This window comes from Hibiscus syriacus, unplaced genomic scaffold (genome assembly GCF_006381635.1).
Source record: "Hibiscus syriacus cultivar Baekdansim isolate YM2019G1 unplaced genomic scaffold, ASM638163v2 tig00002919_pilon, whole genome shotgun sequence".
NCBI lineage: Eukaryota > Viridiplantae > Streptophyta > Magnoliopsida > Malvales > Malvaceae > Hibiscus > Hibiscus syriacus.
Window position 1 is genome coordinate 103,687 of NW_024061957.1, and position 124,066 is coordinate 227,752.

Below are 124,066 nucleotides of genomic sequence, written 5' to 3' on the forward strand. Positions count from 1 at the left end.
AAGATGATTCAAGCGCATACGCTATGGATTGCTACACTACAGAAGTTTATCGACAGACTTATGCCGAGATTGTCTACCCTATTCCACATCCTTCTGAGTGGGACATACCAGATGACTTACAAACAGTTTTGCCACCAGCCATGGACAGAAGGCTACCTGGCCGACCAAAAAGTCACGATCGTATACCGTCTAAGGGTGAAGAGAAGAAGAGATCGACATGTAGTCGGTGCAAGGAAAGTGGTCATACAAGGTTGACATGTGGATCACCAGTGCCATCAAAATCATCTTTTCCTCTACCAAAATATGGATCCTCATCAAAATCACAATTGGCTTCACCTTTTGGGACTGTTAACTTAGGTGATTTTTAAATGCAAACGTTGTATTATGTGGATTTTATGTGTGAACTTTTAACATTTTCAGTTGAATTAATGACTCAGGCCAACCATTTTGACTTAACCAACTCTGTTATTCAGTTGTTATCACTATTAGGCATGCATTTGACTATCGCAACACGGAAATTACAATCGCAACGAGAGAATCGCAATGCGAAATGAAATCCCAACATGAAATCGCAATGCGGAAATGAAAATCGCAATGCGAAATGAAAATCGCAATGCGAAATGAAAATCGCAATGCGAAATGAAAATCGCAACGGGAGAATCGCAATGCGAAATTAAAATCGCATTGCGATTCTCCCGTTGCGATTTTCATTTCCGCATTGCGATTTTCATTTCGCATTGCGATTCTCTCGTTGCGATTTCATTTCGCATTGCGATTTTCATTTCGCATTGCGATAGTCAATTTTGCCTTCAACATAATGCAGATTGAAATCAACAAAATCAACCATTACATTTCAATCAATTAAACAAGCACAAATAAGAATTATATTCGCATCAATTACACAAATCAACTTTTACAAATCATCTTTTACAAATCAATTAAACAATCAAAAATAAGCAATAATTCTTATTTCCGATCATCTACTATTGAATCAACTTTTACAAATCAATTAAACAATCAAAAACAATCAATTAAACTATTGAATCAACTTTTGCAGCCATACATCATTTTCACGCAGTTCACTTCTGAGATTAACCTGCAGAAACCAAACATTTGCTCAAACAACACTTTCTACACATCTAAAACCTACAAACAACAAATTATTGAATTCTAGGTACTTAACCAAACATTTTCAAACCAAAAGTATATAAACTTACCAATTGTTTATGGACATTTTTATAATGCGGATGCAGGTAGGTAGCGTCTCGTATATATCGATTTAGCCATATAATGCCGAAACCACAAGCCTACTGCAGCTCTATCTCTATCGGTGGGAGGTAGATACTTGATGCTTCCCGTCGTCAAACGCTCCAACGCCAAGCATACGAGAGGACCACAATCTCCTCTGGCTCCGCTCGTTTGTTGTGGCGCGGTCTCGTCTCTAATAACTGTAATATTGAGCTTCTTTGGCTTCTTGTTTCCAGAACGAGTCCAATAATTGATCGCATCCAAGAATTTAGCCAATGAGAGCTTCATCCCTTAATAACATCTCTTAAATCAGCCAATGATATGTAATTTATCATGCTGTCATACACTATTGTCTTAAGGGATGGGAGCTGAAGCTCGACGAGAATCCAATGTTTACGTTCCAAAACAGGGATAAACACCTGCAATCATAAGTAATAATTCATTCATTTGCGCACTTATTTCATAAAACCTTTAAACTCAATCTAAAATAAATACTAACCTTATCGACCTCCCACCATGCAGGATAAGTTTAGCTTGTCCATTGCCCAAATCAAATGATTCATCTCGTGCATTCTTCAAGTGAACGGCGTGAAAAGACGTCGGCATAATTGTATATCGTATTTTTTATTTTTCTTAAGTTTTCTTATTATTAGAAGACGTGTCATCCGCATCGATATGCTGTTTTACAAAAAAAGACATATATAGTGACTTACATAAATTTAAAAAAAAAAATTAATCAAATTGAAATATAAGAAAAATAAAGACTTACCCCCCCATCGAAATAGCCATTGTCTTCGACCCCTAATAATACGCCCCACCAAGACCGATCAAGCAACAAATAGATATTATCGGTGAGCTTGCATATGTCAGTGAAACACCCCTGGCTCTGCTCATGTAGATAAAAATCAACAGCGGTCTTAGCCCAAAGGGTGTTATCCAGAATTGTGTCCGGTAGTTGATCCCTCTCCTCTTCAGATACCGTATGGTACTGGCCGTAACTCATACGAGAGCCAACTTGATCCATCATGTCCGGCACGTCAGAGGGTTTCTCAAGAAGCCTACATATGATGCCATGTGAATCGGGCTCTTGAATGGTGGGAGGGACCTCTTCAATGATGACAGGGCCTCTTGAACGGTGGGAGGGGACTCTCGAGGAATGATAGGGGGGCCTCTTCAACGATAGGAGTGGACTCTTGAGGGATGACAGGCGAGTCGGGCTTCTTCTTGCGGTGTCTTCGCACTATTGGGGTGTACAGAGACTTAATAGCACTGCACGCTGTCTGATGCGTGAACTCCGTCGTGCAAGCATAACCCGACGTAAAGCATCCACTCTATCGGGCCGCTAAATAATTAAATACAAAAATCAGTAAATAAACAGACATGATATTTAAACAGTGAAAACAAAGACAATATGTTTCAAACTTGCATTGTATTCACCCAAGTCATTATTCTATCATAGTTCACAAAATGCATCAGATAACAAAGAAAAATATGTTTCAAACTAATACCCTGAAGTTAGTATTTGTCTTTGTTTTGTCTATTGGTTGAAGTAATGCAATCCATTCAAGTTTCAATTTGCAGAAGAAGAAATAGTTTACTTTCGCAACACGAAACTTAAAATCGCAACGCGAAACCAAAATCGCAACGCGAAATGAAAATCGCAACGACAGAATCGCAATGCGAAATGAAAATCGCAACGAAAGAATCGCAACGCGAAATGAAAATCGCAATGCGATTTTGGTTTCGCGTTGCGATCTTGTCGTTGCGATTTTGGTTTCGCGTTGCGATTCTGTCGTTGCGATTTTCATTTCGCGTTGCGATTTTGGTTTCGCGTTGCGATTTTAAGTTTCGTGTTGCGAAAGTAAACTATTTCTTCTTCTGCAAATTGAAACTTGAATGGATTGCATTACTTCAACCAAAAGACAAAACAAAGACAAATACTATTTCACAGTGTTAAAGAATACACAGTTTAGCAGAATTGGCAGCAACCGAACAAATTTACTTTCAACCAAAAGACAAAACAAAGACAAATACTATTTCACAGTGTTAAAGAATACACAGTTTAGCAGAATTGGCAGCAACCGAACAAATTTACTTTCAACCAAAAGACAAACAAAGACAAATACTATTTCACAGTGTTAAAGAATACACAGTTTAGCAGAATTGGCAGCAACCGAATAAATTTACTAAGCAATCTAAGTGAAATGGCTAATCTAAGTGAAATTACGAGTAAATTTATCATTAAGTTAAATATGGAAAATCTTAAACTCACCTCGTTGCGTAGAGTATGAACCTCATTCTGCAACGATACTATCATCTCACGTAGAGCGGCAACCTCACCACGTAAAGTTGACACCTCCACACGCCATACACCATCGTTATCGCGTAGAGTACCGATCTCCTCACGCAAGGCATTGACCTCATCACGTAACTCCCTTGACTCATCCCGTTGAGGTGGAGGTGGAGAACAGGGAGATAGGAGTCGTGGCATCTTTGCCGGTCGCCTATCATGAGGTGATGGTGGAGAAGAGGCTCGATGATGTGACGGGATAGGTGATGGCTCTCGTTCTAGAGGTGTATAGTCGGGTCGATCGGGTGATGGCTCTAGGTGAGGTGATGGCTCTCGAATTGGAGGAAGTGGATGCTGCTCATCATCCGTGCCATCAAAAAAACTCTGACTAGCTTGCCACCAATCAGTGGCAAGCTCTTCCTCCGTGGGTGTCAGTCTTTGTAACGGAATGTTGGCCTCCTAAAATATAAAACTCAAACAAAGTTAAACGTCTACTATTAATAACTTGTTTATATTATATGAAAGTATTTGTTTTAACTTACATTATTTATTGTCGCATATGGTATTAAGTCTTCCCAATCCAACAGAGTTTTCCTCTTCCAGGAAATAGCCCTGGGAATATCATTTGACGTTTTTATTGCATATGTACGCATGCTGGGGAAAGCCTCGAATATCCAAATCTACAAACAATATAATAACAAAATTAGTAATTGTTAAATATTAATTATAATTTTAGAAACATTATATAGAAATTCTTACCTTAAAGGCCCAAACAAAGCCTGACAAAGTGTATTTGGACCCATCGCCCCGCAAACTTTTGCGGTCATCAAAGGCAGACGACAACTTAGTCCAGGTAGCTTTCCATATATACGAACCCACGGAAACAGATTCCATGCATTCAGGTCCTCTACCAATATTATTAGCTCCCGATGAATAGGTTGTCTGGCCTCTCTGCCTAAAAAGCCGGCATACACAAGTAGTAGAAGGCATACTCGGACAACATCGACGTCATCCATCCGAGTGAAACCAGCTTTCTTATTAAACAATTTCTTCAGGTCGTCGACATGTAGGTTCGGCTTCTCCATTGACTCATCCGGAAAAACCCGGGATAACCATGATGGGCGGGCGATATGACGAGTGTACCGGCCTACATCATCGTGTCCGAATCGTAGACCAGTGATTAAGCAGAACTCCTTCCGCCCAAAACAAGTATACGCTGGTGGAAAATGAAACCATATCTCTTCCTCACCACGTTGTATACTGTCGGGTAGATTTGATGTCATGGTCTGAAGCCACAAATGGGTCAAATTAGCATCTCCACCCGGATGCTGTACTCTCAGCCATGGCCCGAAACAGGTTTCCTCAAACAATTGTCTTTGAGCAGGTGAAAGCTTCGAAGCAATTGTAGTGGCCAGGCTGACTTTATTTCTCAAGGTCAATTGAGCCGAAAAAAATTTCTACAAAAACAATAAACATACCAAGTTAGATATACCAAAAACTACACTGTGAAGATATACCAAAAACAATAAACATAAAAAGTAGTAGTTTATTCTTGAAACTAAAATTTGCAACACTGTTTTGTCTTTTGGTTGAAATGAAAATCGCAACGAGAGAATCGCAACGCGAAATGAAAATCGCAACTAGAGAATCGCAACGCGAAATGAAAATCGCAACGAGAGAATCGCAACGCGAAATGAAAATCGCAATGCGATTTTGGTTTCGCGTTGCGATTCTCTCGTTGCGATTTTCATTTCGCGTTGCGATTCTCTCGTTGCGATTTTCATTTCTCTCGTTGCGACAGTCATTCTCTCGTTGCGATTTTCATTTATCTCGTTGCGACTCTTCTGCAAATTGAAACTTGAATGGATTGCATTACTTCAACCAAAAGACAGAACAAAGACAAAGACAAATACTAACTTGAAAATCGCAACGAGAGAATAGCAACGCGAAATGAAAATCGCAACGACAGAATCGTAACGCGAAATGAAATCTAAGTGAAATGGTTAATCTATTATTGAAATGACCAGTAAACTTATCATCAGTTTCAATATGAAAAACCTACAATAATGCAAACATTTCAAAATAAAAATAATTAAAAAACTAACCCTCGGAGGTTGATTTTCCATTTCTGAATATTGTGAGGGATTTCTGACCGTGAATGGTTGTGAGGGATTTCGCCGGAGATGGGGACGGAAATCTTCGGAGATGGGGACGGAAATCTTCGGAGATGGGGACGGATTTCTTCGCCGTAGAGAGTGAGAGATGGAGATGGGACTGAGTTGTGATTTTAGGTTTTAGGTTATGAGTTGCGATTACGGGATTTTGTCTTAATATTGGTTTTTGTAATTTGAAAATAAAATACGCGTAGCGATTATAATGGCGCTTTAAATATCGCGTTGCGATTTACGGATACGCGTTGCGATTTTATGTATTATCGTTGCGATTTACGGATACGCGTTGCGATATACGGATACGCGTTGCGATATACGGATACACGTTGCGATTTACGGATACGCGTTGCGATTTATGTGTTCGCGTTGCGATTTTCATATTCGCGTTGCGATTTTGGAAAATCGCAATGCGAATTTGTACTATCGCATTGCGATTTTCAAGAATCGCGTTGCGATTTTGGAAATTGATTTGCGATTCTGGGGATCGCGTTGCGATTTTTATTTCGCGTTACGATTTTGTTGGTCATTTTGGTAAATCCAAAAAGAGTTGGTTAAAATCGTATATTATAACTTTTTTTTGGTCACTGAGGCGATTTTCTCTTTTTGTTATGATAAACATGAACAGGAAAGAGGTTGCTTAACGGATTCATTACTCCCAGTGATGGGCAGAATGGGAAATACGTGCGCCCAAAGGACACGTTTAATGGGCCCCGCCGTTACATAAAAGCCTTTTCTTCTTGGCATATATTCACACTCATTTCCGGTTGGTTTCTTCATTATTGTTTCATGGATTTCCACCCTTATCTATTTACCCATCTACCCCTTTAACAATATATATATTACACCTCAACCGATTATGATCCATGGCTCTAGTAAAAATTCAAACCTTCCATTACACGCCCACCACCATCAATACCGGTTAGCCGAAAACAAAAGTTCTCACAGATGAGGCCTGCGAGCAACTCCACGACAGCGGCTGCCGGAGCCGTATTCCGCCACTGGAACTCTCCCATTCCGTACCTGTTATGTGGAATAGCAGCGATGCTAGGACTAATTGCCATTGCATTAGTTATTCTAGCTTGTTCCAGCCAGGACTCATCCCATGGTGATGAAACTGAAGACCAAAAGCCAGCAATGCAACTTAAAATGGAGCCCAAAATTGTTGTGATCATGGCGGGTGATGAAAACCCTACGTACATCGCCAATCCCATTCGCCGTATCCAACGACATGATTGAGAGCTCTCGGTAGATGAGCACAAAGCAATATTCCGATGAACGGAAAGCGAACAAAGGCTTCGCTTATTAGGCGCATGATGGATTCTCTCGAGAATTTGCAGAGTCAATTTCAAGTTCCATTGCTCCTTTTTTTTTTTTTTTACCAATTTTGAGTTCTTGAGAATTTATTTTGACAGCTCTAAATGAAGTGGCAAAAAGAAAAGGAAAAAATCAATTTATTTCTTTAAATATTACAATATTGTTATTAAGGAATAACATATAAAAATAAAACCCTTTTTATTTTCATAATCAAAATTAATCAAAAAAATCAAACTAAACCCTTTTTATTTTATAAATAAAATTGATTTTTTTCTCTAAATTCAAGGATATATTTAATAAAATAAAATTTCTCTTAAGTTTTATCATTTTTAATAAATCAATTTACTACCGAAAATTTTAAAGTTATATCACAAACTTAATTTGAAAACCAAAGGTATATGATAAAATCAATTAAAATTAAAACTTAGATGCAAACTTTGATTATATAAAAGTGAAATAGTAAATTTATCAATACCTCTGTATAGACTTAAGGTGCCTGCAGTAAAAAAGTAAAAAAAGTAATTGATTATTTTACTTGTTGTTAAGAGTTTAATTGATTATTTTATTTGATGTAAGGGTCTTAATTGATTACAAAGTATAAGGAGATTGAAAATATAAGAAAATATTTAAGAAAAATATAAAGTATAAAATTAGAAAGATATTTAAAAAATAATTTAAATGTGTACCAAAGCAAGCATTTATAAATTTGTTCTTCACGATAAAATTAGGATTTACAATCTTATGTAAAATCGATTTAGGATCAAGAGAGGGGACTCATTTTTGTATAAATGATACTTTAAGGTTAGAATAAGTAATTAATCATATTTTTTTAACTTTTGAGTTATTCTGTTGGATCGGTCTCTTAGGGCATATTATTTACTATATTTCTTAACATGGAAGAATGCCTAAGAATTTGATTCACCATTCCTATATTTACTTTGTGACTCATTAGCTAACCCATATCTCCATAGAAAAATGTCCATGGTTCAAAGATGGTAATGACCAAAATTCTATAATATAATCTGTTAATATAAGGTCAAAAATAGTGGAGATCGATTATTATTGAAAATTTTATTAAAAAAGTACTTTTAAGTTGAAATTAAAAATATTATCTTTGTCGTAACATTTTCGATTGTAATAAAAATATCATAAATTTGTATAATTTATTTGGTTATAAAACCTAAACCCCCTTTAATATAATTAAAGATGAGCAAAACTCGACTTGAAAAATCGATTTTTTTGACTCGAGTCGAAAAAACTTGACTCGAATTGACTTTGAGTTATAATTCCATAAACTCGACTGGACTCGAAAAAATTTCAAATTCAAATCGAGTTATAAAATACAACTCAAATAGCTCGAAATTTTTAGTAATTAGTGGATTGATTTTCAAGTATGAGTCGCGTCCCTCGACTCCGTATGATATATGTACATCACATGTGGAAAAAAAATTATGAAGAAACATATACGTATTGTATATTATTATAAAAAAACCATTTAGATTAGGATCAAATAATATCATAATATTATAAATACTTACAATTAAATTTAAACAGAAACTCGAAAACTCGACTCGAAAAAATTTCATGTCAAGTTCGAGTTAGAAAATAGGACTCGTCAACTCAACTCGAGCGAACGCTCACCCCAAACTATAACTTTTCCTATTGCAACCGAAAATGTCACAAACTTATATAACTTTTTTAGATTGTACATGATAATGTTTTTCGTTAAGTGGGAGATCACCAGAAAACAACTTTGCTTAGCTATTTTCATGGTTTTCGTTGGTTGGAATTGACCGTCTTTGTTTTTCTCTTTAATTAACATTGCTTTGTGTTGTGGCTATCTCATCGCCTGCTTTGGGTCCTCAAATTCTTGCAACTGAAGTCAAAATTTGCTGCACTTTGGAAGCTCACAATGGAAGTATTGTGATTGGATATAAGATGGTGAGTCAAATCTGATAAATTACATACATAACTATGCTTTGATATTTATGTAATTTGAAGATCATTATATAATATTGAGATTTTTCTCATTAATCCTTTTCCATTGACATGTACTTTGAATATAAAGATATTATGGTTTGTGTCACAAGCATCTACGAACCATGATAAAACCCTATTTAAGCTGATGTTGCTTAAACAATAATCAACTATACCAAACTACACAGAATCCGGAACAAGCTTTTCGGAAGTGTTCATCTCAATATAGCTTGACAGACAAGCTTGAGAACAATAACAATAGGGCGTACATTTGAATAGCCAATCAACACGGCAAATTTCGAACTCGAGTCCCAAATCTATTAATGCAAAAGACTTTACTAATCAAAAGAATCGTTTCCTTGTTTACATAAGCTATCTGGTTCAGTACAATACATGCTTGACATATTCCTAGACACAACATCAAAATTTAAGAATCAATGATTGTAATTCTACAATAAATGGGAGAAAAATAAAACCGATGATAAAAACCATCGAGCTTTGTTCTGGAAGGTAATCTAGTGAACAATGATCCAAAATCTTGGTGGAATATAGCAAGCCACTCTGAACAAGCACTCTAACTTACCTAGACTCCGAAATTGCACATCTGCACAAACTCCATATCGTTATCCACGTATTTAGTCCAAAGGTTCTTGTATTGATTCATAGCTATGTCTAGCCAAGGTTTCATGTTTCCATTATAATGAATGACTGCAGCATTATTGATCTCATCCATGCTAATGCTTGGATTATATCCAAGCCCGAGCACATGCCAAGATTTGTCTAATGATTTGGTCAACGAGTAGAATGTGATCAGTCCAGCCGGAAGAGTATCCAATAGCCATAGAGTTTGATCCTCATTCTGTCAAAAGATCACTGAAAGTTAGTCACATATCCATTTTCAAACTTTACAGTTCAAACCCTAATTCTTACCATTTGTATAACTGAGATGTTTACTCGAGAAATTTGAAGTTAGAAAACTGGTTTTAAGTTTTTATTTGATCATCATTTCTATGGTTTCCAATTTTCATCCAAAAACCAACCTTTCATTTTCAGATTGATCATCTTTTCATCCAAAAAGAACTAAGAGCACAAACTTCCATTTTCAGATTCTAGTTAAATTATGTAAACGATAATTATCATTTCCCCCATCAAAGTCAAAGAAATGATCTTTAGGAAATCAAACATCATGCTGAGTTGCTAACAAATTTATTAGGCTTATATCAAACATTACTAATTTAACTTAAAAAGTAAAAACCACACTTACCAAGTTTTGCCACTCGTGATACATTTCCGTGCATTTCTCTCGCCTCCAAGCATCAAGATCAAAAATATTCATCCCAAAAGCCCAAGCACAACCCTTAGGATTAAACCTCTCCTTAATTAGAGGATGTGAAAAGTTCAAATACTGAGAGAAACGATGAAACGAGCCAAAGCAGGTCTCGACAGCCCCATTTACCTTTCCAGCCAGATCTATCTTCCACAACCCTGTCAAGTCCTTCTGAACCACAACATCGTCATCTAATAGTAAAATCTTATGCAATTTTGGGTACATTTCAGGCAAATAAAATCTGAGGTGATTCAACATTGAAGTAGACACGGGGTTCTTTAACTTCAGGTTACTCCCATCTTTTGTTGCATTCTCCATTGTTTTCTCGGGGCTAAACCTCTGCATTTTAGCAGACTCAATCCGCCTTAACACTGGCACGTAGGACGAATCCAAGATGCTATAATCTTCCACTGCCTTCACCTCCAAATGAGCACCCCCTTCCACGGGTCTCATTCTAAACCAAACTTTCATTGCAGCCACATTCATTCTATCGGTCACCACATGGAACACATGTTTCCAGGGCTCCTCCGCATTATTCACCACAGACCTCACGACCACAGATACCGCAATCACATTATCTGAAAACACAGCATAATGATACAAACTAGTATCCTCAAACTCGGCCTTAGGCAACTCTTCCTTATACTTTTCTGGATGAGCAACTCTCTCCTCCACAAGCCTCATTGCCAAGCAATGCAAACTCTTAGGAATTGATTTAGCAGCAATCGAGCTTGCCAAAGCTCCATTCTTTTTGGCCTTTCCCAGCAATTCGCTAACGGAGAAAATGGTATCTTTCAACTTCTGAATTTTCAACTGATTATCATAATTCTCTTTAGATTCAGCTACCAACGACCTAGCAAATTTCACTCTATCTTTCACTTCTTTCTCAAACTGCCCCAAAACATCCTCATCTACATTCCCATTTGTCTCAAACAAAGAAGATTTATAACTCGGTTTCGAATTAAGGTCTGAGAAGTTCTTAGCTAAATCATCAAACATTTTCAACTGCCTTGAAATTTCAAGCTTTAGCCGCATTGCATAAGCTGCATATGCTTTCACTAACGTGATGTGATCATTGGCTTGCTTGTATATCAAATCTAACCTTGTTCTGAGAGGATCTGAATTCAATGCCAGAAATGTTCGATGCACGTAAACATTTGCGCCACTTGGAAGACTCTGCTCAGAAACGCAAACAGAAAAAACGGTTAAATTATCTGAAAAACGGATTTAAAACCCCATAAAGATTGAATTTTTGAAGTAAAGACAAAACCCATAATAAGAAGGCCAAAGGGTATTCAAGAAAAACCAAACCCCAAGCTAGAAAGCTGAAAAGAGCATCTGAAAAGGCCAGAAATATACGAGATTTTGGAGAAATGGAGAAGGTGAAATTACAGAGTGGTGATGCGTTGTGGGAGGACGAGAAGAGAAGAGAACGGAGACGGTGACAATGAAGAGAAGCGAAAAAATGGCTGAGATGAAGATCCTGTAAGAAAAGAAACTGCGGATACCAGCTCCAACTCCGCCTGATCCGCCGCTTCGACTTCCCCTGACGGCGATCGCCATTGAAATCAGCTAATGTCCGCTGCTCTCTCCCCAGAACTGATCAGTGAAAGTGGAATGTGATTAAACTTGAAAGTGAGAGGTTACGAAAAATAGAAACAGAGAGATCTGAGATCTGATAATGAAAATGTTTAAGATCTGATTTCCGTATCGGTTTTATTAAAAAATTTCAACTCCAAATGGGAGGAAAGCTAAGTTTTGATTCAATTTCTTATTATTTTCAATATATTTATCAACGAACTTTTATATATATATACACACACACACGTTCGAGTAAATACGAGACAATATCATCACTATATCCACACAGAATCAAATGACAAACTTCAAAGTTTTAAATTCGATATCCGAAATAAAAACATCCTAATAATTTAATTAGTAAATTCAATTTAATTAGTAAATTCAATTTAATTATATTTATCAACTCAAAATTTAAAATATTAATCCAATCAATTTAAAACTATAAACATCAACAAATGAAACTTATCGCATGTAATTCACATTTAAATTAAATTGAATCTCAGATAATTCAAACTAAATAACTCAAACCCACCGTGAAGAGATGATCTCAAACTTTTCAAGCTCAAATCGATTCAAGTTAAAATCAATTTAACTCATCCCATTCAAATTAACTCTTATTATTTTTTTAGTTTAAACAATAAACAAATAAAATAAAATTCCAAAATCTTATTAGTTTTCTAATTGATCAAAATATTATTTAGTTTATAATTGCTAAGTTTTAATTTATTTTATGTTAAAAAATAAAATTAATTATAGTTAAACGTTAATAATAATATAATCGATGTAACTAATGTTTGATCAACGTAATTTTATTTAAATGTACAAAGGTTTACTTTTAGAAATTTTCTATAACGCTCATTGGATGAGCACCATTAAATTAATTTATAAAATGTTAAATTATAAAATATTAGACGTATTATTATAAATTAGTTAAAAATATAAATGTAATTTAATTTAAATATAAGATTTATAAAACATTAGTTTTTATGGTAAACTATACCATTGACCACTAATATGTATCCCCTTTACTTTAACCACCGATTTTTTAATTTTATCAATTGGGTCACCTAACTATTTAAATCTTATCAATCAAGCCACATGTTGTTAAATATTAATGGAGAAGATAACGTGGTAATTAATAAAAAAATTATAATTATACATTTAGTCCTCATTACTTACAGACTCTATTAATTTGATCCTAACTTTTAATTAGTTCAATAAATTTAATCCTCAATCGGATGATGACAAGAGGCATGAAGATCAATGAAGTGTTAAATGGTACCATGTGTTATCAATTGAATGAATATAAAATAATTTGAATCAATAACTACTATTGGTGGGGTTTGAACCCAGAATGTGATGAGAGAAAGCAAATGCCCCAACCACTAAGATGCACCATTCAAATGATAAACTTATTATGACATAATATATATAGTTAATGGTAATAAAAAAGGGAAAATGACCTAATAAGAACTCCAACATAAAATAATTGAATAATACGATAATATGATTTATATACACAACTATTATAACTGATTAATATGCGAATGTATTTTATTTATATTTTAAATCATTTTAATGAAAAAAATAAAAATAATTTAAATATAAAAAAGAGCTTCGTTGACTTAGAATTTTTCCTGATAGTTGAGGGCTTATCTTAGTAAGCATTTTAACTTATGCACTGACTTGTTTATATCCCAGTTATAGCAAGAATTTTATATTTTATTATTTATTCATTATATATTTGAAGAAAATTTTATGGGAAATTTGACTTTATTGAATTAGTCTATTTTAATATAGAGTTGTTAAATAAGATTAGAATATGATCGACGTTATAATACTTTAAATATAAAATATGACACATTTCAGTTCAATAAAATTAGAATAACGAAGACAATTTATTAATCTAAAATATGTAAATGATACATTTCAACTATAACATATTAAATTTACTTTTATTTTAGTTTTTTCATTAAATGTAACTTAAAATATAAATAAAACATATTCATTTATTAATCAATTATAATATTTGTTATATATATATATATATATATATATAAGTATATTATACTTAACAAATTTAGTGGTCCAACTTAATGGTTAGGGTGCTCAGTTTTTCAGCTTGCATCTTAGGTTTAAATCTCACCGGCAGCGGTTATTGATTTAATTTATTTTTTATCCAATCAAATGGTGTCACGTGTCACAAATTGAATTAAATTAAAGTTATGACCAAATTAATAGAATGTGTAAGTAATGAGGACTAAACGTGTAATTATACAAACATCATCTCATCTCTTAATATTTAACGACACGTCTCTTGATTGACAATATTTAAATAGTTAGGTGACCCGATTGACAAAATTAAAAAATTAATGGTTAAAGTAAAAGGGATAAATAATTAGGTAGTCAATGGTGTAATTTATCCTAAAAACTAATATTTTATAAATATTATATTTTAATTAATTTATATTTATATTTTTAATTAATTTATAATTATACGTTTAATATTTTATAATTTAATATTTATAGATTAATTTAATGGTGATAATTATTAACTGTGTTCATGTACGAGCGTGATAAAATCATTCTTACTTTTGTTATATTTATCATCTTCCTATTATTTTTCTTGTCGTTTAGTGGAGTTTACTTTAATGAAAGCCAAAGTTTCTTGGTCTGGTAAATAATTCCCCAACTCAAAGAACAACGCAAAGCAAATGAAAAAAAATGTGGAGAAATAAACTTTGGGTATATATATATATATATATATATATATATATATATATATATAAATTGCAGCAAATGGGACTTGTATGAAGTCTAGGAGGAAGTGGAGAACAAACAAGATAACAGTTTCGAGAATATTCAAGCTCAAATGCTCAATACATGTTATTCTCGTTTCCTTACATCTTGAAGAACCAGAAATTCTGTTTGAACCGGTTTAGAACAAACCGTGTTCCAAGGCAACATCTTCCAGGTTCGTGTACGGCTGACTCAGTCGCATATCGGAAACCATCTGACGAAGTTCAGAGGCTTCCTCTTTGAGCTGAGAATTCTCTTGAAGGGCCTTTTCATGGGTCTCCGACACATGGTTCAGCTTATCCAGGAGCTGGTGGTTCTCATTCCTCAGCCAAACCACATGCGCCCAAAGCTCGTCAAGGTGCCTTTGTTTACGCATACGCGACCTACGTGCGGACTCTCGGTTCGATATCATCCTCCTCTGCTTCCTCTCGATGATAAGGCTTAATTGCTGCTCGTCGGCTTCGTCGGAAGTCGAGTTGCTGCTGATACACGACGAGTGGGGGCTGATTTCATGAAGTTGAGGAGGCACATAGAGATTATAGATCGAGTTCGAGAATGGGTTCGCAGGTATCTCGCTCTGGTTCATGGCGAAATTCGACAAATATGGGGATGGATTGGAAGGAACTAGGCATTGGATACCTGAAACCTCAGTAGATTGCATGGTGAAAGGGACTAAAACCTTGGAAGATAACAATGAGGAGACTAGGTTTTTATAGAGTAAGAAAAGCTCAAGTTAGTATCAACACGGATCCTGACTCGAAGATAACTTTATGTATCGATGAGTGTATGTAGTAAGGTAAATACATATAAATTTGTGCAAGTGATACATAGGTTATGGACATGCATGATTGCACGCGCACATACATGAAAACAGGGGATGCACCTTGTGTTGTGGATAATCATTTGGCGATCCAATTATGCTTACATCAGAAAGAGAGAGGGAGCTTATGTTGTGGGGAGTATAATTATTTTATTGGAGGAAAAGCTTTAACCCAAGAAATAAAAAAAAAGGAGCATCCCGGAAATATTAATCTATCAAAGTGGGGGATGTTCCAACCAATGTACACTTCTGACGTAACAAATACATTTTCCTATCTCCACTTTATATTACCTAAATTTCAAAATTAATATTTGTTGATAAAAAGTATAAATTTCGATTCATTCATTTTGATTTTAAAGAAGAAAATCATCAAATATTGATTGAACGAGGAAAAAAGAAAATTATCATAATAAAAGAAAAAAAGAAAATTATCATAATAAAAGAAAAAAAGAAAATTATCAAATATTAATTGATTGAGGAAGAAAAAGAATTATCTTAAGAAAGAAGAAAGAGAAAGTGTATCGATCAATATCCGATGAAGATTAATGAAGTGTTAAAAGGTCCGATATAACAAGAATTGATTCCAATAATAATCTTCGAAGTATAATAATACATATTTCTTATGAATACATCATAGACTTATTTACATTCGAATTCTAATGTTTATTACAAATTTTGTAGAAGATGTATTTGACAAGAGGCATGGAGATAGGGTATTGACAACCATAATCTGGTGGTTCTACTTTTTGAACTTTAAGATGAGATATGGAAAACAGTGGTTAAAGTAGGTGAGCGGATTTAATCCTGTGGTCCAACATGTTAAATGGTTGTCCTTTGTTCCCATATGTAATGGGGTAAGGGGAAGCTTCCGTAGGAGACCTCCAAATTATGAAATGACCTCCATGAGACTCGATCCCACGACCTCAAGGTTAAGAATTTGTGGTCCAACATGCTGTGTTCACTTATTTAAAGATGCAAATAATTTGTGGTTTTCTGCTTGGCGACAAGGCCATTTCGCAATAGAAATGCAAACTTTTCCTTCTTTCATTGTTTAATTATATATGCAGATGCCGGCTTTAACGAAATTCCCAACGCCAAGTTGAGTGTTTCTGTGAGGCAAAGCAAATCTTACTTCTAGTTTATTCACGAAACAAATTATATTTTTAATAAACAAATAATTTCATGGTTATATTTTATAATCAATTTTTTAAATAATTTTAGAATGATTACAAGATAATATTTATTCAAAATATTTTTTAACTATTAACAACATATACACACCTAACTACCCAAAACCTAAAATCTCTAAAAAAAAACAACTCTCGTTTTAATCACTTTTAAATTTTGATAAAATCGGGTGTCACCTAAAGTGGGCTATTTAGTCGATAGTATCGTTAGAGGGATAAACTCTTCTTTCTTTGCTTCAATTTCTCGTATTAATATTTATATATTTTTTTCATCGTATTAATTATTTTAGTACACAAATCTTTTTCATATTTGTGTCATGTTTCTATTTATTTTGTCTGTGTTTACATTTTTATAATTTTCATAACCATTCCATAAGAAAAGCATGCCAAAGGGACATTTCACTAGAAAGACGTTTTTGGGCTATGCACGGAAGGGTACTTGATTTAACTGGTCCAACAACAAAGTCACCGAATAAAGCCATACAAAAACATTATTATACTCGCGTGCAAAAAAAAATATTATAAATTTTATTTTATTTTTTTCAGATATAAAATTCATTTAAGTCAAATATATAAAACAATTATTTAGGCATTAAACTTTTAAAATTTATAAAATGAGTATTAAAGTTTAGATGATATTATAAAATAAATATCGTGACATTAGTTGTCAATTATCATTAAAGAAATCACGCGATAAAAAATTTCTCATTTGTGATAAAAAATTTGTTTTAATATTTGTAAGAAATAATTTAAAAAACAAAAAGAAATAGTATGAAAAAAATTCAATCAATGATCTCACGTAGTTGGGGATTGCTTATAATCAAATTGCACATTATCTTTGAGATATTTACCAAACTTTAAAATTAAAAAGTTTAATATCTAAAAGATTCATTTATATAATTTATCTAATTCCTTTTTCAAAGGCTTAATAAAATGTTTAAATAATAGGTGAGTAGTAGGAATTTGCGTAAGAGTGAGAAGCACGTAATTATTAAATTTCACATGCGCTTACGTACTTAGGTTAAGGTCTTTATCCCACTTACGATTAGTAAATTGTGGTGTTTTTGTTAAAATATTGGCCGATCTTACTTTTTTATTTGTTGGGGCCAAGCAAAATTAATTGGTCATCGACAATGTTTTTTTTGATGTGTTTTTGTCGTGGTTCTTTTTTCTCATCACCTTGGATTTTAACTCATACAACAACAATAAAAAAAATCTTATTCTCATATGTAATAGAGTAAGAGAATGTAAGGTAGTAGGTTGTTCCCAACGTCAGGTTGAGAACAACTTTCGTAGAATACCTCCGACAATCAGAAAATTAAAAATAAAGATAAAATGCAATTCATGTATAAATAATGCATCCATTATTCATAAATCTGATGATATTATTTAATTAAAATAACGCTACATGTAATTTTGATCATTGTTGTGTATTATCATCTCGTCTAACGAGTTGTTTGATTTAATTAAAGGAGCTATTTTAATTTTTAACTTTATTCATAAATTTATTTATTGCTTTTAATAATAGTGTACATTCGGTAACAAAAAATTATTAATCGCCATCAAATCGCAATGTCCCACAACTCAATATTTGTTGACCAAAACCTCATTTCATGCTGGGAATGAATCAAGATAGTCCAAGGAACTGCGACAATAGAGAGGAGAAAGAAGAGGTGAAGTTTGAGCGGTATCTCTTTATCCATGTAAAGGTAAATTGTCTCATTCATTTCTTCTTTCGTGATAATATGGGAGACTTTCAAATAGGGTCATCAAAAATTTGTTCTTTATGCTTTTTTAATAGCATAATATATAAAATTAGTGTACAATGTTTGTATAAACGATCATTATTATTATTTTTTAAAACATTTTAATTTCTAATGTTTTAATTTTTAATCAAAATAATTAATATTTAATGTAAATTATTAGTTGACTAATGATCAAGACATATTGTTAAAGTGACACATACACGTATACTTAATTGATAAAGTGGTACATATCAAATCATCACTTTGAGTGACGTAGTTTATGCCACATCATCATTTTGGGTGACATGACACATATCATACCACGTCATCAATTAAGTACATGTGATAATATCACATCAACAACATATGTTTATCGTAAGTCAACTAACAATTTTCATTTAACATGAGTTATTTAATTACAAATTAAAAAGTTGAGGGTTAAAATATTTCCCAAAAGAAAATAGAGGGCTAAAATCCTCTTATAAATGATATTTTAATCGAAAGTCAAGATGGGCATTGCCATGCTTGCAAAGGTTGTAGAGGAAATGTGTGATTGCCACTTGCTAGTGATGTTAGTCCAACTTGTATTTTTGTTATTAAAAACTATGTAATTAATCAACAAGTATAAGCAAATGGAGAAAATGTAAGTGGAATAAGCAAGTATAGCTTATTTGACTATGATTATTCAAATAATCGTTGAGAGCAAATGTAAAAAACAATAGATATTTTCTCACTAACGTCACCAATAATTGAATTCATTTGGATAATTAAACATCACAACCCTCTTAGCTATGGGTTCAACTTTTTTTTTTCATTATTAATTTAATCTATTATAGCATTATATATTCCTCATTGTCGTTTATATACGTGTCAAGCTATGATATGAACTTTTGCTATACGCATTGTTATTCATTATTTGATTTTTATATCATCGTTATTTTTATTTTGTGTGCAAAAACTTATAGATTTATGTTATAATTATATCTGATCCAAAACAGAAAATGAAACCAAATCATCAAATTCAAATTTGAATCGTACCATAATTGAGCAATAAAAATAACCGTAAAGGATTTAGATTTAAATGTGTATCTATGAAATAAATAATAAAAAAAATTAAAAATTACATTTACAAAAATTAATAAAGATTAAATTTAAAATACATATGCTATACTATAATTAAAATATATTAGAAAGGGATAAGATCCAATTATATTGTATAAAACCCATTTCGTTGTACAAAGATTTAAGACCGTTGAATTAGTGAAAATAAATGACTAAGATTAACGATAGAAAATGAGAAGATATTCACACAAAAAAAAACAAATATTTAATCTCAATAATCTAATGTTACTCATCTAACAATACTAAATTTATGTAATTTTTTTGACTTTACACAACATAAATCGATCTAAATAAGAATGTTAAATAGTTTAGAAAACAAAAATAATTAAATAAAATATAAGTTAAAATGGGTGTGGAATTTTCACTAGGGTGCGATCCAAATGCACCTCCGGTGGGCGGCAATCTTTGGTGGAATGTATTTTTCTTCAAATTAAACCTAATCTTATATGAGATTTTTGAAGTTAAAAAATACTTTTTGACACTATAACTAAATGAAGACTAAAAAAAATTTAAGAAATTTTTTTCAATCAAGATTTTTAATCACCTTAATGAATAGTATTTTTTGGATATATAGTTATTAAAATACTCTTATTTATTCTTCATATTTTACGATTAATTATACTACTTAACATATATATATATATATATATATATATATATAATATTTTAATTTCTCTTAATACTTCTTTTACAACAATATCAAACCAACAATGAAGAGTACACCAAAATTATATGTGCGACGCGGGTCGATTCAGATTAATCAAGGCAAAACCTTAAAACTGAGAAGGAAAAAAAATAGGTTAGTTACTATTGAGTTTTGAAAAACACTTTTGTAAAGTATTTTGAAAAACTATTATTTTTTATTAATTTAAAATTCTTAAATATTGTAAGTGTTGTTTTTGTCGATGAACACACACTTATCAATGTCAACTAATATAATAAACGAAATTATAGAAAAACAAAAAATAAAATGAATAATAATATTTGTTATTTTTTAAAATATCAGGTTCAAGCGCGCGCACACACATATATATATATATATATATATATATATATATATATATGAAGATTTATGACAGTCTTTGAATATATAATAAATGAAACTATAGAAAAATAAAAAATAAAATGAACAAAAATATTTGTTATCTTTTAAAGTATCGGATTCAAACACTGTATATGTAAAGATATGAAAATTCAGGAAAGTCTTTGAATATATATATAAATTACATGTGTGAGACTACACTTGATCATTGAGATTGGATATCCCACTAAAAGGACAGAAGGTTTCACTTAAATTATTTTAGTTGTTTGGATTATGTCTTTGAAATTTTTATGAACAAATAATTTTTTTATCTTGATTTGGCAAATTACTTGACGAATCTTCAATTAATTTATTTGAAAATAAATAAATAGTTTATTTAACATAGTACATATCATATATAATCTAACTATGAACTAAGACCCCTAATGTGATTTGAATAACTCATACTAGTTACATTGATTAATTAAACTTAAGCAATTCTAATTTCATGACTAGTTTGTGTTTGATTTTCATTTTCTTGCTCAGCTTCGCCCGACATTTCTTCCAATGACTTCCCTTTCGATTCCGGCACCAAGAACGTGAAGAACGTCCCCAACAAGCTGACGACGCCGAGGATTATAAGTGATTTTTGTACTCCGATCCCTTGGGCAGCATACAAGAACCCGAACGCACCCACCATTGCCCCTGCTTTGCCCGATGCAGCTGATATCCCGTGGCATGTTGATCTCAACCGTGCCGGGAAAATCTCAGCGGGGACAACGAATGTGGTTGCGTTGGGGCCGAAATTTGAGAAGAAAAACGTGAGGGAGTACATTACAACGAATCCAATTCTGTTGTGCGGTAAAGTCCAGTGGTGGTACGGGATTGCCAAGGCAAACATGAACAATGTCATGAATGTGAACCCCATCAATTGGATCCTGAATCTCCCCATCTTGTCGATCAATGCCACGGTAAACCAATATCCGGGTACGGTGCTGCATAGTGCGATAAGTGTTTGAGCTCTTGCAATGCGGTAAACTTCTTCGATGGCGTTCATCGTTTTCGCCTTCGGGATCCAACCGATGGCGGTGAAGATGTCCTTTTGGAACAGGTTTTGGCTGTAGAAGGCAATGTCCAACAAGAACCAAGTGCTTGTTGTGCCTAGCAAGTGAAGTCCGTGTTTACGAAGGAATTCTGAGCTGAACAAACCAAATTCACTCTCTTTTCTCTCCTTCGGTTTCTCTTGTTGTTGTTCCTCTTCTAAATCGACCTCGAGAACTTTTGACATATCCGCGGCTGCCTGTTTTGCGTCCTTGGCGACTAAAGCGGTGTACCTAGCGGTTTCGGGCATCTTCATGCGCCAGTAATAAGTAAGCAGAGCTGGGAGTGCACCAAACATCAAAATGATCCTCCAAACGTAATCAGCTTCCGGCACGGTTGATCGATTCGGATTCTTTTCAAAAGGTGGTGAAGGGTACTTTGCCTTGAAAGCTCCCGAAACTACAATGGCAACCATCCCACCGGCCAAAATCCCAAACCCCTGCATTGCAAAAACAGCAGCAATGAAAGCCCCACGAGTCTTTTTATTAGCATATTCCGACATGATGGTGGCCGAAAGAGGGTAATCGCCACCGATGCCGAAACCAAGCCAGAACCGAAAGAAGCAAAGGGTAGCCATAACACTAGTAGGGGAACGGCCAAAGGAAAGTCCAGAGGCAAGGGAGCATATAACCATCAGCATAAGTGTGAGGCCATAAACACGTTTCCGTCCCAACTTGTCACCGAGCCATCCGAAAAAGAGTTGGCCCGTAAGGGTACCGGCGAATGCTACACCGTTGACGGCAGCGGATACATTAGGAGGAAGGCTGCCGGGCGAAGAAGAGCCTTCCTTGTAGTAATATATACGGCCGAGCAATTTGGTGACCAAGGAAATGCAAAACAAGTCGTATGCATCGGTGAAGAATCCCATGCCGGCAATGATGATTGCCGTGAAATGGTACCATTGCGTTTTGGCTACATCAAGCGCGCCATCACTAGAAAAAAGAAGAAGATGACGATAGAGGAGGAGGAGGAGAAGGTGGCTCCGTATTTAAGTGCCGTGGAAGCTCTCGTTTGGTTTTTCAATTTGAAGTGGTAGAGATTTTTAAAAAGTGATGAAAGAGAGAAGAAAAAAAATCATTATCAGAATCTTGTTCGTTTTGCAAGTTGGCATATTCTATAGTTACACCATGATTTTCTATAATTAGTTAACTTTTGGGGACACTATTTCTTTTCAAAAAATACGATTTTTTACGTTTGAATTTAGATTTGATACGAGCCTTGGGTTGGTTTCATAAAGGATTTGATTAGGAATATTCTTTTGTATATATATTCACTGAGTGTGAAGAAGATAACTATTAATGCTTAACCTAAATGAATGCCGAGTTGATAAAAAATGATATATATTTGTTAAATTATTATTTTGAACATATTTATAATATACTAAATTTTGTTACATTTATATGTCAATTTTGTTTTTGTTACATTTACAACATAAATAAAAAAATATTTTATTTAATATATATTTATCAAGATTTAATCTCAACAAATTACCAAGGGTGAATTAACAAAAAAACTTGTATGTATATTTATAGAATATGTGTTTAATCCTTGTATACTGATTTTTAGTTGTTTATGCCATAGTATATAGAATTATGAAAGAGTTAATTTCATCACATGTCCTTAAAGTACGACTCTCATTTTAAATGTTTCAATTTCATCCCTAAACTATGACTATCATTCAAAATTAGTCCTTGAACTTTTGAATATTTCAAATTTATCCTTAAACTATACCTTCATTCCAAATTGGCCCCCAAACCTTTTGAACATTTCAAACTCATCCCAAACTATATGTATATACTAATCAAATCCTTGTAAATGAAATCGTTAGACCAAGTGATACCATTGCATGTTTGAAAAATAACTATGTTAAAATATGGTTGACACTAATTACGTATTTGGATGAATTTGAGAATGAAATTAGAATATTCAAAAGTTTAGGGACTAATTTAGAAAGAGGGTCATCGTTTAGGGATGAAATTAAAATGTTTAAAAGTTTAAGAACTGATTTAGAATGAGAGTCATAGTTTGAGGATAAAATTAAAATATTCAAAAGTTTAGAACCAATTTAAAATGAAGGTATAGTTTGGGGACATATGGTGCAATTAACTCATTATGAAAATACCAAATCACCTTTATAATAATAACATTTCTCATGAAAATATTTGTTGTCAAACCAAATTTTATTTATCTTTAAATACAGATAATAAAAGATCAACCTAAGCTCAATATGACTCGGTTATTGAAAGAATCATCAACCTACCAATAAGTAGGCTGGTTTGGATTCGTTCGTTGTCAGCAAATTTACATATGGGACAATCTAAACCCCTCATTAATTATAAATTAATGAAAAATATCTGCATGATTAATTAATTAAAAAATAGGTATTAACTCCATAATCTAAAGCATCTCGTTTGCTGATTAAATTAAGAGTAGTAATTACCACAGATTCATTGATTTTTTACATGGGATGACAAGCTGCCAATGGCATGGGGTGACAAGGAAATTCACTTCATTGCTCGTTTTCCATCCCAATATGTTTATAAATTATTTAATAAATTGATTCAAATTCAAAGCCAATAATACGAAATATAAAAACATAAATATTTGTACACGAATTCATTTTATAAAATTATTAAGGAAAATAAAATGATTTTATCGATTATGATTAGTTTGTCTTATCTTATTTAGATAGAGAGTTGCGATTGAAGGAAGAACCATTGCTCATTGTGAGAAAGGAGAAAGTTCAACCGTGGTAATGAATTGTTCATCTCCTTTATTCAATCCTATATAGGAGTATTTATGGTGACTTCTAATATATGTATCAATCTTAGGATTGTTATGACTATTTATAGGTCAGTAGACCATATAATTTTGATAATCAAATCTTGAACTTCACTCTAAAAGATCACACAAATCTATTAAGGATTTTGTTTACATATTTTATTTACACGTTGTAGTTGGCTCGAGAGTTTCTGTGTAAAGAAATGAGACTTTTTGGAGACCTAATGAACGGATAAATAAACCTAAAATTCTAAATTCCTACCTTTTTTGGAGAAGATTTGCAAATTTCCATCCTGAAAGGTTTGGATTTTATTACAGGTTAGGACTATAAAAATTGGATGCTTTATCCCTTTTTTTTTGGTTTTGATTTTAAGGAATTAATGTTTTAGCATTTTCTCATGCGGACAGAATTGCAGTGTGCTGAAGAGTTTGAGTCTCCAAGGTGGTTTAAATTTTCTTAAAAAAAGTCGAATCTTTGAGAGTTTTAGGTAGATTCAAAAGATGACAATTGGGGATATAACACCAAAGAAGGAGAGAAAGTCAAGGAGAAGCAAGCATGTTGTTGACGAGAAAGCTCCCTTGTTGCCTAAACATCAAGATGAACATGCGGGTTATGATGAATTCAATGGAGCTTCATTCACTGGGGCGGTGTTCAATTTATCAACAACAATTGTTGGTGCTGGGATCATGGCCTTGCCTGCAACAATGAAAGTTCTGGGTTTGATTCTTGGGATTGACATGATCGTCTTCATGGCATTCTTAACTGATACCTCTATTGAATTCTTGCTTAGATTCAGTAGAGCTGGGAAAAAAACTTCTTATGGAGGTCTCATGGGAGATGCGATTGGAAAGTATGGAAGAATCTTTTTGCAAATATGTGTTCTGGTCAACAACATTGGTGTACTCATTGTATACATGATTATTATTGGTAAAAGCTTGATTTCCTTCAGTTGAATTGCATATTTGGTTGCTCTGTGATGTCATTAGGCTTCCTTTCTTGTTGATTTGTTTATTTACTTGGTTTCCCTTTTCTGATCTTATGGTAATGTGCGAATTTGCTTATGAACTTGTGATGGTTTGTTGTTTTTATGAAGGTGATGTGCTTTCTAGAACATCATCAAGTGGGGTGTGAAGATACTAATTTTTTTACCCACATTACTATTATTATTATTATTATTATTATTATTATTATTATTATTATTATTATTATTATTATTATTATTATTATATTAAATATATATTATATATATAAATAATTAATTACAGGCCAATTACAAATGGACCGGCCCAGTTACAAACAAACCAGAACCGGTCCAGAACAAACCAGAAACCCTAAACATTTGGGGGTTTCAGTTAGGGTTTCCTAACCCTAATCTAGCCGACCGCCTCATCACAGCCGTTGGATCTAAGAGATCCAACGGTCCAGATTGCCCCAGATGGAAACCCTAAGGTCTGATACCCTAGGGACACGCGGCCGCCGCTGCTATCTCGTCGCCTCCGCCGCTGCCACGTCCCAACCGAAGCCTCCAGAAGCTCCAACGCCAGCCGTCCACGCCATGGCTACGGGGTGAGTCACCACTGGTAGTCCGGTGACTCACCGAGACTCCCTCTTCGGACCAGTCCGATGGCCACACCGGTAGCAAAGAAACTAGATACTAAAAACTACCAACGATCTCAACAATCAGTAGCAAAGAAACAGAAGAGAAAGAAAAAGGAAGAGAAAGACTTACCGAGGAAGCCAAACGCCGGATCTCATCAAAACCTTCGAAAAACCGAAGGTATTCTTTTTAGATTTGCTCCGATTGGGAGCCGTTTAACGGAAAAGAGCATCGGAACTGTCATTAGGACGGTCCGATCTATGTTTAGATGTAAAAAAAAAAATTTCCGGCCACCGAAGACGGTGGCCGGCGGCGGTGGTTGACGGCGGACGAACGCCGACTGACGGCTGCCGGCAGACTGGCTTCTCTCTGTTCTAGAGAGAAGCGAGAGAAATTTTTTTCTCTCAAAGAAGAGAGAGAGAGAGAAGTAGAAATGAAGACTGGCCCTTCGGGCCAGCCGGTTTGGACCTTTTATAGTCCTTCCCGAACGACGTCGTTTCGGGAAGGACTATGCGCGTAATTAGACAATAGTTAAACCCCGTCCGCCGTCCTCCTAATTTGTAAACATTACATTTTAGTCACTAAATCGATTTTATAATATTTTTAATTCAGTCTTCGAATTTCAATTTTATTCATTTTAGTCCTTTTTATTAAAATAATATATTTAGGATAAATAACAGAATTAATCCCTTAATTTTAATAAATAATATTTTAATCCCTAGTTTATATTTTTAATTTATTTTATTATAATATCCGAATTTTAGATGATTTTATTTTAGTCACTAAATTATTAAATAAGAAAATAACATATTTAATCCCTATAATTTTGATTAATTATGAATTAGATTTTTAATTTTATTTTTACTGTAATTTAGTCAGTTATTTTATATGTTTTCATTTATTTTATTGTTTTTAAATATATTGTTTTAGTAGTATTTTTATTTTTATTTTATTATATTGTTAAATATTTTTATATATTCATAAATATATATATATATATATATATAATAAATAGTAATTTTTAAATATTTATTTTTAATATCGAAGAAAAGGACAGTCTTAATACAACTGGATGTCCCATTCTGATATTTTAAAATTAAAAAGTAAACAATATTATTTAAATTAATATTTATCAATATCAAAGAAAATAGCTGTCTTAAGGCACCTAGAAGTTCTTTTCTGATATTTTTAAATAAATAAATATTTTTTATATAATTTTGAAATAATAGAATTATAAATTAAATATATTTTTGAATTTTTAAAATTTTAATAATAGAGACAATTTATAATTAAAAAGTACCAATTTTGGGCGTTGTAGGGGTGCTAATCCTTCCCTAAACGTAACCGACCACGAATCCCTTTTTATTATTAAAAAGAACGAATTTTTGGTTATAAACGCATATCAGTTCATTTTTTTTAATTGGTGTTTTCTTAAAACTCTTTAAAAAAATAATTTTTAGGTATTCGACCTACCTGACCCAAAAGGCCGATGGCGACTCTCAAATTATTTTCAAAACCATTTCTTCACATCAATTTCCCCGCCAAAGTATAATATTTCGTGCCCGGACGAAAACCGGTTACGACAGCTTGGCGACTCCGCTGGGGACTGGTCAAACTTTTAAAAATCAATTATAAATTGTCTCTATTAATTAAAAATTAAAAATTCATATATTTAATTTTTAATTCTTTCTTTTCAAATTTTATTTATTTATTATTTTTATAAAATTTATATGTTTTATTTTATTTGCAAGTATTTTATTTCATTATTTATTTTTCTGTCAAAGGTTTGAACATTTCTCCTCACACACAACACTTGCATTGCATAACATAAAGCTCTATAATTGAGTTGTCCCTTTTAAGTGGGAGTGAAAGCGACGTCTTCGTGAGAATTTATTCTCCGTGTCAGACCTAGCAAGTAACTTTCGGGGTTCATATGTTTTATGTCTTCGTGAGAATTTATTCTCCGTGTCAGGCATAGAGAAATGTATCCCCTCGAATTGAACTCGATCCACTTTAGTCTGTAATGGACTAGGGTTGAGGGTTAGCAACCCAAGGGGGCACTAACAAGGACAATTCGGGTACCTTTATTCTTAGATCTGAAACCCTGCATATAAAAACCCTAGAAACTCTTCCGATCTGAAGTCATGCCGAAATTTTGTCCAAAATAGGTGTACACACAGGAGAAATGAATTCTGACTTTCTTGTTAATTTATTAATTAAATTACATGTTTATTTAAATTTTTTAAATTTAGAAAAGCATGTTTAAATAAAGAATATTTATGTAAATGTTATTATTAAATTTCTTTATTATGTAAACTAATTTATTTTCTTTTTGTGTGTTCTTTGTTTTTCTGTTTGCATTGCATCATACAGGATAAAAGACATTGATCCTTGTGTTAATTGTCTCATTGGAAAGCCTTCATCTATGGATAAAAAGTGTTCAAATCAAGTAATTCTAAACTCAGAAGTAAGACAGTGGGCTGAGGACTTACAAAGACAAGAAGGAGACAGTCTGCAGGATGATTATGTATCTGACTTGGCCAGTTATGCTCCAGTTTCACTAAAAAGAAATGATATGCAAGATTTGCGAAGCATTTGGGAAAGTTGGGATTCAAACAAAAAATTGCTGTTTTATCAGACTTACGGAGACATCCCATATTTGCTCTATGTAGAAGTTGATGATGAATTACTCAGAGCCCTAATTCAATTCTGGAATCCAGGGTACAATTGCTTCACTCTCAATAAAGAGGATTTGGTCCCTACTATTGAAGAATACACAACTTTGCTACATATAGATGGGGTTTTGGAGAATCGAATCTATTCAAAATCAATTAAAACTCAACCCTTTCGAGTTAAATTAGCAAAGATTGCTGGGGTACGAGAAGAATGGGTGGCATCCCGTACAAAACAAAAAGGCGAAAGCGAAGACATTGCTTGGACCAACATTAGAGAACTTATTCAGAGCCATCCAGATATTAAAGTACGATTCGATTTATTTGCTCTGGGTATATATAGTATGGTCATCTTCCCAAAAGTATTGGGATATGTTGAAGCTGCAGTGGTAGATTTGTTTGAACAGCTACCGAAAAAGATTAATCATGCTTCTGCAATTCTAGCAGAGACCTTCAGATCGTTAAATGCTTGTAGAAGGTTAGGAGGTGGACGATTCTCAGGGTGTACCCAGTTGTTATATGTTTGGATCCGTAGTCATTTCTGGAGGATAGAAAAGGTTTCATACCGACGCTTTAATACGAATTACTCACCATTAAAAGAATTTCTGGAGCAGGAATGACCGAAAGAAATTAAGAAAGATATGTGGATTAATGCCTTTCGAAATCTACAAAGCAATGACGTGACTTGGCGAGCCCCGTGGCAAATCCAAAGGGAATTCTTTTACAGATGTGGAAATTACAACTGGATAATGTTGCTCGGATTATGGGGAGGAATTGGATATGCACCACTTCTGGTCATAAGACAGTATGAAGGTCGTCAATTTGTACCTGTCACTGCTGGGTTACAGTCATCTGAATTCGCATTCCACAGCAAAAATTATAAAAGAAGTATCATGGAAGCCGTTACAGCTTGGAAAACAACTTTTTGTATCCGAGCTAAAGCAGCAAAAGAAATGCTAACTCTTGATTATGAAGAATGGAGATCTGTCAGGAAAAAACGAAAATATTCCTTTACCAGATCAAAATGAGGATATCTCTATGGAAGATCGCATTAAGGTGGTTCCGTCAGAGATTGAAATCTTGAGAGCTGAGTTTGAAGCAGAAAGAGAAGGCTGGTCAAAAGAATTAGAGCAAATGAGACAAGATAAAGCTATGTTGGGGGTTGACATTGAATTTCATTCATCACAATGTGCAATGTTGAGAAAAGATAAAGAAAAAAGTGAGGATGAGTATAGAGCCTTACAGAAAAATTACCAGGAGTTATATAAATCCCGGAAAGCATCAAGACCAAGCCAATCAACGGTACAGATGACTAGAGAGTTGAACATAGAGAAAAGTCGAGTTGAAGATCTGAAAGGAAAGAATAGTCGTCTACTCAAAAGCCTTGAGAAGGGAAAGCAAAAAATGAAAGATTTTGAGGTCGACAGAAGAGAGCGAATTATAAAACACAAGGCTGAGCATCGCGAGATCATGAATGAAATGCAAAGAGAAAGAGATCGAGTCAAAGATGTAGAAGAAATGAAGAATGACATCTTTAATAAATTTGAAGGTGAGAAAAATATCATGTTCAAAGGATTTGAATCTGAAATGAACCAGTTGATTGCCGAACTTGAAGTCAGAGGCCAAAAGATGGAAGAATCCAATATTGAAAAAGAAAAATGGGAGCTAGAAAGAAAAAATTTCAACACCAGACTTGAGGTAGAGCAGGAAGTGGCTAGAAATTGGATGCAAAGAGGCAGAAACAAGGATGTTCAAATCCAGAAGCTTAATCAAAGAGCGCAAGAAGCACGAACAAAACTTGAAGAAGATCTGGATTAGTCTAGAAATAAAAAACTCAGAGTGTAATGCTTACATTTTGCAACTTGAGGAATCATTGTTCCAAGAAAAGGTTTGTCTAGGACCTAATGACCTCAAAGAAAGTAATGAGGAAAATGCTTCACTGCGAAGACGCATTAGAGATCTTGAAAAAATTCTGCACAATTGTCAAGTCAGAATCACTGAGTTAGAGCAAACTCTTGAAGGAACGAATGAACAATGGCAACAGTCAACTGAGTTCTATGTTGAAAGAAGTGAAGAAAGAAGTAATATGGTGTTCGAGGCCATGGTTCAAATGAGTGAAGTTGCTAGATATGTTAGGGAACTAGCTGTTGAAGCCAAAATAATTGAGCATCACGTTGATCCAGTTTCTAAGTGCGGAAAGAAGGTGTCATGGTTAATGAAAGAAATTATAGAGCTTAATAGGAAAGCTACGCCTTATCTGTAGTTATGAACTATTATAAAGAAACTTTTGTATGCCAATGAAAGTTGTTCTATGACAGTTAACTTTTTGGGATCAATGTTTTTTACATACATGCATTTTGCATACATTCATCATTCATTTCATAATTTTCTTTATGAATAATTTTATTATTTTATTTTATTAAGATAAAATTCATTAATTAAAATTTGGAAAAAATAATATTAAAAGATTTTTCAATCGCAGTTATTCTGGCCAAAAGAGAAATACAACATCACTACGGTACTAGACAAGCTACTAAGAGAATTATGGAGGATAAAATACAGCGTATTGAGGAACAACATCATAAAGAACAAGAAGAAATGAGAATGAAGCTGGAAAAAATTGAAGCCAGTATTGCAAATTCACAAGACAGTATGATGAAGAAAATAGAGGACTTGTTTAAAAGGCAGGCTATCAGTGGAAAAATGCATGAAAATCTTGTATCTTTCGACCAAGAACCCATATATCCTCTAGTGTTTCCACCAGAACCAATTTATCATTCTGGTACTACACCTATACAAATCAATGCTCGTACATCTGCATTTCAAGAAGCCAAACCACATGAAAACCAACAAGTGGATCCTGCATCTTCAAGCAAAAATCCGCTTATATCCGATGTGAAAATAGGGGATCTTAATACTGAGCATTTGATCCCAGATTTGAATGAGTTGAATGAGAAACAAAAAGTAAATGAAGAACTGACCAGACAGATCAAGAACTTAGAAGAACGAATGAAATCTGTGGAAATAACTGAATCATTCTATGGGTTTGATGCTAGTGAGTTAAGTTTGGTTCCAGACCTAATCCTCCCCATCAAGTTCAAAGCTCTCGAATTTGATAAATATGACGGTACTACATGCCCTTCATCCCACATTACTATGTTTTGTCGAAGAATGGCAGGGTATGTGAAAGATGAGAAATTGTTAATTCACTGCTTTCAGGATAGTTTGACAGGACCGGCTTTAAAATGGTATACTCAATTGACCAAAGCCAACATTAGATCTTGGAAAGATTTGGCTAAAGCATTTTTAGAGCAGTATCGCCACGTAACAGACATGGTCCCTGATAGATGGACTCTCCAAAATTTGGAGAAAAAGAATAATGAAACATTCAGACAGTATGCCCAGAGATGGCGTGACACTGCGGCCCAAGTTCAACCACCTTTGTTAGAAAAAGAGGCCACAGTAATATTTGTTCATACCTTGAAGGCTCCTTATTTAAATCATCTAATGGAAAATACAACCAGAAATTTTGCAGATTTGGTCATTTCTGGAGAACTAATTGAAAATGTCTTGAAAAGCGGCAAGATTGAATCAAATGATGGGTCTAGTTCCAAAAGACCTACGTACCGGAAAAAGGAGAATGAAGTCAACAATGCAAATTCTTACAGCAAAGATTCATCGAAAAGTGTTACAATAACCCAGCCAAGGGTTAAGAAAGAGGAAACAAACACTAATCGAACAGAGTCCAGAGGATCTCGAAAAGAAAATGAAAGGTTGTCTTTTCACCATTACCAGTACCATATGCGGAGATCTATGATTCACTGTTAAAAGCAGATGTCATAAGACCTTATCATTTGGTTCCCATGCAACCACCATTTCCTCCTTGGTATGATACAAAGGCACACTGTGTTTACCATGAAGGAATTACAGGTCATTCTATTGAAAATTGTTTAGCATTCAAAAGGGTGGTTCAAAATTTGATCAACACTGGGAAGTTGGAATTCAATACACCATCTGCATCAAATCATCCATTGCCAAATCATGGAGATAAAAACGTAAATGCAATTCAGGAAGAGAACAGAAAGAAAGCAAAAATTGACATTTCTGAAATTAAATCTCCGTTTATCTGGATATTCCAACAACTCTTTGTAGCCGGTATAATTCCACAACAATTCAGGCCAAAGCAGAATGAAGGCAAGAATTATTGTGAATATCATCAGGAGAAAGGGCATAAAATTCAACTATGTCCTGAGTTTAGGAATTTGGTGCAAAAATTGATGAACAACAGAGAAATAGAATTCTTTGAAGAAGAACCAAGAAAAAAAGAAGATGATGTTTGCTCATCAGAGGATTCTAAACCAAGTCAAAGAATAAATGATCCTGTGATTATTAATGTGAAATCATCTACGGTGATTCCTGCACCAATAAAGCCGAAAGTAGTTATCACCACTCCTCTACCATTTCCATACAAAGATACCCGCAGGGTACCTTGGAATTATACTACCAATGTTTCAATGGTAGGATGATCTGTTTCTCTAGAAAAAACAGAAAAGAAAAAACAAAGTTTGAGTACAACATCGAAGTCTGAAGCAGTGAGCGAAGTCGGTTTCTTTACGAGAAGTGGGAGATGTTACTCTCCCGAAACATCCAATGCTTCAGAACAAGTGAAAGCCAAAGGAAAAGCCATGGCAATACCTCAGAAGGTATTTGAGGGTGAATCCCTTCCAGCATTTAATGAGCCTGTGACAGAAAAACAAGCCCAAGAATTTTTGAAATTTTTGAAACATAGTGAGTATAGTGTGGTTGAACAACTACACAAACAACAAGCGAGAATTTCTATTCTTGATCTATTGATGAATTCAGAAGCGCATAGAAATGCTTTGATGAAAATTCTCATTCAAACATTTATCCCCGAAGATATATCCCTCAATAAACTTGACAGAATTGTGGGACATATAGCCGCTGACAATTACATAACATTCACGGATGATGAAATACCAGAAGGCGGAATAGGGTCAGTAAAAGCTTTGAACATCACGACACATTGTCATGGTCATGTGTTGCCAGGAGTATTGATTGACAATGGATCCGCTCTCAACTTGATGCCTCTAGTCACACTTCAAAGAATGCCTCTGGATCAATCACACATGAAGAGTTATCAGAATGTAGTACGAGCATTTGATGGTACTCAAAAAGAAGTGCTTGGGAAAATGGAAATACCGCTGTTAATTGGCCCAGTAGTGTACAATATTGACTTTGTGGTGATGGACATCCACCCCACATATAATTGTCTATTAGGGAGGCCATGGATTCATTCAGCAGGAGCCGTTCCTTCTTCATTACATCAGAAACTGAAATTTGTTGTTGATGGACAACTAATATGCGTCGGCGCTGAAGAAGAAATCATTGCGTCTGTAACAAGCGATGTTCCATATATCGACACCAATGATGATGCTCTTGAATGCTCTTTTCGAGCTCTTGAATTTGTAAATGCAACCTTTATTGCAGAAGGAAGCAAAATTCCATATCCCAGATTGTCTGATTGCACCAAGATGACGGTACGACAAACTTTAGGCATTGGAGCTAAAGCTGGGAGAGGTTTAGGAAAGAATCTTCAAGGGATTTCAGTTCCTATCAGTATAAAGATGAAAAAAGACCGTTTTGGGCTAGGGTTTAAGCCCAATCTTCAGCAAAAGAACAAAGAGATGAAAAGAAGATGTGAAGACAGAAAGGCAAAATTGAAAGGGGGAGAAATCCTTTGGAAACACATGTCTTTCCCACAATTAAAGACCACATTCAGATCAGGGGGAACAATTAATGTAGAACAGCAGCTTGTTGAAGCCTTTAAAGAAGAAAAGTTGACGAAAGATCAAGACATAGTTGAAAAAACTATGAATGGATTATTTATCAACATGATCATGAATGACAACAAAACTGGCAAATACTTGGATAGGATTCGACCATGTCTTCCTGGAGAAACACTCACCAATTGGACCACTGAAGATCTTCCTATAGTTTTTAATATTAATGCAGAGTAATATTCAGAACTAATCTTTATGTTTAGCTCAAAAATATGAAAACTTTTTGTTATCTTGTAAAAGAAATTATGTTAAATATAAGAAATTTTCTTTGAAATTTTCAGATGGCAATCATTCTTTACATTTTATTACATTTTTACATTTCATAAATTTACTATATTCTTTCGGAAATATGTCCGACTTAAATTTGCAGGCGTCACCGTGTTAATAGCATGTGTATTCCTAAATTTAATCCAGTGATAAATTTAGAGCATCCTATATGTCTGGAAGAAATCAATGGTTGTGAGGATGAACTGGAATGTGATGTTCCTACTGAACTATTAAGATTGGTAGAAAAAGAAGACAAACAAATTCTACCCCACAAAGAAGAGATTGAGACTGTGAATTTGGGAACAGATGAAGAAATGAAAGAGGTGAAAATTGGTACTACTCTGACAATCCAGATAAAACAAGAATTGATAAATCTCCTTCAAGAGTTCAAAGATATATTTGCCTGGTCTTATCAAGATATGCCTGGTTTGAGCACAGATATAGTGATACACAAGCTTCCAATCAATCCAGAATATAAACCGGTCCAACAAAAGCTCAGAAGAATGAGGCCAGAAATGTTGTTGCAAATCAAAGAGGAAGTAATGAAACAGATCAATGCAGGTTTCCTACAGGCATCTAAATACCCAGAATGGGTAGCCAACATTGTTCTCGTACCAAAGAAAAATGGGAAAGTTCGAATGTGTGTGGATTACAGAGATCTCAACAAAGTTAGTCCGAAAGATAGCTTTCCATTACCCCACATAGACACATTGGTAGACAATACTGCAGGACACGCATGGTTTTCATTTATGGATGGATTTTCAGGATATAATTAGATAAAAATGAATCCTGAAGACATGGAAAAAACAACATTTATAACCATGTGGGGTACATTCTGTTATAAAGTGATGCCATTTGGATTGAAAAATGCAGGGGCAACATATCAAAGAGCCATGGTAACTTTGTTTCATGACATGATGCATAAAGAGATTGAAGTATACGTAGATGACATGATTGCCAAATCCCGAACTGAAGAAGAACATATTCAAAATTTGAGGAAGCTTTTCCAAAGATTGAGGAAGTATCAATTAAAGCTTAACCCCGCTAAATGCACTTTTGGGGTAACTTCTGGGAAACTTTTGGGATTTGTGGTCAGCAAAAAAGGAATCGAGATTGATCCAGATAAAGTAAAAGCAATTCAAGATCTTCCACCACCTAATACAAAAAAAGAAGTTCGAGGCTTTTTGGGAAGATTAAATTATATATCTCGGTTCATTTCTCAATTAACTGACAAATGTGATCCAGTGTTCAAATTACTTCGAAAGAACAATCCTGAAGTCTGGAATGAAGAATGTCAAGAAACTTTGGATGTTATTAAGAAATATTTATCCAATGCCCCAATTTTAGTATCACCAATGCCTGATAGACCATTAATTCTCTACTTGACGGTCTTCGAAAATTCAATGGGATGTGTACTAGGACAGCATGATGAATCTGGAAGAAAAGAAAAAGCTATTTATTATCTGAGCAAGAAATTTACTGATTGTGAAATTCGATATCCACCAATACAAAAATTATGTTGTGCTTTGGTGTGGACTACTCGAAGACTCAGACAATATATGTTATACCATACTACTTGGTTGATATCAAAACTTGATCCTTTGAAATTCTTAATGGAATCACCAGCTTTGACAGGCAGAATGGCTAGATGGCAGATGTTATTATCTGAGTTTGATATTGTATATGTCAACCAAAAAGTGATAAAAGGAAGTGTCATAGCTGATTTTCTGGCCAGTCGTGTATTAAATGATTATCAGCCTTTGAACTTTAATTTTCCCGATGAAGATTTGTTGTGCATATCCATGAATGAAGAAGTCAGAACAAATGATGAATTTGAAACTTAGAAGCTTTATTTTGACGGAGCATCTAATGCTTTGGGACGAGGAATTGGGGCAGTGTTAATTTCTCCAGAAAATATTTATTATCCCTTTACAAGTAGACTGGAGTTCTTTTGCACCAATAACATGGCGGAATATGAAGCTTGTGTCATGGGGTTGAAAGCAGCTATAGAAAGAAAAATCAAATTTCTCAAGATATATGGAGATTCATCTTTAGTGGTGTATCAATTACGAGGAGAATGGGAAACAAAAGATCCCAAATTGTTGGAATACCGAAATTTTACCCTCGAATTAGTGAAAGAATTTGAGAGAGTTACCTTCAATTATCTCCCTCGAGAAGAAAATCAAATGGCAGATGCTTTGGCTACATTAGCTGCTATGTTTCAAGCAACTAAGAAAGTTGATATGATGCCAATCAAAATGCAAGTTTATTTAATTCCTGCACATTGTTATAGTGTGGAAGAAGAGGTAGATGGTAAACCATGGTATCATGATATCCTGCGATATATCAAAAATCAAAGTTATCCACCAAATGCATCAGAAATTGATAAAAGAACCTTGAGAAGAATGGCTGCTGGATATTTTCTTGATGGCGAGATTATGTATAGAAGAAGCAATGATCAAATGTTATTGAGATGTTTAAATACCAGCAAAGCTCGAAACGTCATTGAAGAAGTACACAGTGGAATATGTGGAACACATGCAAATGGTCTTTCCATGGCCAGAAAAATAATGAGATATGGATACTATTGGGCTACTATGTACACAGATTGCATTGATTATGCAAGGAAATGTCATAAATGCCAGATATATGCAGACAAGATTCATGTACCCCCATCTCCTTTACATGTAATGACAGCACCCTGGCCATTTTCTATGTGGGGAATAGATGTCATTGGTGCAATTACACCAAAAGCATCGAATGGACATTGCTTCATCCTTGTGGCAATTGATTATTTTACCAAATGGGTTGAAGCTGCTTCATATACCAATATTAAGAGGTCCACAGTCTGCAAATTCATAAAGAAAGAGATAGTTTGCCGATATGGCCTACCAGAAAGGATCATTACAGACAATGCTCTAAACCTGAACAACAAAATGATGACCGAACTTTGTGCACAGTTTAAGATCAAACATGCAAACTCAGTGGCATATCGTCCAAAGATGAATGGGGCAGTTGAAGCAGCAAATAAGAACATCAAGAGAATCATTACAAAGACTACTGAAACTTACAAAGATTGGCACGAGAAGTTACCTTTTGCTCTATATGCATACCGAACTACTGTTCGAACATCTACTGGGGCAACGCCTTTTTCTTTAGTCTATGGGATGGAAGCAGTCTTACCAATTGAAGTTGAGATTCCATCGCTTCGAATATTGAGAGAAACAAAATTGGATGAATCTGAATGGATCCAAGCTAGAGTTGATCAATTGAACCTTATTGAGGAGAAAAGATTGAAAGCTATTTGCCATGGACAGATGTATCAGAAACGGATGATGAAGTCTCATGACAAAAAAGTACATCCAAGAGAATTCCAAGAGGGTGATCTAGTACTAAAAAAGATCTTACCTATACATAAAGATTTCCGTGGGAAATGGATGCCTAATTGGGAAGGGCCATACGTTGTAAAAAAGGCCTTTTCCGGAGGAGCATTGATCTTAGCAAAAATGGATGGAAAAATTCTGAGAAATCCAATAAACTCGGATTCTGTCAAGAAATATTATGCTTGAAAAAAAAAAGATGAATCAAAAAAAAAAAAGAGAAAAAAGAGGGGTCAAGGTGAAAACTCGCAAAGAGCATCTTGTAACCAAAAGAAGGATTTGAGTTGAAAACCTGAAAAGGCGGCTCAAATGCAGGTTGATATTAGGCATCTGGCAATTGAACTCTCTTAAGATTTTGATAGTTTGGAAGAAACTTCACATCTACAAGCATTTCAACAACGTTTGAGATCTTACAGACAAAAGCTTACATCATCTCTAAATTGTGTCAACTTGATTAATTTAGAAATACTTATGCTTATAATTTGTTGAGACATTTGAATTTTTATCATTCTTATGTTTGCCATAACTTTGAATACAATTCTATTTATTTCAAGTTCAATTTATTTGAGATTCAATTTATTTTTGGAAATTCAATTTATTCTTCTATGATTTAACATAATTTTGAAATAAATTAAAGATTTCTGAATATCACTTTATGTTAATACTTTTAAATACGTGGAATACAAAGTAAGCAAATCATCACAATCTTGAACAAGATCGAATCTGCCAAATCTACTCATCAATTGCTCCAACCGATCACCACTCAGTTCTTGCACATCTGTTTTCAAAGATATACTAAGACAGTAGAAGTCAATCTTTGCAGCACTGATTCCAGCAAAAAGAAACAAGACATTGATATTACTGGGAAACATGTCTCTATACCGATCCTTGTATATGATTTTTAAGGAAACCTAGAAGCATTTCCACCTCATCAGGTTCAAGTGGAGCAACTTTATTCCTTCCAACTCATACTAGATTCCATTTTCAGCACTCATTAAGAACATACTTCTGAACACTCGAAGTTGGCTCATTGTCATAAGCTTTAAGAGCCTTACAGATCCTTTCTGTCAATTTGGTACTTCTTGTACATGTTTATAAACGGTTCAACTTTGTTCTTGGATCACATGAAAGCCATCATTTCTTTGTCAATGGAAAAACATCAGCACATGGAGGAAGCAGAATAAGAGAAACTCTGTTCTTAATTGGCAGAATTATGAATATAGTCCTTTTCAGTGTAGTATGATAGAAATGCTTCGAATCTACAAATTCTGGCTCTACATCGAATAAGCATTATGATATCCTAGTCCAAACATTAACTGGAACAAATATAATGTGCTCAATAGCATCTTCTGGAAGTGTTCTTTGAGTTATCTGATCTGGTTGGACATAACCAATCATTGAATTTGGAAGAATAATGTGCTCAATAACATCTTCTGGAAGTGTTCTTTGAGTTATCTGATCTGGTTGGACAGAACCAATCATTGAATTTGGAAGATGAATGTGCTCAATAGCATCTTCTGGAAGTGTTCTTTGAGTTATCTGATCTGGTTAGACCGAACCAATCATTGAATTTGGAACAAATATAATGTGCTCAATAGCATCTTCTGGAAGTGTTCTTTGAGTTATCTGATCTGGTTGGACAGAACCAATCATTGAATTTGGAAGAATAATGTGCTCAATAACATCTTCTGGAAGTGTTCTTTGAGTTATCTGATCTGGTTGGACAGAACCAATCATTGAATTTGGAAGATGAATATGCTCAATAGCATCTTCTGGAAGTGTTGTTTGAGTTATCTGATCTGGTTAGACCGAACCAATCATTGAATTTGGAAGAATAATGTGCTCAATAGCATCTTCTGGAAGTGTTCTTTGAGTTATCTGATCTGGTTGGACAGAACCAATCATTGAATTTGGAAGAATAATGTGCTCAATAACATCTTCTGGAAGTGTTCTTTGAGTTATCTGATCTGGTTGGACAGAACCAATCATTGAATTTGGAAGATGAATGTGCTCAATAGCATCTTCTGGAAGTGTTCTTTGAGTTATCTGATCTGGTTAGGCAGAACCAATCATTGAATTTGGAAGAATAATGTGCTCAATAGCATCTTCTGGAAGTGTTCTTTGAGTTATCTGATCTGGTTTGGCAGAACCAATCATTGAATTTGGAAGATGAATGTGCTCATAGCATCTTCTGGAAGTGTTCTTTGAGTTATCTGATCTGGTTTGGTAAGAACTACAGAACCAATCATTAGAATTAAAAGATGAACTGCATGATCGTCTTCATTAAGAAGTTTCTTTTCAAGATTCTTTTGCTTATTCCTTTCCCAAAAATCATAGCACAAGTTTCGCCTTTGCTTGTAACTGGGATCATCACATAATGGCTTCCCATATGTTACCGGAAGAAAGCTATTTGAAGTTTCAGCCTCTGAGAATCACATTTTTGTCAAGTATAACAGTTTATTCTCTTCATCAGAATCAGAAGTCAAGATTTCTCGGTATTAGAAGAACTATCGATATCTGTGAAATCATCTTGAAAGGTCACTTCATAATCAGATGAATTGTTATCAGAATCAACATGTTGCCTGAATACAAGCTTTTCAAAAGCCTATACTATTGAGTTTTATTCTCAAGAGGTTTTGTGACATTATATCTACATCTATATTTGTCAAAAATGATAGATTCTTTGTTTTGAAGAAGAAAGATCTATTGGGTTTTTACAATTGAAGAAATACTCAATTCACCAATCTGAAATCAAACAACTTAACATTCATGCATCATATTTAGGCATTTGCAAAAATAGATGCATTTTCATTCATTTTTATTCTTGTTGAATTTTTAACAGGAATTTCAAAGATTTTAGCAAAGATTCAAATCTATCATTTGATGGATTGACATTTCAAGAGAAGGTTCATAATGAGAAGAACTCATCTGAAGAAGGAAGAAGAAATTCATAATGAGAAGAATTTGTTCAACCTTCTGCCTAATTCTATCACTTGATGGATCAGCTTTTCCAGAGAAGGTTCATAATGAGAAGAATTCATCTGAAGAAGGAAGAAGAAGTTCATAATGAGAAGAATTTGTTCAACCTTTTTCCTGAATTCATCAAATTGATGGATTATCTTTTCCAGAGAAGGTTCATAATGAGAAGAACTCATCTGAAGAAGGAAGAAGAAATTCATAATGAGAAGAATTTGTTCAACCTTCTGCCTAATTCTATCACTTGATGGATCAGCTTTTCCAGAGAAGGTTCATAATGAGAAGAACTCATCTGAAGAAGGAAGAAGAAGTTCATAATGAGAAGAATTTGTTCAACCTTTTTCCTGAATTCATCAAATTGATGGATTATCTTTTCCAGAGAAGGTTCATAATGAGAAGAACTCATCTGAAGAAGGAAGAAGAAGTTCATAATGAGAAGAATTTGTTCAACCTTTTTTCTGAATTCATCAAATTGATGGATTATCTTTTCCAGAGAAGGTTCATAATGAGAAGAACTCATCTGAAGAAGGAAGAAGAAGTTCATAATGAGAAGAACTTGTTCAATCTTTTGCTTGAATTCATCATTTGATGGATCAACATTGCCAGGTAGAGTTCATAATGAGAAGAACTCGTCATCTGAAGAAGGAAGAAGAAGTTCATAATGAGAAGAACTTGTTCAATCTTTTGCTTGAATTCATCATTTGATGGATCATCATCCCCAGCAGAAAGTTCATAATGAGAAGAACTCATCTGAAGAAAGAGAAAAATTTATTCAATATCTCCATTATAATCAAGTGAAGCCAAATGGATAAAAAATTTTATTATCTTTTCATCTTTGCCCTATTCTTGTTAACACAAGAATGAGCAAAGAGGGGCAGCTGAAGATACTAATTTTTTTACCCACATTACTATTATTATTATTATTATTATTATTATTATTATTATCATTATTATTATTATTATTATTAAATATATATTAAATATATATATATAAATAATTAATTACAGGCCAATTACAAATGGACTGGCCCAGTTACAAACAAACCAGAACCGGTCCAGAACAAACCAGAAACCCTAAACATTTGGGGGTTTCAGTTAGGGTTTCCTAACCCTAATCTAGCCGGCCGTCTCATCACAGCCGTTGGATCTAAGAGATCCAACGGTCCAGATTGCCCCAGATGGAAACCCTAGGGTCTGATACCCTAGGGACACGCGGCCGCCGCTGCTATCTCGCCGCCTCCGCCGCTGCCACATCCCAACCGAAGCCTCCAGAAGCTCCAAAGCCAGCCGTCCACGCCATGGCTACGGGGTGAGTCACCACTGGTAGTCCGGTGACTCACCGAGACTCCCTCTTCGGACCAGTCCGATGGCCACACCGGTGGTGGCTATAAAAGCCACCACCCCAACCTGAAAAAAAAAGGGAGACAGAGACAGAAAAAAGAAAAAAAGACAGAGACTACACAGGAAACCGAGAGAGATACAAAGAAACTAGATACTAAAAACTACCAACGATCTCAACAATCAGTAGCAAAGAAACAGAAGAGAAAGAAAAAGGAAGAGAAAGACTTACCGAGGAAGCCAAACGCCGGATCTCATCAAAACCTTCAAAAAACCGAAGGTATTCTTTTTAGATTTGCTCCGATTGGGAGCCGTTTAACGGAAAAGAGCATCGGAACCGTCATTAGGACGGTCCGATCTATGTTTAGATGTAAAAAAAAAATTTCCGGCCACCGAAGACGGTGGCCGGCGGCAGTGGTTGACGGCGGACGAACGCCGACTGACGGCTGCCGGCAGACTGGCTTCTCTCTGTTCTAGAGAGAAGCGAGAGAAATTTTTTTCTCTCAAAGAAGAGAGAGAGAGGAGAAGTAGAAATGAAGACCGGCCCTTCGGGCCAGCCGGTTTGGACCTTTTATAGTCCTTCCCGAACGACGTCATTTCGGGAAGGACTATGCGTGTAATTAGACAATAGTTAAACCCCGTCCGCCGTCCTCCTAATTTGTAAACATTACATTTTAGTCACTAAATCGATTTTATAATATTTTTAATTCAGTCTTCGAATTTCAATTTTATTCATTTTAGTCCTTTTTATTAAAATAATATATTTAGGATAAATAACAGAATTAATCCCTTAATTTTAATAAATAATATTTTAATCCCTAGTTTATATTTTTAATTTATTTTATTATAATATCCGAATTTTAGATGATTTTATTTTAGTCACTAAATTATTAAATAAGAAAATAACATATTTAATCCCTATAATTTTGATTAATTATGAATTAGATTTTTAATTTTATTTTTACTGTAATTTAGTCAGTTATTTTATATGTTTTCATTTATTTTATTGTTTTTAAATATATTTTTTTAGTAGTATTTTTATTTTTATTTTATTATATTGTTAAATATTTTTATATATTCATAAATATATATATAATAAATAGTAATTTTTAAATATTTATTTTTAATATCGAAGAAAAGGACAGTCTTAATACAACTGGATGTCCCATTCTGATATTTTAAAATTAAAAAGTAAACAATATTATTTAAATTAATATTTATCAATATCAAAGAAAAGAGCTGTCTTAAGGCACCTAGAAGTTCTTTTCTGATATTTTTAAATAAATAAATATTTTTTTTATATAATTTTGAAATAATAGAATTATAAATTAAATATATTTTTGAATTTTTAAAATTTTAATAATAGAGACAATTTATAATTAAAAAGTACCAATTTTGGGCGTTGTAGGGGTGCTAATCCTTCCCTAAACGTAACCGACCACGAATCCCTTTTTATTATTAAAAAGAACGAATTTTTGGTTATAAACGCAGATCAGTTCATTTTTTTAATTGGTGTTTTCTTAAAACTCTTTAAAAAAATAATTTTTAGGTATTCGACCTACCTGACCCAAAAGGCCGATGGCGACTCCCAAATTATTTTCAAAACCATTTATTCACATCAATTTCCCCGCCAAAGTATAATATTTCGTGCCCGGACGAAAACCGGTTACGACAGGGTGCACCATGAAGGTGTCCTCGAAGGGTGGTTCGGCAAACACTGGTGGAACGGACGGACCATTATTCTTCTCGTCACTACACTCGGCATCTTCTCTCCCTTGGTATGTTTTAAGTGGATCGGTTAGTTTTTGGTTTTGCTAGATTTACTGGATTCTAGTGAGTTGTCTTGCTTGTTCTTGGTAGATCATTCGATAATAGATAGATCATATATTGACTCCATTAAAACATGATTGAAATTATTTCAGTATTTTATAGTAGTAGCTCTTTGAAAACTTAATTTCTGATGTACTATGTTTCTGTTATTTCTAGTTCAAGGTTTCTGAATCAGCTTTTGTATAATTTTTGAATCATTTCTCGAAAATATCCAATCTCTTCCAAGTGCAAATGATATAAATGCTGTTAAAGTGCTTAACATGTGTATTACATAGAATTTAGCAGTACTTTTTTGTCTATGTTTACACCGGTATAAATCTAAATCAAGTAGTTTGTATTGTGTGTTTATTGTTTATTTGTATGTGACTAACGAGCGATAATGCCTTCTCATATGCAGATTCCTTAAGATTTACATCCGCCTTATCAGTTGCTCTAGCGGTTGTGTTTCTTGTCATCACTGTCGGAATAGCAATTATCAAGCTGATTAGTGGAACTATAATGATGCCTAGGTTACTTCCCGATGTCATCGATTTGACCTCATTCTGGAAACTCTTCACGGTAGGCCCTGTTTTAGTCACTGCATACATCTGCCACTACAATGGTATGTGAGTTGGTTCATGAAATATTGTACTCTTTATTTGAGCAATGTACCCTTTTATCTTTTACATTGGTTCGGGATAACAAGAATGACTGATTTCCAGTGTGTAAATTTGCAGTTCACAGCATAGATAACGAACTGGAAGACTCTACCCAGATAAGACCGGTTGTACGAACAGCACCGGTCTTATGCTCATCAGTTTACATAATGATAAGTTTTTTCGGGTTCCTTCTATTTGGTGACGGAACATTGGATGATGTGCTTGCCAACTTTGCTTAATGACGCTGTCCGTTTCAGCTACGTTGCTCACCTCATGCTTGTATTTCCCATTGTTTTCTATCCACTGCGACTCAACATGGATGGCCTCCTCTTCCCTTCTGCAAGGCCTCTAGTTCTGTCTAATACGAGGTTTGCATGTATAACTGTCGGACTCATCACAGTTATTTTCTTGGGAGCTAATTTCATACCCAGTATCTGGGATGCTTTCCAGTTTATCGGAGCAACTGCTGCAGTTTGCCTTGGGTTCATCTTTCCTGCAGCGGTTACTCTTAGGTGAGTTTTTGGTCTTCCGATTCAATTAGATATCAGCTACGTTTTAGTTTCCCTGCTTTCACATCTGCGATCAACTTTCTCTTGTCATACGTTAGAGATTGTTTATACATGTGAGATAAAACTTGAAACTGAAACATCATTGGCAGTGGCTCGGAAATGTAGGGTTCAATTGCATACAAAACTTGGTTTGTATTGAAACCTGGGGAGACATGTTTTTAGTGTTCGATATCTCGAAACGTTCGGTGTGTTCAATTATCCAGAATCATGAGATGTTACCATTGCCAGGCTCTCGTGATTCTCATTATCGGTATTATTAATCGTGAGTATCCTCTTAGGTTCGTTTTTGATGTTATGTGGATGTTATTGAAAATTGTTGCTCCTGCCTCATCTGCCCTACTCATTTGCGTAATATTTTCATGTTTAAGTTCGTATCCGTCTTGATCGTTTTCAGTGGACATACAATTTGCCATATCAAGTGTCGAATATCAATTGTTAGTCTAATTCTGTTTCCATTGGCGTTTCAGGGATCACCACTTCATAGCAACAAAGAAAGACAAGATCTTAGCTCTTTTCATGATTATCCTTGCCGTATTCTCGAACGTGATAGCCATATACAGCGACGCCTACGCCCTCTTAAAGAAGAATTCAGGACCCAGGGCATGATCTATGTAAGCAATTCCCTTGGTTTTTACATCTCGACATCCTTGAAGACACCTGGTTTTTATAGAATCATCCTATGTATATTTCGAAACTCCGGGTTTTCGAAGGAGGTTTGATTAAGCTATATGATAAGATTGTAGGGCAGTGTATGAAGTTCATGCATCATACGCCCCATGTACGCTTAATGCTTGATTTTGAACATTGTTAAATCAAGTTGTGAAATAGTAAATATGGAGTATTCAGATCAATAATGGGTTTGCTTACTGTTAGCCTTCTAGGGACTGTTCCTGAAATAGCCCTAGAAAATTAAAAATATCATCTTCCATCTGTTTTTTAACAGTGAATATATGTACTGAAAATTGTGTTAGTACTTGAAAAGATATTTTATAAATGGAATTTTAGTATTATTACATGTTTTATTTAACCTTACAGATGATAAGGTTTAGGATAACAAGAAGATGAAACCCTTTGTTCTAGCGAAATTCATGTGGATATATGTCCCAAAGTTTTATTTGTAGGATAATGGAACTATCAATAGTTCTATTAAAACCGTTTAATAATAACGCTTTTAACTGTATATATATATATATATATATATATATATATATATATATATATATATATATTTATCGAATCTACGAATAGTCGAATATTGATCCATCCGTGTTTAAACAATAGGTAACTCTCCTATTGTGCGACCTTGATTATAAAATTTTACATAAATTTTAATTTATAAATATTTCAATTTAAATTTTATTATACAGGTTTAGAAATAATAATATACAACTATAGAAGACCATCAAAACCGATTCTGTGATTTTTGGTCTTAATGCTTGGACCCGTAACCCATTGTTAGATCTAGGGATGTACATGAGACTCGGACCTGATGGGTTTTGATATAAATGGGTCGAATTTATTTCAAAAAAATTGGGATCTGGTTGGGTTTTTTTAGAAGTTGTGTTTGAATCAGGTCGAATTTGAATTTAGCGTGAAAAATATCCGATCAGACCCAAGAAAAATATATAATTTTACCTTTATATTTAAGGAGAATTTCAATAATACTTATCTATATATTATTTTTTTCAATTAAATTCTTATTTTTATTTAATAAAAATAACATTTATTTAATAAATATATTATTTCGAGTAGGGTTAGAATTTTATCTCAAAAAGTCAAACAAAATTCGGGTCAGGTGAAAATATATATTTTTCAAATAAAGTCAAGTTCAAGTGGAAGAATTATAATTTTCGAGTCGAATTGGATTGATTGAAAATCCGACCCGACCATGCTCATCCCTATTACTTAGATCCGCCTTAACTTTGCTCGCTGTGCCGCCTTACCCTCAAACTTGTGCAAATCCTCTCCTTTTGTCTCTCTCTCCCCCTCCCGCAACCATGACTATCACGATGGGTCCACCGCCTCCCCGGAATCCTAATCCCTCGACCGAACCCGAAACGGAAGCCCAAGACGTATCCGAAACCAATACAGCCAAAACCTCGATGGGTCCTCCGCCGCCACCTCCTCCCATAAACCCTAACCTGCAAAATCCCCAAGACGAAGAAAAACAAGCATACTCAAATGTGGAACCCAATTCAATTGAAAGGCCATTAAATTCAAACCAATCATCTGTCCCTTACACAATCCCTCAGTGGAGTGGACCTCCTTGTCATCATTTCTTCCTCGAGGTGCTTAAAGATGGCTGCATCGTTGACCAATTTGAAGTGTAATTGTTTTCACCCTTTTAATCCTCCATTCTTATTGTTTTTTTTTGGGGGGATGCTGAAATTTTTTGAACTTTGTTTGTGTAGGTATGAGAAGGGAGCTTATATGTTTGGGCGTGTTGATCTCTGTGATTTTGTGCTTGAACATCCCACTATTTCGAGGTTTCATGCTGGTAAATATTTTTATTTGATTATGCAAATATGCAATGTGCAATAAATGAGGAATTTAATAGCTTGAATTTGGTTGGTTAAGTTGGAAATGTCTGTAGAATAAAACATGGACTATAGTGGATTATTTTGTTGGGATTCTATCAATTAGAAAAGAAATTTTACGGCCTTAAAATGGGAAAAGTGAGCGGATTCCCAGTAAAAGGAGCAAAGTTTTTTTTTTGGTTTCCTTTTTGTAAAGTTCAGATCATTATGGTTACGGTTACGCAGAGTTACATATTTCAAATTCATTGTGAAGGCTATCAAACCTTAACCTATTTTAATCTTTTCACTGGCCAGCAAAATGTTAATCTTTGTACATTTCATGCAATATAGCTTGTCTGAGTTGAAGTCTTTTGTCTGCTGTTTGAAGTTTCTACTTTATAATAAAACCATATTAAATTGACTGAAATGAATAGCGTCTCTGGCTTGTGATATTGTTGTGCAATGATTTATCAAACTTCTCTAAAATGACCAACTCTGTACGCTCTAGAAGCTAGAGTTGTCATAGATTCCATGATTAGTGCATTCTCTGGTTTCCAATTTACTCACTTGTACAATATGATGTTTTTATGCTGCGTGTTGTAAATCTTTTTTTTCTCTCTCTGTTTTATCCGTGTAATGCTATTGATAGACTGTTGTTGCATTTCAAATATCTATGGTTTTATGCACAAATTTTAATTTCAAGGACTGCTAAAGTTAATGTTCCTTTTGTTATTCTTAATCATCGTTTCTCTTTACTAGTGCTTCAGTTTAGGAGCAGTGGCGAGGCCCATCTTTATGATCTTGGCAGTACACATGGCACTTCTGTCAATAAGAATCAGGTATTGCTGTCCAACTTTATTATATTTGTTGTACCAAGTTGCATTTTACCATGCTAAAGTATTTCAGTTTTTATGTTGGATTTTCTGCTAAGATGGTAACACGTTTAAAAGGTCAACTTTCTGCTCTGTAGTAGGAACTTTGTGTTTAGAGGCCTATCTTTATGTCTTGTGCTTGCAATATCATGCTGAGTTTTTTCCGCCATCTTAGGTGACTAAAAGGACTTATGTGGACTTACACGTGGGTGATGTCATTCGATTTGGCCAGTAAGTAGACTTTTGCGTGCTTGTCTTTATTTGCTCATAGCTTTATTTCTCCATCTTTCTTCCAATGCCATCCATTTGTTTGATTCTCCTTTTGATTTTCCTTACTCATTTTACTGTTATCCCATGGATGTATGTGATATCAGTTTTAGAGCCAAAATTTGATTGAGGATTGCACACTATTGTGAGACAGGAGCTTTATCTATTTTATAATATTTTATTATTTCAGCTTTATTTTATAGTAATATTTATTAATTATTAGACGTGATAGATGGCTAAGGCTAGGGTTATCAAGTACTTTTAGGTTATTAGATAGACATCTTTAGGGTTTAAATCTATTTTTAGAATTATAACTTTACTTGCAAGAAAACAAACCCGTATAAATAAGTTGTAGGCTTTACACTTTACAGCCAACTTAACTAATTATTATCTCTGAATTAATAGAGAGGAACTAGAGGTTTTCCATAACCCTAAGTTTTCTCGAGTTCCATCTCCTTTCCCATTCATATTTCATTCATAATTCCATTGCTTTAATGCTGCTTTTCTTCCCACCCACCTCATATTCTGATGTGCATATATGTCTCTTGTCCGTTCTAAAGGACTATCTGGCTTACGCAGTTATCCCTTTACTGTAGTCTACATTATGGTGGGAAAATTGATGCAAATATTTGCCATAGAAGACATGTTTTCTTCACTTGTAAATTCGTCAGTTATTTTTTTTGTAGACACAAATATAGAAGGGGTGGGTGTGGGTGGCTAGTAGGGAGTTTGCAGATGATGCATTTAAGTTTATGTAGGTTTTATGTTTAGTAACTTGGGTCTCAGTGTGCCCTAAAATTTTTAAACGTTTTAGTTCTTTATTGATCTCACCTTTTATATTGCATTAGTATTTTCTTGTTTAACTTATTAAAGGAAAAAGAAAAGTGGGAGAGAAAGAAAGATGTCATACCAGGTTCTGATGGATTTTTCTCATTTTTATTTGTAGTTCAACGCGCTTGTATATTTTCCAAGGGCCATCTGAGTTGATGCCACCGGTAAGACTTTTATGCGACCTATTTTGGTTATTTATTCTTTCATTTGATATTAATTTCTATTTAGGGGTTGAAGTGTATAACAGATAGAATTACCTTTTTCACTTAAAGTATTTTGTTTGTTTGTAAATCTTTTCTTTATTGGAATTTCCAGTTTCTTATCTTGCCATCAAATATGATCACATGTTGGTTTTGTTTTATGAAATCTTGTACATACCCTTGAAAGTGGCATTCATGTAGGCAAAAGAAATCCCGTCATGTTCCAGATTTTTTTCATTTTAGTTTATTCATAAATACCCTCATACCTATCTAATTTTTTAGTGGTGGACAATTAAAATATCACGTGACAGCATCCAACAACCAAAATATTTTATCTTTAATGCTCTGAAATCTGAATCCTGTGGAGCAGTGGCTCAGATGGGTTACTAAATTTTCTTAAACCTCTGAGCTTTCTGTTAATTAATGAATTTCTTGCCAACTTTTTGTGTGGAACAATTCTTTTTCTTTTTACATTTCAAAATAAAATAAAATAAAATATGAACCAAGCAATGAAAGTAGTGGTAGGCAAATCAACAATTTAGATTTGAGTTGTAGGCTATAATCAAGTGATCCCTTGAGTGAAATGTGTCGTCAAATAGAGAAATTGAGAGAAAAAATATAATGCTTTTTCATATTAACATTGCTCTTATATGCTAATTACAATAAAAACCTATTCCTAAGATTAAGCCACATTATATGCCTAAAATATAATTACACTATATTACATCTTATAACAAAATGTTGTCTCAAATGAGCCCTTATTTGAAAATGAGATCAGATAAGCCTTTGAAACTTGATTATAGAAATTTCAAATAATGACTCAAATAAGGGCTCAGGTGAGACAACATTTCATTTCGGAGCTTAATTAATTATCACCTAATTTGACTGGGGCCAATTTGTTATATAAACATTCAGTTATTATATTATTTATATTACATGACATCTTTTCACGAATATGTTTTGATGGAATGCTTTATTGGTTTATATGTTCTGGATTACAACTTTTTTTCTTCTTTAACATTCTGTTCTGATCTGTTCTTCTATTGGAAGAACTAGAAAGAAATGCAGCATTGTTTTATTGTTTTGGTCATTGAACTTGTAATTCATATGTTCTTTATGAGATTGTCTTTATTGTGTTCGATTGCTGTAATTTAATTGCTATTTGTGTTGTAGGAAAAAGACTTGAAAGTCATCAGAGAAGCTAAGATCCGAGAAGAGATGTTAGACCGGGAAGCTTCACTTAGACGAGCAAGAGCAGAAGCATCTCTTTCCGATGGTATCTCATGGGGCATGGGAGAGGATGCTATTGAAGAAGCTGAGGTTTGTACTACGTAGAAACTAATATAATGCTTTGTAGTTTTTTTTTGGGTTTATGTTCTATGTGATTAAAACAATGTTTTTATGAAAAAAAAATTGGACTCTTCCTCCCAAAATTTGAATGATTGCAATGGCACAGTTGTTTTTCTTTAGGATCCACTTCATTCCATCAGCTACCAATCAGATGATTGTAATGAATTTGATGACTTCGTTCCCTGCAGGCAATTAAGTGTTGATTTCTTATTCAATTGCTTCAGCATTAGGCTCTCTTATCATTTTCTCTCTTTTTATTTATTTATTTGTGTGTGTGTGTTTGGGGGGGGGGGCAGTGCTTGCCATTTTCACTTGATGGCCACGTATATTGTACATTTTTATTTCATACCTTAATTTCCTATTGTTTCCATTGCAAGACTAAAAGATGTTTTTTGTTAATTTTATTTTCTTATTAATGTCATTTGGATATCCAGGATGATGCTGATGAAGTGACTTGGCAAACCTACAAAGGGCAGCTTACAGAGAAGCAGGAGAAAACCCGGGATAAGATAATAAAAAGGACTGAAAAGGCAAACCCTTTTTCTTTGATGTCCTATGAAATGAATTTAGTAACACATTTCTTTTCGTCATTTGAGCTGTTTGTTTTAGTTGTCTAAACTTTCTTTCTAGATCTTTAGATTCAACTTGCAGATATCACCTTCTGATCTATTTCGCGTTTGTGTTTTTCTATTTGTTTGTCTTAATTATTATTATTTCAACTTGTTCTGGAAATAGATTGCCCATATGAAGAAAGAGATAGATGCAATACGAGCCAAAGACATTGCACAAGGTGGGTTGACACAAGGCCAACAAACTCAGATTGCTAGGAATGAACAAAGGATGACACAGGTATGTTGGAAGTTATGTGGATAGGAGTCTGGTGCATTTCTATTGGATTATATACTTTGATTGTGAAGAGAAGTCAAAGAATATTTCTGACACAAATCAATTTTGGTAGATACTGGAGGAGCTTGAAAGCTTGGAAGAGACTCTAAACGACAGTATCCGTGAAAGCATAGGTGCCCGTGCTGGAAAGATTTCTCGCGGTAAGCGAAAAGGAGGGCCAGAGGATGAGGAGGAGGACCTTGAAAGGTAATTGCCATTTTGAGAAAACAAGAGATTTTATGTTACCTTTGCTGCCAAAGTTGTTGAAACGCATGCAAATTTTTGTTATATACTTGGTTACTTGTCTAAAATATATACGTAATTACCTGTTATTGCATTTATTTTTCTTAGTTTTCTTCTCTTCTTTAAGCATATCAGAAGGACGAGCCTCTGGTTTGTTCTTCAGTTGACTTACGAAGCTAGATAAATGTTTGATGCTCATAATGATTTTTGGTTCTTCAGTGACGATGATGACTTCTATGACCGAACAAAGAAGAAACCCACTGTGCAAAAGGTTGGTGAAACCCAGTCTATTGAAACTGCTGATAGTCTTCTTGATAAGAGAGATGCCATCACAAAAGAAATTGAAGGCAAGAAAGAGTTGCTGTTGAGTGAGAAGAATAAAATGGCATCAGAAACTGGCTTAGAAACTGAAGCTGGAGATGCACTTGATGCTTACATGTCTGGGCTTTCATCCCAGCTAGGTGAGTTATTTTTAAACTAAAATATGTGTGTCTGTGTGTGTATATTCCTACAAGTTTATAAAATATGCAGAATGCTGTTGTTGAAAATAGTTAAAAACACATTGTCTTTCCTTCTACATTTTCTTAGGCTTCTTCTAATGGCAACCTTCTGCTGCTTCCTTTTTCCTTTGAAAGCAAAGTATAAAAAGAAGCCTTAGCATACAAAAGCAAAAATGTTTTCCAACAATTAATGAATAAACTACTGAATCATGGATAATGTAAAAAGGAAGAACTTTTACTTGGCAATCTAAAGAAGCGTAGAGTAAATAGTGAAATGCCTGTAGCCAACTAGGCTGATTCTTTCTTCATCAGAGCTTGATAGGACAGAGCAACTTGGGAAGGAACTTTCTGCCCTTCAGACTGAGTTGGACCGGATCTCCTACCTGTTGAAGATTTCGGATCCAATGGGAGAAGCTGCTAAGAAAAGGGATACAAAGGCACAAGTACCAGCACCCGAAAAGTCTAAACCTCCTGCAGCTGTTGTCCAGAAGCAGACTCCAAAGGAACCCAAAAAAATCAGTACATCTACAGAACCAGAAAATTCTCCCATGCAGAAAGAGGCAGTTGCAGATGTCTGTACCGAATCAACAAAGAAACCAGAAGAGAATCTTGTTAGTGATACATCTGAGGGGGAAAAAGTTATCCATACCATTGCAAAGCCACAGTGGCTTGGTGCTGTTGAGAACAAGGAAATTAAAGAATCAAATCAAGTAATAGAAGTAGATACAAATGAAGTTGATGAATTTGTTGACTACAAAGATAGGAAGAAAGCACTTGGAATTGTGGACAATTCACAGGTTAAAGAGCCAGGAATTGAAACTGCTTCCTCCGGTCTGATTATAAGGAAACAGAAACAGGTTAAGAAACCCGATGTGGATGATAAAGCCTTGGATCAATCTACGGCATCCGCTACAGGTGCTGAAGAAATTGCACAGAATGCTGTGGCACTGTTACTGAGGCACACTAGAGGGTACCATGCAGATGATGAGGAATTGTATGAAACCCCTGATCTGTTGGCCAGAAATCAATCTAAGAACGAGAAGAAGCCGAAACGAGTGCTTGGACCTGAGAAGCCTTCATTTCTTGATAGCAATCCAGATGAAACATGGGTTCCTCCTGAAGGTATTCATTTGGGTTTAACCGTAGCATCTGTAATGTGTACCGATGAATGGATTGCAAACATGATTTCATTCATAGGAATTGCACTGTGATTTTTATTTTAAAAACTCTATGTTCCTTGCAGGGCAATCTGGTGACGGTAGAACTAAGTTGAATGATCGATATGGGTATTAGTGATTCTTGTCCTTATATCGTTTGAATTGGAGGTGCAACGCAATCTTAGTAGTGTGCCATTCATGCTCTGAAGATACTGTACTGCTAACACGGTTGGCATAAATTGGCACCTCCGCACCGGGGGATTAGCATAGCATATTCGTCACGTGAATGGGTTGAGATGTCCATTGGTTGGATGTCTTTACCGGAAAATGTGTAGGAATGAACAGAGATATTGGAGATGGTATTGGTACAAAAGAATGAGCTAGAACATCACATAAAAATTTGATTCTATGCTTTTAATGTAAAGATCAAATATATTATATGTGCTATTGTCCAATAGAAAGATTAATCTGAGTTTGTACTTCAAGTTTTGCCGTGATCAACCATGGCACATCTTCTCCTGCCAACTGCTCAAAAGTTTTTTTTAATTGACAAATAATTCATTTAAGCCGAGGTAGGCAGTATGCTTATCTTTTTTACTATATTAAGACGTGCTGTATTTCTTTTTACATGCATTGGGACATCGGTTTCAGGTCGAAGACGCCCGCACCCAAGCTTCGACCTGTGCGGACAGACCCAACTTAATCAACGATTTCTTCAAGGCATCCTTTTAGGGTTGCATGATCCTATCTTGTAGCATCGGTTGAATTTCTGCTCTCACCGCCTTATGCCGATGACCGATACTTATCAAACTGGTCGGATTCCAATTTTGGTTACTGATTCGACCAAGTTTATTATAAAATTAATAAAACTGTGAAAAGATATAACACAAATATATCCTTCGTTCAGGTTACAGAAACAAATCCGTATAAGCTTGGTTTGGTTTTTTGTCTCAACCGAATAATGCTTAGTTCTATCATGTCTGCCCAACTTTGATGAGCATGCAGGCGCAGCATCGTTCATATACAGTGGCGAAAAAACTTTTTTTAAAATTTACATATAAAATATTAAAAATATAAATTTAACATCACTTTAAAAAGTATGGACACTTTGAAATTTTTGGAAAAAAATCCTTTTATAAATTTTATATATATGTTTTTTTTTTTGAAAAATTCACATCATTCGTTTAAATTCGGATATTATAATTCTAATTTTCTGATTTTGCTATAGTAATATAGATTGAAAAAGGAAAAAATCAAGCATGTCCATCCCAAACATATTGGTGTATCTAATATTAACCTGAGTCCAATAGTATAGCAAGAGGAAGCATAATTGTTTTCGTGAGTTACTTTTTTGAACAGATAAATGATCACAGGTTCGCAGACAATTTAATGGACTGTAATAGAATGATGTTGACATTCCATTTGCAAATACTCAGAACTCAATTGAGTCATACTTGGGTAATGCTGCTCCTTTTAAAACATTGAATCGTACCCCTGAGCTAGTTAACATGCACACACAATTCCTACTCACAAGGAGTCTGTCGCTGAGTCTCTGAAGATGGTGTATCAGTAGAGTGCCCTTCCCACTCAGTAAATGAGCAGTAGGACTTGATTATCAGAGATGAATCAGTAGGCTTGTCAAGTGCCTGAACTGATTGATATTCACAATTGAAGTTTTTCCTTTGATGAATATGTAGGAAAATGATTGGTATTGGATGCAGGGTTTACCTGTTCCAGACAGAGGTGTGCGTGCATGCACACATATATATATATATATAAACATGAGAAGCTGCTTTGTTATTTCTACGGTATTATGTAATCACAGTATCTTCCATTTTCCATATGAAAAGCTTTTGCCTTTTCTTTTTAGGCTCGAATGATGTTTCTTCTGTCATTACCAGGTGTGCGGTCAGGAGTTTTTTGCTGTAGACTATAGGTTTGATGATTTTGCATTTTGTAACGTCGTGAAGGAGGAAATTTAGTGAATTTAGGGTGTACAAGGGAAGGGAACAATGTCCTTCAATCTTACCTTGCTTGTCTGTTTTGAGTTAGACACTTATTGCTTGTATGACCTGGAAATTTAGATTCCCAACACCAGTAAACGGTGGCGTATCATTGTGCCAATTCAGATTCGAATTGTGGGTGTAGGGACTAGGGACTAGGGATGGTAACAAAATATATGATTTAAAATAAAATAAAATATAAACTCAAAAATATGTGAGTGAGTAAATGGAGTAGTTTATCTACTATTTTATTATGAGTTGTAGTTGACATATTCTTGGATGTTACAGGGTGGAGAGAGTTTAGGTGTATAATAATCTCTTAATTGAGTATAATTAGTTAATATTGATTTCAAAAATAGATTAACAGTCTCAAAAATATTTTAACGTCTTTAATATTATACAAATTAGATTAAAAAGTATTATATGTGTTTAATTAATATTTCAAAAGTACAATAAATAAAGAAGTAAAAAATTCTTTGAACCTGATTTATGTATTAGGTAGAAATCCATATGTCAGGTTTTGTCTTTTATGATTAGAAAACACATTGTAAAATACTTAAAATAAACAGATTAAGATATCTAATCGGTCAACATTAATTAAGTGCCATTGGGCTGCTAAATGAAAAAAAATAAACTAATCCTTTAAATTATGATATAGTGATCTTGATCTTATCTTTTTCATCATATCCAATGCCAGGTTGAGAGCAGTTTTCGTGGAAGACCTCTGTAGGATAGTAGGCTACCCCCAACGCCAGGTTGAGAGTAGCTTCCGTGGAAGACCTCCGACAGTCAGAATTATGAATTATCCACTGTGAGACTCGATCCCACGACCACAAGGTTAAGAGCCTTCCGCTTTACCAACAGAGCTAGACGACCAATTTTTAATCACTAAAGTCCTCATGGGATTAATTCTTTCCATCATTTGAATCATGGAAAAGAATCAAAGATATAGGAGCTTAAAACCCAAGATGGGAACTATGAACCATCTCATATACTACAAAAATACGTTTAAACAACTTCAAATTTAATATTTTTATATATAATCACTAATATTTCATTTATTAGTTGTTTAATATATTTTAATTGATCTAATAGTAAAAAATTCTCATCTTATCTCATTTTATACGAGTTCAAACTTTAATATTTATCTTAGAATATGATACTTCTATTTAATTTTTAGGTAGTTGATATCGGTGAAAAGTATGAAACTTTATAGGAAATAACCCACTTTTAGGAGATGGAGATGGAGATGTGTGGGGGCAGAGAAAGCTACATTGAGGGGATAGAACTGCCGCACATGTTTGGGTGAGTGTCACACATATGGTTTTGACTACTTGGTGGGATTTGGGTGGATCACCCCACAATTACCAAGTTTTAATTTTTATCAAAGTTTTCAACTTTCTTTCTTGGATCACTCATTTCCTCTATTTCTTCAACTCAACCATCCTAAATTTTATGTATGTGAAAGAGGAGAGAGACATCTAGGGATTTTGAATTCTTCTAAATGGAATTTCTTGGTGCAGGAGTCATTTTCCATTTTTTTTTAATGGGAGTTCATGTTTTGAACAATGTACTGTAATTCCTTGGAATACACTCCATATATATTTATGTTCCTTTTGGGGTTTATATATTAAAAAATGTCTAATTCTGATTCCGATGTACTTTAAATTCAACATAATTTGGTTATTTTAATGTTATAGTACAACTAATTTAAATAATTAATACTCTCTGATTAAGCTTTGGAACCACGGCTGAAAACTAAATAAAAAGTAATAACCTAACAAAAACAAATTGGGATCTGCATTATTTGCGAGTTATGTCTGGTAATAAATATGTATTTCAAGTACAAAAGTATAATTCAAGATCATAATTTAACCACCATTATTCGCCTCATCTTCTTCTCAAAGGTTCATCCAACAGTTGTAGACATTCATGTGGATTCGAATAAAAATAATCTTCTTCTTTCGGTCTATCCAGAATCACGACCCGTTTCTTTGGGTTTCCCATTCTATTCGAATGAACTTCCTTCACGGTATCGGAGAACTCCTCCCAGCTTAACAATCCATTTTGGTATTGATCTATTAACTTGACTAGAAGTTTTCGGTCTAGTAAGATGGTTTTCTTGAACCCCAAGAATCTGGAACGTGTTAAACAGGGAAATTGCCAATGTAAATCAGACCGAACTCGAACAGGCCATCGATATGATGCGAGCTAAGAAAAGAATGGTAAAGTGTAAATTTTAGGCTTAATATGTTACCTCCGATGGCCTTCGACAACTTTGGCCATGTTTCCATCGTATGTCGGAACAAAAATGTCGCTTTCTATGGCGACTAGATAATCCAATGCTGCCATTTGGGATGAGTGGTTTTGGAAGAATTTCAAGTCCGATCGAAGTAGAGTCTCCTTCCTGACCTGTTTTACAAGAAACGACGATTGTTAGGGTATATACATACGCATTGTAGTTGCAGAAACTACAGTTTACTGACCAGATTAGGAAATGCTTCTGCCAACGGAGCCATCCGACTAGCACCACCATAAATTTCTCCGGCAGCAATGTAAATTTGGACGTTGCGGTCAATACCGAGCGCTTTTAATACTAGAGATGTTTCTTCGGGAGTCAAAGGGCACAATCCTTCTTTCCTTTTCATCTCTGAATTCATTATTTTTTCCTTCCACCAAGGATAAGCATACCTAATAGCATCGGATTCGCCGTGATTAGTGAAGGGATGGCAAAATTTATAGTTATGGAAACGACAAACAAGCTTATGGCTTACCTCATTCTCGTAAGTTCTTCCTCTTCCTCGCTGTTGCAGCCATGAGTGCAGCCTGAAAAGGCCAACATGTCCATTTCATAACGGAGATGAAGCACAAGGAAAGGGCCTTTCTCCCTTAAAATCTTGACAACTTTCCTACCCAATTCCTCGATTTGGGAAGTAAACCTCAGTGCATTGAAATTTACACGGCAGCGCAGCTTCTGAATCTCGAGGGGTAGTTCGTTATTTGCAAACCGAGTATCGGTTTTATTCAACTGTACAACTTTGTGCTTTCGCACAAGAGGAAGAATCTGCAAGCAATTACTCCAGAAATTAGCTGCAATTTAATGAATAGTGAACAATTCCAAGCCACCAAAGCTTATTCCATCTTCAAGCTATAGGAAACTAACCTGATGATCATAATAAGAAATATCGGACCAACTGACCGGTTGCATAGAGAGGAACATTCCTTGATCAACCCGTCGCTGAATTCGAGGTGGTAGTTCCTTCAATATCCGAACCTCATCCCTCAAGGAAGTAATGAAGTGTTCAACATCAAAAATGTCCTTAAACTCACTGATATTACGAACACCAATTAGACGATCATGTTGAATTGCAGGGCATAATTCTAAAACTTTTTAATTGTCCAGAAACAAAGGCTAAATAAATAGCATGTACCTAGGGTCATTCCAGAATGAGGTTTTATCTAGTTCCGGGACAATAAGCGTGACATTTAGGTATCTGGCAATGGCAACCATGTCGCAAATCTGCAAATCGAACCAGGAAACGACACAAAACGGTTAGCATCTGAACAGGAAAGTTATGAGAAAAAAAAACCGGTTATCGACTTACCGCAGCTCGCATTTGGTTAAGTCCTCCATTGCAGGAAACCATAAGATAACCATTGTTCTTATATAACCCTGCAAAAACAACCATCAAATAAGAACAGTAATCATAGACAACTTGATTGGGAAAAAGATTATAAGAAGCAAAGTCTTTGTTAAGGACTTAAAAGGCATCTTTGGCAAAATTTGGCTGTTCAGGAGAAATGAAAATATTGCAGAGAAACACCAAATATAGAACAAAATGAAAATTGTTGAAATCAATGATGGCATACTCAAGAAATTGCAAATTAAAATCATATCAGATGGGGAAATGGGAACTCTTCATTCACATATAAAATTAACATTGAAACAGAGAAACCTTGGGAAACTTACTTTTTGGAGGAAGGATGAGTTTTGGTGGAATAGAAGACAGTTCAGCAACCAAAGGCAATTCAGAATCAGATTGAGTGAAACAAGAAGGCCAACCTTTCAAGAATTTCGGACCAAACATTTCTCCCAATGCCATCAATTGAATAAAGCAAGTCCATAACAAAATTGTGGTTAATGCCCTTAACATCCATAGCTTCATTCTAGGCCTTGAAACCATTGAGTTCTTTAACTTCTCCACTTTCCCTTCCCCAAAGATCTTAATCTTCATTTCCCACTGTTTCTTGTAATCACACTTTCCACTTGTTTCTTCTATTCTACACATTGTAAATTACCCCTTCTCACCTTAATCTCAACTCAATAACAACAAACACTTGAGTTTAAAGTTCCCTTCCACTTGATCCAAAATTCAGGCTTTTAATCAAATATAATGCAAAAGAAGAAGAAGAAGAAGAAAGAACAGCTACGAAACTTCAGGTTGTTTTTGTAACAAGATAAGGTGATTTCTGGTAATTTTAATCAGCTTAATCACCAGCTCCTTCAACCTCTAAACTTCCCTTGTAACCAAACTTTTGCATTAAAAAAATAACTAAAGCCTAAGATTCTTTGGAACAACTAAACTATTATTTCACATAGAAACAACAGCTCCACCAAGCTTACCAAAAGCAAAACTTGAGAAAGAAAAAAGAACCCCAGATTTAAAAGCTACACTTGTTTTGGCTAAAACCTTGTAAACACTCCACATACATTACCAAAATAAGCAAAACCCAGAATTTATATGGTTCGGTTTCAACTAAATCTCTAATAACATCCCCTCCCAAAAAAAAGCTGTCTTTCAAACCGATCCAAAAAGCTTGTTTCTTCAGCTTATAACAGAATGCTAAAAAATGGGAAAAAGCTCAATTGAGGTTCATGCTTTTTCCGGTGAAAGTTCCGACCAGATCCCGGCAAGGTCGGTGCCGGTGAACTGCTCAAAGAGATACCAAAGCTGTGAGCTTGAGAGAATGAGAAATGAGAGAGAAAGAGATAGAGATATGAAAAGGCGAGCTTTGAGTTGTGGTTTAATAGATGGCAAAAGCTAAAAGCCTGCAATTAAGGCATTAATGTGTCGTAGGATCTTCACTGCTGTTTGTTGACAAATTAGGATAATATTTATAAATAAATTTTAGCTGCAATTTTAAACGGCAATAAAAAACAGTACATCATATTTTCATTGATTTTAATTTTTATTTAGAGATTAATAAGCTTATTTGGTTCATTGGTTGGTCTGTTTTGTTTTATATTTTTCCTATTGTTTTTCTACTCTAAAAAAAGCATGTATAGATCTCAAAATAAAAAATAATATGCTTGCACTTTAATTAAATATATTTACAATATTAACTGTAAATTATTACATAATCTAATTATATATATTTTCTTAGTCATTTTAAATATATATATAAACTCTACCCAATCCAAATCAAATATCATGTAATCTATATATTCTATATATTTATTATTTAGTTTCGATTTTGTTTGGAAGGTTTCAAAAATACAAGTTTGGAATTTCTATTAAATATAACTTTTAATAGTAATAATCTTTTGTTTGACTTTTAACCTCTATTTTGAAAATCGGATCGGATCGATCGGTTCAATCGGAAATCGTTACTTAGTCTGGTTCAATCTAAACTGGTTGAACCACTATTAGTGAACCGGTCAGAACCGCTGAACCGTTCGAACCGGACCGGCTGAAAACCGGAAAAAACCGGGATTTTTTTTTTTAAAAAAAAATTAAACCAAACAACGTCGTTTGTTAAACGAGCCAAGTCGAACTCGAGTATTGCTGAGCTCGAATCGAACTTGAAAACTTTAAAAGTAAGCTCAACTCAACTCAAACTCACAAGCTAAAAATTATCAAGTTCAACTCAAACTCGAAATATAATATTGAAACTTGAACTCAAAAAGGCTTGAACTCAAAAAAAATTAGAAGCTCGATTGAACCCTAAAATTCGAGCTTGATTGAAGTGAAAGAATATTTCACTCAATGCTCACCAAAAGGTTCCATGATTTTAAATGTCAAATTACCTCTATTATTTATAGAAGTTAGTTGTGATGCGCTTCTATGTTTCTTAGCAATGTGAGATTGTTTTGTTATCATATTTTTACTCTTTAGACTTTTGGGATGTTCTTCTATGTTTCTTAGCCATGTGGGGTTGTTTTAAAAAAAAAATAAACCAAACAATATCATTTTGTTATGATTTTTTAACTCCAAATTTATTTTTTAATTATAGTTATATAATTATATTTATTATTTAATATGTTTTACCTTAAATATTATGTTGTAGTTAATTTGAATCATTTTGTTTCACTTGATTTTATGGTTTTTAACTTATATATGGTATGATTTACTTTGAATATGACTTGTGATATAAAAAATTATTTTTTATTAAATATTTTTGATATTTTTATTTAATTTTTTAAATAATGATGACGTCGTTTGGTTCTTCCGACCGGTCGGACCGGTTCGACCGGTTGAACCAGTGAACCGGTAGCATGATCGATTCGCTAACCGGTCCGGTTCTGAAAACCATGCTTTTAACTGTGAAATCATTTATTTGCGGTACAAATAAAAAAACGAATATTAAAAATAATTGATTGATTAGAGGTCTCTTAACCTTGTGGTCGTGGGATCGAGTCTCACGGTGGACAATTCATAATTGTTAGATGTCTTCCACGAAAGTTGCTCTCAACCTAACGTTGGGGACAACCTAATACCCTATCTCTCCCATTATATACGAAAATAGGGTTAGCTTTTTTTTTGTGTATGTGTGTATGTATGTAGGTTTTCCTTTGCATGTATATATATATATACATGTATGTGTGTATGTATGTAGCTAATGATGTTGTTATTGTTTGCGGACAATAAATTTAATATGGATAATGGACCATCTCCATCCAATTAAATCATTCCTAATTCCCAACTAAATTAATTATTATACCATACTCCATAATTTAATTAATAATGTGTGGAAAATAGACTTTTTTGTTCCTAATTTTCCTTCTCTTTTGTTAATTTAATTAGTAGCTTACTCTATATGTACTGTTTAAAAAAGAATGACAGAACATAACAACAACAATAATAAAGCAATAAAGCATAACTAAAGCTTCACTAGCCCACCGAAAATCCCCCTACAATTTAAAAAAAAATAAATAAATTAAAATATTAAATACTTTTTAAAATAGTTTGAGATGTGATTAAAAGACAATATTAATATATGTTTGGAAGTTTTTTAATCAATTGATAATATAAATATCTTACATAAATATTATTGTTCAAACCCAAATAGAAATATTATGATGTCGTCATTCGTCGAAAACAACATATTATGATCGGTTGTTTTAAAGAGATTGTAGATGTTGAAACCGAAAGTTTTACAGTGCGACACTTTTAATATACAACTAAAAAAATATGTTATCGATTTTGTTATATAAATAATAACAAAATGGGTAAAAGAATTATCTAAAATATTATTATTTCTATCTAAAACATCAATGTTTTTAACATTTTCTGTAAAGTGTCCGACAATAAAACTGATAGCGCGTTATCAATTTTGTTAACAAAACCGGTAAAACGCACAATAATAACAAAATTGGTAGAAATAATAATGTTTCTAGTAATTTTTACCGGTTTTGTTATAATTTCATAACAAAACCGATAACACATTTTTTTAACATTATATTAAGAGTGTCACACGTGATCATTTCATAGTTAAAAGAGTTTGTTGAAAACAATAAACAAATAAACCGGGAGAAGATTTTAAAAGCTTCATTTAGGGATGTCTTAGGTACAATAACTTTAATATACGATAAAGAAAATGTGTTATCGGAAATGTTAATATTTTTTAATATTTTCGGTAAAACGCTACCTAAAACATTATTTTTTTCTACCGAAAATGTTAATATTATGCGATACTTAAAATGTTTAATATTTTCGGTAAAACGCTACATAAAACATTATTTTTTTCTACCGAAAATGTTAATATTATGCGATACTTAAAATGTTTAACATTTTCGGGAAAACGCTACATAAAACATTATTTTTCTACCGAAAATATTAATATTGAGTTATACCAAAAATTAATTAGCAAAAATAACATTTATAATAAAAAAATAATATTTTATGTACTATTTTACTGAAAATATTAAAAAGTATTAATATTTTCGTTAAAATTTTTATTGAAATGTATATTAAAACTGTCGTATAATATAATTTTGAGAAAATCGCCTCAGTGACCAAAAAAAAGTTATAATATACGATTTTAACCAACTTTTTTTGGATTTGCCAAAATGACCAACAAAATCGCAACGCGAAATAAAAATCGCAACGCGATCCCCAGAATCGCAAATCAGTTTCCAGAATCGCAACGCGATTCTTGAAAATCGCGATGCGATAGTACAAATTCGCATTGCGATTTTCCATAATCGCAACGCGAATATGAAAATCGCAACGCGAACACATAAATCGCAACGCGTATCCGTAAATCGCAACGTGTATCCGTAAATCGCAACGCGTATGGGTAAATCGCAATGCGTATCCGTATATCGCAACGCGTATCCGTAAACCGCAACGTGTATCCGTAAATCGCAACGCGTATCCGTAAATCGCAATGCGTATCCGTAAATCGCAACGCGTATCCGTAAATCGCAACGATAATCCGTAAATCGCAACGCGTATCCGTAAATCGCAACGATAATCCGTAAATCGCAACGAGAATCTGTAAATCGCAACGATAATCCGTAAATCGCAACGAGAATCTGTAAATCACAACACTGAAATTTTGGGTATATAACACTGAAATCATAAACTAAATCCCTAAATCGCAACTCATTCCATCTCCATCTATCACTCTCTCCGGCGACATCCGTTCCTATATCCAACGACATCCTTCCCCATCCGGCAACAGGTCTTAGTTTCGCATCTCGTTTGTTTAGTTACAACCATGAAATCATCTAATGTTGATCATGTTTGGATAGATTTGTGTTTTGGAGGGTCATGGGATAATGTTAATGGTGTTTTACAATATATGCCTTTACCCATAAATCTTCAACTAAAATTGTCTTTACAAAAGTTAACTTATGAAACTCTAATGCTACGTGTTTCAAATAAATTGAATTTAGAGCCCCTAAGTGGATTTAGGCTATCTTATCAGAGAAATGGTAAAGTTTATTTGTTAACCGACAATGAAGATGTTGAACGATTCATTGCTTACATTAGTGTTTCACAAGATGATGTTACATTGTATGTTGTTGAACCTAGAAGTAGTATTGTTGGGTCAGTAGCGGGTAGTAATCAACTAAGTTTTTCTCAAAACCCACAACCTTTCTCTAATCCAAATCCCAATCAACTTTCAGCACCAAATTCCGGTTTTCGTATTGACCAGTTAGACGATGATGAGCCAACAGAAAAAATTGTGATTACTAGTCAGTATTCGAAATTTGGTCTTGGTCAATATCCGGACTTTGATATTGGTCAATACACGGATTTTGATGATGTTTCAGAAGAAGAAACAGACCATGCGTGTAATGATATTGATATTGGTCAATACCCGAATTTTGATGATGAAACAGCCGTTGCCGAAGAATGTAATGTTGATGATAATGAGGAGGAAGTTACGACTGTGAATGAACATGTTGAACATCCATTCTGTAATTCATATAATCCTGAAGAAGAAAAAGAAGAAGAAAAAGTCCCCGAAGAAAAGAAAATGCCACGGGCGTATAACTGGAATATGCCAGAATTACTTCAGATACCGGAAGAAGAGTTGATAAAGAAAGCAGTTGATTGTTACACAAAAGTTATTCGTATCAAGAAAGATGATTGTTTTGATACAAAGGAAGACTTGAAGATAGCTTTATATACGAAATGTGTGGAAGATGGCTATCAACTAAAAGTTAACAAATCAAGCAAAGATCGTTTCGAAACAAGGTGTATGATTGACAAAAACTGTACGTGGCGTATGATTGCAAAGAGAATAAAAGATTGCAAAATGTTTCAAGTTAGGACTTTTATTGATAAACATACATGTTCAAGAACCCAAGTTTTTCCTCACCATAGACAGGCAAACAAAAAGGTGTTGGGTGGTTTTCTGGCTGAGTTAATGTTTTTGAATGGCAGGGTATATCGGGGACATGAAATTATGACTGACATGAATGCTCGGTTCAAGATTAGTATATCATATTCTCAAGCTTGGAGAGCCAAATGTTATGCCTTGGAATTGTTGAGGGGGTCGCCAGAAGCATCGTTTGCCCAACTGCCGGCTTATTGTCACAATTTAAAGCTGAAAAATCCTGGGTCGGTAACTCATATCAAAACAGATAGAGATGGACGCTTTGAGTTGCTGTTTATCGCCATTGGTGCTACGGTTAGTAAATCAATATAATTTTGTTGACTCATTTTTGTTAGTTACATGCATTTCACATTTAAATGATTATATTTCTTGTGTATATTATTTTGTAGATTCGTTCGTTTATTACTTGCATGCGCCCAGTTATTATAGTTGACGGAGCACATTTGAAAGGTCGATACCTTGGAGTAAACTTATTAGCAGTAGCCATGGATGCTAACAATGGGATATTGCCAATAGCTTACGGGGTTGGCAAATCTGAAACCTCTGATTCATGGACATGGTTTATGGGGCATCTTAGGGATTGCATAGGTCCTATTAGCAATCTGACAATCATATCCGATAGGGCAAACTCAATTGACAACGCTGTTAGAAGGTGTTTCCCAGATGCTTTTCATGGACTTTGTGGTGTTCATTTGTATAGAAATCTAAAATCAAGGTCTGCTGGTATAAAAAAGCACAAATGGACATACTGGAAGGCTGTAAAAGCTTATCGGGAAGTGGATTTCAATAAGCATATAAATTGTTTAAGACGTGTTTTGCCTCAGTGTGCTCAAACACTAGAAGATGTCGGGTTTGAAAGATGGTCAAGAGTACATCAACTTGGAGCAAGATATGGTTTCATGACGTCTAATAGTGCAGAATCAATCAACGCTCTAAGTCGTCATTCCCGGAAATTACCCATTACTATGTTAATGGAGTTTTTTCGAGCCTCTATTCAACAGTGGTACTACAAGAAAAGAAACCATGCAGGTATTATTTCTTTGAATTCGTAACTTATCATATTTATATTTTACTAAGTATTGTTTATTTAAATTTACAGGAACATTGGAACATCGTGTTACACCATGGACTGAAAAAAAGATAACGAAACGTGTTGTGAAGTCAACGTCATGGAGAGTTGAACCATGTTCAAACACTTTGTTTCAAGTACTGGATAATAACTTAAATGGGCTAGTCGATCTAAATGCAAAGACGTGTAGTTGTATGAAATGGCAAACATCTGGTTATCCGTGTGGCCATGTTATAAAAGTTGCTCTTCATTTAAACCAAGATGATTCAAGCGCATACGCTATAGATTGCTACACTACAGAAGTTTATCGACAGACTTATGCCGAGATTGTCTACCCTATTCCACATCCTTCTGAGTGGGACATACCAGATGACTTACAAACAGTTTTGCCACCAGCCATGGACAGAAGGCTACCTGGCCGACCAAAAAGTCACGATCGTATACCGTCTAAGGGTGAAGAGAAGAAGAGATCGACATGTAGTCGGTGCAAGGAAAGTGGTCATACAAGGTTGACATGTGGATCACCAGTGCCATCAAAATCATCTTTTCCTCTACCAAAATATGGATCCTCATCAAAATCCAAAGCTCATATGGTGTGAACTTTGTATTATGTAAACGTTGTTATTCAGTTGTATTATGTAAACGTTTTAACATTTAACATTTTATGTGTATTATGTAAACGTTGCCATCAAAAGCTCATATGCAAACGTTGTATTATGTGGATTTTATGTGTGAACTTTTAACATTTTCAGTTGAATTAATGACTCAGGCCAACCATTTTGACTTAACCAACTCTTGTTATTCAGTTGTTATCACTATTAGGCATGCATTTGACTATCGCAACACGGAAAATACAATCGCAACGCGAAATGAAAATCCCAACATGAAAATCGCAATGCGGAAATGAAAATCGCAACGAGAGAATCGCAATGCGAAATGAAAATCGCAATGCGAAATGAAAATCGCAACGAGAGAATCGCAATGCGAAATGAAAATCGCAATGCGAAATGAAAATCGCAACGAGAGAATCGCAATGCGAAATGAAAATCGCAATGCGAAATTAAAATCGCAATACGAAATGAAAATCGCAATGCGAAATGAAAATCGCAATGCGAAATGAAAATCGCAACGAAAGAATCGCAATGCGAAATGAAAATCGCAATGCGAAATGAAAATCGCAACGAGATAATCGCAATGCGAAATTATAAACGCATTGCGATTTTCATTTCCGCATTGCGATTTTCATTTCGCATTGCGATTCTCTCGTTGCGATTTTCATTTCGCATTGCGATTTTCATTTCGCATTGCGATAGTCATTTTTGCCTTCAACATAATGCAGATTGAAATCAACAAAATCAACCATTACATTTCAATCAATTAAACAAGCACAAATAAGAATTATGTTCGCATCAATTACACAAATCAACTTTTACAAATCATCTTTTACAAATCAATTAAACAATCAAAAATTGAATCAACTTTTACAAATCAATTAAACAATCAAAAAACAATCAATTAAACTATTGAATCAACTTTTGCAGCTCGACATCATTTTCACGCAGTTCACTTCTGAGATTAACCTGCAGAAACCAAACATTTGTTCAAACAACACTTTCTACGCAAATTATTGAATTCTAATTACTTAACCAAACATTTTCATTTATAAGTATATAAACTTACCAATTGTTTATGGACATTTTTATAACGCGGATGCAGGTAGGCAGCGTCTCGTATATATCGATTTAGCCATATAATGCCGAAACCACAAGCCTACTGCAGCTTTATCTCTATCGGTGGGAGGTAGATACTTGATGCTTCCCGTCGTCAAACGCTCCAACGCCAAGCATACGAGAGGACCACAATCTCCTCTGGCTCCGCTCGTTTGTTGTGGCGCGGTCTCGTCTCTAATAACTGTAATATTGAGCTTCTTTGGCTTCTTGTTTCCAGAACGAGTCCAATAATTGATCGCATCCAAGAATTTAGCCAAATGAGAGCTCCATCCCTTAATAACATCTCTTAAATCAGCCAATGATATGTAATTTATCATGCTGTCATACACTATTGTCTTAAGGGATGGGAGCTGAAGCTCGACGAGAATCCAATGTTTACGTTCCAAAACAGGGATAAACACCTGCAATCATAAGTAATAATTCATTCATTTGCGCACTTATTTCATAAAACCTTTAAACTCAATCTAAAATAAATACTAACCTTATCGACCTCCCACCATGCAGGATAAAGTTTAGCTTGTCCATTGCCCAAATCAAATGATTCATCTCGTGCATTCTTCAAGTGAACGGCGTGAAAAGACGTCGGCATTATTGTATATCGTATATTTTTATTTTTCTTAAGTTTTCTTATTATTAGAAGACGTGTCACCCACGCATCGATATGCTGTTTTACAAAAAAAGACATATATTAGTGACTTACATAAATTTAAAAAAAAATTAATCAAATTGAAATATAAGAAAAATATAAGACTTACCCCCCCATCGAAATAGCCATTGTCTTCGACCCCTAATAATACGCCCCACCAAGGCCGTTCAAGCAACAAAAAGATATCATCGGTGAGCTTGCATATGTCAGTGAAACACCCCTTGCTCCGCTCATGTAGATAAAAATCAACTGCGGTCTTAGCCCAAAGGGTGTTATCCAAAATTGTGTCCGGTAGTTGTTCCCTCTCCTCTTCAGATACCGGTATGGTACTGGCCGGTAACTCATACGAGAGCCAACTCTCATCCATCATGTCCGGAACCGGTGGGGGTTTCTCAATACTTCGATATATTACCCCATGTGAATCGGGCTCTGGAATGGTGGGAGGGACCTCTTCAACGATGACAGTTGCCTCTTGAACGGTGGGAGGGGACTCTCGAGGAATGATATGGGGGGCCTCTTCAACGATAGGAGTGGACTCTTGAGGGATAACAGGCGAGTCGGGCTTCTTCTTGCGGTGTCTTCGCACTATTGGGGTGTACGGAGACTTAATAGCACGTGCACGCTGTCTGATGCGTGAACTCCGTCGTGCAAGCATAACCCGACGTAAAGCATCCACTCTATCGGGCCGCTAAATAATTAAATACAAAAATCAGTAAATAAACAGACATGATATTTAAACAGTGAAAACAAAGACAAATATGTTTCAAACTTGCATTGTATTCACCCAAGTCATTATTCTATCATAGTTCACAAAATGCATCAGATAACAAAGAAAAATATGTTTCAAACTAATACCCTGAAGTTAGTATTTGTCTTTGATTTGTCTATTGGTTGAAGTAATGCAATCCATTCAAGTTTCAATTTGCAGAAGAAGAAATAGTTTACTTTCGCAACACGAAACTTAAAATCGCAACGCGAAACCAAAATCGCAACGCGAAATGAAAATCGCAACGACAGAATCGCAACGCGAAATGAAAATCGCAACGAAAGAATCGCAACGCGAAATGAAAATCGCAATGCGATTTTGGTTTCGCGTTGCGATCTTGTCGTTGCGATTTTGGTTTCGCGTTGCGATTCTGTCGTTGCGATTTTCATTTCGCGTTGCGATTTTGGTTTCGCGTTGCGATTTTAAGTTTCGTGTTGCGAAAGTAAACTATTTCTTCTTCTGCAAATTGAAACTTGAATGGATTGCATTACTTCAACCAATAGACAAATCAAAGACAAATACTATTTCACAGTGTTAAAGAATACACAGTTTAGCAGAATTGGCAGCAACCGAACAAATTTACTTTCAACCAAAAGACAAAACAAAGACAAATACTATTTCACAGTGTTAAAGAATACACAGTTTAGCAGAATTGGCAGCAACCGAACAAATTTACTTTCAACCAAAAGACAAAACAAAGACAAATATATTTCACAGTGTTAAAGAATACACAGTTTAGCAGAATTGGCAGCAACCGAACAAATTTACTTTCAACCAAAAGACAAAACAAAGACAAATACTATTTCACAGTGTTAAAGAATACACAGTTTAGCAGAATTGGCAGCAACCGAATAAATTTACTAAGCAATCTAAGTGAAATGGCTAATCTAAGTGAAATTACGAGTAAATTTATCATTAAGTTAAATATGGAAAATCTTAAACTTACCTCGTTGCGTAGAGTATGAACCTCATTCTGCAACGATACTATCATCTCACGTAGAGCGGCAACCTCACCACGTAAAGTTGACACCTCCACACGCCATGCACCATCGTTATCGCGTAGAGTACCGATCTCCTCACGCAAGGCATTGACCTCATCACGTAACTCCATTGACTCATCCCGTTGAGGTGGAGGTGGAGAACAGGGAGATAGGAGTCGTGGCATCTTTGCCGGTCGCCTATCATGAGGTGATGGTGGAGAAGAGGCTCGATGATGTGACGGGATAGGTGATGGCTCTCGTTCTAGAGGTGTATAGTCGTCACGATCGGGTGATGGCTCTAGGTGAGGTGATGGCTCTCGAATTGGAGGAAGTGGATGCTGCTCATCATCCGTGCCATCAAAAAAACTCTGACTAGCTTGCCACCAATCAGTGGCAAGCTCTTCCTCCGTGGGTGACAGTCTTTGTAATGGAATGTTGGCCTCCTAAAATATAAAAACTCAAACAAAGTTAAACGTCTACTATTAATAACTTGTTTATATATTATATGAAAGTATTTGTGTTAACTTACATTATTTATTGTGGCATATGGTATTAAGTCTTCCCAATCCAACAGAGTTTTCCTCTTCCAGGAAATAGCCCTGGGAATATCATTTGACGTTTTTATTGCATATGTACGCATGCTGGGGAAAGCCTCGAATATCCAAATCTACAAACAATATAATAACAAAATTAGTAATTGTTAAATAATTAATTATAATTTTAGAAACATTATATAGAAATTCTTACCTTAAAGGCCCAAACAAAGCCTGACAAAGTGTATTTGGACCCATCGCCCCGCAAACTTTTGCGGTCATCAAAGGCAGACGACAACTTAGTCCAGGTAGCTTTCCATATATACGAACCCCACGGAAACAGATTCCATGCATTCAGGTCCTCTACCAATATTATTAGCTCCCGATGAATAGGTTGTCTGGCCTCTCTGCCTAAAAAGCCGGCATACACAAGTAGTAGAAGGCATACTCGGACAACATCGACGTCTTCCATCCGAGTGAAACCAGCTTTCTTATTAAATAATTTCTTCAGGTCGTCGACATGTAGGTTCGGCTTCTCCATTGACTCATCCGGAAAAACCCGGGATAACCATGATGGGCGGGCGATATGACGAGTGTACCGGCCTACATCATCGTGTCCGAATCGTAGACCAGTGATTAAGCAGAACTCCTTCCGCCCAAAGCAAGTATACGCTGGTGGAAAATGAAACCATATCTCTTCCTCACCACGTTGTATACTGTCGGGTAGATTTGATGTCATGGTCTGAAGCCACAAATGGGTCAAATTAGCATCTCCACCCGGATGCTGTACTCTCAGCCATGGCCCGAAGCAGGTTTCCTCAAACAATTGTCTTTGAGCAGGTGAAAGCTTCTTTGCAATTGTAGTGGCCAGGCTGACTTTATTTCTCAAGGTCAATTGAGCCGAAAAAAATTTCTACAAAAACAATAAACATACCAAGTTAGATATACCAAAAACTACACTGTGAAGATATACCAAAAACAATAAACATAAAAAGTAGTAGTTTATTCTTTAAACTAAAATTTGCAACACTGTTTTGTCTTTTGGTTGAAATGAAAATCGCAACGAGAGAATCGCAACGCGAGATGACAATCGCAACGAGAGAATCGCAACGCGAAATGAAAATCGCAACGAGAGAATCGCAACGCGAAATGAAAATCGCAATGCGATTTTGGTTTCGCGTTGCGATTCTCTCGTTGCGATTTCCATTTCGCGTTGCGATTCTCTCGTTGCGACAGTCATTCTCTCGTTGCGATTTTCATTTATCTCGTTGCGACTCTTCTGCAAATTTAAACTTGAATGGATTGCATTACTTCAACCAAAAGACAGAACAAAGACAAAGACAAATACTAACTTGAAAATCGCAACGAGAGAATAGCAACGCGAAATGAAAATCGCAACGACAGAATCGTAACGCGAAATGAAATCTAAGTGAAATGGTTAATCTATTATTGAAATGACCAGTAAACTTATCATCAGTTTCAATATGAAAAACCTACAATAATGCAAACATTTCAAAATAAAAATAATTAAAAAAACTAACCCTCGGAGGTTGATTTTCCATTTCTGAATATTGTGAGGGATTTCTGACCGTGAATGGTTGTGAGGGATTTCGCCGGAGATGGGGACGGAAATCTTCGGAGATGGGGACGGATTTCTTCGCCGTAGAGAGTGAGAGATGGAGATGGGACTGAGTTGTGATTTTAGGTTTTAGGTTATGAGTTGCGATTACGGGATTTTGTCTTAATATTCTTTTTGTAATTTGAAAATAAAATACGCGTAGCGATTATAATGGCGCTTTAAATATCGCGTTGCGATTTACGGATACGCGTTGCGATTTTATGTATTATCGTTGCGATTTACGGATACGCGTTGCGATATACGGATACGCATTGCGATTTACCCATACGCGTTGCGATTTACGGATACACGTTGCGATTTACGGATACGCGTTGCGATTTATGTGTTCGCGTTGCGATTTTCATATTCGCGTTGCGATTTTGGAAAATCGCAATGCGAATTTGTACTATCGCATCGCGATTTTCAAGAATCGCGTTGCGATTTTGGAAACTGATTTGCGATTCTGGAAACTGATTTGCGATTCTGGGGATCGCGTTGCGATTTTTATTTCGCGTTGCGATTTTGTTGGTCATTTTGGCAAATCCAAAAAAAGTTGGTTAAAATCGTATATTATAACTTTTTTTTGGTCACTGAGGCGATTTTCTCTATAATTTTTTTTAGGAGTTTTATCAGTCAAAGGAGTCGTCAAAATAAGGAGCGATGTCGGTGACATAAGCAACGACAAAAAGATTTCAAGAGAGAAGATTTCATTTTTTTAAGGAAAATAAATGAAAAAGGAGATTTTTAATATTCGTACAACCATCGCTATTACATCTTTTTGTATCTTTCAACCTCCGTGTTGTCACAAAGATAAAAATCAATATCTATGTTATTTTTTGAATTTAATAATTCAATTGAAGTGTAAAATAAAATTTATTATTAAAATTAAAATATTTAAGATTTTAATAATAAAATCGGCACATAATCTAAAATTCAATAACTAACGGGGGCAGTTTACCCAATTGTTAAAGGAAATAATCAGTAAGTGGACCCCTTTTACTTACATACTAATTAATATAATCGTAGACTCTTTTTTTTTTATAGAATATAATCATAGACTTAGACTTATTAATTTTGGTAATCTACAAATGGAATATTGGTGGTTCACTGGAGCTATTTTATACATTTACGGCCACGACAAAGTGGACAAATCTAAATCTAAAATGAAATAAAAACCCCCCACGTGATTATTTGTCTACGCGCCTGTAAAATTAGTAAGGGTAAATTACGAATTTTCACTAAACTCTATTCTTTCTCCTATTTCACTCACTGAACTTTAAATGTCTTCAATTTAATCATTGAACTTTAAAATTACTCCTATTTTAGTCACTTCGCCGTTAAATAGTTAATAGCGTTATGACACGACACAAAAAATTAAAAAGACATTCTTTAAAAAAATTACATCAAAACATCATAATTTTAAATTCCATATAGAATTATATTTTCTATTTTTTTCTTCATTTTCTTCTTCTTTTTTCCTTTTCATTTTCTCTTTATCTTCTCAAAAACCGACCATCACTTGTAATGATCGGCTTTCGTGCCGGCCACCGATGAGACCCAAAATTTCATAGGTTTTACAAAATTCTACGGTATAATATAAGAAAAACTCTAATGTTTGATTAAATAATCACTTTGATATATATATATATTGCATAGGTTTTATTAATTCTACGGTATAATATAAGAAAAACTCTAATGTTTGATTAAATAGTCACTTTGATACATTTTTTTTCTTTTGAAATATATATCGCATAGATTTTATTAATTTTGCGATATAATATAAGAAAAACTCTAATGTTTGATTAAATAATCAATTTGATACATTTTTCCTTTTGAAATGTTTTGACCTCAAATGTTTCATTATGGGACAAAATGACCCCTATATAGATAGAAAATATTAATTAACAAACAATTAGCACTAAAAAATTATAAATTTATCTCCCTAATATGAATTGAGTTTTTATTACATAGTGATTGGCCATCCTCCCTTAATTCATTGTTTAATTTCCGTGTAAAATAATAAAACACGGCACGAATGAGGCAAGCAATTGGTTATTAATTTGTTTAATAGAGGGTTAGATAGATCATAGTTATGTTATGCTGTTTCAAACCACACGTCACCCTTCAAACTCCACAAAATTAAGCATATACAAATATTAATGCATCTTTCATCATTTGTTCAAGCTTGGAATCAATGTCTTTTCAAATAATCCATAACCGTTAACTGATATAATCGTTATATTTTACATGTTAATTAACCGAAGTGTTAATGCTAAATGATTTCAGTTAACCGGATCGTTAAAAATAATAGTTAACCGTTACAATTACGAATTTTAATAATGATTAACCATCGATTTACCATTAATATATTAAATTTATAATTATATTTTTAAGGAAAATACAAATAAAATTAGAAGTAAATTTCTAGCCCTCTCCCAAAATTAAATCTATAACTAAATTTATATTGAACTATGGCTTAAATATACAAAAGGTGTACAATGTATATCGATTTGTCCAGTTTAGTGCGTAACGTTTTTTTCGTTTCAGTTTGGTGCCTAATGTTTCATTCCGTTACTCAAAATGGGTCACACCATGACGAACCGTTAGTTCTCTCCGTCTAGCCCAATGGAAGCGTCGTCCCAGATCGGTCATAGCCCAGTCATCCACCCGCCTCCAATCACCGCCGTTCGTGGTGGAGTGACGTTTGAAAGTCCAACGAAAAGCCCCCATCACCTTTCGATTTTTGCGATTTCCTACCGAAACCGCCACCATTCCGCCTGACCTCCACCGAAACTGAGCTCGCCAGTCTTGTCTGATCAAAACCCAACCGGTTTGGTAAGCCACCGTCGCCGAGCGAACGAGCTTGGAAGAGGGGTAGTCGAATGGTTTAGGGTTAGGGGTTGAAATTAATGTTTTTAAAGTTTTGGGGTTATTTCAAAAATTGTCTTTTTTTAAAAAATATATATAATATTTTTTAATTTTAAATAAAAATTTTAAAATTATCAGATTGTGACACGTGTCATTTAACGGAGAAAACTAACGGTCCGTCACGGCGTGACCCATTTTGAGTAACGGAATGAAACATTAGGCTCCAAATTGAAACGAAAAAATTATTAGACACTAAACTAAAAAAATAAGTATACGTTAGACACCTTTTGTATATTTAAACCTTGAAATATTGATTTAACTTTGATATTATGCACTCTTTTTCCTTATATTAAAATATTGATTTAGTTTTGATATTGTGCACTCTTTTTTCTCGAAATAAGTTTAGGAAGATTTTTTTAAGAAGTACACACCTTTGCTTTGTTTTCATTCCATAAACAAAAGAATTATTATCCTTTAAAAAAATCTTAGTGCTTATTTGTCATCTTTTATTTTCAAATTATAAATTTATAATATATTTCGCATCAATAAATAATTGATGAAACGTTGGTTGTTTGTGTAGTATTTGGGATCTGAATCCACATATATGTTTTAAATTCAAATCAATATTAAACGGAGTTATTATTGTTATCCAAATTTTATATAAATAACATTATTTGTTAGATGTTTAAGCAAGTTAAATACCTAAAATTAACAAATTAAAAAAATTAAAAAGTAAAATGGATAATAATTTTAGATGTCTAATAAGGTTTCCAAATCCACCCAAAATTATTTGTGTAATAAAATATTTACATCTGTTATTCATTAGCATAAGGAAATTATATATTTGTCGGTGGACTGTATGCTTAATTACCAACCTAATGACGCTATTAATAGATTAATTAAGGATAGAAAAGGTTAATTAAATTATATATAAATGGTAGGTCCAGTTAATTTATAATTCTTCTCCGACTAATGAAGCATTTGCACTGTTTTATCTTTGGACAATTCTCTCGACTGATTACTCTGCGTGCAATAAACGCCGAAGAAAACAGCAAACTATTCATTATTTTCAAGTGCTTAATACTTTTAACAGTTGAGTTCAAATTCTGAAAATAACATGTTCACCGACTTGCATTCCATTCGAATTATTGACGGAATTGTATCCTCTCAGATTCAGAGTCTAAGCTGTCATCTTTAATGGTTGATCGATTACGCTTCATGGTTCACACCTAACGAGAGGTTTTGATAAATGCTGATGGTCCCACAGTATCAACCAACCAAATGAAAAATTCAAATGACTAATTTTGTAGAGCAATTAATGGATTTTAATCTGTATATTGAAGATGATAAAGAGGAAATATGCAGGGAAAAGGTTGGAGGAAAGACTTTTAGATTTAAAAGAGCAGGTTTTACAAGGGGCACTCGCACATTATTCGTTCAAAATTGTCAAATTGAAAAGGTAACCAAGTACAAACTGACCAAATGAACCTCGCATTTTTCCGGTGGCAATTGCGGCTTGTACGAAATCCTCGTACCGTGTAAATCCTCCGGACAACACATCACCCAGGGCACCAGTTAGGTCGAACGCCTACTGCAAATCGGTTGTGGAATTCATGTCATCGAGCCATGAGAGCAACTCTTTGGAGAACCCTTGCATTTCCTTCACATTCAACAACCGCTCTCTTTCGTTACAACCTCCCAGCCTCCCAACCCTTCGCCTTCAATTCCTGTCGATGTTCCTTCAGCTTTGACTTTGATGGTTGCTATACTTGATTTCTTAACCTTGAATATTTGCTGCAACTGCTCGATCAATCCAGCATGGGTCGAACAATTGACAATAGTTCATCACCACCAGATTCTGAGGTGGAGGTGGAACTTTTGCTGCTACTTGCTGATTCCATCTTAGCAGTTGACCGACCGTGAGTATGCTGCATGTAGGCGTGGTATATTCCACGTTGCAAGAAGTCACATCGATGTTGCAGCCATGACTCGTACGACTCTGAGAGCAGCTGTTCGAGAAGGTGACAAGCCATTTGGACCATGAAAGGCAAAAAGCGGGAGTTGCTTTCCCTTCCACCACTCCTACTCTCTGCACTGAATGATGCTCCTGTTGCAAATCGAGCTAGCATCTGTACAGAAAATATGCAGACATATAAGACCATCTAAAAATATCTAAAAACGAACATACAAGAAAAGCTAATAACAAGCTCAGATGGAAGAGCATACCAGAACAATATCATAAGTCAACAGCCGGAGCCGACTTCCATCAGCACGACCAAGAGCGTTGAGGTTATCCCAGAATTGATCAACATAGCGAACATACTGTGCTAGTGGAACTGACGGTCCTCTCACAGGAAACAAAGAACTGCAAAGAGATTCATTGTTTCTGAGAGTAGCACCCTCCCACTCTTTCTTCGGATTCCTCAAAGCAGCATCTGCTCTTTTGGCCTCCTGATGGCACTGGAAATGAATAATATTGAAGTAACTAAGCGTAGTGTAAACACACTCTCCACGTGCACTTCCTGACGTGCCAACACCCAGGTTTACTCGCTTGCTATAAGAGTAAACACCCAGCAAGTCAGTGGGTCTCAAACTATAGCCCTCTCGACACACCATACAAGTCAGTCCATCTTCCTCCTCCTCATCTTCCAGACCTTCCAGAAGAGGCCGGCCGACAACTATTCTCTCACCACCATCTGAAGCTAGTTCTTGTCGCATTCCAAGTTCCTGGATAGTTGCCAAGAGAAAACACAATACAAGTTGGTTCAGCTTTTCTTGCCAGAGTAAACAAATCAATAAAAAGAGGAGAAAAACTGGCATGTGAATGCCTGCTTTGTATCTACAACAAGCTCCATTAATTAACATTAAACAGTTCCATCCTTAAAAATACATAGGCAGTAAGATCTATATTAAAGAAATACAACCATGCAATCAAAACCATTCGCAATTTTAATTTCCTAAATAAAAGAAATGTAGAAAGACAAAACCTAGCTAAAAAAATGAGCTAGGCAGTAAGATCTATTTAAAGAAATACAACCCTGCAATCAAAACCATTCGCAATCATAATTTCCTAAATAAAAGAAATGTAGAAAGACAAAACCTAGCTACAAAATTGCAACTCATTTGGCAAATTCCACTTTCCTGCAACATGTATGGCTCATATAGAAGTAGAGAACTTAAGTTCAATAAAGAGTACCTGAAGCAACTCTTCCCTTTTCCTTGGAGCTCGCCGTCTCATTTCATCTTTAGTTGCATGCCGTAGCTTACGCAACTTCTCCTCCAAGAATCCATCTCCTTTGCCTTCATTTTCCGATAGTCTGTCCAACAAATTCTCCGCTTTAGGTCCAATCTCATTTTCTCCAGACACACCTTCCAAAGCATGGAGTAAGGGCAAGATTCCACCCTCATCAATGCACCTTAGAGTGGAAAAGTGCCCCATTGATAAGCCCCTGAGCATTGAAACACAAGTGGGACAGATGGCAGTTTCAAAGCTAATGCCCATTCTGAACTAGCTTTAAAGCCAGCCTGCCCTGCAATTGCAAAACTCACACTCAAATGTCTGACAGCTACACCTGTAATGTCCTTCTCTAGGATAGTATCCTTCAATCTCTCCCCACAGGAACTTGTTTTCAGAGATTCTGAAACCATAACAAAATTTTCCACAGTAAACCTCTGCTTGGCTGCTTGCAGGGCAATGGTTTCATCTTTAGGATTGTCTTGATGCTGTTTCTGCAATCAGTCGAATTCTCCCCAGTCTTGCAAGTAGGGTTAAAATGTTGGGTAAGAGCTTCCATAGCATCAGGTTCACCATAAGTCAAGTAGGGTAATATTATTGCGACCATCTCAGTGTTCCTCTGTTTGATTTCTTATGACCTGAAGGATGAGACAGTCTCTCCGGGAACATAAGAACTATTTTCTTTGCTTGGCCCCCAGTGCCAGTTTTCTCACTGGTGACCGTAAGAACACACTGTGAAATACTAATATTATCGCTTTCATTTGCTTCCATTGTCAGACTCTACAATCAAAAGAATCCCTTCAGCTGGCTCCATGGCATCGACCGAGAATGCACGTCTTGCTGTTTCAAGCAGTAGACCTAAAGCTCCAAGCCTTAATAAGGCCCTCCTATTCTCTCTAATCTTGTAGCAGTGCATGAGGAGATTGAGAACAGCAACCAACTGCTCCTGGTTGGACTTGAAATCATCTCGCAAACGCTGTACATTCAAAGTAAGAATAATTTTGTCGACTTAAAAGTAGTTGTCCCTTTATGAACCACAAAGTTCTATGCATGATGTAAATAAAAAGAATGTGGAATCACGATCTATAACAAGGAAATGAACCCACACACCAGAATCATGCGCAACAAGATTTCCAGCCCATCATACTCACGGACTGCACCATCTATTGCAAACTCAACCTCAGGATCTTGTGATTCTACTCTATCTTCCTCCAGTTCTTTTATCATAGGCTCAGTAGCTTCACCATCTAAACCCTGTGGAATCATAATGTAAATAAAACACAAATTCCAGATAGCTTTTGGTCTCATTCTGGGATAAAAGGCCATTTAGTATCAAACGTCATAAGCTCCACTAAAAATGGATTTTGAGTTCAAAAATGCAGAAAACAAGGAGGCTAAGCAAAATTTGAAGTTCAAGGACTACAATCCCAAATAAGGATTCCCATATGCAAAAATCATTGCAAGGCACAAAACATAAGTAGTGAAAGACATTCTGCACAGTTGAATCATGAAGTCCTTTATGAAAGACGAGGCATTTGCTAGAAAAAAACAGTAATAAACCTGAAGTCGGTATGTCACTATCATGGGCGAGCATTCTCTACTCGATGTAACAGCACCAGAGGATAAAAGCGAAGAGCTAGACAGAGAATTTGAAGATTAACTGTTTGACTTCTTCCAGACTTGCTCATAAACCTGAGCAATGCTCAGGTCAAGAGAAATTATATTCCAGGCAACTAAGAGTTCCATACCATAGTCATCTTCTAGAAGACTTATCAGTTCCAATTGATGGCATATTTTATTTTTAACATCCCGCATTAGTGGACCAATCTCAGCACTTGAATAAGGATTCTTGGTCATTGATCCTCTAATGAACTGTTGGGAAATAAACTAAGTACAAGTAATTTCACTATAACCAGATTAGTGAGAATGCAAAATAAAAGCGGAAAAATAATACCCAAAATTGATAACAGAGTTCAGCCAATTGTGCTTACGTCTCCGGACTGTTGCAGATCTTTTATTAAGAGAGAAAATTTACAGGTGTTTACAAAACACTCACTACTCACAAGAAAACTCTCTAGTATTGGGAGAAAGAAATGATTTTTGGAATGGTTTTGAAGCTAAATGAGCTAGGGTATTTATAGTTAAAACTTAAGGACTTAATCTTGTAAATACCCTAAAACCTAGGGATTAATTGTGATTATCCCATTATCATTTTTCAACAAACATCTACCAAACTTTGAAAAACTATTTTTCAAAGAAACATTTACCAAACTTTGAAAACCATTTTCAAGAAAACATTTACCAAACTTTGAAAACCATTTTTTCAAAGTTAGTTACCAAACTTGAAAATCATTTTAACAATCTCCCACTTGAAGACTGATTTTAATCTGTCTTCACACCTCGATCAATGCAACAACTTTTCTAGTCTTGTTACTCTAGCATACCAACTGAAGTTGAACACAACTTCAGTTTGTCTGTAGTCACCATCTTTGTCAACATATCTGCCGGATTTTGAGCTCCACTGATCTTTTCAAGTTTCAAAATCTCATCTTCCAGAAGAGACCGGATAAAATGATATCGCAATTGTATGTGCTTTGTCCTGGAATGAAAAGACGGATTCTTTGCTAGATGTATAGCACTTTGACTGTCGCAATGCAAGACATTGTTTTCTTGTTTCTTGCCTAACTCTTCCAAGAAACTTTGGAGCCAAACCATCTCCTTACTAGCTTCCGTAACGACATATTCTGCTTCAGTTGTGGAGAGAGCAACTATCTTCTGTAGTTGAGAAACCCAACTCACTGCAGTTCCTCCTAGAGTATAGACATACCCTGTAGTACTCCTTCTGATGTCAACATTTCCGGCTAAGTCAGCATCTACATAGCCTGTCAGTATCGTATCTCCACCTTTGAAACAAAGTGCTTTGTTTGTGGTACCCCGCAGATATCTGAGGATCCATTTGACTGCTTCCCAGTGTACCTTGCCCGGATTATTCATGTACCTGCTAACAGCTCCCACTGCTTGAGCAATATCTGGTCTGGTACAAACCATGGCATATATCAGACTTCCAATTGCTGAGGCGTACGACACCTTCACCATGTGTGCACGTTCTTCTTCCGTATTTGGTGACTGTTCTTTGGAGAGTCTGAAATGAACACCTAAAGGTGTACTTACTGGTTTAGCATCTTGCATGTTGAACATGGAGAGTACTTTGTTGATGTACTCAGCCTGTGATAATATCAAAGTCCCTGACTTTGTGTCTCTCTTGATCCTCATCCCAATAATCTGCTTTGCAGCGCCCAGATCCTTCATAGCAAACTGCTTTGACAATTTTTGCTTCAAGTTTATAATCTCTTGCATGTCTGAGCCTGCAACGAGCATGTCATCAACGTACAACAATAAAATAATGAAGCTATTGTCGAACCTCTTGATGTAGCAACAATGATCTGCTTGGCATCTGGTAAAAACACTGCTACTCATGAAACTATCGAACTTCTTGTATCACTGTCTAGGAGCTTGTTTTAAACCATACAAGCTCTTCTTCAACCTGCATACCAGGTTTTTCTTGTATGCCTCTATGAAGCCTTCTGGCTACCTCATATAGATTTCTTCCTCCAAATCACCATGAAGGAAAGCTGTCTTTACATCTAACTGCCCAAGATGTAAATTCTCTGCAGCTACAATTTTCAACACCAGTCTGATAGTAGACAGTTTCACGACTGGAGAGAAAATTTCATTGTAGTCAATACCTTCGTTTTGCTGAAAACCTTTGACAACCAATCTTGCTTTGTAGCGTTTGCTCCCATCGTGCTCTTCTTTGATCCTGTAAATCCACTTGTTGTGAAGCGCTTTCTTGCCTGGTGGTAATTCAGCTAATTCCCACGTCTGATTTGACAAAAGCGAATCCATCTCATCTTTCATGGAAGACTCCCACTTGACTGAATCCTCCACTTGCATTGCTTCATCATAGCACTCTGGTTCACCATTGTCAGTCAGCAACAAGTAGTGCAAAGAAGGAGAATATCGTTGGGTTGGTTTAGGAATTCTCGAGGAGCGTCTTAGTTCCGGTATGCCTGGTTCTTCTTGAATTGCTTCAGGACTGATCTGAACATCATTTCCAGAAATCTCCTCAAACTCAGCAAATTCTTTTGTTTCAGCTTTGGTAATGGAGCTGCTTGATTCTACAGTTGACCTGTCTTTGTACATCACATTCTCATTGAAAATGACATCTCTACTTCTAATGATCTTCCGATTTTCATAGTCCCAAAATCGATAACCGAATTCATCACCGCCGTAACCAACAAAGGAACATTTGTTGGACTTAGCATCAAGTTTACTTCTTTCAGCAGAGTCTATGTGTACATAAGAAATACAACCAAACACTCTTAAGTGTGAAAGGTTTATTTCTTTCTTGCTCCAAACTTCCTCTGGTATTCTGCCATCCAAAGGAACTGAGAGTCCACGGTTGATCAAGTAAGCTGCAGTGTTGATAGCTTCAGCCCATAGAAATTTGGGCAATCCGACATGTATCCTCATGCTTCTGGCACGTTCATTCAGAGTTATGTTCATGCGTTCTGCTACGCCATTCTGCTGCGGTGTCATGGGAACTGTTGTCTCCATCTTGATCCCATTGTTTGCGTAAAAATCTCTGAATCTCCTATTTCTGTACTCTCCTCCATTGTCAGACCTCAACCGCTTGACTTTCATACCAGTCTCGTTTTCCACCATGGCCTTCCATTTTCTGAAGGTATCAAAGACTTCTGATTTTTTCTTCAGAAAATAAACCCACACCTTCCTTGTAGAATCATCGATGAAAGTGACATAATATAATGAGCCTGCAAGAGATAGAACTGGAGATGGTCCCCATACATCAGTATGAACTAACTCTAACTTTTCAGCCTTAGGTGTCTTACCAATCTTTGCAAAGCTGACTTTCTTTTGTTTGCCAAAGATGCAATCCTCGCATAGTCCGACATCTACATTCTTTAGATCTGGCAGCTTCCCCTTTGACAAAAGTGTCTTCATCACTTTCTCGCTCATATGGCCAAGCCTTTGGTGCCATAGGTTTGATTTTCCATAAGCATCTGCTACTGCAATGATGTTCTCTAAATTTGATGTTATATAGAGAGTACCAGTTTTTCTTACCACGAGCAATGACGAGTGCTCCTGTGGTAATCTTCCATTCACAACCTGAAAAGGTTGTGCTAAATCCTTTACCATCAAGCTGTCCTACAGAAATTAAATTTCTTTTGAGGCCAGGAATATGTCTCACTCCTTTCAGCGTCCAGGTGGTTTGGTTTGGCAACTTTAGTCGGATGTCTCCTTTTCCGACGATCTTTAAGGTTTCATCATCAGCTAGATGAACCTTCCCAAAATCACCACTGACATAATTTTCCATGATTTCTCGGCATGGGGTGGAGTGGAAAGATGCCCCCTGAATCTAAGATCCATGATTCAATCGGACTGTTGACGCTTAGAATCATGGCATCACATGTCTCCTCTGTCACGTTGGCAGATTCATGTGCGCCAATATTTTTCTTCAGTGCTCGGCAATCTCTTTTAAAGTGACCCTTCTTGCCATAATTATAACAGGTAAAATCTTTCTTTCCCGTTGTGGATTTTCCCCATCTGGATTTCGATCTACCATGATTTGAATTTCTTTCTGAAGTTCTCCCTCTAGACTCCGTGTGCAAGGCTGAGGAGGTTGATACTTCACCCGATTCTCTCCGTCGAATTTCTTCGCTCGGTACCAGATCCCGAACATCGTCGAATTTCAATTTACTATTTCCCGATGAGCTGCTAACTGCTGTAACAGTAGCATTCCAACTGTCTGGTAGAGATGATAAGAGAATTAAAGCTCGAAATTCATCATCGAATTCAATTTCCACTGAACTCAACTGAGTTGTGATTGTGTTGAGTTCATTTAGGTGTTGTGCCATCGATGCCCCTTCCGTCATCCGCAAATTGAATAATCGCCTCATCAAGTGCACTTTGTTTGAGGCTGATGGCTTCTCATACATACTGGAGAGAGTCGCCATAAGACCCGTCGTGGTCTTTTCCTTTGCTATGTTGAAAGCAACATTGCGGGATAACGTCAGTCGGATAACTCCGAGGGCTTGCCTGTCGAGAAGAGCCCAGTCTTCATTCTTCATGCCCTCTGGTTGCTTTCCTGAGAGAGGTTGATATAGATTTTTCTGGTACAGAAAATCTTCAATCTGCATCTTCCAAAAGCCAAAGTCTGCACCATCGAACTTTTCAATTTTCACATTCTCTTCGTCTGCAGCCATCGCTCCCACTCGAATCTGGTTTCGTTTGGATCATTTCTGACAATTCTTGCGAACCACCGTGTATTAGAACACATCCGTCGACAAATTTGTATCGCCGACAAAATTTTACTATTCACGAAATTCACTATTCGCGTGAATAGTAACCTCACAAAAATTGACAAAATTCACAACCAAAAGCTCTGATACCAGTTGTTGGGAAATAAACCAAGTACAAGTAATTTCCCTATAACCAGATTAGTGAGAATGCAAAATAAAAGCGGAAAAATAATACCCGAAATTGATAACGGAGTTCAGCCAATTGTGCTTACGTCTCCAGACTGCTACAAATCTTTTACTAAGAGAGAAAATTTATAAGTGTTTACAAAACACTCACTACTCACAAGAAAACTCTCTAGTATTGGAAGAAAGAAATGATTTTTGGGATGGTTTTGAAGCTAAATGAGCTAGGGTATTTATAGTTAAAACTTAAGGACTTAATCTTGTAAATACTCTAAAACTTAAGGATTAATTGTGATTATCCTATTATCATTTTTCAACAAACATCTACCAAACTTTGAAAAACTATTTTTCAAAGAAACATTTACCAAACTTTGAAAACCATTTTCAAGGAAACATTTACCAAACTTAAAAAGCCATTTTTTCAAAGTTTATTACTAAACTGGAAAACCATTTTAACATGAACTCTTCCTGAGTATGAGCTTTGTTTAGCACCAACAAATAAACAGCCTCCGGTTTTGATGGGCAGATCAAGTTGCAGAGCTGCTATAAAATAAACTGCCATAAAATTCATACAATTGAGCAACATTATAACTCCAGAAAATAAGAAGGTGCATTATTGTAACCCAAGAGAATCATTACAAAGAAAAAAAGGGATAATTTATTAAGTTCCCCATACCAGACAAGTTCTTCCTTTCTTCTCATCGCCATGAATCTGCAAACCACAAATACAGGCTCGAATAAATTGCCGTTTGTTCTCACTACTCTCAAGCAGCAGACTATCTAGAAGATCTTTTAGAAGTCGGTAGCAATCACTTATCAACTTGGTCTTCTGAACTATCAAACCATGAATTACAATAAGTGCCTCAAGGACTTCGGTCAACAAATCGTCTCGCATGAATCTGTTTTCAAAACCAAATCAATTAGATGAGGGAGCGATTTCATTATTAGTGAAAATAACTAGTAGTAGTTAAAACGCCAAGCTCATATATTAATCAACATGGTAAAAAAATTATCGGTTTGATTTTGTCTGTTCTTTTTAAAGTAATCATGAACTGTCTGTAAAAATGACAAAAATAAAGAATCCTACGTATAAATTATATTAAAATAATTATTTTTGTAATTAATTTTTTTAGAAAAAGTTCACCTTTTGGGTCCAGATAGAATACATTGAATTCAGAGTAAATTACTTTTTTGTTGTCTTTACTTGGTGCAAAACTACGTGCTTAGTCGGTGAAAGTTATCTAGAAAATGAAAAAACTCGAGTTCAAAAATAACTATTTATAACCTTGTGACAAAGGTTGTTTAAGTGATAAACAGTTTGATATCGTTTAAGTAAGGTTTGAGTTTGAGTTCGAGTTCATGTATATGCATAAAATTCCTGTGGGAAGACTCACTTACCAAAATCATGTGTGCAACACAGATCTGTCTGAATTAATCAAGACGAAGCCTAAGAACCGGGAGGGCAACAAAAAAAAAATTATTTAGAAGTTTATATTTTAAGGAAAAAAATCAACACTTAATTATCGAATCAAATCTTAAAATTAAAAATATAAGAGTTTTTGAAAATTTATTTTATTGTTACACCTTTTATACGTTAATATATATATATATATATTTATTTATGATATTTAAGTCAATTTGACAAAAATAATTAAAAGATTAAGAGTCAAGATAAACAAAATAAAAGTTTAAGATTTAAAATAACTAAACCGGTAAAATTGAGGGGTCAAAAAGCTAATTCTGTAAAAAAGAAACTAATCCTAAAAAGGGTCAAGCAGTCAAGTGACAGGTTCCCATAGAATCAAATGTACTGAGTTGAGTTGTCAAAAGTCAAGCACGAATGGTGATCAACAAAAATAGACTCAAAACTTCAATTACTGAGAATCTGGCGTTAGCTCATTCAAGTTTCAGGATTCTCTCATTTCTTTCATGTCAAAGTCTAAACGAATTAATGCATATTATGTAATCTCGTTTGTCTTTTAGGCCAATAGTGGATTCCGAGTGTGATAATTTCCCTTACAATTCTCCAGTTTGAACAAGAAAGGAAAAAAATGTCTTCATCAAGCTCTCTTGAACTGAACCCGAGTCTTAAACCATCTTATGTGCCTAAAACCATAGCAAATCTGCTCAAAGATATCTCCAACGTCGAGAACGCAGTAGATAAGTTAGTAGTTTTGAATAATTATATCATTCATCTTGAAGGAGAATTGAACAGCATCTCCGCTTTCAAACGTCGACTTCCTCGATGCATGTTGCTTTTAATGGAGGGTGAGAAATAAATCATTTTTTAAAGTTATTATTTCATTTTTTTCCTCCAGATTTTTCTAGAAATTTTATGATTGGTTTTAAGTTTTTCTTTTTGTCGAAGGACTTGGGACTTTGAAAGAGGAGTTTATGAAGATCAAGAGCGGGATGGGACCTGAAAATGAAGGGCCGTTAATGGAGTTCTTGGCGATGAAGAAGAAATTTTATGAAGGAAAACAACCACACACGTCTGCTCAGGATAACCAAAACTGTGATTTCATAGGAAAGGGTCTGATGAGTTCATCTCCTCACCATCTATGGAACTCTATGCAGCACAAAGCATTCGAAGACTTTATTCAGGTAATTAACCCCATAAAAATGAAAAATGATGTTGTTGTTGCTCGTTAGGATTTTGATAAGAATGAACGGATTGAAGAAGACGGGGTTTTCTAGGTGTCATTTTTTAATCCGATCTTTATTTATATTCATCCGTTATAAATCTTAAAACAAAATTTATTTTGTTAACTCTAAATATCACCTACTAAAGATAACCGTATTTGTACGAAGTAACCAATATAAATCTGGCATTCATTTATGAAAATATTTACAAAAATTGTTTAAATCATGCGTAGGCTTCTTATGAGAACCCCAATCCTTTCGAGCCAAGCAGATGTGCAAGTGTTAACGGAACCACAAACGACAATGGTGAAGGCGGGTTGTACCTGAGGGCTGATGGTGGAACCCTAAATTATAACCCCAAGCCACTGTCTCAACCTAATGGGAAGAGCAACAGGCGATCTTGGTCGCCCCAGCTTCATGCAAGGTTTCTGGAGGCTTTGCGTATCATTGGAGGCATTGAAGGTACATACCACTGAAATTCATCACATTGTCTAATTTTATGGATTATTAATATTTACTTTTATCATCAAATTAATACGTCAATTTACTCTTAATTAGATTGATATTATTATTATTATTATTATATCTAAAAAATTAATATATTTAAGTACATACTTTTTTAATTTATAAATATATTTTTTTGTTCAGTGGCGACTCCTAAGCAAATCAGAGAGGTCATGCAAGTTGAGGGCCTCACTAATGATCACGTAAAGAGCCACCTTCAGGTTGGTTTATGATCCTAATTCTTAATATATATATATAGTAATTAATTTTTTTATTAAGTAAGAAGTATTATATTTTCAAAATAAATATCGAGATTCAAACTCACGTAAGATAAGATAATATGAATATTTTCGATCATTCAATCAATTAATAGATCTCTGAATAATAATTAAAATTTTGTGTGAAAGAAAGTTTTTTATATAAATAAATATATTATAAAATTTATTTAATAAATAATTAAAAATAAACTATAAATAAATTTGATACTCGTATGTTTAATTTTAAAGTAATAGTTTTTAATTATTTTATTCAAAAATAATATAAAAAATAAAAATAATCTTATAATAATACTAATTATTATTTATAAAAATATTTTTAAAAAAATCAACAATCTTTTAGTTATTAAATTATCTAAAAGAATGAGTATTATTTGGCATACCCATATGTGTTAAAAGCAATGTTTAGATGGAATGAAACGCACAATTACAAAGCACCATTCAGCGAACTGAAACCAACGGAAGTGCATAAGTAAAAAATATTATATTTCCCGAATAAATATTAAGATTCAAACTCACATAAAATAAAATAATATAAATATTTATGACTCAATCAATTAATAAATCTCTATATAAAAACTAAAAATTTGATCGAGTGAAAGTTTTTTATTAAATAAATTTATTTAATAAATAATTAAATATTAACTATAAAAATTTATAAATAAATTTGATACTCATATGTTTAATTTTAAAGTAACAGTGTTTTAGTGACTAAATTATATAAAAGAATGACTATCATTTGGCATACCCTATGTGATAAAAGCAATGTTTAGATGAAATGAGGTGCATAATTACTAAGCACTATTCAGCGAATTGAAGCCAAAAACATAATGCGGCTGTTGATATTATGTATTTTGGTTTCAGAAATATCGACTTCACTGCCGGAGGCTGTCGGAAACTAATGCAAAAGGGTCGGGTAATTATCAAGATCCATGGGCACCCCAACTATATTACGGCCTTGAAGAGCAAATATTGTGCTGCTTTTAATTAATATTTTGGAGTAGTGAAGAAAGTTTTAATTATAATTTGACATGCATTAGGATATTTTAAAATGTTTGTCAAACAATATGATAGTATCAACTTTTTACAGTTTTAGTTAAGGGTTGTTGACAATAAGCTTAATAACATGCCCAAAATTATGACTGAAATCCTGGTTCTGAATATTCCAGGATTGAATTTATTATAGTACAATAATTATGTGAAGGGGATTATTATTGGGAATTGGCGTCCAAGGGCAAATTACATAACTATATAAGTAATTCTTAGAAATGAGAAATACTGTTGGAGAATTATACATGGCGAAATACTAGTATCGGATCAAGGAGAAGATTTTGCTGGGGGGACACCAGGGAAGGGAGGTATAGGAGGGAAAGGGAGTGGAGGTAGTACTGGAATTGGCGGCAAAGATGGTGTTAGCGGTGCAGGAGGAGGCTCAAGTGGGTTTGGAATCTCCGGAGCTGGCGGCGGCTGAAGTGGGTTTGGAGGCAGAACGGGCGGCGGCAGAAAGGGGTTCGGAGGCAGAACGGGCGGCGGCAGAAAGGGGTTCGGAGGAAGAACGGGTGGCGGCAGAACGGGGTTCGGAGGAAGAACGGGTGGCGGCAGAATGGGGTTCGGAGGAAGAACGGGTGGCGGCAGAATGGGGTTCGGAGGAAGAACAGGAGGCGGTAGAATGGGGTTCGGTGGAAGAACAGGCGGCGGTAGAAAAGGGTTCGGTGGAAGAACGGGCGGCGGTAGAAAAGGGTTTGGAGGAAGAACGGGCGGCGGCAGAAGCTGGTCCGGATGAACCGATGATTGTGGTTTGTTTTTGAGTTGTTTTAGGCTGTCAACACTGGGTTTCTGGTTACACAAGAAGGGTTGTTTCAATGGCTTGAAGGAGAAAAACCCAGCTGAGAAAACATGGGTTCCTTGCTTCCTCGACTTGAGATGGAGAGAAGACGAAGTTGCAGATGAAGCCACCGCACAATACGGTTCACTGCTTTTAATCAGTTTCACCGCACACCCTTCGATTTTCTTCACATGTTTGCTCACCGAAAACGGCAAACGAACTTTGAACTCGCCATGCTTATTGGTTTTCACTTGTTGCCGAAAGCTCGGCCTTGACCTCTTCCCATCTCTACATTCCACCGCAACAGTTGCACCTGCAGGAAATAAAAAGAAAAAGAAACACTCGTATAAAACAAGAAGAAACTGAGTGAAATTGAAGGTAATAATTAAATTCAAAACCTGAAATGAAATGGGCGGCACTTGGGAAAGGCTGCTGGAAACAAGTGTCACAGTACACAGTTCCAACGACAACTGCAGATTCATGGCTACCCTCTGAGAAACCATTGAAGAAACTGAGCAACAATGTGAAGAGAAACCAAGACATTTTTCAACCTCTGTTATTCCTTACTGGAAAACCTTTGTTTATAAAAACTCTTATGGAGATTTTGTTGGTTTTTTGAGGCTGCCCCACTTAAAAGCGTATCTTTATGTGATTCATGCAAAAAACCAACCAACTGCATAAGTTTCTCACTATCAAACAGCTCAAAAGGGGAGAGGTAATATGTATAAATGAATTGAATGATTTTGTTCCTTTGTTGGCAGTGGTAACTTCTTTTTCACCTTTGGTTTTGTGTTCATAGACCGAGGTCCCCATGCAGGTTCACGAGAGCTTTCGGAGTAGCCACAAGATAAGTCCACGTGTCACTCTAAGCCATAGTGTCGACTTGAAAATGACACTGTCGGAACACAGCCGATCATAGGGCAGTTGTAGCTCAGTAATTTTTGCGGTGCAATGAGAGACGTCCTCTCTGCAAAGAAGAATCATTAATTCATCTACATCCGAAACAAGTCCTTGGGAAATGGCCGCCAAAACGGTTAAATATTAAGGCTTTGTTTAGTAGGTGAAAGAAAATTAAGCAGTGGAATCTGAAAGAAATGAATGGTAAAAAGAAAGAAAAATGTTTGGTTTTTTCAATTAAAATCTTTTGTTTCTTTGGGGGGGGGGGGGGTTCACGGGTGTTAAGAAGGTTGGAGTGCTTTTTAAATAATGTTCTTCTCTCTGTCGTGTTGGATTGTCCATAGGTGGGATAAGAAGAGAGAATACGTGTTCCTCAGCCTCTCATAAATCTACAAACAAGTCGGCGAAATCCACTTTATCTTTGTTGCTGACCACTACAATTGCTCCGATTTCATGATATGATCTTCATCTTCTACTCTTGTTTTTTCTCTGTGTTCACAATTCTATCAAAATAATTATTCTTTTTTATATCAAAATTTATTGTGGGTCAAATTTTAATTTAATTAATACTATTGTTTTTATGATATCTCGAGTCTCTGAAAGATTCATATGAGTATTTCATTATATTTAGAGACGAACATAGAATTTTATACTAAGGAATGAATTTATAAAATTTGGATGAATAAAAATAAATTATCAATAGAAAATATAAAGAAAAATATAAAAATAATATGAGAATTTGAAATTTTTAAGGGGACAATCACACCTTTTAACCCTTCTTGATCCATCTTTAATTGTACCTCTTATGTGTCTCAAAACTCCTAGAGATAATTATTTTCGGTTATATAATCTCCAAAGTCTTACGTCTTGGGAAGCAATAACCTTTTCACATGATTTATAACAGGCTCATATAATCTACCAGAATTAAATCTATTGTCTACTGATCATATCTACCTAATCTATCAACTTACGGATAGCCATAACAGTCCTATGACTGACACCATACTAAAGATCGTTATAAAACTTCTTGCAACAAAATCGAGTGAAAGGATGAAACCATCTCTTTTCAATCTTCTAATGGAGTCATAATATTTAAATACTAATCAACAATTATCTAACCACATGTGAAACTCTCTACCCAAATCAAAAGAAGTAAATTATCTATAACCATCACAACTCATTTATTTCCATCAACAATTATAATATATAAAGGATATAAATTTAAGCCTTCAATAAACAATTATAATATATAAAAGACATAAATTTAAATATTCTATTTTTTGTTTAAGATCGGAAAGAATTTAAATAGTTTAAATATTATAAAAAAATATTATATGCATTATAAATTTAAAGTGATTGTGAAATGTGAAAACAACGTTTCTAAAATATTCATGCATGGCTTGCACTATTACTTGATAACGTTGATCTCCACAAAGCTAACACGTACGAGATTATAGACAAATATGATAAATGATATCGTTAAACACGCGATTTCAACATCGTTAACGGTGTTTATCAGAAGAAAATGCAATCATTTTTATTTTATCATTGTCTTAAAAGTGTCACTCTTAGCTCCGACCGGTGGAGATATAAATACTAAAACTATTCTACTGGCACTGCGAGATCATCGAAAACAAAGAGTGATACTGAAAAATAATAATAATATAGTAGTATCATATAATCGGAGATCAATCAATGGCGGTCGGATTGGGAAGTATCGGTGACGGGAGCTATGTTCTGCTGATTGGTCAAATAGTTGGTGCCATAGCGATGGTGTCGATGGTGGTCGCTGCCTGTGTCCAGCAAAAAGAACCTGCAATCAAGCTGTCGTTCAATATCTGAGGCGGTGACAATGACAGTGACGACGGTGCTGGCTGCCACGGTGTCTAGCTAACATCATATCTGCAGATTAGCTCTATGGTTTATACCTTTGTGTGTACTCTGATAGATTCACTAACCTCAACTTTGTCAGTGAAGTTGATAATTATTGTGAGTTAGGAAGTTAAAAGTTTTGTTGGATTTATACATGCTTTTTAGAAAAGTAAAATGCAATACTAGTTCTAAAATAAATTATTTCATTTCTGATTAAATTATTATAGTGCATTGTATTTTAATCATCAAATTAAATTTTTTATAAATTTAATTATTATTATAATTTAATTATCATCGATTAAAATAATTTTATCAATTTAATCTTAACTTAAAATAATTCGAAAAATTTAATCATCATTTATTAATTCAATTAAGTTTAATCCCCACATTTATAAATTATATATTTTTCAACAATTCAAAGATTATAAAAATAATTAATTATCATAAATATTATTTTAATGACATGTCTGACAAAATAGTATCTAAAAGAAACAAGCACAAATTAGGTCAAAACAAACTAAACAATTTCAGTCCAATGTGAGATTCTTTATATTACCAACAATAATTACAATAATTATATATTAAAATAGTTATTTATACTATTAACGTGACTCTTAAATCATTTAAAATTCATTATACATTAGGATCAATCCTCTGTCCAAATTAATGTGCATATATATTTCCATCGAATTGGTCCTATACAGTACGTATGATTTTTCTTGCATGAAATTCTGAAATATAGAACTCCAATCACATTATGCGCATTAAGATGCTCATTAAATGATAAACCACATTAACTTACAACGTAATAAATGAAGGGAAATAGAGTAGTGAGCTGCTGCTCTACATGAAAACTAGTGAACTTCAACATAGTAGTCTGATATGGAGGATTCAACAAATTAAGCTGCGTTTCATATTAATAAATATATCAGTATCAGTTATCTAATTCCTTCAGGGAATAGGTGGAAAAGGGGGCAGTGGAAGTGATGGGAGAGGGGGGAGTTGAGGTAATGGTGGCAGATTTGGAAGCAATGGAGGTGACTGTGGTGGTGCAGGGTCTTGTAGTGGAGGTGGAAATACGGGATAATTCGGCTGGCCAAATTCCATGGTGCTTTTGGTATTGGATTCCTTGGAATCAGCAACACTTGGTTTCTTGTTGCAGAGATTTGGTTGTTCCAGTGGCTTGAAACTGAGAAGTCCAGCTGAGAAAATGTGGGTTCCTTGGCTTGTTTTCTTGAGATTGAGTGACGAAGAAGGTGCAGATGAGGCCACTGCACAGTATGGCTCACTGCTTCTCACGAGTTTCACCGAACATCTCTTGATTTTCTTGACACGTTTGGTAACTGAGAATGGCAAACGAACCTTGAATTCTCCATGCTCATCGGTCTTCGTTTCTTGTCGAAAACTAAGCATCGAATCCCCATCCTTGCATTCCACAGCAACTGATGCACCTGCACAAACAAAATACCAGAAAAACAAAACATATTAGTAATAAATATCAGCCTAAACAGATCAAAATCACAAGTAGTAAAACAGCTGACCAGAAATAAAGTGATGGGCTTTTGAGAAATCTTCCTGGGAACAAATATCACAGTAAACAGTTCCAGAAACAACAGCAGAATGTAGCTTACGACCATGATGGCTAGCCTCTGATAGATTATTGATTGTTAAACTAAGAAACAATATCAAGGAAAACCAAGTCATTTTCATATTTCAAATACCTCTTTTTCTTTGTTCTGATTTGTTGCCCTGAACTTGGATCAACTTTTATAGTGTAGAGCCTAACATCATTACATCATTCATGCAAAAACCAGTGAACTGTAAAGTGTAGACTATCAAGAGGAATGTATGATTTGGAATTGGAGGTTCGGAAGTAGTAAATATTATGGTTGGGAATTATAGTTGCAATTATGGAATTGGTTCCTTTGAATTTGATAACAACATGGGATAGTTGGAGTGGTTCCTGCTTTGATCACGAGCTGCTTACTGCAGCCACAGATATCATGTGCCAACGCCATGAGATATATGAGGAATTATTCATGGAAATATACTTGTTTTTTTTTGCTCTGTTTATGTTCTTCAAATTTCAACCTACTTTGAGCAAAAAGGGGGGGGGGGGTGGCGGCAAGTCGAATATTTACAAGTTATCCGGTAAATAAAGCAACTTTGTGTTACTAATTTAGATATCTACATCTTCCGAACCAAAATCAAAATATCGGATATGCCAACAAGGATTATGAATCATTGCTGAAAAGCAAGCTATATTCAAAGCAGATGATCATTTCACAAGTGGGCGAAACTCTCTTTACAACACAGAGAAAGGTAGCTTGAGTTTTTACACCGTTTTCTTCCGGGAAATTCAAACCATGCTACTACTACATACACGTACAGGAGTTTAGTGCAAAAAGTGTGTTTCCCAACCAATCGAACATAGCTTCACAAAACTTCCTTATCATAAAATGCAAGAAGTTGCTTTACATGAGAATGCCAAGCTCCAACGTTCTGTCTATCAACTGTAACCCAATCAACAACGGTTGATGCCGGTTGCTCCCACCACTCGTCCAACTGTGCCACGATGTTAAATCTCGATGTGTTATACAATGCAAAAATATGGAATTCTTGGCAATAAAATGTTGATGTTTCAATATAATCTTATCCTCCTATGTGTCTGACCCGAGATATGTTTATTTTTTTCTAAATTGTTTTTACAGTATAATATTCAAATAGGTTGCATGTGAAATTGAAGAAAACGATAGAATACACATGCACACAGCAAGAGATGTAAAATGATACGGCCAGCAAATTGATAATGCCGTTACTTACCAAACCCCTCACGTATTTGCAGTCCTCCAAGAACTTCTGAGCATTCAAAACTGCAGATCTAAGTTCGGGCAGCCATTTCTCTGCGACAATCTTATCTTGCTCAGCAGCCAAATTCAAGCAATAATTTGTTGTCCTGCATCATGTGGCAAGAAAGCACACAACAAATAAGAAGAAGACAATCGTATAAGACCCCATATATGTGTACGAAAGAATAGCTAAATCGATTTCAGACAAAGCACCGTCTACTTATACAAAGAGAGGACAGAAAGATAACAAGATGACTTTTATATAATTGTAACTTCCAGGAAGACGTTAAACAGTAATTCATTACCTTGCATATTCTTGTTGAGCACAGTAAGCATGGTTCAATAGTGAATGACCACTTTCAACAAGATCTTGCCGAATATGGACCAAATTTATAGCCTTTGCCAATTCCTCCAAGACACTAGCCTCAGAACCCCGAAGCTTCAAACAGAACTCTAGAGACTCTAACACTGATGCCAAACCAGCATCAGAACCGTCTAGACCTAATCATACGATGTCATTAGATAGAAAACAATCATAACTGAAAGAAAAAAGACATTTAAATGGGCTTTAAGATCATTCAAATCCTCAACCAAGCAAATAAATCAAACTCCCGAGTATTAGAAGGTGATTTGAAAGGAGAACACATTGGATAATAAACCAAATAAATTCTTTTTGTTTTGATACAAAGCAAAAATGAACTTAGGTGACAATTTATTCAACCTCCACTGTCAATCAAACATCCCCCAGTAGTGTAACACGTCAATTCAAAATCACAACCAGTGCTTCTATGAATCTAGCCAGCTTCATTGGAGAACAAAACTCACCAGCAGGGTATTGAAGAGCAGCAGAAACACGACATATGGATGGAATTGCCGATGGATCCCTGGCACCAGCCCTTGCAGTCAACAAAGCAGCATTCTTCTCTGCAGCAGCCACAGCTTCAGGTCCTGTAGATCCATTAGCACCCACGGACTCTAGAAGAGCCTGAAGTTGAAGAAATGAAACAAGAAATAGAGGCATGTAATTGGAATTTGCAATTTATTAAAATAAGATGAAGAATCCAATTTCATTTAAACTATATTTGTATCAGAGCAAACACAACATAAATAAGGAATGAATATGCATATATATAAAGGCCTTCCAGTTGAGTTAAGAAAACAAGAAAAAAATTTCAGGGATGCAGGAATAATAATTACATGATGCAAACAAAGAATAGTTTGAAGTTTAATGTCAAGGCTGCAAAGAAATCTTCTAGGAGCTCGAAATATTACCCTGACACGTTACTTTTCTTTTGAGTACCCAAGTCAAACACATTTTTGGATATAAGTATGAAGATAGGACCCTCCAAATACTTGGGAAAAAAATTCGAAATACTCATATTGGGCACATAGTATCTGACATTCAACACCCGAATCGGAGTAACATAAGCTCAAAGAATTTTATTTTAAAATATCCAAATCTAAATAACATATATTATTGAAAAGGATAAAAAATTCATTTAATTCAGTTGATTAGATTGAACCATTTTGATCGTTTTCTAACTTCTGTGTTTAGCTATGTACTTATCTTATACTCCTGGCCTATCTAAAATAGCTATCATGTATTTATCTCCAAAGTTTTAGTCCATCTAAAACTTGTACATCTTAACACTTTGTACGTATATATAACAAGGGAATACAGCATGACTGTGTGTGTTTGATTTGTATGGCTATCTTACCGAATTTCTTAGATATATAGCTGCATAAAATGGTAGGGTTTAAAAACTAAGGTAGAGCCCCCTTAACACGAAACATACAAAAGTTCCAAGAACAAACAGATAAAATAGGAGAATATCTACATAGTTAAAATCCACTGAGACAACTGCCCACTAGTTTATGTCAAGTTACATGCAATTGATCAAGAAATATAAGACGTTAAATAATAATGATAGGAGACAACTTAGAATATTTTTTTCCAGAACCACCTATTGAGACTATGGTCTCATTAAGAATGGGAACCCAATCTGTCATGCCATATTGCATCCAAGATAAAATAAACAAACAGATTATTCGGGGGGAAAATGACTACTTACTATATAACTCTCTAGTTTATTTTTTACTGTATTTATAATTGAAAGAACATAAGTGCATTGTCCTACAAACCTGTGGGGTTGATGGAAGCATGTAGAGGCTATTATCAGGACTTCTATAAAATGCAGAAACTTCTTTAACAATATACTCTTTTGCACTATTTGAAATGTCTGCAACAACATTGCAAACTGGAATAATGGTGCCGGAAGCATACTCCCTCGCAGATAATGGCTGTTGGTTCCAGAATGCAGCTGCATCCTTTAAAACAAAAGAAATAAGAATGAATCCTGTCAGATATTTGAGTTGGAACTTCATGTATGCTAAAAGTCAGGACTGAACTCTATAAAAGTGACAAAGCATCCATAGCAAGAAAACAAAAAAATAAGTCCACTATTTATATACATTGTTACAAAACATCAATGATATTTCCTTATGCTGTTGTTACTAACTATATCATCTAATTGGAGATATACATGATTATTACAACACTATTACTGCACTTATCATCCTAAGTATCCAGTATAACATCCAAGTCCTCCTCCTTTGAACCATTTGTCTCTTCCGGAGAAGCTGGATACAGATAAGCAACTACAAGATATATTTCCAACATTTTGGAACAAAAGAAAATGAAACATCGTTGGACAAAAGAAGAAAAGATCTTTGTAATTAAAATATACTTAAAGAGAACATGGATATCTATATCTTTTCTTACAAATAAGAGAAGTACTCAAAGATAACATGGATAAAGGAAAGAAAGAATGTTATTAACCTATACTTGAAAAAGTTCAACCACATTACAAAGCGTAAGTGGCTAAATAGTAATAATTGGTATCTAACAGATCATATATGCACCGCCACCATATTTCTACTGTTGATTTTTACAATGAAAATGAAGATCGGAATTCCTTACCATATTAGCCTTCAAAAGAGCAGTATATATGCTTTCAAGTTCAGATCTACGAGAGTCAAACTCTTCAATCTTCTTCCACTTCTTTCTTAATGAATCTTCAGCTTCTTTCCTCTCTGCACACAATTTATCCAACCTCTGTATTTCAGACATTAATGTATTTAAGCTTGCCTTTAACCCAGCGGCCTCTCTCTCCTTGGCCCAAACTTCCAACTGAGAAAATTAACCATACAATGTAGCATGAGTAAATAAACATCAAGATGAAAAAGTGACAATATAAACATGATCATATATGCTCTCTTGGAAAATCTAGAAACTCATAACCATAGGAATCACCTCAAATTGTCTAAGACTGCCAACATTCTGTGTAACAGCTCCAACAAGAGTGCGTGAAGGAACTAAAGAACTACCTCCTTGTAGACGTTTTATAAGCGTTTGACACAAGTCCCTAGCTTCTGCAGCTTTGTTGAGAGCATCTTCAGTAGCTAAAAATTGTTGAACATGTGCTTTCTGCAAACAAACATGTATTTATAAATCAAACTACAAAAGGATGACTTAGGATAATCAACATAAGGACAACACTGGGGCTATAAAAGTTAAGCAAAGACAACTAGCCAACCGGCATTCATTCATCTTAAACGAAAATGCTTTTAAATTCATAATCCCCTTAACAACAGCATTAATAGATGCAGGAGGTAGTAGTAGATAAAAGTAAAAGAGTAAATTTGCATAAGTTGAATTCTGAAAAGGAAAACGAGACCTGTCTTTCAAGAAGTTGATCATCCATTCCTATCTTCCCATTACCATGAAGTTGATAGTTTAAGGGTGAGCTCACATTTTGAGATGAAACATCCATAACTCTGTTGTTCTCATATTTGTACCTGATAAAAATAAACTTTTATTCAATACAAGGTGCTTTCAAACCAAACAAGCAACCAAGAAACTTAATCAAAGATATTTGCATGAACAAAAAAATCCTTTTAATGTGGATATAACAAAAAAAAATTATAGTTTTGGTCTCTCATAAATTAAAAAATAAAAATAAAAAATTTATAGAAAAAATACTAGACTGCATGCCAATAATTTTCAACAATATATTCCAGACACAATGCACCCACGTTCTCAAATGTCTAACCATAAAGAAACTAGAAGCAAAAGATACTTAAAGTAATAGAAGCTTTTAGATAGAGAAGATATGGTTTGTAACCAAAACAAAAACCAAGCATGTCATTCACCAAAAATGAGAGAGCTATAACAATGAACCTATAAAAGCTATCCTAGTTGCAGCATTATGATAAAATTTGTTGCTTTATTTACTGCAAAATTTTCTTCATTTCAAGTATGGTAGGATCAAACAAAAGTAATAACTAGACAAATGGCAGTATTTTCTGTGCAACACTGAAGCAAACGGTTGCTAAGAAACAAATTGCAGATGTAAGATTCTAAACAACAGCACACAGACAAAAATAGTTAATTATTCGTGACCATACGGCTAGACAAAGCCTGATAAATAGAAGGAAACCCAAAGGAAGCTTACGTGAAACTCTATAACCACCAACAAGAAAAATATGAAAGTAAAAGTCTACCTTAAGGTTTCAGCATCAGCTCTAACATCAACCTTCTCTATTTCTCTAGAAATCAGGGTTTTAAGCCTTGAAGTGTATGTGGTAATTGCCTGAAGTAATTGAGGAGGGTTTTCGAGGCAATTTACTATAATAATTCTAACTTCATCAGGTATCTCCCCATCAAAATCAAATCCTAATTTGGTAGCATCTGATTGAGGACTCAGATGTATCCCATTTCCTTCATAAGCTGGAAAAGAATTTCGCACTTTTTCAATCATGCGTTCTGCAAGAGTTTCACATGCCTTGCGAATATTTCTTTCCCGAGTTGTTTCAATAAGAATGACATCATCTGCAGCCTTATTTCCTTTAACAGTTGAATATACAGCTTCCTTCTCGCTGTTTCCACCGTAGTTGCTGACCACTTCAATAGAAGAATCAACACTTGACCTTTGAGCATCCCTCGCTTGATTTACATATTGATGAAGACGTTTGTGATACTCAGCAAATATTTTTGCAGCCTCATCGCATTGTTGATCATAAGCCTCCAACATCACTTGTTTATGCCTACAGTACAATAAGACATGTAAAAACACAAGATATGCAAAAGCGATTTGATGAAAAACAAAATACACCTAATAACTTCAGCTTTCCACCATGGTAAGGTCATTCTTTATTTTATCATATCCAATCCACATTGAGCCTCCATTTATTCATTAAAGTACATAAACCTATTATCAACCATTGAATTATTGTAAAATAAGAGCTCATACGCAGCTTGACAATAGAGCATATGGTCACCCAAGTTCATAATAAACAGCATATCCAGATCAAAAATGAGAAAAAAAGTGATCATCTTGATGAGAGAGCTAAAGGTCAAATCCAAGCAGAAAAGTTCCTTGGAAGAACAAAAATAAAAGAAAATAACAGAGATATTTGACTCCAAAAACCCAAACCAAATAATACACAATAAACAAACAAGACAGTCCATAGTTCTGGAAACACAATGACACTGATTAGCATTAAAGGCTTAGTTTCATCTTCTGCCTCCATAATGAAATTAAAATGCCACAAATTATAAGAGAGATCCTAAAGAATAATGAAACTCAATGTCGTCAAATTGAACCGACTATTCATTGGTGAGCAGTTAAAACTAATAAGGGCAATGCTAAAGCTGGCATTTTTCAAATCTAAAATTAAGGAGAAAAAAACCGGTAATTGGCCCTTTCGTCAAGCATCCTCTTCCTTTCAGCTTCCTCTCTAGAAACTTCCAACATCCTAGCCTTCAAATCTTTCCTTTGTCTCCTCACAATATGCCTCAACCTCTCCACTTCCTTGGCAGCGGATTCCCGTTCCTTTATCGCTGCTTCCCTAATCTCCGCCGCACCTGAACCCTCCCCTCCACCACTACCACCAGCACCAGCCACCTTCTCTTTCCTTCTCCCCCCTCCTCCTTTACTTCTCCCCTCATCTTTCCCCAAATTTCCACCACTCTCACTATTCCCTCCTCCGCCGTGCACGGTGATGTTCTTCCGGATATTTTGGACGGTTTTCTCGGATTTAACGCGAGTTAACAAGAAATGCCAAGGGGGTAACATATTCCCTCTACAAATCTTGCGGAGCGAATCGATTGAAGGTAAATTCGACTTGTTGGAAGAAGAATTATAGGGTCCCAATGGACGGTAACCCATTTCCTTTTGCAGCCATTCCAGTATAACTTCTGGCTGCACATTTGAGCTCTGCATTTTGGATTCAATTCCAAAAGGTGAAATTGTGGACTAAACTGACATGAAGGCACTTTGATAGATCCGGTGATGAGAAATCCAATTTGGCCGGCAAAAGGGAAGATGAAGGCTGTAAAGAAAGCTGTAGGATGGCAGTATTGTAATTTAGTTACGCTTTCTTAACTCTTTTTTTTTGGGGGGGGGACCACATCGAAGGAAACAATTTAACCCCCAAAAAAATATATTCATTTATTTATATTAGTTTAAAAATATTATTATTCGTGCATGTAATATATAATCAGATTTCAATATATATTTCCTACTTGAAATATACCTCTTAAAATAATATCTAAATTTTAATTATTATACTATTTTAATATTTTATTAACAATATTAATGATGTGATGATATAAAATTATATTATTTTAAAAAAATAAAATTTACAAAAGCAACAAAATATTTAAACTAAAAATATATATTTAAAGATTAATAAAATATTCTTATTAATTTATCTTTAATCGATTACTCTAATCTTACTCATTTATTTTTGTTTAAACTTTTAACATCCTCTCTTTACTTAATATAAAATAAAATTATATTATCATATTTTATTACTACGTTTGTATTAGAACGCCCTTCAAAATTAATATTAATATATATTTCCCAGTTTTCCAATTAATTAGATTTTTTAACTCATTATCTAAAAAACATATATTAACAAAATTTATTCTGCATTTGATTTAAGCTTTAAAATATTAACATAAATATCTTGAAGTTGAAGATTGGGATACATCATCTCCTCCACACAATTTGTATTAAACAAAAAGATACACATTAGATAAACAATCTTCATATACTGCTGATATATATATATATAATTGAAGTAGTATTATAAATAATGTAAATTTAGAGAAAATAAATTTTTGTTGACATAAAAAAATCATTAATTTTTGGTTCATCTCTTTAGAGATCAACTTATCAAATGCACTTCACATTTGTTTAGCTTTCTCTGTCACTCTCTTTCATTATTTTTTTTCCTTTTAATTTCCCTTTTTTAATAAATTTATATTTTCCAGATTTCCGGAGCTCTCCTAGGTTCACTGTTCTTCTTCTTCTCTTCACCCACTCCAAATTAAATAAGTACATAAATATGTATATATAATGAAATAAAATTCTTCGCCTTATCAATCAGCTGAATTTCCATCCAGGTAACCTTTTTATTCATTTTTCATCGGTACAGGATGTTTAATCGTGTCCTCTTGGGCTAATCAAAATTGGGAATTTTTCGTTTTTTTTTTTCAGCTCATGCATGTCTTGGACCAAATTCCGTGCTTTAGTGTTGATTTTTTGTTTGCTTTCATTTTAGATGACCAAATCGGGTTTCCTTTATTTGATTGTTCTAAGCTTGTTTCTGGGTTATCTTTAACTTTTTTTTTATGGACTTTTTGGTGTTGATTTGATGGAAACTTAAACATATGAATAGTTTAGTTATATGTTCTCTTATGATGACTTAAAGAGAAATTATTTTCATATGTAACATTTAATTCCCAAAATGATCGTGACTGTTTTGTTGATATTTCTACTTCTTAATATTTAAGAAAATAACCCTTTTGCTCGTAATGAACAGAGCCTTTGAAGATGGTTATTACTTTCTCAATAGCAAAAAAAAGGGAAGCTCTTTGGTTTCTTAGTAGTGTGGCATTATGAACTTGCTATGAAGATTGTTTTGTTGGTTCAGTTTGGTTTATGTTATCCACAAAATTGGCTCACGTATTGTTAGGGATGGACCGAGGGGAAGGCGGGTGAGGGCAGTGGCCCCCTAAAAGTTCAAAATTATCATATATTTTAGATTTTTTCTATATATTTTCTATTGAAAATATGGTTTTGCGCCTAGAATTTTATAAGCTTGTTCCCTCCTAAAATTTAGAAGTTTGCCCCCTCTAGCATAAATTTCTACGTTCGTCCCTGCATATGGTGTGTGACTCGTTGGGTTTATGTTATCTACAATATTGACATACTGATATGTTTAATTTTTATTTTACAGCTGAAGAAGATCTATATAGCTAAATTATACACAGACATTCAACGTATTGTACATAGAAGATAGGGGGTTCTGGTTGGTAGAGCTGCTTGGGACTTCTGCGAGCTTGGCATCCTCTCATTGCCTTTTTTAGTTTCAAGAACTTTGTTCTTGATGTATATGTATAATTAGAATGGTTGAGCCATATTGATGAGGTTGCATTGCATAGAGAGTTTAAACTGAAAGGGAAAGCTTAAAAGTTGACATTATGGGTTCTGTTTGTTCCTGCCTGCATGCTGAGGATTTTGAGGACTACATGAATCCAAACAGTAATATTTTTAGAAATTGTTTGTGCCTCGGTTGCTTCTATCAGAATTTTATACTCACGGTAGTTTTCTGATACTTGACAATTAGCATTGGTTTTGGCTCTATTATTATTTCTTCAAATCATAGTATTTTCATGTCACTTGAGGTTGTAAAAGCGGTGGTTCTATTGATTATTCCTTTCATGCCACTTTATGTTGTTAAAAAGTAGGCTTGTCTTTGGAAATATAACTCTTTATCTTTCTTTTTGTGCGCATGTGGGTGGTATCAGCCTATTATTTCCACAATAATTTCGTTTAAAGCATTGTAATAATTTACTAAATATCATCTCTATTGACTACTGTTAATGCAAACGAAGTCATTTGTAAACTTTTTACTGAGTCCCATGCTTATACTTTTGTGGATGCCTTGGAGAGAGATAGAGAGGGATAAGGTTTGGTGAATGAAAGAATCTGAAAGAGTGAATATAAGTAGCAGTGGCTAATATATTGACCAAGTTTCCCAAGTCGGGGAAAATTCCTTTATGGTTTATGATGTGTGTAGGGCTGTGTTAATCTAGTTACCTGTTCGTGAAATAAAACGGAATAGGATGATTAACATGTCAGTGCCTAAGAACTGTTTTGCTTGAAGAACACTCTTTATAGGCTCTTGGAGCAAGTGAAATTCGCTTACAATGCCCATACACCAGTTCTTGATCTAGCAAATTCCATCTGCATTGGCCTATATTGACCTTTTGGTAGACAGATATCTATCGAAATCAATTATGGACCATTAAGTACTAACCTAATCTTGAAAATTATCAGTTGATCGTTTACATTCTGAATTATGTGTTTGATTAGTAGCAGGGTGAGGAAGTTGACTGGAAAGGTGTTTGGTGTTACCTGTTTCTGAATTGACCAGAACTTTGTCCTCAAATATTTCAGTTATGGAGTTTCAGTTTTTTTGTACTTATGTTGTTTCTTTGGTCCCTGTAATTGTAGTGTACCACATTATTTCGACGAGGAAAGCTGCACTCTGTCCCTTCATCCATTCAGGGAACAGCATCTATGAACTCTTCTGCACCACGAGACAACTCACTTTCTGACATGTACTGTTCTACTCCAAGGCCCTTGCCTTGTGATGCTGACACCAGATATTTTCGCTTACAACGTAATGGCCTTGTTTCAAGACATGAGAAGGGTTCAAGTCATTCCCAAGGGGAATTGGAGCCTTTAAGAGGTGAAGATGATGCAGGTCTGGATTCTTTGAGTAGAGGAGAAAAATGGAATGCTTGTGAACAAGGCTCAACTGAGCAGCATTCCAAATCCTCACAACTCTCATCAACAAAAAAATCGGTTGGAATTGAGAACATCTATTCACGGATAGAAGAGGAGGATGTCTGTCCAACATGTCTTGAAGTTAAGTCATTTTTCTTGACAATGACGATGCTGCAGTGGTGTCTGATGTGCTTTTCCTGGCATGCATCAGTACTGGTTTGGACTCTTACCCACTTATCTATTTCTTGCTTGTGAACCTGGCAAGGTGTTCAGCCAACTATAAAGGATGGATTTTAGTTTTAGTCCACAATATAAAAAAACAATGATGACTGTTTCTGTAATAATTTGTCAAGAATACTGGGGATTTGCTCCTCTGCCATCAGAAGTTCAGCAATATCAACTAGAATCTCTCGCTTTCTATTAGATAAAAGAATGTGTGCCACAAGTGATTTTCGTCTTCCTCTCTTCCCTCCAACAAGGTTTCCTAAATGACTGGTTGAATAGGCTAAGTTTTCTAGAACTATGAAGGATGCCTTGGAATGTCTAGTTTCTGCTATATCTTGCTTCTCTAACCTGGGTGCTTGGGTCATTAATTGTACTGGATTCTAGCGATTGATTATTAAGAAGTCTGGATTTAATTCAAGGAATATGCCAAGTCATTTATGTTAGAAACAATCTGTCAATCACTGCTATCAAAAACTGATAGTGTCATGGATCATATTAGGTTGTACTTGTTATACATATATTATCCTCATTTAAACTTACTGTTATAATTTATGTGCAGAATATACTGCAGAGAATCGGAAGATAAAAACAAAGTGTTCCCACCATTTCCATCTTGGTTGCATTTATGAATGGATGGAGAGAAGTGATCACTGTCCAGTCTGTGGGAAGGTAACCTGCTTTCAGCTAAATGATAATATATATTCCATCAACAGTTGTGCTGTTCACATTTCATCCCGCTTAATCAGCAGTTCTTTCCTTTCTAGAATTCCAATTTTTATAGGATCTTCATGCATGCTAGGTTTACAAATATTAGCATCTTAATTTGCCTTCAAATACATTTTAAGGTTCATGTCTTGCTCTCTCCCTTTATGAGTTCTGCATAAGATTTTTTCCATTGGTTTGTTTATCAACACTCGTGCACATTAATGGTTATATAGTGTGTATAGTTTTTCAAGTAGTTCTCATCTAATGGATTTGACACGTTTGGATGTTTCTTCTTAAACAATTTAAACACTTGTTTGCTAGTGTATGTCATTTTAATGATAATTTTGAGCGAAGTCCAGAATATTTCCTGATGTTTTATTTACTTGACTTTTCCCTGGATTTGACAGGCAATTAATGGTTATTTGTTTTGTTTGCTTTTCTAGGTCATGGCGTTTGATGAAACGACCTAATCCTGCTTGAAAGTTTTTGTTACGGATGATAACAAGCGACAACCGAAGATAGAAAGTAAGGGAAGACATCTAGAGTCCTTTGTGAATAATTCAGGACTAGGTGATTGTCTCATACCATAAATATGAAAGTGTTTTGTATAAAGATTTTAATTCCATTGTCCTTGTAACCCTTAAAGTGGGGGGAAAAGAAATCATATGCATGATTATTGGAAAACTAAGTGTGGATTCTTTTTTATAAAGGAGGTTTGGTTGTGTTATTGGATTTAAATTCGAATTTAACCACACAAATTATACATGTTTTGTCAAAATACACTCCTGCGTATACAAGCAAAACATAAAACCCAGGTTCTTCGGCCAATAAAAGAAATCCATAAACACCTGGTAAGAAGAGAGTTTACTAAATGGCCAAATTATTGATTTTGTATAGGTTGAAAATGCTTGAAATATTCTCATTTTGCTGCAACTTGAAAAGCTCTCAGGAAAACTTCTGCTGGTTGTCCACCACTTAACTGGTGCTTCCCATTTATCTGCCAAAAAACACATTGTCTTAGTTTTCCAACTAAAGCTAACAAAAAACTAAAAGCTTAGGTTTTTCACCCACCACGTAATGTGGGACTCCAGAAATGTTTGCAGAGTACTTCTCCAGCTCCTCGTTAACCTTAATCGGAAAATAAAACCTCGGTTAGCTATGAAGCACATATATTATGAAGGAATGTACGATAGACGGGTGGTGGTAAGACGGAGCAGACCTCCTTAACTCCGTTATTAGGATTTCCCAGAAATTCTGCAGCACCTTCAACTCCAACCTTCCTAGCAGATTCCAGAAGAAACTCCCTGCATCCAATCACATTGTTAGATGCAATCACTCGGGGTAGGGATATGACGATGCACAACTACTTTATTAGTTCTCTACATAAATGAACATAACCGTAAAACCCAATGTCACCAAAAGATGTTCCAACAAGCTTACTTCTGAGGTTTATTATCCAAGATGCCACCACAAGTGTTTGTATTTTGTCATTCGGAAAATAATTGATTGTAAACCACTTGAGATAACTGATTGGAATTCATCGAAGACTAAAAAGTATGAACTACACATACCGGTCACCAACAAATTTTCCCTGCGTGAAGTATCCAAGATAAATCTCCTCCACGAGAGCATGTTGCTTGTCGAGGCCTTGTTTTCCAGCAAAATAGATCAGCCTATGACTGTCAAGAGAACTTCCCCTGTTCATATCAAGTTCCGGTTATGCCTATTTATTAGCACAGACACCTTCGGCCCTCTTATTACACGAAAAATAGCAAAGCAAAAAAGCGAAACTTACGTGAGTCCAGACATGTCATATTCCAATCCAAGATTTCTAAAGATCTGCAATTTTATGTGGCCACAGCAAGTCAGGCAGTAAGCAACAAACTTGAAGGCAAGGCAAATCAAATTATAACAATATGAAGTTCAAAGAATATAGCAAGACCTCAGTCATACGAGCAAGAATTCCTTGAGCTCGAGATCCGAACTTCTTCTCGTAGTATTCTTTCTTGTTGACTCCTTCCTTGGGTGCAGAAGGATCAAGAAAATATGGATGCCACTTAATCTGAGAAGAACAACCATCGATGAGAGTAATTTAATATGCATTTGACAAGTATTAAGGCCTGTGCATGTGATGACAGACCTCAAAATCAAATTGATCCTTAGATTGAGCAATGGCTTTGTCGAGGTTTCTTTTCCCCACAAAGCACCATGGGCAAACGCTGTCTGAAGTGACATCAATTTGAACGAGCTTCTTCGCAGAATTGCTACCAGATGACTGAGCCATTACCCTCTGGTTTTTGCTGACTTTCTACATAATGATGGCAGGTAACAGGTATAGTTCCAAATCAGTAACCAAAAGGACAAGCAAAATAAGCTACAGAGGTCATCGTTGATGCAATCATCTATAAACACATACACACACATATGTAAAAGAAAATCATCTTCACTCGTCCCGAGTGCTAAAATGTCGTAACATTGCGTATTCCAGGACCAATCCATAAATTTTATCTACAAAAAGTTAACAACAAACATAAATCTTGAATGAACTACGAAGATCTAATTTATCCCTAATGCATAAACATCCGATCACATGTAATTTGGACCATTTTGCTTGCTTTTCACATAATTCTAAACCTTAATTGTTTAGAAAACGTGGTGGACATCGAAAAATGCCATGCAAAGATGGTGCTCCTCTTCTCCAAAACACGTAGGTTAGATTTGCAGATCTTATATTTGAGGAAAACCCTTTATTTTTTCAGTCAAGAAATTGCATATACAATCCTTTACCAAATTAATAAATCCTAATGTTTTTCTTACATGTAATCAACCTTATCCATTTCTGCTTCCGTATCCAAGAAAAAGGGAACTTTAAAGGAGTATCAAATTTGCAAAGTTGGGTTTGTCTTATTTCACCCAGATAACCAGAAGAAAGCACAATCACAATTGTTAAAAGTTTACATTTTGCAAAACAGAAAGAATTCTTTGAAGCTAAAGCAATAACCTTTAGCATATAAAAATAAGAATTTATCCCAATCATGGTAGAGATAAACAAAAGGGTGTCAGAAAAAATTATGAAATATATAAATCAAGGAATTCAAACATGCTAATTGGTGGATTCAAAAGATCGGGGAAGTGGGAACTGGAATTCTGTTTGGATAGAGAGAAAAAAGATTACCTGAAGATGGAAACTGAAGCTCTTCGGAAGACAAAATAAACGCATTGGATGTTGGAAATTGGAAGATAATAGAGTTTATATATCGAAACATAAGGGTTGACATTTTGTTGGTCTAAAGCTTCTGTCTCTCATAAACACCTACTACCAAAGACAATGACTTCCCACTTTTTTACTGTATTAAAATAGAAATATATAAGGAAAACAATTAAAAATAATTTTAATTATTGTCAAGTTTAGATCTTAATCTTAATATACAATTTCCTGTATCTAGAAGATGTCTAGTGCTGACGTAAAGCATTACCTATACTTGACGTCGTTTAATTTGGTCGAAAGAAATGTTCTTCATAATTCGAATACGGTCGGATCTGACCCGATTCACAGGGAAGTTATGCGGTGCGGCGTTTAAACGGCTAAAAAATGATATGATCGGTTAAAATTTAGACTGGTTATTTTATATCATTTAATTGGAAATATTATCAAGCACAATAACATATTAGGTACCGCTTATATAATATAATAGGTAGTGCTTATATAATAAAATAGGTTAATTACTGGAATCATTATCAAGCACAATAATATATATTAGGTAAAACTTATATAATGTAATAGGTATCGCTTATATAATAAAATAGGTTAATTACTGGAAAAATTATCAAGCACAATAACATATTAGGTAGCGCTTATATAACGTAATAGGTAGTGCTTATATAATAAAATATGTTAATTATTTAATTTGTTATTACAATATATTAGGTAAACGCCTAAAATATTACCAAGGATAACATAACCGGTTATTTACTGGAAACATTATCAAGTATAATAATGTAAACGGTAAAAACAAATAGGTGTTACCTATTACATTAAACTACCTACTGGATATGTTGAAAGTGTCGATTCCATTTAAATAAGTATCGACACTTTTGGAATTTAAAAGAAAAGCAGTAATAGGGCCTATAAAATATCGATACTTTATAAAAAATATATTGATACTTTACAATATAACAGGTAAAAATATGACAAAATCAGTTTCATTATGATAAAACTGGTCAAATTTACCTGATATGTTGAAAGTATAAATATTTTTTATAAAAATGTATCGATACTTTGTTGAAAGTTATGTAATTTATGTTTCAAAAAATTTTAATAGTGTTTCATGTTTTCAACCTACAATATTAATTTAATAATTTCATTTACACAAAAAATTATTTGATTGTTTTGATATTTTATAAAATATTATTTAGAATTTAAATTTAACAATTTTAACCAAAGATAATAATAAATATGTAATATCTATGTTTATTATTTTTAATTTAATAATAGTATATATCGTAACATAAAAATAAACCATTAGACGTGTATAATTACTAAATTAATATCTTAAAACTCACTAAAAAAATAACCTTAAATTAATGTTTTTCACAGTGAAATAAGTATGGACACTTATATATATGCATCAATACTTACCGATAACTAAAGTTTATCGGTTTCCAAATTTTTTAATAGTTTTTCATGTTTTCTACCTAAAACATTATTAGTCTGTCAACATAATAGGTAGCACTAAACCGAATTTATTAAATATCTTTTAATATATCCGGTAATGTCATATATTAATCGTATATTAGTCATCTTTCCTGAAACAATCCTGATTCACATACTCCTTAAATTCCAAAGGTTCTACAATAAATAAAAGAGTTAAATATATCATATGTATTCAAATTATAACCTACATTTTAAATTAGTCTTTTAATTTTTAAATATTTTAATTTCATCCCTAAAGTATGACTTTCATTCTAAATTAGTCTTTAAACTTTTGAACAATCTAATTTCATCCCTAAACTATGACTCTCTTTCTAAATTGATCTCCGAACTTTTAAATATTTCAATTTCATCCCTAAACCCATCCAAACATGTAATTAGTTTCAACCATAATTTTGTTTTTTTAAACATATTATAATATAACTCAGCCTAACAATTTTATTAAAGATTGATGTGATTAGTATATGCGTATAGTTTGGGATGAATTTGGAATGTTCAAAAAGCTTGGGGACTAATTTAGAATGACATTCATAGTTTAGAGATGAAATTTGAATATTTGAAAGTTTAAGATCCAATTTAAAATAAGGGACATACTTTGAGGATAGATGATGTGATTAACTCTAAATAAAAGGATAAACCACTTGAAGTGTCATTTAATTGTAGAGGTTTCAATTTAATCATGAGTTATTAAAAAATTAAGTAGGTCCTTTAATTACTTAAATAATGTTAGTTAAGTTTGTTCTCATTAATAAGTAAATATTGATATGATAATTAAATAAATATATATAATTATATATTTGATTTTCATTACTTACATATTTTATTAATTTGATCTTAATTTTAATTTAACTTAATAAATTTAATCATCCAATAAAGATTTGTTTGTATTTTATAAAGAAGTGTGTAAGGCCCTCAATCTTCCTATCTAGTCATTTTATTCATTATGAGTTAATGACCATCTAAAACTGGATCTACTCTTAACAAGTAGGGGTGTGCAAATCCGGGTACCCGGATTTTCTGGTACCCGATTATCGGGTCAGTGATTTTTTGGCTCGTGTCTCGACCCGGATGTTCTGGGTATCCGGTAATCGGATACCCAGATTTTGCTGGTACCCGATACCGGATTTTTTCTTTAAATCATTAAATAAAAAAACACAAATTTAAATGTTCGAAATTTCAAATTACACAGTTCAACATCCAAACACAAAATTTAAAAGTTCAAAATATAAAATTGATACTATGATAAAAATTATTTCAAATGTAAAAATTTTAAATCTAAACTAATCTAGTAAGAATACTTAGAATAAATACTGATAATATAAATATATGATAATAAAAACATGTTTAGTATAGTTACATGTACGAGATAAAGTGTATAATACGTGTAGTGATTGTTGATATGTTTATTAAATTATGAACATGCCAGCTTTGTTAATTTAACTACTATGAATTGATTTAACTTGTCTTTTTGTCTATATGTTACATGTACATATTATAAATACTATATGATAAATTGATAATGTTATTGTATAATATTTGAACTAAATGACATGTTTTAATCATTTTCAATATGAAAAGTTATAAGACTAAAAGTATTTTATAAATTAAATATATATATAATTAAAAAAATAAAAACTTAACCGGGTACTCGGTAACCGGGTACCCAGAAAAATCAATTTTTGTGACCCAAGCCCGACCCGGAAAGTATCAGGTCGGATACCCGACCTGACCGGGTAATTTTTTAGAAAAATATCCGGTTTTTTAGATCCGGGTCGGCGGGTCGGTTCAACCGGGTCAGGTATTTTTGCACACCCCTATTAACAAGTCAATGTAAATACGAGCCATGGAAGTATAACTTCCATCTTTCACCCAAAAATTGCAGCCAACAACAACAATGCCCAAAACATTTTGGCAACGTGATCATACCGGTCTAATAAGGCTTAACCAGTGTCAAAGCAAACTGTCTCTGCTGTAGTGTTTTATGTCAATGCAGGATATTATTCATCTATGCTCTTGAAGCCATTTTTACACATTTCCAACATCAAGAAACATTTTAAGCCACTAGAATTTATGATCATTTTAACCATGTTGATGGAACCAAAAATTTAGAGCATCCTTCCAGGAATAAAGCCATTGACTTGCTGAGCATGAGTTGTTGCAGCCATCTGGTCTGAAGCTCCAGGATTGCAGTACCTGCACCAGAAACAGATAATTTCTCAATCAATAAAAATCACCCACTTCAATTTTTTTTCTTTCACGTCGTTTTTCAAAAATGAATCTTCACCATTTTTTTCATGTAAATATGAGAGTGTAGTTACTTGAAAGTTAAATATCATTGGATTAGTGACATGAAGAAAAAAAAGATGAGGTGGGTGAATTTTATTTGTTGGGATCATAGATGGCGTGACGAGGATTTGTGAAATAATATCTCGAGAAAAGGAAAAAAATAAAGGGGTTGAAATCATACCCTATCTGCAAAGTTGGATTGCATTCCAATGGCTGATAGAACCCCATGGACTGAGCCTGCTGGTTATTGAATGACACACTTTGCTCGCCACCTTCCCAATGTGCTCGAAACTGATTTCTGGCATTAATGTCTTCAAGCTAGATAAACATAAAAATGTCTTCAGCTGATAAAATTGACTAGTATATGAGACAACTACCGGTCTGAAGAAACAGTCACTCATCACTTTTTCGCAATATCAACTTCACATTCATATTGGATCTTATGGAAATTTAAGTATCAAATCTTCAATATAGATAGAGATGATCAAGTAAAATGCTATATTTAAGGCTTGTTGGTCGAATAGGGAAGAAAGCAATCAAAATGATACTCCAAACTCCAAGCTGCTTGATATCAGCTTGTGATTGACTCCTCTAAATGCTTGCTTAGGCTCACTTGTATATATATTAACGTGTAACAAAAGCCAAGTTTTAGTATCAAATTGGACCTCCAAAAATATAGAAGGTACAGATTAGAATTTTGAAACTAAATTCAGGTATCTAATAATATATTAACCCTTTCATAAACTATGTCATGAGTTATGTCCTTTCAACTTGACATATCATATACAGTAAAAAAGTTGATGAAAGCTATTACTTCTATAATTTAAGAGATGAATTTACCTTTATGGACAAAGCTCTGTTAGCTTCCATTAGCATTTGTTCCTGTACTTGAAGCCCGTTAGCATAGAAGGACAAAAAACATTAGCAGTACTTTTTTTTGCCCAAAATTCAGATTGTTACCTTGTTCTGAATATCAGAAAGCTGGTCAAGCATATGTTGGGTCTGCAGAAAGAGATTGAAACAAAACAAGTGTTACAATATTGAAAGTGAAACTTGAAAACATATGGAGTTAAAAGGGAAATGAAGAAGCAAATGAATTGAGAACTTGACAATGTTAATTATGCCACAAATTTACTATGGTTAATCTTTTCATGGGAAAAAAACGCTCTTTACTGCTCTATGATATTATTACCTTGGTGGAGCGAACATGTTTCAAGGATGACTCAAGCTGGTGCTCAAGCTGCTCGAGCTCCTTTGAGTTCAATGGACCAAAGTCTTCACCAAGGAGATTCCTGTTGAATCAAGGACCAAACAAGATTGCACATAAACTTGTTCATGTTTAAATATTTCAACTAGGAATAATTACAGCCATTGAGACTCCTTGTCCAATTATTACAAAAGGCATATGTCTTCTCAAACTCGTTTAGGTAAACAGTCTACAACATGCATATCTCACAGCGTTATTACCCTTTCCTCAAAAGACTGTCATAAGATGTGCAGCATCACCACTTTTAAACTCCAGAACTTTTTACTTTTCGATGTGGGATTTATGTACCCCACCTCTTCAGGGTGCAACATTCTCCCCTAGCCAAACTCATGACGCCCTCGTCACGGACCATCGCCACGATTATCCACCCTGTCTATTCCACTTATTGGGACGTTCGATTTGAAATTGAGTAGTCAAAGACTAATGTCCCCGTGACACGTACATGTGGTTTCATATACTATTCATGTTATCTTCATTGTCATAATCATGTTTAACATATTCTATATAAAAAAAATTGACACAGTACCTCTGTGTTCGTTGCAGTTCCTCATATCTAGCTTTCAGTTTTAGGTACTCCCTATAGCTACTCTGCAACAGCAAAGAATGAAAACAAAGAGTGAAACTAGGGGAGAACAATCAAAAACAAAAGCTAGATATTTTAGATTATCAAGCCAATTTTTTTAAGACTCAATCTATCAAACAGTTTATGAACATTGCCGAAATCTCACCTCAAGTTCCTTGGCTGGCTTGGTAACTTCCACAGCACCATAACTGCATTTCTGATATCTGTCAAGTGTCCTGAGCATGCTGAGAAGAAAGCAAAAGCGAAAAAGGACATTTATCATTCATGATGCTAAATTGTACATGGAATAGTTAATCTTTGCATTGAAATACTCAAGTTCATGTACACACGTAGTTTATTAGTATTACATCATGGATAATAGTAAACTTGTTCAATTTTTTTTTGAAGTATTCGTATTCTACGTGTTTCTAAACATGGGGTAATATTCAATCATGAAAAAGTAAATGATTTGCATGAATCTAAACAACAAGAATCTAAAACATACCCTCAAATCTGCTATTTCACTACTGGAATAATTCAAAAAAAAACTAAAAACACTAACAAAAAGAGAGGAATCCAAGCCATTTTTATCATGGAATCAACTTTACAACATATATTCAATTATGCATCCGAGGAAGAAAATCCATTGAGAAATCATTGTGCGGGCATTTCAAGACATGACACCCTAGCGACCAATGGTAATGTAACCCTACTGAGGAAATGACATTTTGTATCTGCCAGTGTTTCTGAAAGTACCTATACTATAACAAATTTAACCCGATCCACAAATAGACTTCGATTAAAAGTTATGTAATTCAATTTACAAAGAACTAACTTGAAAACTTCAAAGGTTTACAACACTCTTACCTCATTTCTTAAACGATGCATGTATATATATATATAAAATAGTCTCCTAATATTACAAATATTGAAACTTCAAAACCTTTTTCCTTACTCCTAAGAACCAATAATGGGATGCTGTGTTATTAATGACCCCGGAAATAAAAGGAAATCAATTTATTAGTAAGAATTTCATGAACATGTTTAGGGAAAAACATCTGTAATTTTGACGAGTGGAACTTTTTTCATTGAGAAAAGTGTCATCAGTAGGAAATTTGAAGAAAACTTGGTGTTTTATTAGCTAGCTCGATCGACATACCATGATAAGGTATAAGAGTTCTATACCTGAACTGATACATGCAAAAAACTCGTAAACGTTAATCCTAGAGCAAGAAAAAAAACCTAGAAAAATGGTCATTTATTTATTTATTTATTTATTTTTGTGATTACAGAAAAGGCTCTTAGCCTTTAACTATCGTGTGCTCCTTCTACATGTATCAAGCATTCCACTGCTTGTGGCGGTTCGGGAAGTAAGGTGGTGTTTAGTTCGCTGGAATATTTATGAGAGAATTGGAATATGTGAAGGAATTGAAATCCAATTTCATATTCTGTTTGGTTGGCAGGAAATGGAATTGTAATCCAATTCCATATTCTGTTTGGTTCGCAGACATGTCAGATGAATTTGATTTCAGTAATGTAAAATGACAGAATTACCCTTCTTATTTTTTTGCTTTATTTTAGTTTATTTTACAACTTACATGTAGTAATATATTATAAAAAATTTAAAAATATTAAATTTTCATTTTATTGATTAATTATTCATTTCAATAAATTATAAAAACCATGCTAATAAACATTATAAGTTAAAACATTGCAATCAAAATATGTTAATAAGTTACCAAAAGATAGAGCAATATTTCGATACATTCCAATCGGAGTATGTTAATTAGTTACCAAAAACTATTTTTACTCAATATATGAATTAGAAACTCGACCCGATACGACTCAAAATAATAAAAAAAATATTTTTATTCAATAAAAATATTGACTTAATTGAAAAAAAATTATATATAGGGTATTATTGTAATTATTCCTAAATATATAAGGTAAAATTATAATTTTTTTCGGGTCAGTCCGATTTTTTTACCCTAAACCCGAACCCGACCCGAATATCACACTTAAAAAAACCCGACCCGAACAAAATAAAGTTTTATCCGACCCGACCCGAATTATATATATTTTCGGGTCGATCCGGTTTTTTTCACCCTAAACCCGAACCCGACCCGGTCCGAATATCACACTTAAAAAAATCCGACCCGACTCGACCCGAATATCACACTTAAAAAACCCGACCCAACCCGAACAAAATAAAGTTTCATCCGACCCGACCCGAATATATAAATTAGAAATCCGACCCGACCCGAAATAATAAAAAAATATTTTTATTTAATAAAAACAGTGACTTAATCCGACCCGACCTGAATTATATATATTTTCGGGTCGGTCCGATTTTTTTCACCCTAAACCCGTACCGAATATTACACTTAAAAAACCCGATCCGACCCGATCAAAATAAAATTTCATCCGACCCGACCCAAATATATGAATTAAAAATCCGACCCGAAATAATAAAAAATATTTTTATTTAATATATGAATAAGTTACCAAATGATTGATGAGGGTAGTATGATCAAATTTCAATTCCCTCATTTGATGAAATTGAATTTCATCCATTTTTTTTTTATGAAATTCACTTTCCCTCCTTTGATGAAATTGAATTCCATTAGAGATTCCAATTCCCTTGAAAAACTTGATCCAAACATGGGAAAGTAGTGGAATTGAATTTCAATTCTCACCGATTCCAAAAAATTACATCCAACCAAACGCCACCTAAGGGTCATCTTCTTTAATTTTATAGACTGAATTGCATAAAAATACAAATCAGATCTTGTATGTAAAAAAAAAACTAGACCCGAAACTCAAAAAATAACGAAAAGAATTTGATAAATGAATGATCAGAAGCTCATAACCAGATAATTAAAAGCAAGCAAAAAGTATGGAAATTATAACCTAATGAACCTCCTAAATCCTCATAAAAATAAAGTACTCAAAGAAAACGAGATCAAATGAGACAAGTTCAAAATCAACATAAAAGCAAAACAAATCAATACAGATCAAACCAGCAAAAAGAAAAGGACAAAATCAAGAAAGAAGAGAGACGAAAGAGAAAACTCTGAAAAAGGGTTGATATACCTAGAGCTGCTACAGAACTCATAGAGCTTCCCACGGTTAGAGAAGATGATAAGTGCAACCTCAGCATCACATAAAACTGAGAGCTCGTAAGCTTTCTTGAGCAACCCATTTCTTCTCTTTGCAAATGTAACTTGTCTATTTATCTTGTTCTCTATCCTCTTCAACTCTACTCTTCCTCTCCCCATGGTCTTCCTTAAAAAAACCCTTTTTTGGTTTGGTTTTCCCCTTTATTGCCTTACTATATTTATACTAATAGACAACTCTATAACTTTAGATTACCGACTATTTCTCTATGTATATGTAATTGTTTCTTCTTTTGCTAAAATTATGTTGTTGTTTTTCTTGGTTCTTGGGAAGCAGCTGCTTGTTGCAGGGTTGGTTTTTGCTTTGCTAAGTCAGGGATCTCAGGTCCCAAAGTGTAACCAAATTTGTGAAAAACAAAGAGAAAAAAGAAAAGTAGGATTATTGACACCCTTTCAAGACTCAAGAGAAAAAAGCAAATATAATACTAAGAGAGAAAGAGAAAGAAAAGGAGAGAAAATTTGCTTCAAATACTTAGTTCCTTGTAACTTTGGTTCTTCTCCAGTTCCAGCTTTCTAACCCCCAAGGTTTTCATTTATGTACGTAAAAAGTATCATATATTTCTTTAAAAAAAATAATTACTTTGTTGTTCAAGTGTGGTGGTTTTTCTTTCCTCGTTTCGTATAGTACTCCAAAATTTTGTTGCTCCTGTTTTGAGTAAGAGTTTTTCAGATTCTCACTTTTAGCGTTTGACTACACGCTCCTAAGAATTGAACGCCTATCGGTTTAGTTGATGGCATTTTTTTATTAAGCACACAAAAAAATTGATGTTCTTTTTTATGAAGCGCATGAAAAATAATTGGTGGTATTTTTATTGAAAATAAGATATTTGAGAATAAAAAAAGTAAAACTAAATGAAAGGTTAAGCAAACTTTTAAAGAAATAAAATATAGATAAATTTTAAAATTATGTACATTTTTTATTAAATTATAATGATTACAAAGTAATATATGTTTTTAAATTATATACAAATTTTTAAATACTCTAAATCCTATGATTTTTACCTTACATTAAATATTTTCTCTCTTAAAGTGGATATCATGTTATTGATGATTTAATATTTAATTTAAGGCACAAACCAAACGACTTCGGTGGTCAAGAGATTTGTTGTTATCTTTTAAGGTGACGGATTTGTGCGTTATATATACAGAGATATAAGCGTTCATTATCAAATAATTTAGAGTTTATGAACATATAATATCGTATAGTCATCTTAATTTAATAAAAAAAATTGATTTGACATTTTTTTAAAATAAACTCTCAAAGTCGTGTAAATAGGGGTGTTCAAATAACCGAATTAATTCGGTTAACCGACCGAACCGAATTAGTTCGGTTAATTCGGTTCGGTTACCAAATTAGTTCGGTCGGTTAATGGTTAATAAAATTTTTAGAATTCGGTTAACGGTTAATTCGGTTCGAATTCGGTTAATTAACTGAATTAACCGAAATTAAATTTTAAATATATTATATATTATATATAACATATGGGCTCAACCCAAATCATTTAAAACCCAATTAATAATTTAAGATCCAATAACTTTTAAACTTAAATCAATATTAATTAATTAAAAAATTATATAAATCTTTTATTTTATAATTATATATTATTTAAATTAATTGTAAACTGTTTTTTAATTAAAAAATATTAAATATATTATATATAACATATGGGCTAAGCCCAAACTATTTAAAACCCAATTAATAATTTAAGATCCAATAACTTTTAAACTTAAATAAATATTAATTAATTAAAAAATTTATTTAAAATTTTTACTTTATAATTATATATTATTTAAATTAATTATAATTTTTTTTGAATTAAAAAATATTTAATTTTTATATAAATTAGAAAATTTTAAAAAAAAAAACCGGTTAATTCGAAATTAACCGAAATTTATTTGGTTCGGTTAATATGTTCGGAAAAAAAATCGGTTCGGTTAACGGTTAAAGAAAAAAAAAGTTTAGTTAATTCGGTTATGGTTAATTCGGTTCGGTCGACCACCGTTTTAACCGAATGAACACCCCTACGTGTAAAAACATTTTTTTGGTTGCCCTCCAATTCCAAGGCTTCGCTTTGGTTAATCTGGACTGACCCGGGTCGCACACCTGACTTTGGTGGGTGAGTCTCCGATGGAGATTTTCTGCATATACAAGTACTCGAACCTGAGACATTGCTTAAGCGATATCAAACTGTTTATCAATTGAACCAACCCGTTGGTAAGTCATGTAAAATTTTGTACAACTTGTATTGTCATGTTATTATAACTGAATATTTATCTTAAGCAAATTTATAGTATTTAATTTGATTTGATTTTTCCATTGAATTCAGTAATGTACAATTTCAAATCTAATTTAATTGATGAGGTGAGATTTATTGACTTATTTAATTTAAAATATTTACTTAATTAGTTTTTGATTCAATATAAAACTTACTTAACCAGCCTTAGTTAAAAAAATATGAATTTATAAATTAGAGTTGTTTGATTTGAATTCAAAATATTAAAAGACGTAAATACCATTTTTCAAAATACAATTTTATTTTATCTTTTAATTTATCTGTGACTTGATAGCTTTACGCTTGATTAATTATTAGTGAAACTATTCCATCAAGTTTTTTTCTTGTTGGTTTATCAATCAATCTTTTTATATTAAAATTAATATATATATATATATATTATTAGATTAAATTAGGACAATATTAGAGTTTAAAAAATAGGAAAATATTGTTTTATAAAATTATTTAAGAAACTTAAGTGATTTCTATAATAACCGGGAAAAATTGTTTCTTCTTGATAAAGTGTGTTATGGTCACTGTAAATTTATCAGAACCGTCTTTGTGTAACGATAATTTTAATAATAAAAAATATAATCAAAAGAAAAAAAACATAATATAAATAAATTTAAAAAATTATCAAAATAAAAAATTACAAAAGAATACTGAAAATCCTTTAATAATTTTTTACTAACACTATTTTCGTTTCTTTATTAAAAAGAAAGGTATTACATTCTAAAATATATATATCATAATTCAAACTTACATAAATATAATAATCACTCAATCAATTAGTGGATCTTTATTTTTTTAATTATTATATTTCTCTAATTTATTCCGGCCATTGTAATTTAAAATATAAAAATCAAAATATGGCAAAACATATAAAATATTGGGTGTGACATCACGCGGTGAGTCAGATCGTGAAAGTGTCAATTTGTTCCAATGGCAACTATTTTCTATCAGATTGTAGTTGTGCTCAGAAGTATCAGAACGTGTCATCTACCTTAAAATTGATAAGAATATTTAAATATATATCAACCTATCACGTGGTCTCATTAATAAAAAAATAATTTTTAAAGAATATTTGATTAAGAAAGTCGTAAATATATGTTACATTATAATTGTCTCATACTATTAAATATATATATAGGAATATGATCATGTTATCCAATATAAAGCTCCTTTAATTTTATATAGATTTAAGACCGTTGAATGAATGAAAATAGATAGTTGAGATTAACAGTATAAAATGATAAGATATTTATCGAAAGAAAAACAATAGATTAATCTCAATCATCTATTTTCACTCATCCAACTGTTATAAATTAATCATATGTTTAATTTTTTTTAACAATTTATATATCTAATCCAACATGGAGGGGAGAGAAATGGGGTACTATAGAAAAAAGAAAGGGGAATGCTCCTCGTAAATCTAAAACACATGACCTAAGGGAATACGAGGAAACAAATATTAGCAGTTTTATATATTTACATCTCAAATAGATGATCTTATTAATGTTTATTTTTAATAACAAATCTAATCATAATCTTGCCTAGAGGGGGAATGGGAACTTTAAGAGAAAGAATGAGAGTACTATTAGTATACTAAATCTTCATCCAAAGAAAAATACAAGGGAACAATGATAAATAATTTGGCAAACCAATTAAATGTGATTG

General features: G+C 34.3%; 16 protein-coding genes across 22 annotated transcripts; 5 read left to right on the plus strand and 11 right to left on the minus strand.

Annotated features, from left to right (window-relative positions):
• Positions 1 to 9,296: 9,296 nt before the first annotated feature.
• LOC120163953 (probable galacturonosyltransferase 9) lies at positions 9,297 to 12,057 on the minus strand. Its single transcript, XM_039173751.1, has 4 exons — positions 11,720 to 12,057; positions 10,265 to 11,503; positions 9,542 to 9,859; positions 9,297 to 9,510 (listed from the first exon to the last, which is right to left on the minus strand). Exons 1-3 carry the CDS (start codon positions 11,888 to 11,890, stop codon positions 9,584 to 9,586), a joined length of 1,686 nt encoding a protein of 561 aa, XP_039029682.1. The 5' UTR covers positions 11,891 to 12,057; the 3' UTR covers positions 9,297 to 9,510; positions 9,542 to 9,583.
• A 2,640-nt stretch (positions 12,058 to 14,697) lies between these two features.
• On the minus strand, positions 14,698 to 15,419 carry LOC120163964 (basic leucine zipper 43-like). The gene has a single exon (XM_039173760.1). It carries the CDS (start codon positions 15,366 to 15,368, stop codon positions 14,847 to 14,849), a length of 522 nt encoding a protein of 173 aa, XP_039029691.1. The 5' UTR covers positions 15,369 to 15,419; the 3' UTR covers positions 14,698 to 14,846.
• A 5,658-nt stretch (positions 15,420 to 21,077) lies between these two features.
• Positions 21,078 to 22,622, minus strand: LOC120163977 (low affinity inorganic phosphate transporter 1-like). Its single transcript, XM_039173763.1, has one exon. The coding sequence runs from the start codon at positions 22,569 to 22,571 to the stop codon at positions 21,093 to 21,095; it is 1,479 nt and encodes a 492-aa protein (XP_039029694.1). The 5' UTR covers positions 22,572 to 22,622; the 3' UTR covers positions 21,078 to 21,092.
• Positions 22,623 to 24,719: 2,097 nt separating this feature from the next.
• LOC120163989 (amino acid transporter AVT6A-like) lies at positions 24,720 to 45,298 on the plus strand. Of its 2 annotated transcripts, none has more exons than XM_039173770.1 (6): positions 24,720 to 24,802; positions 24,893 to 25,412; positions 25,579 to 25,610; positions 44,253 to 44,373; positions 44,804 to 45,007; positions 45,123 to 45,298. In XM_039173770.1, the coding sequence occupies exons 2-6, from the start codon at positions 24,986 to 24,988 to the stop codon at positions 45,281 to 45,283; spliced, it is 945 nt and encodes a 314-aa protein (XP_039029701.1). In that variant the 5' UTR covers positions 24,720 to 24,802; positions 24,893 to 24,985; the 3' UTR covers positions 45,284 to 45,298. The 2 variants fall into 2 exon arrangements, with proteins under 2 accessions (XP_039029701.1, XP_039029705.1); XM_039173774.1 differs by having other exon boundaries at positions 24,737 to 24,784.
• Positions 45,299 to 45,339: 41 nt separating this feature from the next.
• Positions 45,340 to 46,237, plus strand: LOC120164005 (amino acid transporter AVT6A-like). Its single transcript, XM_039173783.1, has 2 exons — positions 45,340 to 45,556; positions 46,081 to 46,237. The coding sequence occupies exons 1-2, from the start codon at positions 45,360 to 45,362 to the stop codon at positions 46,217 to 46,219; spliced, it is 336 nt and encodes a 111-aa protein (XP_039029714.1). The 5' UTR covers positions 45,340 to 45,359; the 3' UTR covers positions 46,220 to 46,237.
• A 1,302-nt stretch (positions 46,238 to 47,539) lies between these two features.
• LOC120164016 (kanadaptin-like) lies at positions 47,540 to 54,856 on the plus strand. Of its 2 annotated transcripts, none has more exons than XM_039173790.1 (12): positions 47,540 to 47,939; positions 48,025 to 48,110; positions 48,889 to 48,968; positions 49,177 to 49,232; positions 50,215 to 50,263; positions 51,473 to 51,619; positions 52,084 to 52,179; positions 52,385 to 52,498; positions 52,608 to 52,741; positions 52,997 to 53,238; positions 53,590 to 54,399; positions 54,521 to 54,854. In XM_039173790.1, exons 1-12 carry the CDS (start codon positions 47,611 to 47,613, stop codon positions 54,568 to 54,570), a joined length of 2,193 nt encoding a protein of 730 aa, XP_039029721.1. In that variant the 5' UTR covers positions 47,540 to 47,610; the 3' UTR covers positions 54,571 to 54,854. The 2 variants fall into 2 exon arrangements, with proteins under 2 accessions (XP_039029721.1, XP_039029726.1); XM_039173795.1 differs by having other exon boundaries at positions 47,776 to 47,939; positions 48,897 to 48,968; positions 54,521 to 54,856.
• A 3,382-nt stretch (positions 54,857 to 58,238) lies between these two features.
• LOC120164034 (rhamnogalacturonan I rhamnosyltransferase 1-like) lies at positions 58,239 to 61,434 on the minus strand. The gene is made up of 8 exons (XM_039173805.1): positions 60,408 to 61,434; positions 60,043 to 60,110; positions 59,869 to 59,957; positions 59,601 to 59,766; positions 59,212 to 59,501; positions 58,924 to 59,128; positions 58,695 to 58,849; positions 58,239 to 58,574 (listed from the first exon to the last, which is right to left on the minus strand). The coding sequence occupies exons 1-8, from the start codon at positions 60,724 to 60,726 to the stop codon at positions 58,328 to 58,330; spliced, it is 1,539 nt and encodes a 512-aa protein (XP_039029736.1). The 5' UTR covers positions 60,727 to 61,434; the 3' UTR covers positions 58,239 to 58,327.
• Positions 61,435 to 78,110: 16,676 nt separating this feature from the next.
• LOC120163200 (auxin transport protein BIG-like) lies at positions 78,111 to 80,560 on the minus strand. Its single transcript, XM_039173194.1, has 5 exons — positions 80,389 to 80,560; positions 80,182 to 80,248; positions 79,915 to 80,134; positions 78,945 to 79,445; positions 78,111 to 78,847 (listed from the first exon to the last, which is right to left on the minus strand). Exons 1-5 carry the CDS (start codon positions 80,558 to 80,560, stop codon positions 78,527 to 78,529), a joined length of 1,281 nt encoding a protein of 426 aa, XP_039029125.1. The 3' UTR covers positions 78,111 to 78,526.
• Positions 80,005 to 81,674, minus strand: LOC120164043 (auxin transport protein BIG-like). Its single transcript, XM_039173812.1, has 3 exons — positions 81,514 to 81,674; positions 81,064 to 81,207; positions 80,005 to 80,929 (listed from the first exon to the last, which is right to left on the minus strand). Exons 1-3 carry the CDS (start codon positions 81,535 to 81,537, stop codon positions 80,711 to 80,713), a joined length of 387 nt encoding a protein of 128 aa, XP_039029743.1. The 5' UTR covers positions 81,538 to 81,674; the 3' UTR covers positions 80,005 to 80,710.
• A 6,833-nt stretch (positions 81,675 to 88,507) lies between these two features.
• Positions 88,508 to 90,865, plus strand: LOC120163212 (transcription factor HHO5-like). The gene is made up of 5 exons (XM_039173198.1): positions 88,508 to 88,724; positions 88,825 to 89,060; positions 89,333 to 89,561; positions 89,748 to 89,824; positions 90,743 to 90,865. Exons 1-5 carry the CDS (start codon positions 88,508 to 88,510, stop codon positions 90,863 to 90,865), a joined length of 882 nt encoding a protein of 293 aa, XP_039029129.1.
• Positions 90,866 to 90,991: 126 nt separating this feature from the next.
• On the minus strand, positions 90,992 to 92,327 carry LOC120164054 (proline-rich extensin-like protein EPR1). Its single transcript, XM_039173821.1, has 2 exons — positions 92,102 to 92,327; positions 90,992 to 92,016 (listed from the first exon to the last, which is right to left on the minus strand). The coding sequence occupies exons 1-2, from the start codon at positions 92,244 to 92,246 to the stop codon at positions 91,196 to 91,198; spliced, it is 966 nt and encodes a 321-aa protein (XP_039029752.1). The 5' UTR covers positions 92,247 to 92,327; the 3' UTR covers positions 90,992 to 91,195.
• Positions 92,328 to 95,244: 2,917 nt separating this feature from the next.
• LOC120162938 (olee1-like protein) lies at positions 95,245 to 96,223 on the minus strand. The gene is made up of 2 exons (XM_039172979.1): positions 96,014 to 96,223; positions 95,245 to 95,923 (listed from the first exon to the last, which is right to left on the minus strand). Exons 1-2 carry the CDS (start codon positions 96,180 to 96,182, stop codon positions 95,424 to 95,426), a joined length of 669 nt encoding a protein of 222 aa, XP_039028910.1. The 5' UTR covers positions 96,183 to 96,223; the 3' UTR covers positions 95,245 to 95,423.
• A 522-nt stretch (positions 96,224 to 96,745) lies between these two features.
• LOC120164063 (AUGMIN subunit 5-like) lies at positions 96,746 to 103,793 on the minus strand. 3 transcript variants are annotated; one of them, XM_039173838.1, is made up of 10 exons: positions 103,073 to 103,793; positions 101,885 to 102,427; positions 101,059 to 101,179; positions 100,635 to 100,808; positions 100,302 to 100,511; positions 99,464 to 99,649; positions 98,147 to 98,306; positions 97,627 to 97,816; positions 97,296 to 97,428; positions 96,746 to 97,037 (listed from the first exon to the last, which is right to left on the minus strand). In XM_039173838.1, the coding sequence occupies exons 1-10, from the start codon at positions 103,603 to 103,605 to the stop codon at positions 96,909 to 96,911; spliced, it is 2,379 nt and encodes a 792-aa protein (XP_039029769.1). In that variant the 5' UTR covers positions 103,606 to 103,793; the 3' UTR covers positions 96,746 to 96,908. The 3 variants fall into 3 exon arrangements, with proteins under 3 accessions (XP_039029769.1, XP_039029762.1, XP_039029772.1); XM_039173831.1 differs by having other exon boundaries at positions 97,627 to 97,822; XM_039173841.1 differs by lacking the exon at positions 101,885 to 102,427 and having other exon boundaries at positions 97,627 to 97,822.
• Positions 103,794 to 104,649: 856 nt separating this feature from the next.
• LOC120164094 (E3 ubiquitin-protein ligase At3g02290-like) lies at positions 104,650 to 108,824 on the plus strand. Of its 3 annotated transcripts, none has more exons than XM_039173861.1 (5): positions 104,650 to 104,792; positions 105,629 to 105,992; positions 106,909 to 107,324; positions 107,967 to 108,078; positions 108,558 to 108,824. In XM_039173861.1, exons 2-5 carry the CDS (start codon positions 105,873 to 105,875, stop codon positions 108,582 to 108,584), a joined length of 675 nt encoding a protein of 224 aa, XP_039029792.1. In that variant the 5' UTR covers positions 104,650 to 104,792; positions 105,629 to 105,872; the 3' UTR covers positions 108,585 to 108,824. The 3 variants fall into 3 exon arrangements, 1 of the variants encoding a protein (XP_039029792.1); XR_005519709.1 differs by having other exon boundaries at positions 104,652 to 104,792; positions 106,909 to 107,400; positions 107,969 to 108,078; positions 108,558 to 108,819; XR_005519708.1 differs by lacking the exon at positions 108,558 to 108,824 and having other exon boundaries at positions 104,652 to 104,792; positions 106,909 to 107,663; positions 107,969 to 108,047.
• Positions 108,825 to 108,864: 40 nt separating this feature from the next.
• LOC120164086 (uncharacterized protein YwbO) lies at positions 108,865 to 111,405 on the minus strand. The gene is made up of 8 exons (XM_039173849.1): positions 111,290 to 111,405; positions 110,255 to 110,422; positions 110,057 to 110,176; positions 109,910 to 109,953; positions 109,686 to 109,811; positions 109,334 to 109,418; positions 109,186 to 109,242; positions 108,865 to 109,111 (listed from the first exon to the last, which is right to left on the minus strand). Exons 1-8 carry the CDS (start codon positions 111,332 to 111,334, stop codon positions 109,034 to 109,036), a joined length of 723 nt encoding a protein of 240 aa, XP_039029780.1. The 5' UTR covers positions 111,335 to 111,405; the 3' UTR covers positions 108,865 to 109,033.
• A 3,408-nt stretch (positions 111,406 to 114,813) lies between these two features.
• Positions 114,814 to 120,558, minus strand: LOC120164111 (agamous-like MADS-box protein MADS2). Its single transcript, XM_039173869.1, has 8 exons — positions 120,034 to 120,558; positions 117,107 to 117,185; positions 116,905 to 116,966; positions 116,304 to 116,403; positions 116,072 to 116,113; positions 115,952 to 115,993; positions 115,293 to 115,429; positions 114,814 to 115,018 (listed from the first exon to the last, which is right to left on the minus strand). The coding sequence occupies exons 1-8, from the start codon at positions 120,216 to 120,218 to the stop codon at positions 114,931 to 114,933; spliced, it is 735 nt and encodes a 244-aa protein (XP_039029800.1). The 5' UTR covers positions 120,219 to 120,558; the 3' UTR covers positions 114,814 to 114,930.
• Positions 120,559 to 124,066: the final 3,508 nt, after the last annotated feature.

Coding starts and splice junctions, on each gene's coding strand:
- LOC120163989 (XM_039173770.1), top strand. CDS start 24,986: ATGACAATTGGGGATATAACACCAAAGAAGGAGAGAAAGTCAAGGAGA. Junction 25,413..25,578: donor TGTATACATGATTATTATTG/GTAAAAGCTTGA, acceptor GTTTTTATGAAG/GTGATGTGCTTTCTAGAACA. Junction 25,611..44,252: donor CTAGAACATCATCAAGTGGG/GTGTGAAGATAC, acceptor GGTTACGACAGG/GTGCACCATGAAGGTGTCCT.
- LOC120163953 (XM_039173751.1), bottom strand. CDS start 11,890: ATGGCGATCGCCGTCAGGGGAAGTCGAAGCGGCGGATCAGGCGGAGTT. Junction 11,504..11,719: donor CCACAACGCATCACCACTCT/GTAATTTCACCT, acceptor GTTTCTGAGCAG/AGTCTTCCAAGTGGCGCAAA. Junction 9,860..10,264: donor ATCACGAGTGGCAAAACTTG/GTAAGTGTGGTT, acceptor ATCTTTTGACAG/AATGAGGATCAAACTCTATG.
- LOC120163977 (XM_039173763.1), bottom strand. CDS start 22,571: ATGGGATTCTTCACCGATGCATACGACTTGTTTTGCATTTCCTTGGTC.
- LOC120164094 (XM_039173861.1), top strand. CDS start 105,873: ATGGGTTCTGTTTGTTCCTGCCTGCATGCTGAGGATTTTGAGGACTAC. Junction 105,993..106,908: donor ATCAGAATTTTATACTCACG/GTAGTTTTCTGA, acceptor CTGTAATTGTAG/TGTACCACATTATTTCGACG. Junction 108,079..108,557: donor ACTGTCCAGTCTGTGGGAAG/GTAACCTGCTTT, acceptor TTGCTTTTCTAG/GTCATGGCGTTTGATGAAAC.
- LOC120164111 (XM_039173869.1), bottom strand. CDS start 120,218: ATGGGGAGAGGAAGAGTAGAGTTGAAGAGGATAGAGAACAAGATAAAT. Junction 116,967..117,106: donor AGCCAGCCAAGGAACTTGAG/GTGAGATTTCGG, acceptor TTGCTGTTGCAG/AGTAGCTATAGGGAGTACCT. Junction 116,404..116,904: donor GAACTGCAACGAACACAGAG/GTACTGTGTCAA, acceptor TTGATTCAACAG/GAATCTCCTTGGTGAAGACT.
- LOC120164016 (XM_039173790.1), top strand. CDS start 47,611: ATGACTATCACGATGGGTCCACCGCCTCCCCGGAATCCTAATCCCTCG. Junction 52,180..52,384: donor TAATAAAAAGGACTGAAAAG/GCAAACCCTTTT, acceptor TTCTGGAAATAG/ATTGCCCATATGAAGAAAGA. Junction 52,742..52,996: donor GAGGAGGAGGACCTTGAAAG/GTAATTGCCATT, acceptor TTGGTTCTTCAG/TGACGATGATGACTTCTATG.
- LOC120164034 (XM_039173805.1), bottom strand. CDS start 60,726: ATGTGTAGAATAGAAGAAACAAGTGGAAAGTGTGATTACAAGAAACAG. Junction 60,111..60,407: donor ACTCATCCTTCCTCCAAAAA/GTAAGTTTCCCA, acceptor TTGTTTTTGCAG/GGTTATATAAGAACAATGGT. Junction 59,767..59,868: donor TCATTCTGGAATGACCCTAG/GTACATGCTATT, acceptor TCGTAATATCAG/TGAGTTTAAGGACATTTTTG.
- LOC120163964 (XM_039173760.1), bottom strand. CDS start 15,368: ATGCAATCTACTGAGGTTTCAGGTATCCAATGCCTAGTTCCTTCCAAT.
- LOC120164043 (XM_039173812.1), bottom strand. CDS start 81,537: ATGATAGTGACATACCGACTTCAG. Junction 81,208..81,513: donor TAGTGACATACCGACTTCAG/GTTTATTACTGT, acceptor ATGATTCCACAG/GGTTTAGATGGTGAAGCTAC. Junction 80,930..81,063: donor TCTTGTTGCGCATGATTCTG/GTGTGTGGGTTC, acceptor TTGAATGTACAG/CGTTTGCGAGATGATTTCAA.
- LOC120164063 (XM_039173831.1), bottom strand. CDS start 103,605: ATGCAGAGCTCAAATGTGCAGCCAGAAGTTATACTGGAATGGCTGCAA. Junction 99,650..100,301: donor CTCTTTTGAAGGCTAATATG/GTAAGGAATTCC, acceptor TTTGTTTTAAAG/GATGCAGCTGCATTCTGGAA. Junction 97,429..97,626: donor GCTCAACAAGAATATGCAAG/GTAATGAATTAC, acceptor CACATGATGCAG/GACAACAAATTATTGCTTGA.
- LOC120164005 (XM_039173783.1), top strand. CDS start 45,360: ATGGATGGCCTCCTCTTCCCTTCTGCAAGGCCTCTAGTTCTGTCTAAT. Junction 45,557..46,080: donor CCTGCAGCGGTTACTCTTAG/GTGAGTTTTTGG, acceptor TTGGCGTTTCAG/GGATCACCACTTCATAGCAA.
- LOC120163200 (XM_039173194.1), bottom strand. CDS start 80,560: ATGGTCGCAATAATATTACCCTACTTGACTTATGGTGAACCTGATGCT. Junction 79,446..79,914: donor AAAGGGAAGAGTTGCTTCAG/GTACTCTTTATT, acceptor GCAACTATCCAG/GAACTTGGAATGCGACAAGA. Junction 78,848..78,944: donor TGACTTATGATATTGTTCTG/GTATGCTCTTCC, acceptor TTTTCTGTACAG/ATGCTAGCTCGATTTGCAAC.
- LOC120163212 (XM_039173198.1), top strand. CDS start 88,508: ATGTCTTCATCAAGCTCTCTTGAACTGAACCCGAGTCTTAAACCATCT. Junction 89,061..89,332: donor CATTCGAAGACTTTATTCAG/GTAATTAACCCC, acceptor AATCATGCGTAG/GCTTCTTATGAGAACCCCAA. Junction 89,825..90,742: donor ACGTAAAGAGCCACCTTCAG/GTTGGTTTATGA, acceptor TTTTGGTTTCAG/AAATATCGACTTCACTGCCG.
- LOC120164054 (XM_039173821.1), bottom strand. CDS start 92,246: ATGTCTTGGTTTCTCTTCACATTGTTGCTCAGTTTCTTCAATGGTTTC. Junction 92,017..92,101: donor TGCCGCCCATTTCATTTCAG/GTTTTGAATTTA, acceptor TATTTCCTGCAG/GTGCAACTGTTGCGGTGGAA.
- LOC120162938 (XM_039172979.1), bottom strand. CDS start 96,182: ATGAAAATGACTTGGTTTTCCTTGATATTGTTTCTTAGTTTAACAATC. Junction 95,924..96,013: donor AGCCCATCACTTTATTTCTG/GTCAGCTGTTTT, acceptor TTGTTTGTGCAG/GTGCATCAGTTGCTGTGGAA.
- LOC120164086 (XM_039173849.1), bottom strand. CDS start 111,334: ATGCGTTTATTTTGTCTTCCGAAGAGCTTCAGTTTCCATCTTCAG. Junction 110,423..111,289: donor GCTTCAGTTTCCATCTTCAG/GTAATCTTTTTT, acceptor ATCATTATGTAG/AAAGTCAGCAAAAACCAGAG. Junction 109,419..109,685: donor GGAAAATTTGTTGGTGACCG/GTATGTGTAGTT, acceptor GATTGGATGCAG/GGAGTTTCTTCTGGAATCTG.